Source organism: Phragmites australis, chromosome 2 (assembly GCF_958298935.1).
Source record: "Phragmites australis chromosome 2, lpPhrAust1.1, whole genome shotgun sequence".
In the NCBI taxonomy this organism is placed as follows: Eukaryota; Viridiplantae; Streptophyta; class Magnoliopsida; order Poales; family Poaceae; genus Phragmites; species Phragmites australis.
Genome location: NC_084922.1, coordinates 39706634 through 39837434, shown reverse-complemented (window position 1 = coordinate 39837434; position 130801 = coordinate 39706634). Strand labels below are relative to the sequence as shown.

The 130801-nt window shown below is 41.9% G+C and overlaps 11 protein-coding genes and 1 pseudogene across 17 annotated transcripts in view; 9 read left to right on the top strand and 3 right to left on the bottom strand.

Moving 5' to 3' along the window:
* Positions 1-39652: 39652 nt before the first annotated feature.
* On the bottom strand, positions 39653-45912 carry LOC133908809 (RHOMBOID-like protein 12, mitochondrial). The gene is made up of 8 exons (XM_062350975.1): positions 45364-45912; positions 45167-45281; positions 43720-43839; positions 42338-42448; positions 41982-42020; positions 41587-41691; positions 41459-41500; positions 39653-40179 (listed from the first exon to the last, which is right to left on the bottom strand). Exons 1-8 carry the CDS (start codon positions 45726-45728, stop codon positions 40090-40092), a joined length of 987 nt encoding a protein of 328 aa, XP_062206959.1. The 5' UTR covers positions 45729-45912; the 3' UTR covers positions 39653-40089.
* An 11836-nt stretch (positions 45913-57748) lies between these two features.
* LOC133908807 (uncharacterized) lies at positions 57749-60868 on the top strand (annotated as a pseudogene).
* Positions 60869-61486: 618 nt separating this feature from the next.
* On the top strand, positions 61487-62937 carry LOC133908805 (probable UDP-arabinopyranose mutase 1). Its single transcript, XM_062350973.1, has 3 exons — positions 61487-61856; positions 61952-62371; positions 62465-62937. Exons 1-3 carry the CDS (start codon positions 61554-61556, stop codon positions 62798-62800), a joined length of 1059 nt encoding a protein of 352 aa, XP_062206957.1. The 5' UTR covers positions 61487-61553; the 3' UTR covers positions 62801-62937.
* A 1470-nt stretch (positions 62938-64407) lies between these two features.
* On the top strand, positions 64408-66358 carry LOC133908806 (uncharacterized). The gene is made up of 2 exons (XM_062350974.1): positions 64408-65928; positions 66034-66358. The coding sequence occupies exon 1, from the start codon at positions 64703-64705 to the stop codon at positions 65042-65044; it is 342 nt and encodes a 113-aa protein (XP_062206958.1). The 5' UTR covers positions 64408-64702; the 3' UTR covers positions 65045-65928; positions 66034-66358.
* Positions 66359-68611: 2253 nt separating this feature from the next.
* LOC133908803 (mitochondrial import inner membrane translocase subunit TIM50-like) lies at positions 68612-79238 on the top strand. 2 transcript variants are annotated; one of them, XM_062350971.1, is made up of 10 exons: positions 68618-69112; positions 69273-69361; positions 69911-69947; positions 70768-70829; positions 70931-71044; positions 71304-71408; positions 71487-71585; positions 76643-76799; positions 76913-77015; positions 78903-79238. In XM_062350971.1, the coding sequence occupies exons 1-10, from the start codon at positions 68860-68862 to the stop codon at positions 78946-78948; spliced, it is 1065 nt and encodes a 354-aa protein (XP_062206955.1). In that variant the 5' UTR covers positions 68618-68859; the 3' UTR covers positions 78949-79238. The 2 variants fall into 2 exon arrangements, 1 of the variants encoding a protein (XP_062206955.1); XR_009908270.1 differs by lacking the exons at positions 76913-77015; positions 78903-79238 and adding an exon at positions 75687-75837 and having other exon boundaries at positions 68612-69112; positions 76643-76778.
* LOC133908804 (glutelin type-A 1-like) lies at positions 72622-74416 on the bottom strand. The gene is made up of 4 exons (XM_062350972.1): positions 74089-74416; positions 73730-74004; positions 73136-73615; positions 72622-73038 (listed from the first exon to the last, which is right to left on the bottom strand). The coding sequence occupies exons 1-4, from the start codon at positions 74414-74416 to the stop codon at positions 72622-72624; spliced, it is 1500 nt and encodes a 499-aa protein (XP_062206956.1).
* A 3202-nt stretch (positions 79239-82440) lies between the features above and the next one.
* LOC133908801 (uncharacterized) lies at positions 82441-85144 on the top strand. Of its 3 annotated transcripts, XR_009908269.1 has the most exons (5): positions 82443-82881; positions 82988-83037; positions 83386-83467; positions 84316-84431; positions 84923-85144. XR_009908269.1 is itself a non-coding variant. In XM_062350967.1 (4 exons), exons 1-4 carry the CDS (start codon positions 82452-82454, stop codon positions 84852-84854), a joined length of 585 nt encoding a protein of 194 aa, XP_062206951.1. In that variant the 5' UTR covers positions 82441-82451; the 3' UTR covers positions 84855-84954. The 3 variants fall into 3 exon arrangements, 2 of the variants coding, with proteins under 2 accessions (XP_062206951.1, XP_062206950.1); XM_062350967.1 differs by lacking the exon at positions 84316-84431 and having other exon boundaries at positions 82441-82881; positions 84832-84954; XM_062350966.1 differs by lacking the exon at positions 84316-84431 and having other exon boundaries at positions 82454-82881.
* Positions 85145-86555: 1411 nt separating this feature from the next.
* On the top strand, positions 86556-91660 carry LOC133908800 (triacylglycerol lipase SDP1-like). Its single transcript, XM_062350965.1, has 4 exons — positions 86556-87661; positions 88279-89142; positions 89498-89641; positions 89772-91660. The coding sequence occupies exons 1-4, from the start codon at positions 87110-87112 to the stop codon at positions 90942-90944; spliced, it is 2733 nt and encodes a 910-aa protein (XP_062206949.1). The 5' UTR covers positions 86556-87109; the 3' UTR covers positions 90945-91660.
* Positions 91661-91931: 271 nt separating this feature from the next.
* LOC133908802 (uncharacterized) lies at positions 91932-92817 on the top strand. The gene is made up of 2 exons (XM_062350970.1): positions 91932-92104; positions 92287-92817. Exon 2 carries the CDS (start codon positions 92316-92318, stop codon positions 92487-92489), a length of 174 nt encoding a protein of 57 aa, XP_062206954.1. The 5' UTR covers positions 91932-92104; positions 92287-92315; the 3' UTR covers positions 92490-92817.
* A 12724-nt stretch (positions 92818-105541) lies between these two features.
* Positions 105542-108179, top strand: LOC133910104 (protein NRT1/ PTR FAMILY 1.1-like). The gene is made up of 3 exons (XM_062352622.1): positions 105542-106114; positions 106228-106445; positions 106557-108179. Exons 1-3 carry the CDS (start codon positions 106036-106038, stop codon positions 108054-108056), a joined length of 1797 nt encoding a protein of 598 aa, XP_062208606.1. The 5' UTR covers positions 105542-106035; the 3' UTR covers positions 108057-108179.
* A 13955-nt stretch (positions 108180-122134) lies between these two features.
* On the top strand, positions 122135-124351 carry LOC133906858 (protein NRT1/ PTR FAMILY 1.2-like). The gene is made up of 4 exons (XM_062348845.1): positions 122135-122237; positions 122513-122730; positions 122832-123376; positions 123475-124351. The coding sequence occupies exons 1-4, from the start codon at positions 122150-122152 to the stop codon at positions 124349-124351; spliced, it is 1728 nt and encodes a 575-aa protein (XP_062204829.1). The 5' UTR covers positions 122135-122149.
* A 300-nt stretch (positions 124352-124651) lies between these two features.
* Positions 124652-130801, bottom strand: part of LOC133908798 (probable CoA ligase CCL8) — an 8076-nt gene continuing 1926 nt past the window's right edge. For 2 of the 4 annotated variants that reach the window (XM_062350962.1, XM_062350963.1), the window contains exons 3-17: positions 130269-130472; positions 129500-129701; positions 129233-129321; positions 128924-128992; positions 128415-128468; positions 128054-128161; positions 127846-127944; positions 126660-126752; positions 126511-126588; positions 126306-126407; positions 125913-126003; positions 125714-125787; positions 125277-125456; positions 124904-124957; positions 124652-124830 (exon numbers count right to left, since the gene is read on the bottom strand). In XM_062350962.1, coding sequence (XP_062206946.1) covers positions 124792-124830; positions 124904-124957; positions 125277-125456; positions 125714-125787; positions 125913-126003; positions 126306-126407; positions 126511-126588; positions 126660-126752; positions 127846-127944; positions 128054-128161; positions 128415-128468; positions 128924-128992; positions 129233-129321; positions 129500-129701; positions 130269-130472 — 1536 coding nt within the window. In that variant the 3' untranslated portion in view covers positions 124652-124791. Of the gene's footprint in view, positions 124831-124903; positions 124958-125273; positions 125457-125678; positions 125788-125912; positions 126004-126305; positions 126408-126510; positions 126589-126659; positions 126753-127845; positions 127945-128053; positions 128162-128414; positions 128469-128923; positions 128993-129232; positions 129322-129499; positions 129702-130268; positions 130473-130801 lie in introns of those variants that run through there. The other 2 variants (XR_009908268.1, XM_062350964.1) reach the window with 2 other exon arrangements.

The following is a 130801-nucleotide window of genomic DNA, read 5'->3' as shown; positions in this document are numbered from 1 at the left end:
CTATTTTTGCTAAAGAAGGTATCATCGAACTAAAACAGTATTCACAGACACTAATATGCACACACTTAGCCTCTGTTGGGAAGGTAGGTATTCCACATGAATTGTAGAAAGTTCACATAATTAAAAATAGCTCAGTTCCAACAAGATTTGAGATAATCTGGCACAACTGAGCCTGAATTAAGGGCATGTTTAGTTCACCATCAGCGCGCTCTCTGTCAAAATTGGTGTGCCCGGTTGCTAGGTTCGGCGCCCACGCTTGCCTCTAGCAAACACACCCGCATCAGTGTAATTTCGGACCCAAGTGCGGCCGATTCCACGACGCCCGAATCCTTCGCCAAAGAATTAGCACGCTGACAGATTGACGGGGCGCGCTGGGCTCAATCCAAACATCCCCTAAATTACATTCCAAAATTACCAGGACACTTAATTAATGTAAACTCTCAACACGCTCTCTCTTTCATAAGCATCATCCTGCGTCACCCCACCAGCTAGCAGCACTGACGCCGCCAAATAAAACAAGAGAACACGATATGATGGATTCATTTTCTGGCGCAGACCCACCAACTAATGCACAACTAGCTATAGCCACCCAGCAGCTATATATGATAGCCTAGCAAGACAGCATGCATTCATGCATGGCATGGCACTTTTGCAGATTGTACAATACCCCGACCTACACGAGATCTGGATGCAATTTAAGCCCTGCCCGTAAGGCTTAATCACTATTACTCCATCTAATCATAAATACATATCGTTTTAAATAAGATATGATCTCTAATGTATAATTTTAATCACTATTTTCTATTAGAATATATCTATAAAATATATTGAATTTGTGATATTATTGTAACATTTTTCAAGATAAATCTACACATATGATTTTAAGATTTTCAAATTAAATATTTTAAAAGCTATTGTTTGGCAAAGTTTTAAAAGTTTGATCAAATATTTTCCAAAACAAGAGGGACTACCTGAACATCGAATTCAAATCGTATCAGTACTGCACAGTTATTCCGTGCTCGATCGATCAGGTACTGTGTGCCATCCTGGCTGTTTGGACCAAAAGGAAAGAGAAAGCCTAACAAGAGTCACTATCTCTCCTGTTATATATGTGGCCTATCAATGGAGCTCTTTTCCCTGCAACTTTGCTAAAGCTGAACCTAAATCTCAAAGCGTTCTTTCTTCTCTGCACTGGCAATCTGCCAGATCAACCCATGCTTCTCATGCATGCATGCATGATTCACTACTGGACTAGTAGCTTATACCGGAAAAGATACTAGTGCTAGATGCTTACTAGAGATGGAGGAAAACATTTCCTGCAAAGAGAGCCTAAGAAACCTTCCAAACATTCCTCCTTGTCTACATGGCATGGACAAGACAGACAGGCACACATCTGCAAAGACAATGCATATATCCGGCCACATGAGAGAGAGAGGGAAGAGAGGGAGCGAGGGAGAGAGAGGTTGATGTGAGTAGTAAAAGACCAGCTCTGGGGCCGGTGGGGCACCGGGGCTGGGCTCTCGCGCCGGACTCTGGTGGTGAGGCAGCCCCTAAAGCGACCCAGCATAGACCTGTAGCTAGCTAGGGGTTGCATGCATGCAGATGATCGATCATATATAGCCGTCCATATCTCTTTTACCGTCACATGAATGGTCCCCTGAGAGATACTGTTGCATGCCCCCGATTAAGATATGCATATGCATCGTCATCATTCGAGTCTCTTCTTTTTCGCTTAGTTAACTTGGAGTAGAGAGTAGGCAAGTAGCAACAAATTGTTATTATGGTATCTCCGATAATATAGTCAACAACTAGGTATAAAAATTGTACATGCCATCTATATATAGTAGAATAGATAACTCCTCTCAATAGATTAATTAGCTATAGAACTTCTCTACATTTAATATGAGTTCACATGTAATAACGGGTTAGTTTCTATGCGTCTTGCAGCGTGTTATTAGACTACCTACTAATTAGCAACTGTCGTTTCTCTCTTTTTCTTCATTCTTCGTATAGACAAAAATCTGACATGAATGTCTTTGTAGCCAGCCGATATGTATTATAGGAGATACTCTTAGGCTTTGACTAGCCGTTGCCCGTGTTGCAAAAAGTGGTGCCTACTGCTAAGTGCATGAGTTCGATCAACAGAGTGTAGTCGTTGCTCGATAATTGCATTTGCATGCTACTCCTAGTCCTAGATAGTTATGGAGTAGCAGCTAGGTAGAGTAGTGGTTAGGTTTGGTTGTTCATGTTGGCACAAATGGTGAACAGTGTGGTGTTTGGCCGTGTCTTTGTGCGCCTGTAGGTACTTGACAAGGGAGCAATGCAAGTTGGCCGTCACAAGCTTTCTTTCACGCCTGCTGGATTTCTTTTGAGTAGGGATCATGTAGGGAAGTGGCCTACTACAGATGCATTCATGCATATATTGCTATCTAGGTTATTGTTGTAGCAAATATATTCTTTTTAGTATGTATGTGATTTTGATGATTAATATAATATAGTCAATGTGACTAATATGTTTGTTAAGTATATACTTTAGAATGTATTATGAATGCAATACATAAAGAAGTCACCAAAGTGGTACAAATATTTGATTGAATTGGACAAGTTCCGGGAAAATTGTACACGCTGGATATTCTGATGATGAGACATTTATAAAGACCGAAGCATTTTCTTAAGTAGTTTTGTACACGTCTGCTCAGAAAGGATAACAAAGCGGATGGTCCGGTGCTAAAAAGAAGTGTACACCGGAGGCTTCGATAGAGCTTTTTCTAGAAGATTTTTAGTGGAGAGATTTGCACACACCGAATGGTTCGGTGATCAGAGGACTATACACACTGGACAAATGAACAGGGAGAAGTAGCTCGGTCGGCTCAAGTCTACGCGCCAGTTAGCCCGGTGATAGGGTTCAAATTAACTTTGGTATATCTGATGTTCACAATGAGTTTGAGTACAGTTCCAATGACTAATTTGTACTATTATACACGTCAGATGATCCGACGTTTGTACCGCTATTGACGTTGAAACATCTGGTGTTCACAGTCTTTTTAAGCCATTAGAGCAACGGCAAGTTTACGGGTTTGAGGCTGTAAATACCCTCCACTCAATCATTTGAGTGTGCTGGAGTCTAGGAAAGCTCATAGACACCAAAGTACTAAATGTGATCATCCAAAGCAAATTAGCACAAGATTAAAGGAGTGATTAATGCTATTAGACCTAGAGAAAGTTGTTGTTAAGTGTTGTTGCCTAGAGAGAAGATCAATGAGTAATCCTATATTGTACCAAGTGGTACACTGGCACCTTAGAGTCTCAGTGACTCGCAGGTACCGTGAGCCTTGGTGGCTGTGAGGAACGGTGACGTCCTAAGAGGAGGGTGGATTAGAACACTTAGAAACCTAAAACAAAATGGCTCCAAAAACTTCACAAGATAAATCTATATCAATTTCTATCTAAATGTGCTCTAGGTTTATCTAGAGTGTCTACTCTACCGCTCAAGAGAATTGCAACCTACTCTAGCAAGGTAAATTACAAGTATATAAATGCGGAAACGTAAATAAGCTAGAGAAACAAACTCAGCGCAAGGGATTTTTATCCCATGGTATAGATGGCATGAATACCACCTTGATCCATGTTGGAGCTCCACAAAGGATATACTCCCGGTCGCTAAGTCTCTTTCGGTCACAACTTTTGAGCTACCAAGTCACCAAGACAAGGTCTCAAGCATGATGAGCCACTAAGCCACCAAGAAAAGGTCTCACCACTAGCCTCTCTTCCAGTCACTTGCCGTTGTGATCACTTCAGAGCTTGAGCCACCAAGGCATGGGTCTTTGCGTCCTCATACACATGTATTGCCGCTGCTCCACACCACGTCGGAGGGTCAACAAGCTTGAACCACAAAGGCCCAAGATGCCGACGAGTCACCAAGACTCTAAGGTACCGACGTACCACTCGGTACAAACTAGGATCACTTCTTGATCCCTTCTTTAAGCTGCATCACCTAGCTATAACTCACTCTAGGCCTATAAGCACTAAACACTTTAATCTTACGCTTAATTGTCTTGAATGATCACTTTAAGTATTTTGGTGGCTTGGATATTTTCTCAAGTGTATATGAGCTTCCTCTACTCTAGTAGCATGCCACATATCAAATTACTGAGTAGAGGGAAATTTATAGTCTCAAACTCACTAACTAGCTATTTTCTCAACGGCTCAGAAAAGCTGTTAACACCGGATGATCTGGTGAGAACAATAGTACTAACACCGGATCCTCTGGTGAGTACAAACTCATAAACTAGCCGTTGGACTTCCACTTAAAGCCTCTGTGAATACCGGACACTCTGGTGTGCCTTCAAATCCATCATCGGACCTTCCGATGAGTTATCTTGAGTCATCGCCTTTGCAGCCTCTTTTTGTAAAATACTTTAGTGCATTCATCCAGTGTTTATTCCATTCATACTGAACCATCCAGTGAGCTAAACCTTATCTTCTTTTCCCTAGAAATGCTCCAGTGCAACTATCTCTGTGATCATCGGACTATCCAATGAGTTGATCTTCATTCTTCAGCACTTGCATTCACCTCTGCAAGAAATACTCCGGTGTGCACAAACCAAGCATCGGACTTTTCGGTGGGTTGATCTTCAGTCTTCTGCACCTGCATTCTTCTCTGTAAGAAATGCCCTAGTGTTACCTTATGCAGATCACCAGACTATCTGGTGAGGTTCTCAGCTTTCTCCTCATTTGTAAGAAATACTCCGGTGAGTTCAACATACAGAGCACCGGACTATCCAGTGAGGCTATTAGCCTCTGTGCACAATACTCCGGTGAGTGCAAACTCCTCTGCATCGGACCTTCCAATGAGGTTAATTCTCCAAAGACTTCTTAAATTCAATCAAACTTTGTCCCGGCTGCGGTGACTTCTTCATGTATTGCATCCATGAGACCTACTAACATATATTCTTGATAAACATGTTAGTCTCAATGACTATGTTGTCATTAATCACCAAAATCACAACCATAGCCTAATAGGGCTATTTTCGCTACAGTGGCTCATGCTAACTTGGTGTGGAGCAACGGTGAAAGTGCATCTAGCCCCATATATGGGTTTTGGATAATTGATGACAAATGCTTAAGGGACTAATGAAGTTAAATGAGTTTATTAATAGGTATTAGTCCCATGAAGAATTTATATGATGCTAGGAATCCCCAAAAATGGAAAAGAGAAGCGGCATATGAATACACTATAGATTTAAATTTATTTTAGTTTTGAATTTGAGTTTAGAAATGCCATACTATCAAAAGGGATACATATAGATCTATTTAAAGATATCTCGATGCTCAAAGTACCATTTTAGAAAAAAAGAGAGAGATACAAAACACCCTATGAACACTGGGAAGTTCTTTGTTGCTCTGTATACCTAGAAATTCTGGGTGCAACTCAGAAGTTCTGAGTTGCCAGAACCTCTAGGTGAAGCTCTGAGCACTAGTGCTCAGTTTGGTGTTTTAAATTCAACCCAGAAGTTGTAGGTGCAACTCGGAAGTTCCGAGTTGCCGGAACCTCTAGGTGGAGCTCTGAGCAGGAGTGCTCGGTTTGGTGTTTTAAATTCAACCCGGAAGTTCTGGGTGTCGGAACCTCCGGATTGAGTCTGTGCAAGGGTGCTAGGTTAGGGCCTCTGAGTTTAACCCGAAAGTTCTAGATTGACCTGAAAGTTCCGGGTGCCGGAACCTTCGGATTGTTTCTGAGCAGGGGTCCTCGGTTGCTAAGTCTATAGCTAACTAGAAAGTTTCGGGTTAAGCCCGAAAGTTCCGGGTAAGTCCAGAAAGTACTGTAACGGCTAGTTTTTAGGGGTTGGGTAAAAATACCTCATCACCCCCATCTTTCATTTGCTGCTGAACTACCTTGAGACAAAACATTCAAAGCCCCTTTAGAAGCTCTCTCTACTCCTCTTGGCTTTAATTCTTGTAAGGATTTGAGAGTTGGGTTGAGATTTTGAGAAAGAGTGCTAGCGTCATTCCTATCTTTGAGAACTCAAGTTCATCGTCAAGCCGTTTGATATCGTGTTTGTCGCTCTTAGAGGTTCATCCTCCTAGAATCCTAGGCGTCGCCCAACGAGCACCCAAGCTTGTGGTGTGCCTCGGGACGTTTGTGAAGGTTCATCCTCCCCTCCGTAAGGGAAGATGACATTTGAGTAAGCCCAAGCTCGATCTAGGTGGTCGCTTGGTGAGGATTAAGGTTGAAAGAGACTTGGCTCTTTGGAGCTCCTCAATGGAGACGTAGGAACCTCAAGTGGAGGTGTCCAAACTTCGGAAAGTAATTTTTCGTCTCCTTGCTTACTTGAGTTCATATTTATTCTAGTTGACTTCTGGGTGATTTACCCGATCTACTTGATTGTGAGCTTGTGACTGCAGAAGAACTGTGGAAAAGTCTTTAGACATTATTTGGAGCCGATGGTAACCATTAGAATCAATTATACTTGCTTAGGGGTACTTTAATTTTGAATTCTTGTTCTGTACCTGATACTCCGGGTTGAGCTCGAAACTTAACCCAGAAGCTCCGGATTTTATTAATCTGCTGCGGAGTTTTATTTTGTAGGAACACATATTCACCGCCCTCTAGGTGACATCTTGACCTTTCAATTGGTATCAAAGCCTAATGTCCTAGAAGGCTTTATTTCTTGGAGAATTAGAAGATGTTGACATCTGGGGAGAAAAGTCCGAAAAGCCTAAAGAGTCCGAAGGATGAAACAACGAGCGACGACAAGAACAAGGGAGTTGATATATGTTTCAACTATGCTAAATTAAGTACATATCATTCTTATATTTTTGTGCCATCCAGGCGAGCTCCATATTTTGATGGCACACATTATGCGGCTTGGATGTACACAATGAAATTGCATCTAATATCTCTTCATATAAGTATTTGGAAGATTGTTTGCATATGTTTTATGTTGCCGGATGAAGACATGGAACTCACCTCCAAACAAGAGAAAAATCTCCACTGAAATGCTCAAGCCTCAAGCGTACTACTTGGTGCTTGGAGCCCCGAGGAGTTCAACAAGGTGGATGGGCTTGAAAAGGAAAAAAATGATATGGGACACACTTTAAGTCACATATGAAGGCACCACAAGTGTAAGAGAATCAAAGATAGAGTTGCTTGAAGGGAAATTGGGAAGATTCTTGATGGAAGATGATGAAACCCCTCAAGCAATATATGACCGCGTGATTGTGCTAGTAAACAAGATTAGAGGGCTTGGCAGTAAATAACTAGATGATCACAATGTGGTGAGAAGATTATTGAGAGCTTTTGCACTGAGGAATCCCACCTTGGTAACTCTCATCTACGAAAGAAGAGACTACAAGAGACTCACATCAAGTGATGTGATTGGTAGAATTCTTGCTCATGAGCTCATGAAGGAGGAAGCCAATAAAGTCAAGAACCTTGTCAGGCAAAGCTCGCCTCCAAAACGAAAGAGATTGCATTGAAGGCATGCAAGATCAAGCAAAGTGAAGAATCAAGCTCAAGTGAATAAGAGAGCTCCGATGATGAAGAAATTACCTTCTTTGTAAGGAAGTTCAAGAAATTAATGAAGAAATGTGGCTATAGAAAGTACAAGAAAGACAAGTCTAAAAGAATACCATCGAAGAGAGCTTGCTATGAATGTGGCAAGGTTGGTCACTCCATCTGAAAGTGCATCTAGGCCCCTAAGTGGGTTTTGGTGATAATGACAAAATAATTAAAGAACTAATGAATTTTATGAGTTATGGACAGGTATTAGTTTCATCAAGTGAAAAATGTGACGTGTTTTGAACCCCCCAAAAATGGATAAAGGAAAGCGGCTTGGCTCCTATGCTTTTTAAATTCTTTTATGCTTTATATTTGAGTTTAGGACGCCATACTATAAAGGGGGACATGAAATCTCTTGGTTGTACAGAGACAGTGCTCAAAAATCCAAACAAACCCATGAGAGTCTTAGAAAGTTAGCCCTAAAAACCTTTGTTTCAGAAAAATGCGGAATATCCACACTTGTGCGGAGGGTCCGCACTTTAGTGTGTTCACGGCTAACTGCGGAAGGTCTGCACTTTTCTGCGGAGGGTCCGCATAAGTGCAGAGGTTTCGGACTTGTGCGGAGGGTCCGCACTTTTCAGAGCATAATGACTAGTTTTTGAGTGTAGAGTATAAAAACCCCACACCCTTCAATGCAACAGCACCTGTGCCCTTTATTTTCGACCAGCTTTGAGACAAAAGGCTTCTAGCACATTAAAAGCTCATTTCCACTCCCCTTTTGTGATTCTTGTTAAGATCTTTGCTAGGGTTGAGTGAATTTAAGCAAGAGTGCTAGTGAAGTACAAAGCCACCTTTTGAGCACTCGTTTCTTCATCAAGCCGGTGATTTCAAGTTCTTTACTCTTGGTGGTTCGTTCACCTAGACGGCAAGGTGTTGCCCGTTGAGCTCCCAAGTTTGTGGTGAGCCTCGGGATGTTTGTATCACCCCGATAAGTTGAGTAAGAAACCCGAAGCTCGATCTTTGTGGTCGCTTTGGTGAGGATAGGGTTAGAAAAGACCCGACTCTTTGTGAGCTCCTCAACGGAGACGTTGGCACTTCTTTGTGGAGTGGCCGAACTCTGGTAAACAAATTTTTGTGTCAACTTTGTTCAATTTCTAGCATTTATTTATAATCTTTCGTTTGAATAGAATTCTAGGGTTTAAACCCGATCTATCTCGTTACAAAGTTTGAGCTGCAGGTATTTGGTCTTATAGGGTGTTATACATTTACTGATGCTTGGTAACCTATAAACTTGTCACTCATTATCTCAGATTTTGCTCCAGTTCAAACTTTCTCAAAAGTCCGGAGTATTCGCACTTTTCTTCAGAACCTCCGGACAAAAGTGCGGAAGGTCCGACCTTTTTTTAATTCGTTGTTTTAAGTTTGTAGAATTTTTAGATTTTGCCTATTCACCCCCCTTCTAGGCGACATTTCACCATCGACGAGTGTCCAACAAAAAGAATAACAAGAACAAGGAATAGAAGAAGAGAAAGCCTTACAAGAAGGACAAGTACAAGAGCCACAAGAATATCCATTTGTGTCAAGCTCACATCGGTGACGAGTGGGACTCCAACTTTGACTCCGACTCTAATGATGAAGGAGTCGCCACCATCATCATCCGCTCCTCTCCACTGACAAAGACACTATTTGGTGACACGAGCGATGATGACGACACTCCCATGTGTCTCATGGCAAAAGGGCGCAAGGTAAAATCACTACACAAGCTTGTAGATAGCGACAATGATAGTGATAGTGGTTGTGAATCATTGCTAAAAGGTCTAAGTAAAAATGCCATGTCTAGAATAAAAGAACTAATGGAAACAATAAAGAGTCAAGAGGAGATTCTTGATAAGCAAGATGACTTGCTCATCCTTGAAAAGGAGATAAACCTCGAATTCGAGAAGATTCTTGCTAAAGAGAAGGGGGAGGTTTAGGAGTTAACCAAGAAATTAAATTTGGCCAATGAATCTATTGCTAGTTTAGAGGGTATCAATATCACACTTTAAAAGAATTTTAATTGTTTGGATAAAACTCATAAAGCTCTTGAAGTGCAATTTGATGCCCTTAGGAATAGCACCTCTTCCTCTAATGATGCAACATTGCTCTCTAATATGTCCACTAGTCAAGGTTGTTCTCGTTGCTATAATATTGATATAAATGCTTATGCTACTAATGCTCAATCTTTATAAGCATTACAAAAGGAAAATAAGAGGTTAAATATCTTGGTCAAGTATAAGTGTATCAAGACATACACAAATCCAAGGATGTCCTATACAAGACAATGGAGGTCAAGTACAACAAGCAAAAAAGAGGGCTTGTGTTTGATATGCATGTGAGCAAGCCGAGTGAGCGTGTTATGCTAAATGGCAAGGAATGCCTAAAGTTTATCAAGAAAAATAGGAAACCACATGCGCACACAACACAAGTCAAGCAACCCAAAGGACATGCACCTCAAGCTACCTTTTATGCTTCTTATGTTTTAAAGATGAACCACCGTGGTAAAGTGGTTGCTCTATGTGTTGGTGCTCACACAAAGGATCACATTGTGAAAAGGAATATGTGGGTATCAAAAGTTCTTGTGACTAACGTGAGATGATGCAAACAAATTTAGGTATCTAAAACAAAAGCCTAATTTGTTTTGTAGGCATACTCTTTCATTGGATCAAGTTGAGTGCTTGATAGCAGATGCACCAATCATATGATTGGAGAAAAGAGCATGTTATTATCATTTGAAGAAAATGAAAGACCACATGAAAATATTATGTTTGGTGATGATGAGAAAGTAGAGGTAATTGGTCTAGGTAAAATTGCTATCTCAAATGACTATTTTATCTCTAATATTTTGTTAGTAAAATCTCTTAGTTACAATTTATTTTTCGTATCACAACTTTGTGATGGACTACAATTATCTTTTTACTAATAAGGGTGTGACCGTCTCTAAAATGAATGACTCATAAATAGCTTTCATCGGTTATTTGAAAGGCAAGTTTTATCTTGTTGATTTTTCAAAGGATGAAGTGAGGCCTAAGACTTGTTTGATTGCTAAGTCTAGCGTGGATTGACTATAGCACCACCGAATAGTCCATGTTGGTATGAGAAACTTTTCCAAACTTCTAAAGCGGAGCACATCCTTGAACTAACAAATGTTTATTTTAAGAAAGATAGAATTTGTAGTGCATGTCAAGCGGGAAAGCAGGTTGGAAATTCTCACCCCGCCAAGAATATGATGACGACCAGAAGGCTATTGAAACTTCTTCACATGGATCAATTTGGACCAATTGCCTACATAAGCATTGGTGATAACAAATATGAGTTAGTTATTGTTGATGATTTTTCTCGTTCACTTAGGTATTCTTTTTGCATGATAAAAGTGAAACATAAGCTATAGTCAAGAAATTTGTGAGAAGAGCTCAAAATGAGTTTGATATGAAGATCAAGAAAGTGAGAAGCAACAACAGAAGTGAATTTAAGAACACTCAAAATGAAGACTTTCTTGATGAGGAAGACATCAAGCATGAATTCTCGACACCCTACTCCCCTCAATAAAATGGAGTCATCGAGCGGAAGAATAGGACTCTCATAGAGTCGGCAAGGACCAAGCTAGCTGAGTGCAAGATTTTGGATCAATTTTGGACGGAGACTGTCAACACCGTGTGACATTCCATCAACCGGTTGCATCTCCACTTGATCTTGAAGAAGACCGCATACGAGCTACTCACCGGTAACAAACCCAATGTATCTTACTTTAAAGTTTTTGAAAATAAATTTTTTATACTAAATAAGAAGGCCAAAACATCTAAATTTGCATCTAAGTTTGATGAAGGTTTTATGCTTAGTTATAGATCAAGTGCCTACGCCTACCATATTTTCAACAAGATCACTGGTTGTGTTGAAATCACACGTGATGTAATATTTGATTAATCTAACGGCTCTCAAGTAGAGCAAGTTGATCTAAATGGTTTATGGATGAAGAAATTCTAAGCAAGACGATCAAGAAGATGGTAATTGATGAAATCAAACTTCAAGAATCCCAAGAGTTGTAAATGGCCGAAAGTAATCAAAATCAGTCCTCTTCATCAACTCAAGTGGAGCCACCTATATCATCTCAAGATCAAGGCCAAAGTCAAATTCAAGCTCATGGTGACTCCAACAAATTCCTTGATGATGATAATGAAGTGGAATATATTCAACCTCAATCCCAAGTGCCACATTCAAGACTTCATCAAAGCATCAAAGTAACCACTTGTTCAAGAAAATGCAAATTTTTATGAATATTACTCTTTTATTTCCTCTTTGGAACCTTTGAATGTTGGTGATGCACTTGGAGATCCGGATTGGGTAATATCCATGCAAGAAGAGCTTAATAACTCCAAGAGGAATGAAGTATAGTCCTTGGTGGAAAGATCCAATCAAAATGTGATTGGCACCAAATGAGTCTTCAGCAACAACCAAGATGAAAACGGGATCATGACAAGAGCACGATTGGTTGCTCAAGACCTCACACAAATAAAATGTTTGGATTTTGGTGATACTTATGCTCTCATAGCTAGGCTTGAGGCAATTTGCATATTACTTGCCTATGCTACTCACCATGATTTCAAGTTGTACCAAATGAACTTATGTTGATGGGTCACCAAGGGTTTTTCTCTCTGTACTAGCCCGCCCATCGAAGCACACTTCGCTAATGTCCTTGTCAATAAGTCTGTCAGATCTGAATACCTCTCTGTGTCATAGTTTCTGTAATCAAGGTATATGCAGTGTTTATTATGTGTGTAGATACAAACTAGCATCCAATGGTCTCAATAGTTGTATAGTATAAAAATAAGGATCTTTGATCCACATGGAGCGACCATGGCTTCTGTGACGTATTTCTCAACCTCTCCTGGAGACCAAGTGATTGTTGATACACATACGACCCGTGGGTCAAGGAATCCAATTCTCAGATTCTCTCTCCTGGCTTCTTGAATCATATGTCTACACATAAGAGTAATATAGATGAATGAGCGTCTCAATGTGTTAGGCGGTTCATTAAGCATAGACTACGATTAATAATACTTACAGTGTTCAACATCTCATTAGACCGACGTCCAGCACGTCATGACAGTAGAGGAGGAATAAATCTTTGAATGTCACGACGAAGGTTCCAGCTGGTTTTAGAAACTGTTGCCGCTGGTACTTTGCACTGAAACCATGAGGAGAAAGATGTTTCTCCTCATAGATTCTCTTCATGTATAGGTTGTGCAAAATCATACTTGTCCAGCCCAATTGCTCTAATGTTTTTTTGCTTAGTAACAATTGTCCTGCCATATAGGTGTTTGACATAGGTTCTTCTTCTACCTCCTTGCTCTTGTCCTACTGTTTGCTAGCTCTGTGCTTTCTAAGAGGTGCCATTTTGGCGGACTGCTAGCCAGATTTACTGGACAGTTGTTGTTGCTCATATGGTGCAGAAGAATATTTGACCTTTGGTGGAGTACAATGAAAAGTGAAGTCATTGCCGTCGCGTACTGGAGACAGAGGCTATAGAGGCGGTGGAGGGACAACCATTGTTATAAACTTCTTTAGCCACTGGATGAAGGAGTGGACGTCCTCCCCAAGTATCCAGACGTCGTCCTCTGGGGGAATAAAAAGTGGAAGAGATGTGAAATTCCTATATACCATGTCCACTGACACCCTAGTCTAACTAGGCTGTAGCAGGACTATGTGAATAATCTATTATCTGTCACATGGAAATGCTAAGCCCATGTCAACCTCAATGTATTATCATGGCTAACAGTGGTGGGCAGTACGAGCTTGCACTTGGTGGCTACCTCTATGTTATCCAGAGGGTATCTCTCACTAAGGACCTCTTTTGGAATATCATCCAAGGGACGGTCACCTTCAAATCCATTGACAGGGAAGTCGTGTTGATCGAGCATGTTATCTGGAGCGCTAAGCTGCGTAGATACGTAGCTACTCGAGTGCCGAGCCGATGGAGATTCAAGTGTCATGTCTACATCCTACTACCTGATAGCCCATACTCACTCATCAGCCCGTTGTTCCATCCTTTATGCAAGCATATCCATCTTTTTTTTCATCCTTCCTGAAGGTTCATCTAGCCCTAAGGGTGGTTATAGTAATTAATGACAATATCTATGGACTAACAATTGTGTTGAGAATTGTTAGTATGTTGTTCCATATGTGATGCATGGTAGATTGAGCATGGATTCATTGATGAATGCCATGAAGATCAAGAGAGCTGCATCGAGATTAATGAGCTCTAGGTGATGCTCATGTGATGAAGAAGAAGTAGAGTGGAAGAGATCTCGAAGGTTGAGTATGGTCTCAATAAGATTGATAATAAGTATAAAGACAAAGTTACTTGTGGAGATTAAGTAACTAAAGGTATGAGATTGTCAATTGTGTTTCATAGACTAACCCATGTGCTATGTGCTTGAGATTGAGTGGGGTTAGGTTCCATATGAAGATTGACTAAAGTCCGATGGGATTGCTCAAGACAAATGTATAACTAAAACTTGTTTTCTAGTTTTGCCAGTCTCAAGGAGTTTGGTGGGAGACCAGATTATAGCATCGATAGACGTACTATCAAGAGGGGCTACCGAAAGCATTGCTCGATTGTTGTGTTGAGTGCTCAAACTATATGCTTAGTGCGGGATGTGTTTACGTTGAGAGTTCGCTTTATTAGTTTGGGGTATCTGAAAGGTGTTTTAGATTTAACCATTTGTTGTTGTTGGACTTTGTGGTGTGTGGTATGCCATGTGTCATTTAGTTTAATCTCTGGTGATTAAACTCGTGGAAGTATCGGGTGTGTGTTTCCAAACGTTCCTAGAGTGCCTTTGTTGGCAAAAGTCTATGTGTACCAGAAGTGCCGATGTTAGGATCGGATGTTCCGATTGGGGTCGGACAGTCCGGTCTCTAAGAACTTGGTGTTCTCGAGTTGTGAGTGATAGGTACCGGAAGTTCCGGTGTGTTGATCGGATGTTCCGACATGAGTCAGACAATCCAGTTTGTTGAGAACTTGGTGTTCTCAGTTAGCTATGTGGGAGTTAATCCGAAATTTCGATGTGGCAATCAGAAGTTCCGATTGTGATCGGAATCTCCAGTCTTGTGCCGAGTTGGGGTTCTCGATTAGGAGTCTGTTTTTTAATCGGAAGTTCCAATGTTTGGATCGGAAGTTCCAATGTGTAGTTTTCGCCAGATCTAGGTTGGTCTGTGAAGTTCAAATCTGTTGTTTTGAACTGATCGAAAGTTCCGATGTAGAGATCGGAACATCCAATGTGTGGTAGAAAAGGCTATAACAGCTAGTTTTCGACCGTTGCAATTCTAGGGATCGGAAGTTCCAATCTGGGGATCAGAAGTTCTGATCAGTGCAGAATCTTTCCAACAGCCAGTTTTTTTTAGAGTGAGGTATAAGTACCCCTTGGCCTCCTTGTGTGGGGCTGACATTTTGGCTGGCTTTGTGCTACTTGTGAGAGATGTCAGAACTTTGTGTTCCACCTTTAAGTGCTCCTCTCCCCTCTCTATCAAGATTTTGTGATAATCAAGCCTTTGTGACTTAGTGTGGATAGAGTGAAGTGCATGAGGTGTGTGGAGCTTGGATTGCTCACACGTGTTGCATTAGTTATGTGTGTTTGAACACTTGGCGTTGATGAGTTTGGGTGTTTGTTACTCTTAGAGACCACCGTCTCCTAGACGTCTCGGTGGTGGATTATCGGCGATCTCCTCAAGTGAAGATTGTAAGGAGGTCTGGAAGTGGTAGCAGAACTCACCTTCTCCGTAGTGGAGGAAGAGTTGGTCATAGTGGAGATGATAAGTCAATGTGTGCAACCTTGTGAGAAAAAGGGTTGAAAAAGACACGACTCAAGTGTGGCCGAGCTTCCTCAACAGAGACGTAGGATATCGGTGGATATACGAACTTCAGTAACAAATCATTTGTCTCCATGTTTCCTTATTTTTATGCATCATATTTATATTCATGCTTGTATGCTTGTATCTACACACTTTGGGTTAATTTTGTGATATTCATTCTAGCTATTCTGAACATATCGGAATATCCGGTCACTAGGATCGGAACATTTGATTGGTTTTAGTCGGAATATCCGATTAATAGGATTGGAACTTCCGATTGGGGTTTCTTGTACACCGTGCTAGATTTGAATAATCTTCGTCACCTTAAGATCGTAACCTTCACACTTTGTTTAGAGTGATTATGTACTAGTTGAGCCTAGTATATTTAGATTTTTCACTTGTGAGAAATACATTAGTTTTATTTTCACTGTAAGTTTAGGCCAACTATAAAAAGGTGACGAACTTTTGCAAAAACGTCTATTCATCCCCTTTACGTGATATCATTGTCCTTTCAATTGGTATCAGAGCAAAATCTCTATTTTAAAGCTTTACCGCCGAGAGAGTAAAGATATCGACTAGTGGATTAGTGTACATAGAAACACTTCTATTTGATGGCTCAAATGATTTTGAGTGGAGTACTCGCATGTTTTTAATTTTTAGGACCTTGAGTCCTCAATTAGAGCGAGTTGTAGATGTGAGTATTTCTCCTCATAATAATAAATTCATATCATTTGACGAGGAAGAGAAATGCATACATCTCAATGCTCAAGCTATTAATTCTTTGAGCAAAGATGTATTTGACACGATCGTGCCACTTGAGGACACTCATCTCATTTGGACTACACTTAAGCAAAGATATGATAAGCCTAAATAGAATGAAGAGCTTTCTCTTCCGGAGATGTCAGTTGGAGAGAGCTTGAGTTCATCATCACACTGAAGAGCACCAAATAATTTAGTCATTTGTCCAAGAGGATGTCACTTTGTCATCCACCTCACCAATTGATAAATCCAAGCAAGGTAATGAAATGGTGAGTGTGATGAGTAAGTGTCCAATTCTCTCTTTGGACTTTAACAACACTTGCAATGAAATTTCTATATCTACTAGTGTTGTTAATCCTTGCATATCACCTAGTACAAAAATGCCAATTTATCACGATGATATGGTTAATTGTCCTTATTGTAATGCATCTATTTCTCTTAGTATTTGTGAGATAATACTTTGAAGGAAATATAAGCTTACTTGAGACAAAACTTAGGTGAAAAGGCCTCAAGAAAAATCAAGAAGAGAGATCCACCTAGGAGAAGATCAAGGACAAGTAATATGTGCTATATATGCCATCAATATTGATATTATAGCTTGTATTGTTCTAAACTTGAAAGTGAAGCATCCACTTCTTCAAGGTGCTCATCCACTCACACCAATACCCCTATGTGCCTAATGGCAAAAGGTAAAAAGAAATTGGTAAGTAGAGTTAATAATGTTATTGCTAGTTTTAATACTAGTGATAGTGATAAGCTTGAGTTTGATCTTTTGGACAAAAGGATATACCCAAAATGATCAAACTCATGAGCATAATAGAACGTCAAGAGGAAAACCTTGAAAGGCAAGAGGAAGTCTTTGTTGAGAAAATAGAAGAATTTAAGGCTTTAGATAAAAAGTATAAAAACTTAAAAGAATCCCATAGTCATTTGTCTAATATTTATGGGATCTTAAAGTTAAACATATTTATTTGATTGATAAATTAGATGTGATGCCTCTAGTAGATTTAGATATGACATATCCTAATTTCAATGCTTTATGTAAGGACAAATCCACTATTTCTTCTATTGATGATGCTTGTATTTCTAACTCTATCTCTCGTGTAGCATTTTTGGAAAAAGAAAATGTTGAGCTAAAGGCTCAACTTAAAAAGTTTACTAGCAAGTATGTGGAACTACAAGAAGATTATAATGATCTTTTGTGCACTCATGAAAATCTTATAGCTTCTCATACCGAGCTAGAAATAGCTCACGAGGTAATTCTCACAAAAGTAAAATCATATGAACATCATTTGAAAAATAAAACGTATTCATTGCATAATGTAGATTTAACATGTGCTAATCCTAGCAATTCATTTAATGCAAATTCTATATCCAATGATGGATTGCATATTATTCCTTATTGCTCTAACAAAATTATCTCCTTTTGTTCTATTTGTGAAACTAACCTTGTAGAGGAAATTAAGAAGCTTAAGGATCAAATCAATTTTGTGAAGAAATATTTGACTTGGTGCTTCAAAGGGAAGACTACTCTTGATGGGATGCTAGTTGACCAAAAGCATCCAGAGGATAAAAGTGGACTTAGATTCAATTCCAACAAGAAGAACAAGTCCAATAATATCAAGAAGAAGGGTCAAGGTCAAGAGAAGACCACCGCACTCATCATTTGCTTCAAGTTCAAGAAAGATGGTCATCATGTTCGGGATTACCCTTTGAAGAAGAAAAAGAGATCCTTAATGAAGGAACAACAAGATAAGAGGTCTATGAAGGAAGAAACTCCATCATCAAGAGGTTAAGAAAGTTCTCATCAAGATGAACAACATCAAAATAAGAGGCCCCAACCTATGTCAAGATCACATAAGAAATGGGGGCAAGCAAAATGTCATCAAGGTGAGAAGCCTCAGGTGAAGAGGCTTGGTGGCAAAATATGCTATGCATGCCGTAAGAAGGGGAATTTATCTTTATCATGTCCCCAATGTATCAATTATAAGCCTCAAATTGTCAATAATGATTATTTGCTTAGAAATGATAACATTGACAATGTATTTGCCAAATTAATTGGTACTCAATGTGGCGTGAAAAATAAAAAAGGTTATTTAGGTTACCAAGCCTATTGTGACTAATGTCTTAGGATCCAACAATGTTGGGTACTAAAAATCTCAAAATTGATCAATAGGTGAAATAGGGTGCATTGGAGACTTGACTAAATTATTTGAAGATCTATCCAATTATTTAATAAGAGCCAAGTTTTATGAAATTATGTTTATTATCAATCCAATGTCACTCTATGAAGTTAACTTTTTATCACAATGCCCTAAATTCATATTCTTCATCATTGTGTTAGATTCACTGCTCTACACAATTTCTGGAATTTTTCATATATCGGAATATCCGATCCTTGTGTCGGAACATCCGATTTGTTTTGGTATGTTGTAAAATCTGGGTTTTTACATATATCGGAACATCCGATCCTGAGATTGGAATGTCCAACTTGTTCGTTTGTTTTCTAAAAACCTGATAATTTTACACTAATCGGAGTATCCGATTGATACATCAGAACTTTCAGTGTATAAATTGGAACATCCAATGTATCCAGGAACATTGAAGGTTCCTAACTCTTTGCATGTGTAGGTTTTGTATCTATACTTGTTTTAGAATTTATGCTTATCCTAGCATGGGTAGACTTTATTGCAATCTTGTCATGCCTTTATTTCAAATCCTAGCATGTCTTGATTGTTTGCTAGTGTGCTATGAATTTGTTTCTAGCACACCTAGCTTTGCTTACCCACTAGTATGTGTAGGCCATATAACTAGTATGAGAATGAGAATGATGCATTGCACATTCATATGTTGATTGTGGTTTTAGAGACTCATTCGATTTTACTCATCTTTATTGAAATCAATTGAGCTCTTTGGAGAAATTAATGGATTATCATATTATGGAAAAGTACTATATTTGATGCATTTTACTTACTCATAAATTGTGAATACTTGAGAAATGCTACTTAGAATTGATATTATTACTTATCTAGCGTCTATATGGTATGACAAGCTCATTTAAGACTTAATGTCTCGAAATATCCATTAATTGATACATATTTGGTTTTAAATTGAAACTTAAGATTCTTATTACTTCTTTAGTGATCTATTTAATCTTAAGATCTTATTTGAATCACCTTCTCATTTGGATCAAATTAACTATGATTTTATGTGTTTACTTATGATAGTTGATTTTGTGAAGAATGCTTTTAAAGAATGGTGCTTAATTTCTAAACCTTCTTCACATGTTTCTTTAAAATAAAGTTGATATATGCCTTGTCGCAATTACCAACTTGTGATATCTCTATATAACATTATTTTCTTTCAATTGATAGTGATACAAGTGGTAATATTTGTTGATCAACTTCATTTCAATTTTTGCTTCTAGTGATTTCTTTCTTTGTGAAAGATTTCCTTTAACTCCTATATTAGGAAAATTGGTTTCTTCAAAAAACTTTCCTTTTAGAGTTTATGGAAGGTTGATATCTCAATGCTTGAATCATTATTGATATACTTGCTTTAGATATATTCTTGAGCAAGAATGTAATTTATTTCTTTATATGCTCAATCTATTCACTTAGTTTCTTTATTGAACTTTATGAGTGATCATTTGTTGATATTTATATTAGATGTAATTTGTACATCATTTTTTATATTTGACTTTAGATTAGTATTTTCATGTCTTATATGCTATTTTTATCCAAATTATATCTTTATCGGATTTGAAAGTGATGAGCATGCTTGTTTTTATTTAATTATTAATATCTATAGCATGTTTGTTTTTTTTTATCCAACATATAGAGTAAGCTTCTCTCAAAAGCTCTTAATGTCTAAAAGATGTATTGAGTTTTCATTTGACTTCAATTGATATATGCTTTCAATGTTTTAATCTATCAATTGGTACGAATTCCAATTAATATCAATTTCATATCAAATCAATATATATCGTTTATGGGAGAGTTTACCTTATATGTTGAGGTTTTTGCTAACCTTTTCAGACCCAATGAGTTTGAAGACTAAATTATACTTGACGAATTTTAGGTACAATGGAGATGTAGTAGATACTTGGATTAATCATAATGAAGATCCTTCCAAAAGAAAGATCATTTCAAATTGAATTCATGAATAAGGTCTTTATCTTTCAAATTGGTATTCATAATGAAGATACTCTTCTTTAACCTCAATTGGAATCAAAAGAAGGACCATATCAAAGTAAAGCCAAGCACGGATGACTAATGATCTGCTACATCAATCCAATGTCCTTCTTGGTAACTCCTTAATTCATGATTTCAATGCCATAAATTCAATCTTGTGTAGATTGTATCTTAGCATGAAAATAACTTGTGAAAATTTGTTTTCCTTGCAAGTGCATAAAACCTCCTTATTACAAATATGAATAATTTGAAGTAGCATATTTTTGTGGAAACTCTATAATCATGTTTATGATTCATCCAATCCCAAATATGCAAAAGAATTTATATCAAATACTTGAGTTTCTCCTATATTTAATATTGATAAAAAAATTATTTTTAGTCCGCTTTGAATGGCCTTATTGAACATGTAAACTTATGAGATGTTGACTTTTTGATAAACAAGAAATTTGTTATAATATCAACAATTTTGCTATATTCAATTTTGAGCCTAATCCATAGCACTTATGTTTTGGATATTAATTTCGGACTCATGCTTGACATGCCTTCAAATTTAATTTGTTTCGATTGGCATTTCTTTCAATTGGTATGCCTTAGATTTTCAATTGGTATCTTTTGTAGGTATCTAATTGGAATCCTTTGAAATTTTAATTGGTATCTCTTGCAATTTCATCTGATATCTTTTTAATTGATATCCTTTTAAAATCTCATTTGGTATATCTTTAAACCCCTTTGACTCCTTGTATGGCATGATCTTCTCACATGGTTCACAATTGGACAAGTGCATTTGGTTTTACTCAAATTATGAGGAATGCACATATCAGGGGGGAGCTCATATCATACATATCCATGCACTAACTTCCAATGGTTCCTTTTGTGGGATAGGCTAATGTGCTTTGAAAAAAAAATCTCATTTTAGCAAGTCCTCTATAGTTCTTGCCAATTTGACATCATTGGGGGATAATTCATTTTGATTATTCCATTTTGGTATTGATATCAATTTGAGGAGAATTTGGACTAAATGTTATATTTTGTAAGAGGACTTTGCTTATGGGGGGGAATTTGTAATAGATGTCAATTGGGGGTGTTTCAAAAGCAAAATCATACAAGTCATTTTTGGAAGTTGTTTTGCTTTGCATTGCATATTAATTTTGATATATACATTGTCATGCTTGCTTCATATGTATAAAGGAAACTCTACCTAAAATTTAAGATAGATAATATATGCAATGATATTTAAGATTCATTCACGCATGTATAGGTTGTGGGGGAGTTTACGATATACATATGTTTAATTTTACTAACATCAAAACCTTAGTGGCGTTTGATGCTAATAAAGCTATTTTTTGTAACCTCAAATATCTTTGTGATGTTTGATGTTTTCAAAACTTATTCTTAATATACATTTGAATTTTGAATTAGATGTTTTACTAAGAACTTAAATTTTTTAAATATAAACATATAGTGAGATTGTAATCAATTACCAAAATGAGGGAAATTGAAGGTTCATCTAGCCCTAAGTGTGATTTTGGTGATTAATGATAATACCTATGGACTAACAATTATGTTGAGAATTGTTAGTAGATTGTTCAATAGGTGATGCATGGTGGATTGAGCATGGATTCATTGATAAATGTCATGAAGAGATCAAGAGAGATGCATTGAGATCAATGAGCTCTAGGTGATGCTCATGTGATGAAGAAGTTAGAGTGGAAGAGACCTCGAAGGTTTAGTATGGTCTCAATAAGATTGACAATAAGTATGAAGGCAAAGTTACTTGTGAAGATTAAGTGACTAAAGGTATGAGATTGTCAATTGTGTTTTATGGACTAACTCATGTGCTATGTGCTTGAGAGTGAGTGGAGTTAGATTCCATATGAAGATTGACAATAAGAGTGAAGACAAAGTTACTTGTGAAGATCAAGTGGTTTAAGTTAGAAAGTTGTCAATTGAGTTTTATGAACTAACTCATGTGCTTTGTGCTTGAGAGTGAGTTGAGGTTATGTTCTATAAAAATGCATGAGTTGAACTGAGATACTCAATATGTCAAATTGAAGGAGCAAGCTCAAGACAAGTTTGGTGGGTTCATGCCTTGGTGGTGAACCAAATTGAAGATGACATAAAGAGTGAAGTCTCCTATGCTTCGTGCGTGAGAGGCCATCAAAAGAGCTCCAGCAAGCTTCCGAAAGATCAAGAGAAGATCGAGAAGGGAAGCGAGGATGAACATTATCATCAAGCTCAAGTGAAGAGTTGATGACAAACCTAGAAGAAAAATCGGGACTAGGATGATGTGTTCGTTAAGTTCGACAGGATTGCTAAGGCAAAGGTATAACTAAAATATGTTTTCTAATTTAACAGTCTCAAGGAGTTTGGTGGGAGACTGGATTATAGGATCGATAGCCGTATACGACCATATAATCTCCTTAAATGTGTCTAAGGAAATTGAGTAGCTTATTTTAATTTGAAAGTACGAGGATCTTAAAATTAATCTCTTAGAATTTTAGGAACTTTGCAACAATGATGTTGTAACTAATATAATTGCTGATAAATTTTCTTATCATCTCTAAATGAACATAGAGCATATTTAGATATGTAGAGTTTGTTTCGAGAGGTAGGTGGGATGAGATGATTCTATCCTATTTTTTTAGACGTTTAGTTGGAAAGCGAGGTAGAATAGGATGGCTACCATAGAAGAATATTTCTTTAAGTGTTGAATGAGCGGATCCTAAAAAATTTCTAGAACACAATCATCCCACTCAGGACGTTAGGATGACAGTGGACCTGAGATCCTAAAATAGGATCGCTCTATCTCTCCCACCAAATAAGTATATAGAATTATCACATATTTAAATACATAAATAAGATCATCTCATCCCACATTACTCTTTAACCAAACACAACTGTAAAAATTAATATAATTTTATGTTATAAAATTTTTAAAATCGATTAATTTTAAATATACTAATTTATCCTTCACTTATACCATCGCCGATCCCTACTAATGTAATGCACCCTCATGCAGCATCGCCGGATCATTCTTCATTTAACCCTGGACCCGTGCATGCAGGCACAGGGAGGCTTCAATGCCTCATGCATGCATTTCATCACTCGACACAGTCGCTATACTACACGCGTACCATATACGTGCAGTAGTACCTCGGCGGCTCGGCCACAAGTTGATTGCATGTACGTGCGTGCGTACGTACGTGTACGCACAGGCGTCAGCTGGTGCGCGCGCTGCGCATGTGGAGTAGCACTGTGCGCCGAAGACCGCGCAGGCCGGGCGAGCCCAACTGTTCAGTGCGCGCGGCAAGCCTGCCAGTCCCCGGCTCCCCGCTGCTGGCAGTTTTGTCACGTTCCGCGCCGCTCGCTGGAAGGCGAGCCGGCCGGGCCAGGACAGGCCACCATGCACGGTACTGTACTACGTACCAGCCTACCGCCCTTGGAACGATTGGGCCACCCTACCCTGGCATTTGATACTAGCAGACTCCGAGGGCTAGACGCCTAGGAGGCGTACGTACGGGCCGATGTGTCGCCCGAGGCACGGCCGGCACCGTACGCACGCGGGCTCGTCATTATTGAACTATGTAATAGACACATAACAGAGTAGAGTAGAGATTAGAGAATGAGAGGTGCGTATTCATTTCTTTGGTAGTTTGATGCGACTTCAGATCTGTTCGGAAGGTATCCTCCGAACGGACATTTCCTTAAAAGGACATGTGAAACTGTCAGTTGATCATTTTGCTTGTAACAGTCATCTTGTCAGATGATTGAGACGAGACAGCTCGTATGTAGACACATGGATCCATACATCTCGATTGGAGTGTCAGCAGGTAGCTGTGCTTTCAGCAAGAATTTCACCATCAGGAGCTCCAGAGAAGGGGGATTGCAAGAAAAGGGAGTTCTTTGAAGTTGCTGAATCATATGAGGACATACGAACGAAGCTGATGAACACATGTTGCTTACTCATGAAGCCAGCTGATCGGCATGCAAACGGGAAACCGTGGACCTGAGGATACAAGCCGGGGACGTACGAGGGCATATTTGGTAAAGCTTTTTTTAATCTAAATTTTTGTGATGAATGATTATTTGAATAAAGTGTTTTTTTATAAAAATTACATGAAAGCGAATCAGAAGAAACTGTTTTTTTTACTTTCAATATATAGTTTATTTTAAAAATTACTTCAACAAACTTATTCTATAAATTAAAAATTATAAACTGTCGTTTAATATAGCTCCTACTAATTTTATTTTAAAAATTACCTAAAAATGCTGCTAAACAGACTTTGAATCTAGCCTCTGGGCAGCGTGATTATAAACTGACGGAAACGCAGGCTGCCGGGAACCAGCATAGTTTTTCCTAACCTCTCGGGGCTTCTGGAACACAAGGTTAGAACTTAAAGCAGGGGAACTTAAATGAAAACAGTAGCTCGATTGTTCGATGGTACATGGCTGGCCAGACGAGGCATTTAGTGGTGCATCAGTCATCAAATTACAGTGCACCAACGGCCGTGCACCTCTGTGCAACGGTCCATAGCTCACGATTCGAAGTAGAGACAGAATGTGATGTACAGTAGAGAGTATAATGAAATTGTTGTTTGATCCATATTATGTCCAATATATACAGAATAGAGAGCCGTTTCTTAGGGAGACATCCCTCTCTAAAAGACGGGAATACAACTGCCAGAGACGGTTATGCACATTGATGAGATTAACCATAACACTCACTCTTAATCGATTCATCATCCGCATATTGATTAATGCAAAACTTCTTTAAAAATCGTATGAAAAAATATACTCCCTCCGATTGCAAATATATGTCATTTTAGACTTATGCACAAGGATTAAGAAAGTAGATCAAATGATCTTATTGCACTTTATTTATTCTGTATTGGAAAAGATAACTATTAATTTGTGAGAGTGGTAGCATTTATTAAACAAGGGCAAGATAGAAACAAAAGAGAAAAAGATGCATAGAAGTTCGAGAATGACTTATATTTAGATAATAGTTGAGGAGGCTAAAACGATCTATATTTGTAACCAGAGGGAGTAAGAAAAATATTAATAGTAATATGCCACTGAAAAACTCCTTAAAAATACAATGGAAAAAATATTAGAAGAAACTAGTATGACATATATGCTTGTATTGATATTATCTTATTAAAAATCTTATATGAAAAAACTAGAGAGTAAAACTTATAAAGGGAAAGATAGTGCAATATATATGATTTGATGATTATTAACGGGTTATATATCTTAGGAGTTTACTCCTCTGAATTTTGCAACTCTTGAAGTCGTCTTATACCAATTTTATGAGTAAAATAAATATATTAGCAAAGACTGTGAATAATTATGTAATATTATCACATGATATCATTTGTTAAATATTTATCTCCTCATTTTTCTGTAATTCATGAGGACAAAATAATTTTAGGCAATATGCTATGTAATTACACTTTATACAACATGTATGTATTTGAGCAATACATGCAACATTATCTTCATAGATAATAATAGATGATTCTGATGAACCAATATATCATAATTCTTATATGCGGTTAATCATTCTATGAAGCCATACAATTTTACATGATGTTTCAAATAATGTAATTATTTTAGAAGGATTAGTGGAAGTAGCAATGAGAGTCTGTTTTGATGATTTACATGAAAATTGTTGTTTTACACCATATAAGAATACAAAGTCTGTTTGTAATTTGGTGTTATGGGGATATGATAAATATCCAGTATCCGTATATACAACCATAATCATGTCTTGAGTTTTATGATAGAATAAATCAAGATTCTTTGTACATTGAAAATATCTGAGAATTTTATGATAGAATAAACCAAGATTTTTTGTACAACCATAATCAGCCCAATGATGTTTATTGGAGTTGCACTATATTTAGCTATCAAGTTATATGTAAATACAATATTAGGCATGTTACAGTTTGCAAGATAAATTAGCACTTAAAAAGCACTAAGATATATAACTTCGGGTCTTAATATCTCTTCTTCTTCATCTCGTGATTTGAATGAATCTTTATCTATTTCAAGGGATTTAATGACCATATGTATCTTAATGGATATAATATATCCATATTGAATTTATTCAATATTTTTGGATATATATAGACTAGAATATAAGTATTTCGAGGGGAATATGCTCAAGTTGTAGACCTAATCAAATTTGGTTTTGCCCAAATATTTTATCTCAAATTCTGTCTTAAGATGATTACAAGCTTCTTATGTATTTTTGAAGATATTGAGATTATCAAAATCCAGTTGGAGATTTCTTTATTAACACATATGAGCAATCATCATTATTTGAGTAACACTTCTATAAAAGAAACTCATTAAGTTAGTTTGTAACATATTTTATCCGACTTTACATAATACATATTGCGATTACTTTGGAATTCAAAATTTTAAGTCCTTCGGGGGCTTTTATATAAATTTCTGAACCAAGTGACCAGATTCTACCAAGAATATTAAATATCAAAACATTACTCTACACATAACTAGATGTTTTATTACACCAAAATCGATATCAGGTCTCTACGTAAACTCTTGTGCTACAAGCCTCACTTTGTATCTCACTACCTCATTATTTTCATTCCGATTGCGAATGAAAACTTATTTTTATCCCATTGGGAAGATATCTTAGGGGGTAGGTATTACTGATGTAAATACACCTTTTTTCTTAAAAGAGCATAATTCTGCCTCAATTGTCTCCTTCTGTTTGATCCAGTTCGAGCGCTTCAGGCACTTTGTCATGGTCTTAGTTCTGGATCTACCTCAAAGTTTTTGACTATTTTGAGGAGAAATAACCATCAACAATTTTAGTCTTTATATTACGTGATTCTCCTGAATCAATATAATCTATGGATATTTTATTTACCCCTTACAGCTCCTTGTGATTTCCCACAACAACAGAGTTAGGGTGTTCTAATGTCCCATTACCTAAAGTAGTGCGCACATTTATACTGGCTCTTGGATGTAGAGCATACATAGAGCCTTGGATATTGAGCATCCATAAGATGTCTATCAACTTCAGGTGGATCTACATTTACTATTTTGGAAATTAACTTTCTTTATTTCCGCATATGCTTTTAACAAGCATTATCTCTTGTGATCATACTTTAACCCCTCTTATTTTCATGTGGGGGATAAGTGGTTTAATTAGGTACATTTACTCCTTCTGGTGCATTAAGTGTGGGGATATAATTTAGTGACACATTTTTTGTCAGTAAATGCATCTGGCAGATTATTTGCAATGTGTTGCAAATATATGAATCTATGAACTTCTTGTTTAGATTCTTTACTATGTGGATCAATAGACCAAATGTCAATATCTAAGGACTTAATACATATGTTATTCCAATATATTTCCTGGCATTCTTGTGGTACTAGTGATCTCCCCCTAATACTTGGAAATTGTCCTTATTAGCGTACTAGGTGTGAATAAGTCCTCTATTAGAGGCTCAAGGTATTTATGATTGACGGAAAATATACCTCATATAGCTCCCAAATTTATCTGAGTGCAAATTGATGTACGCAGCGGTGGTGATATCGGTACGTATATAGTGTAATCATTTTTTCGCAAATAGAAAATACTTATTTGATTTTCACATACTAACAGCAACGGGGAAGCCGTATGATATGCAGTTTGTCATATTGGAATTAAATATGCAGCGTGTAAGACCTCATAACCTCTAACATGATGTTGGTAAATTGCAATCCAAGAGTAATGATCGTGAAATTAATTGTTAACTCTCTTTGATGAGAGATTTCAGTTGGACCATTTAGAGTGTGCACATAAGATATTGAGTGCTCCAAAGTAATGCATAAGACCATACAATGAATATTGAAGGCTCGCCAACTTAATTCAGCGGCATGTCCATTTCGATGGATTTTATCTGGTGTTCACGATAATTTGCTCATAATTTGATAATTTGAGCAATAAATTTGTAGATGCATCTATGAGCACCATAAAGTACATTAATTGTCAAGATTTTTGCTAAATAAGACCATATAATCTCCTTGAATGTGTCCAAGGAAATTGAGTGGCTTATTTTAATTTTAAAGTAAGAGGGCCTTAAAATTAATCTCTGGGAATTTTGGAAATTTTGCAACATTGATGTTGTGACTAATATAATTACTGATAAATTTTCTTATCATCTCTAAATTCTAATGACTAAGGCGATCATGCCAAGTCTTGAATTTATCAAGATTCTGAAAAATTATATTGAATGCAACATGTTGTACATGATTGATGTATGTATGATCATCCAGATGATAGTGAAGAAATTTTCTCAAGAATTTGCTTGTCATGTCTGTTGGATTTTGTGAGAAATAAATATTCATCACCGTTCTTAGTTCGGCATATGAAAACTATTTAGACTGATGTCTTCATAACTGAGTAAGGTATGAATTGAATCAGGATACAAGAGTGCATCCATGATCACTAAGTATGTACCCATATGGAGAATAATTGTGGTATAATCCAAATCCACAATTAATATATCGCACTTAGAGATGGTCATAGCATTTCCATATTTCAGAGTATGGAAATATATTTGCTCCAAGAAAATTGAATTAGTGATATAGCTTTCCACTAAATAAATTTTGTCTTCCATCTGATTGCTTTCTATAATATATATATATATATATATATATATATATATATATATATAGGCTTATGACATTTATGGGAATAATGAGATCTCTCAATATATCTTAGGAAGTAAATTCCACAAGCATGCTATATACACAAAGGATATCATCATCCTTCTGTCGGATCAAATCATTGTTCTCCATCAAAGGATGGTTTAAGAACAATCTGTTGGCAGAATGCCTTCATTGAAGTGAGCTCTAATCTTATCCCATTTAACTTGCTTGACTTCCCAATATATTTGAGATACAAATACACCAAAAATTATGGAATCTAGTATTTGTTTGTATGATGATTCTTACATTAACACTGTTGACAAACTTGAGAGCTATCTATATTATCATTTTTGCTGAAAAGATATTTGTATTGTGCAATTCCACTCTTTTTCTGTATGTTGGAAAACTTTCCCTTGAATTTCCTATTGTTCCGTCTATGGCTACAAAATTTGTATCCTAAGTGTTAGCATGTACTTCAGGAAGTGGCGTTGCACCTGTTGGGTGATTTTGATAACAATATTGCTATTGCAATATCTGAAACAATGGATGGAAAGTGTATAAAGTTTTGATAATCATCTGAAACTGTGTGATCATAGAATCTCAATGTAGAGCAGATTGTGTAAACTTTGAGAGTTGTAATCTACTATGGACTTAAAGTTCAGAAAACGAAAGTGAGACCACTCGCGTTGAGCTTTGAGTAGGATAACAAATTTTTATTGCTTGTAATGCTCCTTTAGGGAGGTCCAAAGAGTGAATGGATTCTTCTCCATTGAATACTCATATTTGAGATATGGATAGAGGTGGTGCCATAAAAATACAAAGTTGCATATTTGGAATGCTTGGAATAGGATTGGCATTATCTGGTGGTGAAGTTATGGTGGCAATATACATCCAGGATCAAATTGAGTTTGAGTCCATAGCCTATGTTAAGTAATTGTTGCCATCCAATGCAAGTTTTGAAGAATCCGTTAAGGAAATGTTAGCCATGTCCTGCATTAAATACAATGAATTTAATTAATTTACTATGAGAGTAAATTAAATATCATGTTGTAAAAAAATAAATGTCAATATGAGTATTGAATAATTATTGGTGTAGACCTTCATGGTAGGCGAAATATTCGCTACTAGTGTATTGGACTTCACTTCTAAGAAAGTAGGTGACATATAACCAAATGCATAGACTTTTTATATGTAAAATATTGGGAAACACATTGAAGGTAATCACCATAAGGTGTAGACCTCGCAACAGTAGGCGAGCAACTCGCTTCTATAACATGGCCGCCATCCAATTAAGGTGGATAACACTGTAGTCGCAGCTAATGTTATAGACTCTACTACCTTGTGTTATGCCAATATTTTATGAAAAGTTAATCACCGAAAAATTATGGTGCATAAATGTTGCATAAAAAACAAATTGCAGAAGAAATGGAAAATAATAATTGCAAGAAAGCAAAAGAAAAATGTATAGTAAACTGCAATTATATTGAAATATTGAATATTACTAAGGTATTACATAGTAATTGCAAAAAATACACATCACCATGCAATTCCCGATGACCCGAGGGTCCGGAATAAGGATGTCAATTTATCCCGTTTACCCACGGGTAAATACCCGAATATGGTAGGGTATGGGTAGCATTTGGTTCCCACATGTACGTTCAAAGAAAAAATACTACCCAACTAGTATGGGTATAGGTAAGGTGTACTCATACCCGTGAAACATGTATACCCACCCCACCCTGTTGCAATCACACAGGCCAGGTCCAGTCAGCCCCTCCCTTTCTATGCACCAAGCTAGGTTGGCCTAGGCCACCCTGTCCTCCTTTTCTTCCAATGCGTAGCCTCATCTTCAACCCCAAACCGCAATCCCTATCACGATTCCTCCCCACCTGGTCCTGCTCCTCTCTTTATTTCCAATAGATCAAGCTGAATCTGCACAAAATAATCCCCAGCTGAATCCCCCAAAAAATTCTATCTTTACTTGTCACAATCCCTTCAAAATCGCAACGGATATGAGCCCTATCGATCCCAGTGTGTTGCTGCCTATATAAAGGGTCGATTTTGATCTACAGAAGGGGCACCCAAATAGGAGGAGGTCGAAGCCCTACTATGCTCCGCTGACTCCCATCGATGCCCATGGAGGAGAAGAAGGGTCGGAGCCCTACTGCCCGGCTGCCCCTACGCGGATAGAAGCAAAAGGCCTAGACGAAGGATGGCCGCCCACCGCTGATGCCCTGATGATGGACATGTCCTCCTTTGCCGCGCCGAGGTGCTGCCACTGCTAGTAGTAGAAGGAGGCTCGGTGGAGCCCCTAGCTGCCCAGTGCTGCCACTGCCCATGGGTATACAAGCGGGCGACAGGTTTGGTGCATGTTGAAAATAAACATCATGTGATCACTTAGTCAACTACAATAGTTATATCTATTAGGAAGAAATGTCTTCCCAATAGACATGTTCTTTCATCATGTATAAATATGTAAACACCTCATGGATCAATACGAAAGTTAATTTCTATCTACTTTCTATTGTGTTCTACTTTCTCCTCGTAACACATTATCAGCATGCATGTTCTCCACTGAGCAATTGCAACATCCACGAGTAGCGGCATCCTTCTCTCACGGTGGCACATCCGGTGAAGCTTCTTCCATGAAGGAATCATCCTCTTCACCATCTTCATCACCGATAAGACTTCCACCACCAGCCCAACACAGAGAAGAAGCACGGAGGCCTTCAGCCTCGATCACCCAAAGGGCCACCCATTCGCCTACCGACGTCAACATGGACGCCACGACTTTCGCCATGGCCGCCATGGCCGAGGGCGTCTTCCACACCACAGCTTCGCCGTGCACGCCTTCGTGGATGTTGTTCTCCATGCATCGACCCTCAAGTGAACTGCACCTCCACGTTGATAGTAGCAGTGGACACGGCCACCCTCCGAGTGGCGATGCCCCCTTCCTTACCACAGTGACCATGGAGCATCACCGCTAGATCGTTCAGATCCGTGAAAGTCGTGGCTGCCCTGGCACAACCGATGACTCCTTCCAGCTCCTCAGCCGCTCGCATGGCATGAGCGGCGCCTCGCCATGGTCGTACCACCCACTCCTGGTATTCAACGTTGCCTTTGACGTTGGGGTCTATTCATGGGCCTCCTGCTCGATGACCGATGCACGCCATTTTCTACCAACCCAACGACGTCCCCGGTAGATGTCATCGGTCGAACCCTCCAGTTCGGCTCGCACCTTCCAGGTAGCCCATCGGGTGGCGACGCACGTTGGCACATGAGATGGCACGGACGGTCACACTTGTGGACTAGCCCTGTCCTCTTCGCTGGTGGCATTGGTGGTGCCAAACTCGGCATGCCCTCATCCATGGGGTTGTCCCATCGGCGCCGCACCCACCTTACCCGATATATGGGATGACAGCGCTAGCGACGCCTCCATCGATCTCCGCACCATGGGGCATCATCGGGCGGTGGCCCTCCATGGCTGCACCAGATCGACGGTCGGTGGCATGCCCTAAAGAGTCAATTGGCACCGTGCTCTGGCGGCGACAAAGCCCGCAGGGGCGTCCAAATGAGGCGCGGTTCGGCTTGCCCAAGCCGGACCCAGCCCAGCGGCAACCGGCCAAAGCTGGCGATAGGTGGTGACTAGGCTGGTGGCACCACAACAGAGAAAGGGCAGAGTGGGGTGTTAACCCTAACTACCCCTCCCCCACACCTTTTATTTGGCCTGGCCTCCATTTTCCTTGCCCGGCCAAATGGGCCCAAAGGCCAAATGGGCCTCAGCCTAGGTTGCCTCGGCCCATTTGGCCGGCTTAATCAGGCAAATGGCTATTTTACAAAAAAGACCTCATATTTCTGTAAAATTGTGTCATAAAATACATTGTGCATTGTATTTTTACATTAAAACCCTCTGGTTTTAAATGTATTACACTGTATTATATTTACATCAAGTAAATATGCATTCCAGACCCTATTTTCTAGAATATTGTGAAATGTTCAATGTGTTTGCTTCATGCAATCCCTACAACATACAATTAAGTTTATAATTTTGCAATTAAGATTTATTTTCTTGCCATATTATATATTAATTCACCTTAATTAAGCCTAAAGTGCTTTTATGTCCAAAGGTGCTTAATTCAAGCAGAATTAAAATGCAAAATTAAGTGACTACCTCAACTAATATTGGTATAACACAAGGTCGTGGATGTTATGAAATCTACTGCAATATTTACAAATTATGCTCATAACAGCGATTTACTCGCGCCACTACTATGCGGTCTACACCATTCTTGGTGACTATCATCAAAGTGTTAAACCATTACTATGCGGTCTACACTATTTTTGGTGACTACCGTTAAAGGATTAAATCACTATATTTAAGGTCTACACCAATTTGGTGATTACCTTCTATGTGATTACCTCCATTTAATATTTGTGAAACACAAGGTAATGGAATAATGGCAACTACTGCATATTTACAGATTATCTACCATTACTGTGAGGCCTACATTATGTCATCTTGACTTAATGATTATCTTCAACGTGTTCTTCGAAATATTCTACTTAGCATAGCACAAGGTAATAGGAACATAGGCATCTATTGATAAATGTCAGATTATGCCTCCTACTACTTTGAGATCTACACTATTTCTAATGATTATCTTTAATGTGTTAGCTATAAAATTTGAGGTCTACACTATGTAATTCAAGTCTCAACTTGACTTTACAAATTTTGCATTATTATTACAATATTATCATGACAATTTTTAATTTTTTTTTCTATAGTAAATTAATCAAATCTATGGTCAAATTCATGTATGATACAATGGCTGGCAAAGAGTTTGATTAACTCTCACTTGACGATCACAAAGATCCAATATGGGTAATGGACGTCAAGGTCAGTCTTGTGTCCCACTGAATTTTAGCGGCTCTACCAACCTCCCCAAGAGGGAGATCCACCGCTACCAGATCATGTTAAATATGATCTATTAGACTTTGTGCCTAGCTCTCAAAACCATATATGAACAGCAGTAGGCAGTCATTCTGCCCGATGCAAATCATTGACACATCTCTAACTACAAGACTTTAAGTCCGTCAGAAATCACAATCATGATGTTCATAAAATCTGTTCAGAATTGCGTTTTATGAAAAAGAACCTATAGATACGGAAAATTTAGATAAAACTTTATCTACTATGTTTTCCGCTAATAGGATATTATAGCAATAATACCTTGCAAAAGAATGTCATGTTTATTCTGACTTAATCTATGTATTACTTCAGATCAAAAAGCATGATGAACTCCTTCTAAGTAATCATCATTAGCGCTCAATAGACATTGCTGCTTTACCTGACATACATCATAATGTCCAGAATAACAATAAGTTTGATGGCTCCATTTAAACGTCATCCAAAGAACTTCAATGGTAAACACAAACACAACAAAAAGCAGAAACCACGTGCACCGGATCAAGGTCAATGCATTTCCAAACTTGACAAATCTAAAATTTGTCGCAACTGTAGATGCTACAAGCATTCAAATAAGAAATGTTGCACCCCCAAGATATTTAGTTGATCTGTATTTAAAATCTGTGCGGACGTAACTGACCTGCTCAAGGACAAAAATTTGAAGCATAGTTCAATCTTCAAATTGACTCCACCAAGGAGGCTAGTTGTTCACAACAAGTTCTACACGAACCAAGTAACAACCAGACTCTTCTGCAACCAGAAGATCCCATGAACATGAAAAATATGTTTATCAAATTTTCTTTGCACAACATGTTTGGAGATCTTGACTAGTCTCCCAATTCCATAGATAACATGTTATCTGCGTCCTATTAGGTGTTGTAATACAATATTGTATTAGCACTATGATACTACAATAAAGTATGTATGTATTCTATATATCCGATAAAAAAATTTATATCAAATTCTTCAATTCTATATATAGATTTTTACGGAAGTCAATCCGATAGAAGAGGAAATGTGCCTTGTGGACAGTTGTACCACAAACTCTATACTTAGGGACACAAAATATTTCCAAACTCTTACAAAGAGACAAGAAAATATTATTACAATCATTGGACATGATGCAATAATTTTTGGCTCATGTCGTGCCACAATTATTCTCCTTATGGGTATTCAAGTAATAATCGATGATGCTCTATAGTATCCCGATTCAATCCGTATCTTACTAAGTTATAGAAATATCTGTCAGAATAGTTTCCATATTGAAACCCATGATGACAATAAAGAGGAATTTCTCCTCTTAATCAAAGGATATGGTAAGCTTTACTATATACCATCTGAATTGTACTATACATACATCAAATATCGTACCACATATTGCGTATAAAATACTTTTTCTATCTTGATCACATTAAGACTTGGCATGATTGTCTTGGTCACTCTATCTTAGAGATGATGAGAAAATTATTAATAATTCTATTGTCACAATATTTCCAAAATCTTCAGATTTGTGTGTACCGCATGTGTCACATAGAATTTAATTTTAAGGCTCTCTTACCTTAAAATTCATAATGCGCTATCCAATTTCTTGAACACATTCAAGAACATACATGTGACTCTATTCAGTAATTTTATGGACCATCTAGGTACTCTACGATGCTACTTGATGCATCTACAAAGCAATCCCGAATGTGTCCCTTATACATAAAGTACTATACTTATGCCGAACTCATTGCTCAGATATTCAAAATTAGAGCAAATTATCCTGGACACAGGATCAAATCCATTCACATGGATAATAACGTTTCTTAATGTACATTCAATTATTGTTTGGTTTTGGGTACTATTGCATTAGTACCTTATGTACACATTCATAACGGTCTAGCTGAATTTCTCATCAAAAGAGTCAATTAATTTGCCTGACCGGCCATAGAATTACAATTTACCAACATCTTATTGGTAACATGCGGTTTTACATACTATATTATTAAACCAAATTCATTCAACTGCAATCATACGCCTCCCTCCGTTGTAGTTAATACGTGAAAATTTGGCATCAGCCAAGTATTTCCCATCTGCAAATCAGTTAAGTTATGTATGTACCGATATCACCACCGTACAGCATACATCAAAGGGCATTGGAGATCCATATGAGGTATAATTATCCATCAATTATATAATACCTCGAGTCCCTCGCATGGGACACATTCATTGCCTGTATGGTCATAACATTTTGAGGACAATTTCCGATATTAGGGGAAGATTAATACCACAAAGAATGCCAGGAATCGAGAACATCATATACGTTCACATTCAGTCCTCATATCCACGTATCTGATATTTGAATCCTTATTCAAAATATATTGTATTTGCAACATATTGCAAATAACCTGCCAAGATGTATTTACTGACAACAAATATGTCATCAAATCCTATATTCCTACTAGGAATGTGCCAGAAAGAAAGAGTGGAGGTACTAAACAAAACTACTCAACTCCCAAATCGAAATAAGAGGGGGAGAAGTACGGTCACAAAGGATAAAACTTCTTGCCAGCTACCGTGGAAACAGAGAATCTCTCCCCCAAGATAGTAAATGCAAATCAACATCAAGTTGATAGACACCTTATGGATATTCACTGTCCAAATGCCCCCAGCACAAATGTGTACATAAATTCAGACGTTGGGTCATGAGAACATCCTAACTCCATTTGTTTTTGAAATATATAGAGTTAAATGGGATAATATTTTCATAAACTATATTGATTCTATAGAATCAATTGATACCAAAGACTACAAATTATCGACATAAATTTCTTCTCAAAACGACCGTACACCTTCAATTGAATTCTGACCAGAAGTCCTAGGCAGAGTGCTTCAGAACTCAAATTGGCCAAACCAAGGGTGGTAATTAATGATAATTGTTTACGCTCAACAACACAATTATGGATTATCATTCCATAAGGTGTTGAAGTAGCGAAGCTTATAGCACAAGGATTCACGCAGAAACCCCGCATCAATTAAGATGCTACATACCCCATGGTATGTGTGAAAAGTATATTTTCATATTCAATATCATTGGCAGATCAAACGAATTGGGTAGATTTGAAGATATAAGTCATTAATGGACTTCATATTCTAAATCTAAATGCAAATCGCAATATATATTATGTATAGCTTAAAGTCATTCCATGACTTTAGCCAGTTAAGTTGATTGTCGTACAGCTGACTAAATGAGTTCATTCCACGGAAGGGTTACTCCAACCACAACGATTGCATATGTGTGTTCATAATAAAATCCCAACTGGATTTTGTATCATCTCCAAATCACACACGACAAAGTATGTAATCATCTTATGATGGAATTTGAGATGAATAATTTGGTTAAAACCAAATTTCTCTAAAGTCTACAACTTGAGCATATTCCTTTAGGAATTTTTATCTATCAGTCCATCAATATCCAAATTATATTGAAAAATCATATCCATCAAAACACTTATGGTCATTCAATCCCTAAGTATGAATAAAGATTAGTTCATACATTGGGTTTACGATGAAAAGATATTGAAACTACAGTTCTATATCTTAGAGCTATCAAAGCGCTCATGTATCTTGCAAATCGGAATAGACCTGATATTCCATTTGTAGATAACTTGCTAGCTTAAATAGCGTAGCTCTAACAACACCATTAGGCGAGAGTCAAAGAAGGTATCCACATATATCTTTATGGTACCAAAGATCTAGATTTTTCTATCAAAAAAATCAATATATGATCATAGTGGAATATCTAAATTCTGGCTATATAATTTATCCACATAACACCATATCACAGACTGATTTCATGGTGGTATAGTCATCTTATAGGAGTTATAAAAACAGATTCCAGTGACTACTTTTATCTATCATTCTGAAACATCACATACATGTATATAGCTTCGAGAATGATCAACCACATACAACAGTCATGTGGTATTGGTTCCATTGAATCACCAACAATTATCTATGAAGATAATTCTGCATGAATTGCTCAAACGCAAACATGTTATATAAAGCAATATAACCAAATATATTGCTCCTAAATTATTCTATCCTCATAATGGGGAAATAGAAATCTTGCAACCTAAATCATGTGATAACCTCACTGATTTATTTACTAAGTTCTTGCCAATTTCCACATTCCAAAAATGTATTCACAAAATTGGTATACAATGACTACGAGATTTGCAAGGCTTAGGAGGAGTTGATCCCTGATTAATAACATATTCATATTATATTACACTCGTTTCCTTTATGAGTTTTTCCTATATAGTTTCTTATATAAGATTTTAAATGAGCCAATATCTACACAAGATCATATGTCAGATCTCTTTTTTTTCTTTCGGGGTTTTTAAAGGAGGTATCAAAGACATATCTATTGTTATCTAAACTCGCTTATGAGTTTTTATTTTTAGAGGTTTTCTCATATGAGTTTACAAAGAGACAATAATCAATATATGCTCTACTCTCTTTCTCCTTACTCTCTTTCTCCTTATTTTCTCACTGGGTTTAAAAAGAGTTTTAATAGCATATTACTATTATTCCTTCTATTTTTCCAAGAGGTTTTTACGGGGGTTTTAACATGATCCATATATCATGATTATTGTTCTCTAAGCTCACCAAAATAAGTTTTTCCTATTTAGGTTTCTCATATGAGCTTACAATAAGGCAATAATCAATATGTATCATATCATTTTCTCCTTACAATTTTCTATTGAGATTTAAGGAGTTTTAATGACATATCAACATATTGTTTTCTCCTCGTATTTTCTCACAGAGTTTTAGAGTTTTTAACAAGAAGTTTACATTACAGATGATTGGTCAAGGGGGAGTGTTGAAAATAAAGATCATGTGATCAATTAGTCAACTATAATAGTTGTGTCTATTGGGAAGAGATGTCTTCCCAATAAACATTTTCTTTCATCATGTCTTTTCATCGTATATAAATATATAAACACCTCAAAAATCATTTCTATCTACTCTCTAATATATTCTACTTTCTACTCGTAACAGTATCGACCCTTCGCCCACGCAATACCCGATTGACATTACTAGTCCAGAATACATATTTACATGAGGTAACTAAAATATAGTGTAATACATTAAAAACCTGAGGATTCAAATGTAGAAGTACAAGGCACACTATATTTAGTGACATAATTTGCATATATGAGGACTAAAACATAAAAGTAGAGGTTTTTTTTATTTTTATTGAATTTTGGCGCACAAATTTGTGAACACCAGAGGATCTTTTACAAGATTGTACGTCTAATCGGACTATCAGCCCATTGGGCTCATTTTGGCCTAGCCCACCAGGTGGCTATACAAACGGGGTGGATGCCGGCGTTTAGGATTAACCCAGGTGGTTAACCCTAATCCTAACCGCCCCCGCACCATTCCAGTGGCGGCGCCCTAGTGGCTGTCGACAGCTGGCCACCACCCGCCGGTGGATTGGACTTCGCCGCCAACCGCCGGGTTGGTCGTCGCCTCCTACTGGGAAGGCCCAGGCCCGGGATCCGGCGCCGCATGCTCCCAGCAGCAGGAAACACCATTAAACAAAGATAGTAACATTTTGCGACATCGATAGGATCGATCACTCAACGGGCATTCTTCAGTATCAGTATGCTCAGTGATGCTTTGGCAAAATATGTATGATATGCACCAGCAGCAGGAAACACCATTAAACAAAGATAGTAACATTTTGAGACATCGATAGGATCGATCACTCAACGGGCATTCTTCAGTATCAGTATGCACTTTGAATCGTTCCCTCGTCACTCCCCTGCCATACAGCTTTCCCCTACTTTCTAGTTTGTAGTCCTGTCATAATCTCCAGTACTCAAATGTCACCTGCCAACTGAGATTAGGTTCTTCTTTGTTCAAGGATGGTCTTCGCCCAAATAAACTTCAAAATTTCATCCAAAGTTGATGATACCCGCCATGCAATTATCTAGGGCAGTAAGTAGCACGATCTAGGAGTCATCCCTCAATCCTCAGTACTTCACATAACAACAAATGCAAATTTCAACCAATAAGGTGGGCGCAGATGGTTGGCTTTGCACTTTTGGTCCATATATAAAGCTGAAAGATCACATCCAGCCTTTCCTAACTCGAGCCCACACAAGAGCAGCAACTAGGGCACCCCCTAAATGAGCAGAACCTGATACATGACCCTGCCCCTAAAAAGGAAAATGAATCAGTTAGCCCCACTTCAGAACAGAAAAGGGTGACAAAGAATTCATGGAAGTTAGATCATCAGGTATAGTATAGTATGGCCCAAGTTAATTTGAAGAAATAGAGATTTACAGATAATGTAAGCTTTCACTTTATGGATAATTAATGTATCAGACAGACATAAATTGATTGCATAGCAGATCGTGGTAGTAACAATTGAAGTATGAAGTGTAAAAGGTGTAGAGATGCATTCCAAAATATGTATCATATAAAGAGAAAAGGTGTAGAGATGCATTTCGAAAGGTGCAGATGTAGACCAAACAGGAAACACTACAGCCAGCCTGATGAATATTGTCTTGTTTCTAATATATCAGATTGATTTAAGACCTGATGTTGTATGGTGAAGAAACCACAAAGACCATCAGCTCACAAACATTCCCTGCCCCCACCAACATTCCATGACTGATATCGTATGGTCAACATAGAACTAACTGTAACAGATTTCGCCTCCCACGTCCACACCCCTGTGGGATTCCCATGGTGATAGGAAAATGCTGCAAGTAGTTTTTTATAGAAAGTAAAAACGTGACTTCACTAGTCTACAAGTATTAGGTATACATTTCTTTTTAGCAAAACATAGCTTCAAGCCTTCGAGTTTAATGTGTATACACAAGTATTAATCCAAACATATAAAAGAATTCGTATTTCTACAGAAAAAACTGTATAATATAATAAATATTTAATCTTTAGTGGGATACCACAGGCCCCACCCCGATGGGGATTAACCAACCGCAGGCCTCTGCCCTTGCGAGGTAAATTGCCACTCCTGACCTTGTCAAAACTCTTGAGCGATGTACAAGTAACAGAGTGGCACCAGAAACATTCACATACTATATTAACAAAAGTAATAAAAATGTTACATTTGTCAAAACTCATGAGCACTGAACACAGGCAACAGAATGGCACCAAAACATTCACTTACTATACAAGAAAATATACAACAAGAACAACAAAGCCTTTTAGTCCCAAGCAATTTGCGGTAGGCTAGAGATGAAACCCAACAAGAGCTACCGACAAAGAGGGAAAAAATATATAAAAGTATAAAAAAGCATTAATTAGCAATAATAGTAAGGAAGATCGATCCTGATCAAAATAAAATAGTAAGAGATATCGAAAGCCTAGGTCATGGTTCGGGCACATGGATTGCTAATTTTCACATGCTTCTATACAAGGAATATACAAGAAAAGCAAATAAAAGGTTGTATTTAGAGCCATAATACGTACCTTCTTGACCCTTAACAAATCAGCACCAATCAAAGCAGCCCCCTGGAATGAGAACAAACAAAGAAATTTTGCTCTGAGCAACTAAATGCATAAAGGAATTTTTTGAAGAAAAATGAAAAGCTTCTCACCATAAATGCAGCTGGAATAGGAATGAGGAAGTAAAGATAGACTAGTCTCTTTGGATACAGAAAAATCTCAAGAAGGATAGTTGCATTAACTGCAGCACTTGCACCCTGGGTGACATGAATAGAGGGAGTCATGTTTAGGATGAAGTTGCATGCAATACCATCAATACTGCTCATACAGTAGTGAAACATTAGATTGGATCAAATTTACCATCTTATCTTACATTGGCCTATCTACTTCTTCCTAGGTACAGGATGAATAAAATAGTAGGTATATTGGGCAGAATTTGTTGCCTTTGGAAAATTTGACTACCCATGCAAACGTATAAGATAATGTAGCTTGCTTTCGAGTATGAACATGAATTAAGACTACATTGTTGGAACAAGAAACCACATACAAGTCCAGGAGCTCTTGAAGTATCCCATCCTACGTAACCCTGCAAGAGAACCATCACAAATATCAGAAGGTATTAACAAAGCTAAGCCAACAATGAAATTCATATGTGACTTTTACAGATCTTAGAAGAGGGTCAAATCCAAGAAGTTGGTTACTTTTGCAGTTTCAAGTAGCTAGCAAGGAACTGACAAGTTTCTGGCCTTTTCAAAGGTAAGTATCAGAATGAATAGGTTGAGAACCTGAACTAATCATTTCATAGGATTTTAATTCAGCATTGGCTGTACTTGGATAACCTCACCAGGATTTGGAATCCTGTTCCTTGATGTATAGATTCAAAACGCTATGCAGTTCCATTACCTGTTTCCGGGGAGCTAGAAAAGCCTTCTCTAGCAAAAAGAATGCCGATCCAGTGAGTGCTCCTGCTACGTACAACTTCAGCAGAAAAGCAGGACCAAATGTGCTAGCAATCTGATGCACAAAGAAAAACAAAAGAAAAAAACAATTTAACATTTGCAGTAAAAGGTAACAGATCGTTAATACAAAAAACAGGGTAAGAGACGAACAATTCCATATTACTGGACGAAAACTAAAGAATACTAGCCCACAGCACACTACAGACCACATCCAATTCTAAAAGGGGATCCTTAATATGTTATATTAGTTTGTACGGCACACCCTATCAGATATAGATGTCCAGAAGATGTAAGACATAATTCCCATGACAAATATTGCAGAAATTCTTAATACAAGTGCGCCACTTCACAGGATCTGCAGCCAGCATCTGCAGAGGTTCCTGCATTGAGTCCTAACTGACACACATAACCCTGGATTGGGTGGCTTGTACAAATATGCCCTTCAGATACTGAAACTAAGTTGTTTCGCATAACCAGGTGATACATTTGGTGAAAGATTCTAAATTCAAACCAGTCATACAGTAATTTAGATTGATGAGCCACTAGACAGTAGCTTGGCTGCAAGTATCTTCACCCCTCATAAGACAAGCACCACACTATCCTAATTTTAAGTCATGGAAGGTTAGTCCTGGCGGAATAAATGACCCAGCTGAAGTTGGCAAAGGCTAGCTAGCTGGGGTATCCTTGAAGGCAGCACACTTTTAAAGGCCAAGTTACACGCTTTGGTTTAAGAAATTTGATTCTTGATTTGCTGGAGAAAAGAGAGGGAAAGAAGAAAACATGGCAGATGTAATTCAACACTGCCAAATGTAATGCTATTATGTAATTTCATACTACCATGCGCATCCATCATTTCTTTTGGAAATATGTGGCTGGTACTGTTTACTTACTTAAAACTAAGATAATATAACACAAAGGATATGTTGTGAGTCAAATGTTCATTTAAGAATATATTGTTGCGATTTGTCCACAATTATGTTCTAATAAATATTATCAAGCATTGTTATAGTCTGACTGATAACAGTGAGGCTAATTTCAAATGTTTGGAAAGTACATTCTGCATTGCACTCATGGCTGAAGCTATTACATCAAAGGGTGCTGCACTCAAGTAAAGCTAAGATTAAAGAATTTCAAATTATCACTTCCTCTACTTACATTTTTCTTTCTTGGGTTTAAGAACACCCGACATAGCACATACAAAACCAAAGGTTACGCATACCATTTGCACATTGATTTCTCATTTGTTGCATACTCTTTGCACATTTGGACCCTGCAGACGAATTATATATTTCTACAAGTAACACAAAGGAAGGGTATGTAACTTACACTCATCCCAAAGAAGTAGAGGCCAATCATATTGGTGAAAAGGTGATCAAGCTCTGCATGGCTGAAAGCACTCGTGAGCAAAGTGTGCAACCTTCCACTCTTGAAATTATCCAACGAAATCTGCTCATTGCAACAACAAGTAAGTTATATGAGTTCACCAACCGCTTTTATAATCGGGTTAATTAGATCCATGCCATTACAACTTTTACGATTTTGAACCGGTGCCATTACAATTTGTCTCCGGTTTGAAATATGCCATTTTTTTTTGTACACCTCCGAGGAATTTGGACCCAATTTCAGGCTCTGATATTTGCGCATGGACTATAATGCCCCCACCCTGGCAGGCTTCAACGCCTCCCATTCCCCAAATCCTTCTTCTCCTCCATGACCTCCGGCGAGATATCCACTCCTCTCCATGGCTGGTTGCTGGTGAGCACCTCCACTTGCACCGCCAACCAACGTCAGCAACTCAAAATCGCTAACCTCCGGCTCCCTCGCCCTCTCGCTCTCTCTCTCTCTCCGTCGCCGACCTAACAAGAGGATTGGCATCCCCATCCGCCATGGACGTCACTGCCCTCGAGGCTACTTACAACGTCGTCGAATTGCTCGACCTCCAGGGAGCCAAGTGCCTGTTGTTGGATTTCGAGCGCCGCTTCCACGACAACCTCGAGGCGCGACAACCCCCAAGACATGTCCACTTCACCGACTCCGAGATCACGCTTCACGCCGAGGCCGATCGCCTCCACCTTTGCCAGCGCTCTCAAGCTCTTACCCGAACTCGTCCCCATCGGCCTTGCATCCTCCCTCTCCTCCCTCGTCACCCACGACAACATTGATCTCACCGCCGCCTCCCTCCTCGCCAACCCCTCTGACCTTGCAGGGGTCCAGGCTTTCACCGTTCTAGAGAACCTGCACGACTTCCGACCCCACCTCGCTAACACCACCACCACCACCACCACAAAGTTCTTGCAGCATCGGATCCAGGGCAGATCAAGGCCGGCAAGCTCCTCCAGACCGCCTGGTCGAGCTGGGGCCGGCGGGATTGGGGTTCTTGTGCTTCCGGTCATGTTTGGGGCCGGCGTGGGGCGAGGGAAGGAAGGGATGCTGAGCTTTGGGTGCAGTAATGGCAGCGGCGGTAGAGGCTTCATCGGAGGTGGGAGGTATGGCGACGGGAAGTAGGGCCCACATCAACGTGTTCTTGTTCGGTTCCGTGAAAGGAGGATAGCCAGCCAAGGTGCATTTTGGTCCATACGGAAATACGACATGAAAAAAGTGGGTCCAAAGGTGTTCCAGGCGTACATAATGGCATGGTTCCAATTCCAGGAAAATTATAATGGCACTAGCCCGATTTCGACATTTTGTACTGGCATTTTTCAAAACTGGCAAATTTGTAATGGCATGAAACTAATTAACGATATAAGGATAAGTCCCTTGAGAGATCACTTACCATGAAATGTCTCCTCATGAACCCTGGATCAGCCACGCGCCAGAGCATGAAGACGGCCACATTCGCGCCGATGAGCATCCACACCACCCCGTCCGCAGAATCCATCCAGTGCGCCCTTCCGCGGAAAACCAGAACCCAAAATCACGAAATGACCAAAACTTTCCCTTAAGTCAAATCGCGCTAACCTTAAACCTCACCAGGGCGCACCGCGGAGGAAGGTGGACGCGGAGAAGGACCACCCCGACCCCGAGGCCCTCCGCCGCTGCAGCGAGAAGAACGCGAGCGATCCGGCACCGCGTGCAGCGGCCAGCCACCGGGCCGCGGCGGTCCGCGCGGCCGCCGTGACGGCCGCGGCGCTCCCCGGGAGGAGAGAGGCGGCGGCGGTGCCGGACGGGCGCCACGGGAGGTGGGACGACGGAGAGGGGGGCACGGCCGCGGGCGGAGAAGGGGAGGGGGAGTGGAGGAGGCGGTGGTGGTGGTGAGGTTGGGGTCTGGGTTTTGGGGCAGCGCGGAGGGCGTGCTGAGCGAGGAGGGACTGGAACTGCAGCAGCTTCCTCCGCATGGCGAATCCGCCTGGCTAGCTCGTAAGGCTCTGTTCGGCTGCTCCCGCCGCCGTCTCCTCCGACTCCGGCGGTGGCCGCCCGGTGGAAGTTGGATAGGTTCGGTTTCAACTTCCAACTCGAAAGTCGGAAATGGGGGTTTGGATCGGGAGACCGCCGGATTCCGCGTGCCGCCGAGGTTTCACTTACCGATTGACAGTCGATTACCGAGCTCGTGTGGTTATAAAAAATTCATGATTATTATGACAACAGTTTAAAATTTAATTAAAATTCGGATAAAACTTATTTGCTAAAATTTAAATAAAAATTGTAAAAAAAAATCACCAATAATTTTGTGGAGCGGTTTGAACGCGTTATCAATAACTTTGTAGAAAAATCATAAAAACAAAAAAAAATCACCAATAAATTAGGGAAAAAATAGTAACAAATGTGGTATGAGATTTGCTATATTTTATAACATCAGAAAAAAAATTAGCATGACATTTGCTATATTTTGGAAGTTTCCACAGCAATAAGGGTCTGTTCGGTTGCCCGAATATCCTCAGTCTGGCTCGTACGAGTCATGCAGGCTGGGTTGATGCAGGAGGCTCTGTTTGGTTGGTTGCATGTGCTGAGTCTGGCTGAGAAAATATTGTGTTTGGTTGCCCGTATGAGTATACGTTGCATTACAAAGAAACTCACTTTTTTACCAAATAAACTAGGGTTAAAAATATTTTTATAAATTAGTACATCACAGGATAAGAATATTAGTGAATTTTTTATAATTTTTGAAGAATTTTAATTAAATATTGACTTAGATTTTTTGGATCAAATTAATTAAAATGGGTTGCTAGTGAGCTCTAGTTTACTCACGAAAATGTTTAGATTTTTTGGATCAAATTAATTAAAATGAGTTGCTAGTTCGTTGCCGTTGATAAGTGGGCCCAGCGCACGAGCGACTGCATCCATCGGACCTGTATCTGAGCTACGGTCGACTCCCGCATCTCCGCTCATGCAGCATCGGCGCATATCCTTGCACGAGCGGATGCAAACGGAGCGGCTGCTGTCACGCACATCACGGCAACCAAATGCAACGCTCACGGAGCGTGTACGCACGTCTGCATGCAGGCACGAGCGGATACAGCGATCCAAACACGCCCTAAATAGATACTAATAGCAGTACGAGTACTGAGTACGAACGTATAATTGTTTCATCGAATATATACGTACATTACATATGTAGCGCCTCAAATTAATAAATATATGTCGAATAGTCCGTACTAAAGCTAAAAACGCAATCACATGGCATCCATCAATACTTACCAAAGTGATGGTCGATGATAAAATGTAGTTTGCATAGTATCCATACCACGTGCAACCTACGAGATGTAAAAAAAGTAGTATAATACTATGGTATGGAAATAAAGTAGTTGCAAAAGGTAAATTTTCATCACCTTTAGAACCACCAGCTTGGGAGGCGATTAAATTCGGCTATATTGTACTCCTCGGTGGACATAAGCATTATCCGTCGTGTAAATAGCAACTTTGTCTTAAACTCTGCTCAAGTTTACCCCGTCCATGCAAAAGTGGTTGACAATTGTCCTTGCAATATGGCATAAAACTCAGGATCTTGACACTTATAGACACACTGAATAGAAGGCTCTGACTGAGCATCAGGGACAGGATAGTGGTATGGATACGATCTAGAACTACTTTTTATGCCATAGTTGCTGGAATAGCTCCCACTATCTTGTGGTCCATCGTGGCCACCCTGTATAATATACCTTTGTGAGGATAGGGCACTGTGGTCCTGTTCCTGATCCTTTGTGAGGATGGGGCATTATGGTCCTGGTCCTGACTCTCACCAGTGAATTGCACGGGAGGAACAACAGAGGATGGGCATGGAGGAACATCGCCATCCTGACCATCATCGTCACCGCTATCTGTCTTTGAGCTGTTGTCATTCGAATCTTGGTAAGTTGAGCTCTTTGGGTCACTATCCGTGCTCTCATCGTTTTGCATTTGTCTTTTGTCCTTACCCTTAATCTTCTTCCTCTTCTTTGTATGTTCTATTTGTTTCTTCCTCTTTCCCGTGTTTGTCACCTACCACTGTAGCAGCCCACTGCTGTAAGTATTGCAGGTTCGCTGTGTCTGTCACCAGGTGAGTTGGCAGTGGTATGTCACTATTTGTGTCCTCCTCATCAAGCTCAGGGGTTGCATTTGATCTGCTGGTCTCCATCCTGTCCCGGAACGGATTGTTCTCATTCAATGTGAGCTCCATAAGCCACTGAAATGGATCATCATCAACAGTCGACCTAATGTCTGCATCTAAATTATTTTGTATTCTCTTATGGAGCTTCTTGTAGCTTAAGCGGCTACGAACTTTGGTGTGGATAAATGCAAATATACTCCAATTCCTCTCACACTCACTAGATGAAGCGCACTGAGACACTAGGCGCCTAGCAAGCAATGTTAGTGTAGGTGTAGATGAACCAAACATAGACAACCATTGCGCTGCAAGTAGGTAAATGATATGAGGCTTGGAAAAGTAGATAAAATGATGCAACGGTTAGATATGTCGAGGTTTTTGTACCAGGTTGAGTTCTGCCATCACAAGCCATCCGTGAAGCGAGTGGACCTGCGAACGACAAAGACTTTGTCTGATATGTTTCAACATCAATAAGTGCTTCCGCAGCAGTACTAACATTCGTCATCCTCTCGAATGTCACCCGGAGATCTTCGAACAAGTTTGGACATGTGCCATACACGTAGTGCGTGCGAGGGTTCAAGGCGGCCGCTGCAAGTTGATGATCGAAGCATTAGTACCATAAGCATTAGAAACATAAGCATTAGTACAAAAAGACAGCAAGTGGTAGGAGTGTATCGCTAGTATTCATGTAGGTCCCATTCGCTAGATCATGCATTCTGCGATCGATAATTGCTATGTACTTTTCAAAAGAATCCCTATTATTGCGATACAACGAATCGTACTCCTGCTTCACAACAGTGTATCTCAGGAGCACCTCACTCAATGTTGGCACCTTGTCTTGATCAGCAAATCAAAGGAATGCATACAATGGTTGAACGGAATCGATAGCCATTTTAAAATTGTCCCACCATGTTAAGCTGGATAGGCAACTATGTACATATCTTCCAATATCAGAACTAATGTAGCGAGACTGCTGGAGCTCACGATGCCATCCATTGCATGAACTTATCTTTTCGGCGTAGAAAGCTATCAAGAAATAGATAGTTTGTGCCAAATCTTGTGGCATTCCACCTCACCAACTCTCTACCAATCGCGGCCTTCATCAATTCATGTAGTTTTGAATGATTGTACAGCCATCGCGATATGAACCTTGCACTTTGAATGACCATGTCATGTTCTCTAAAATCACTAACTGATTTCAACATTAAATTTATCGTATGAGCCACATAAGGCTGCCACGAGATAGCAGGATATTCCCTTCTAAGAACCTGACATGCCTTCTTATAGTTAGACCCATTATCAGTCACGATCTGCACAATATTTTGTGACCCCAAATCATTAACCACTACTCTTATCTCCTGCATAAAAGAATGAACCAAACAAATATGCAACAATTGAAATACTATATTATCAACTTAGCAAAATAATATACCTTGTTAAAATACTTTGCATCTTGACTGTAGCGAGTCGTATCTACGGACTTGTGAAAAAATATAAGACCATTGCAATATAAGAGGAAATTAATAATACTCATGTGCGTCGGTCTAGTCCACGAATCATACATTATGGTCACACCATACTCTGCCCATTCTAGCTTCCACTTGTTAAATATTTTCTTCAATGCACTTTCGTTCTCGTCCAGATACTTAACATCTATATCCCGGCTAGTTGGAGATGGTACACCCTCGCCTGTTACGGAACAAATGGTCATAAGTCAAAAAGAAAAAAGTATGACAACAATAAATTCATTACAAATTTAATCATTGACCCCATTTATGTGTTTCTTTTACTACAGCAACAAAGAATGTATCGTCCGCCCTTCTACCAGGAATGTCTGAAGTGTGGAAAATTTTGGACCATGCCAAACCAATAGTTTCCTTCACTTGCTTTCCCTTCGCACTGCATGACCCGATGTCAATTCTCGGCTGCATAGGTGCTTTTGCTAAAGCAACATTGTAATCTCTGACACTTGGTGATCGCTCCCTTATTGAAAATGCTCTCCTTAGCATCCTCTTTAACATAGTGCCTCCTCTGTCACTACCACTACCACCTCTATGCTCGTAGGACTCACCTGCCCTCCTCCTGAACTCTTTCTCGTCCCTCGACTGAGCCATAACACGCTGCACATGTTCCTCTTCCATGTCCTCATTGCGCTTGTCAAATCTACCTGAACTCTTGCTGACTCTTGCCTCTGAACCCTCTCCATAGTCTTTCCCTTCCTCTTATCTCTTGCCCTATCCAGCTCACATCTGAAATAATCATGCATATCTAGAGGCACCCTATCACAATATATAGCATTCGATTTGTGCCCTGCCAAATGTTCTTTCAACCTTGTGGCACCACCGCCTTTCTTTTCCTTATTGCAGTAATTGCACTTAAACCCTGGGGCGAAATTGTCCCCGTGCTGCCACACAACATCTCTATCCGCCATCGATTAGTTTGTTGGAAGAAGAAAACTCAATGGTTAACCTACTAATAATTATCTCCATGCATATTAAATTGAACGAATATTATCAATATTTGCACGTAAAATCGCTAGTAAATGGTCGATTAACTTGAACGAATATTAACAACATTTGCCTTTATAAGGTAACCGACGCAATAGGGTTGATAGCCGAGCGAATCAACCACTACATCTTCCTAATCGACTACACAATGAATTGCCGCCCTACTAACACCAATTACCGACCATATTACACGAAAAAGCGCTACTAAAAGGTCAATAACCGAGCGCATCAGGCACTGCATCATTAGAATCGACCGCACAAATACCTACCACCCACATCACCACGGTTAACAATCGAATAACACGAGAAATCGCAGAGAATGGAGCGGTTATCGAGCAGCCTTAGTCAGTAATCGGTCTGCGTCAGGGAGTCTGCACAGCTCGTCGAAGTCGGTCGGTAACCGCTGCGATGCGGTCGGTTATTGAGCCCAGGTGCTCGATAATCACGGCTTCGTCGTCGGATTCACGCTGGAGAGCAACGGATTTGGTCGGGCGGGTGACGAAGCTTCTGTTTCGGCTGTGGAGAGGAGCATGGGGAATTTTTGCTGTGCACAGCGATGGCCACAACACCAGGAACCTTATCCCTTCCATGTGGGTCGAAACGGGCCATGGTTACTGTGCATTCGACCCGTTTCAGCCTTTAGTGCACCTCAGCCCATTTAACTGAGTACCTCACTTTGATCGCCTATTTGGTGCTGCAAACGAGATTTTTTTTTTGAAAATTCTTTGCATAGATACTCTTAGAATTGCCTCTAGTTTTTTATGGTTTTTTTGAGTTTTTTCAAAATCGATTTGAATTTTTTGAATTAAAATTCGGTTACCGGTCTCATTACAAAACTGAGCCGGACCGAGAGTGCCGATTACCGCGCATTCCGAGCAGTAACCGATGCATTTTCAAACCCTGGTGCCGACATGTGAGTTGCCGTGGAATTTTTTTTATATATTGTTTTCAATATTTTAAGATTATACGACCGTTCAAAAATTAATAAGATTTATCCTACCGTCGTCCATTCAATAGTCGAGATTTTGTAGGCCCTAGCTCCCAGTTAATTTAATAACCGAAGAGAGAAAGCTCTCGTCAGTTTAGCGGTGACATATTTGTATCATCCACCTATCGGATGACATATTCGATTTAATTTAATTAAAAATATATGTATAATTAGTTTTTATAATATAGATTTTATATTTGATAAATTGAAAAATATTGCATATTCATTCGGCAAAGAATGGTAGCTGTGCATACAGTTATTCAAATGGTTCATTCTATCCTTAATTTTAGTTGGATGCCATTTTATCGATATTTCTTTATTTAGTTGGTGTAAAAGTGTGTGGAATTTTTTTATGAAGTGATTTTGTGAGAATACAAAATCTAATTTGTCGAATAATAGTAGTTATGAAGCATAAAAATCATATAACTCGACACGGAATTTACATACGCTAATAAACATTACATGAGGTATGGGGTTTTTCGTCGTTGTGCGAATGAACCCTAACCATAAAGACATAACAACAAAAGTTGACATGTACGGTACTGTCGGTGTATTGAGTAAAGGGGTACCCCGGCTAACAGACCCCACGAAAGGTGTAGATAACTAGGGGAACATGCCTCCTAAAAATTTGATCAGTCGCACAACCAGGGTAGGGTTACCGCGACCAGTGCAAGACCTCCAACGACCAATCTCACTACGCCTTCACATAAACCCGCGACCAATCCCACTGGTCGTGGGAACGGATTAGACGCAACCCATCCGAAGCGCCTTTATTGGCACCCGCTCGAACGCTTCTCTTGACCAGGCACCGGCACCGGCACCGGCGGATAAAGTCGTGGACGGTGCAGGGGGGCATGGTCCCATCCTGTAGCATTAAATACTATGGAGTAAGACTTTACGTGCCAACGCAGCGCCGCACGACAGAAGGGACGTTGTCAACCACCCGACAGAGCAAGTGGACGGGGGCGGCACAGAGAGGCAAGTGAACGGGGACGGAGCAGAGAGGCAAGTGGACGGGGACAGCGCAGAGAGGCAAGCGAACGAGGACAGTGCAGAATGGCATCGTTCTGTCCCATCGCATTAAATGCGGTGAGGTAGGGCTCTGCAGGCTAAGCACGACGGCACACGGCAGCACGACATAGAATGCCGTCAGAGCAAGTTGGCATGCCTGGTCCTTTGTAATGATGATTTGAGTTAGATATTAGAATGAGTAGAAGCCATCTATGTAGGGCCCACATATAAATTCTACCCCTCCCTACTATGTAAAGGGATAAGGATCCCGTTTGTAAGGTGAGAGAAATCAATTCTGGCGAACTGCTAGAACACCGTCTGTAACCAAGTAAGATCTACAATAACACAAGCACATGACGTAGGCTTGTTATCCTCCGAAAGACCCGAACATGTATAATTCCTGGTGTTCCCGAATCCACCATCTACACACAGACACACCCAGTCCTTGAAACACCATTCACGCACCCAATGTCCATCATACCCCGGAATCACTATCAGGAATTTACCCTCGACATTTGGCACGCGAGGTAGGGGCGTGTTTTCATCGTTTTAGCAAGTTTGAAAAAACTTGATCAGGCTACCGCTGAGTCCCGTTCCGAGGACCCTGGCCATCGCAACGTATTCGTCATGAGGTACCATCTAGACGAACCAGGTGTACTCTAGGCATGGGACACAGAGCCATAATCAGGAAGCTCCTAGACCCAACGCGAGGTCTGCATGACGGCCCATTCCATAGGGGGCGCTGGAGGGCCCCACGCCTCAAACATCGACGATGAACCCCTGGCTTTTGGCTCAGAGGGAAACCAGCCTGGCACTGGACAGGCAAGTGCTTCAAGACAGCCCCAGCATTCCCAACACCGTCCCGAGGAGCCCCTGCACAGGGCATTTTCTACGGTGGCATCTTCACCTAGGCCATTACGCCGCCCCAACACTGGGGGCTCCCCACCTCGCAACCTATCGCCGCTCCACGCTCAGCGTCTCTACTACGAGACCATGACTCCAGCATAGAACCTATAGACCCTACGGGTTCTCCTCAGCCACCCGCCGGTGCCTGTACCGGAGGGCTCACTGGTGGCACCATGGCTACGTGATCTCACCCTCCTGGTCGAGACCGCCTGACGCTAGACCACGTCGGCATGCACCGCACCTGTCGCGAGGTCCGGTGAGGGTCGCGATCGCCATGGGTCATAGCCGGGCCCGCGATAGAATAGGTCACATGCTCCCCCAACCACGGGGAGTACCCATGGGCCACCACCAAGTCGGGGTGGCTAACCCTCTGACCTACACAACTCCTTACGCCAACATGACCTTCGTGGCACCATAGCTAGGTGGCCACTAGAGAGGAGGAGAACATGGTCCGACGGGTGCTAAAAAAGGCCAAACAACACTACCGTACGGCTTCCCCCTACAGGGAGGCATCGGACGGTTCCACCCTGTCGCCAGGACCCAGCGACCGTCGTCTCTCCCCCAGGACACGCGTCGCCGCCCAGCAACGAGTGGCGTCCCGTTATGGGACAGGGTGTAATGCCTTGTCCGCCAGGATACAGGAGGTGCGCTGATCAGACAAATTCCGGTCGGTCCTAGCCAAAAAGTATGATGGCTCGACCAACTCGGAAGAGTTCCTACAGATCTACACCACTATGGTGCAGGCTACCGGAGGACACAACAAGGTTATGGCCAACTACTTCCCTACTGCCTTGACTAGTTCTGCCCGGTCTTGGTTGATGAGACGTTGTCAGCCACCCGACAGGGCAAGTGGACGGGGGCGGCGCAGAGAGACAAGTGGACAGGGACGGCGCAGAGAGGCAAGTGGACGGGGACAACGCGGAGAGGCAAGCGGACAGGGACAGTGTAGAAGGGCATCATTCGTCTTGTCGCATTAAATGCAGTGAGGTAGGGCTATACGGGCTAAGCACAACGGCGCACAGCAGCACGACATACAATGCCGTCAGAGCAAGCTAGCATGCCTAATCCTCCATAATGATAATTTGAGTTAGATATTAGAATAAGCAGGAGCCATCTATGTAGGGCCCACATATAAGTTCTCCCCATCCCTACTATATAAAGGGATGAGGACCATATTTGTAAGGTAGAGAGAAATTAATTCTGGCAAACTACTAGAACACCGTCTGTAACCAAGTGAGATCTACGATAACACAAACATAGGACGTAGGGTTGTTATCCTCCGGGAGACCCAAACCTGTATAACCCCTAGTGTCCCCGAATCCACCATCTACACATAGACACACCCAGTCCCTGAAACACCGTTCACGCACCCACTGTCCATCATACCCCGGAATCACCGTCAGGAATTTACCCTCAACAGGTACACATAAAGACTAATCTAATAGCGTGTCGCTACTAAACCTAACATTCCTTAGAGAATAAAAATAGACCAAGGTACAATAGATGCTCTCTATTGTGTGCACCTAGGATATTTGCATTTGAGATAACTAAAGAAGGAGTGGTCTATCCATGATTGATGATGAGGTTATTTATGGTGGTTAGGGGATGGTGCATGGATTGAGTGCATGGGCATGACTAGGGCTGGAGCATGGTATTCCCTGTGAAAGCTGAAAAAGTTATGGCATTAATGCTTGACACAGATTCCCTGTGAAAATTATTACTTGGTGTGGCCATTTCATTATGCAAAAGTTTTGCAAGGAGTTATTGTTGCCTCTATATGAAAGACATGAAATCCTATAAAAACATTAGGCTTAGAAAAAATGTATTGATAAAATGATAAATCGTGGCCAACAATGCAGAAACACATTAAAAATTACAAATACCGAACACAGCTATTACGCATAAATTATCATATAGTTCTTACATCATAAACATAAGTAATACCAACTAATACAACTTAGTTCTCACATCACGAACATTAAATTGTAACTTTTCGACTTGTGTGCCGTATGACAGTGTTACTATGTTATGCAATCGTACTCGAATGAATTATCACCGGCCTTTATTGTACATACATTTTTGCCCTACATATTCCTATCTCCCTTCGATGATCTGGCTTCATCAGCTACGTGACGAAGGGTATATACGACACGTCTAGTCTTACATATTTATATATGTCTACTTTCTATGTATTATATGTTCAGACGTTATTACTTGTAATGTCATTATTGTAATTCTTAATCTCATATGACATCACGCTACTTGAAGTCAGCTCTTGCTACCATCTTTTCAGGGAGATACGACCCCTCGTTGTCAGTATTTTAGATTAACGTAACCTCTCGATGCCACCTTTTCATAGCAATGTGACCGCACGCTGCTGACTACTCAAAATCTAGTGACCGCTCGCTACAAGAATGCATCCAATGTATGCACTATATTCAAATTACATACCTACACGTAGTCCATACACCATCGGTCCCTAGTTATAAAATACGAGACCAAGGCAACGAGAAGGTCATGACATTGCAGTTTTACGAAAAAACACTAGCATCTGATACTTAATATCACACTATGACTACCTCATCAAGTAGACTTTTCTTATGGATATCTAAATTCTCAGTGATAGCCATATAGACTATGAAGGAGACCCAAACAAAAGGTGACGATGTGTTCAATGAGGAGAACCTGAACAAAGTGTTGTCGAAATAACAGACCATGACCCGTTGTCCCTGTTTCACCACGGAGCAAACACGCTCATGGAATGAGCTCCCCTCCGTGTCAACCTACAGAAACATAAGTCTGTGATACAAGATATACATGTGAGTCATATTGATAGGCACCGACCTAGTCAATGGTAGCGGGCACACTTGGAACTTTTCAAACTGTCGCATCATGTGGTGAATACTCCTCAACGTATATGTAGAAGATGAGGGCACGATTCATGATCCAGTACTCCCGGTCACGTATGCAGAGCAAAAAGTCCAAGCGGATTAGTCGAAGTACCTCGACCTTCCTGTATGGTCACCAATGCACACAGTCCATCGTCAGCTTATTAAATTGGCAAACAAAGTTCGGGTACATATGGTGTGTCTACACACTGGACCAGCTCGACTGTGCAACCAAACTAAGTTAGAGAATAAAATGAAGTAATCAATATAAACATACACAAATAGCATAGCACTTACCCTACATCTGCACCACAAGGACCCTATGGTCGGGCCATCGACGTCGTCCGTAGCATACTGGTACGCGCTAAGGTCGACAAAGGGTCTACCGATAGCGATGCGCTCGTACGACCACATCTGAAGTAGCAGAGGACACACGACGAGGATCTTGTTGTCGTCGGTCTTCGCGCACCCGTCGCACAAGCCACGATACATCATAGCCAGCCTAGCTATACTATGGAACCTCCGTTGGGTCGGTGTCCGCAACCACATATCCAACATACCTGACAACCATCGATAAAAATTATAACATTATTGTGACAGAACAGAAAGAATCATGTTAAACTACATCTATAATACAAAATTTATTACAAGCGTAGCACAACATGTAATTTATACTGTAACAACATATTCCCGGTTCGCTACATCAAATACATCTAAATTCTACATCTATCATATCAATTATGACTATACTATATCTAAATTCTATATCTAATACATAACATATGTCTAAATACTACATCTAATTGCTAAAATATACGTGTAAACATGATGAAATTGCCAAAATATATCTAACTCTAATTCTAAAACTAGATCTACATTTTAACCTACGTTTAGTGACTATCCTAGCAGGTTTGTAAAACAAAACCTAGATCTAACATCCAATCTATATCAAAATCTAGCACTAGTTACTATCCTATCGGGTTTATTAAAAAAATAGAAAAAATTACCTCTTTTTTTCAACAGAGCTTTGCCGCACAAATCTCTCTCCCCTCCCCTCCCTCTCATCTCCTCTTCTCTTCGCTGAATGGAAATGGAATGAGATGCTGACGTCATCAGGGTCGATCACGTCGACCTAAATACTCAAAAGATCTCGTCTGTTGAACGGACGAAACCTTTTGGGTGGGCTCGCGTGGTGTCACAGACATGAAGGTCTCACCCGTTCAACAGGCGAGATATTTCTTTCTCCGGTTATTAAATTTGTTGGCAGCCAGGGCCCACAAAGTACTAGCAAAACCTTTTTCTTTTCCGTTGAATGGGTGATAGTAGGATAGACTTATTATTTTTTGAAAGATATGTAATCTTGAAATATTTGAATATATGTGTGTCTATATATATTGCAGGACTGAGCTACACTGAGGCCCGAGCAAACTCGCCAACCACGGCCACGATTTCAGGGCTCGTCTGGATGCAATAGGGAGCCCCTTGCGGACTTCGGCCCGTTGCAGTAGAATATTTTTTTTCCCTGAATCGGACGGGTAAGATGGAACCACGTCGTGCAGACGCCGAAGCAAGGTTTACGCGGCGTGACTCCGTGAGAAGAGAAACCTCCGGCTGTGCGAAGCGGAGGAGGGAGAGATCATAGTTCATCGGAGATGTCGAAGCGGCAGGGACCCCCGAAGCACCAGAACCGCTACGCGTGGAAGCCGAACCTCGGCCAGAAGATCAACGAGACCATAAGAGCATCTCCAACCAAGCCCTCTTCTCACCCCATATCCTACATTTGAGGAAAAAACGATGAAAATTGATCTCCAACCGACCCCCTATCCGACCCCCTTTATTTGAGGACTCCTCAAATCTCCTCCCTCATCCCCTACATTTAGGGGCTCCCCATCCAACCCCTCATTTGGGAGAGAGGGGAGAGAGAGAGGAAGAGAGGGGAGAGAGAGGAGAGAGAGTTACCGGATATTAATAAAATAGAGATGATTCGAATATAGGGGGTCAAATATGAGGGATCGGTTGGAACACGTTGAGAAATAGGGGATGAAATCTGGATGAGGAGCCCCTAAATAAGAGGGATAGGGGGTCAAATATGAGGGCTTGGTTGGAAATGCTCTAAGCCCGTCGCCTCCCCTCGCCCTCCCCCTACCCCTACCCCTACCCCGTGCTTCTCGATCGCCGAAATCTAACCATTGGAAACCCTCGCCGCCGCAGGAGCCCGGGGGCAGGTTCCGGCCTCTTTCGGAGATCACCGGCGTGTGCCAGCGCTGCCGGGACCAGATCGACTGGAAGCGCAGGTTGGGAGTTGTCATCCCTCATCGGTTATCTTGACTCGTAATTAGAGTGGTTTCGACTGTTCTGTTGCTCCTGGGTCCGATCCGTTCGTCTCCTTTTGCAAGTACAAGCCCATTGTTGAGCCCGCAAAGTGGTATCTCTCTTCCCCTCTTCGTGCTTTCCGCATGTACGGAACAGCTAGAAGATTATACTGATGTTATTTTGGTTTGGCGATGGGCAGCCAGAAGTGCGGGAAGCGAGCCGTACGACAGGCGTACCACAACGTCTGCAGAGGTGAATTTCGGCTGCTCAATTGATCATGCCTCTGGTTCTGGTAGTGATGTGTTGTGTTGTTACTGATTTGGTTGCCTCTGCTTGATGTAGGTTGCTCCAAGGACCTCGGTGTATGTGCCAAGTGCTGCACTCATGTTAACGGGCTTGTGGGAAGGTGATCCCTGCTGTTTATTTCTGTTGTAAACTTGTAGTTGTATTGGCATATCTACATAATGTCAGTTATTTGAACAATTTGGTATTTTACTGTAGGGATGCTAATGAAGAGGAGAGTGAGCGCAGGGCACTAGAGGAGGTTTGATTGTGTTATATTTGAAAGAGGTTTGCTATGAACCTAGAGGAGTATTTCTTTTGTGCTGATGACTGAATTGTTTTTCAGGCTATCAAAGGTGCTAGGGAGGGGGAAAGACGCACCCTTCTTCGCATTGTGAGTAATTACTGTTCACCTCTTCGCACTGGATAAAATTTTATTATGGTGCACTTGCCTCTGCTATTTATGCTCTCCTTGATGCTAAATCTGAATTGACATATGACTAGGAAACCCATTAGCATGAAAACTGAAATTTCTTTTCATCACCGAGGTTGACCAATTGTTTGACAAATTCTGGATAGCCTGTGTGGCTTTGCTTTCAATTGACTAAATTGTTCCTAGTCTAGTACGACGTTTCAATTGAATAGAGATAGGTACATTCTATCCTTCTTTTTTGTGGATACATGATTCTTTGGTTCCATTATGTAGCATGAGACTTCAGGACGAATTGTGCGATTTTACACGTGATTGGACTACACTGTCGACTCCTAACTATTTGAGTGTTTAAATACCTTTTGGGTTTCTCGAAATCTAGATAATAGAAGTTGAGTTGTACTCATATTCCAGATGGGAACTGTTATCACATGCTTATTGATCCAGAATTCCATATTAAAGAACTGGTTGAAACTTGAAACACTCATGTCTCTTTTTTGTATCGAAAGCGATTTGACTGGTAATTGTCTGTTGGAAGATAGTCCAGGAGGCAGGAGCTTTTCTGCAATGAACAAACAAAACTTAGGCATGTCAATCACCAATGAACACTACGATGTTAATATTATAATAGTCTGATTTGCACGACTCTTCTGGCATTTACCTTTTGTGTTAAGTCAACATAAGTAATCATCTTGATTCTATTCTACCGCTCCAAAGCTACCCGCTCTGAACTTGGGGCGCGTCTTGTCAAGGTCCCTTTCGATTACCTTGAGATACAATAGAAGACCAAGGCAGCAATTTTATAATCGATCCATGCTAGGAGCATTCCGTTATGTAATATTCCTTCACTGGTTGCATTACGAGATAGTAAATTCTATTTATTTAAATTACATTAAAAAGTAGTTGAAATGTCTTAATAAAGCGGTGCTCTGTGTCTTGAAATAAATAGGAATAAGTTTCCTGTTTTGCTATATAGAATGCTAGTATCGGTGAAAATCCCATATTCATGGGTTTTGTTCAAAAAAATTCCCTATTCGTGGGATATGGTATTTTGTTATGAGACATCTATGCTTAAGCAAGCTGGGTTCAAATGCAAAACATTGATGATTTCGACTTGGAAGTTGTTGAGATGGAAGTGGAATATGATTCCAAATTATTGTGGTACCTTACTGGAACGAAAACCCCAGTTCAATGTTCTAATGTTGACATTTCAGTAACCAAAGTGAACCTTCAGACCTTTTTTACTCTCTTTTTTCACCACTGGTAATCTATGTGATTATTTGCGCAAAAACTCTTCACTAGAAATACATAAATAATTGATACGATTAACATTTCCTGGCAGATGAACAAAGGCAAGGGTGGGGAGAGTGGACCGTCGGTCCCAAAGATTGCCGACAGAAGTTGAGAAGGTGACATCTTCCCTGCTGCATCACTTGATGAGTACGTGGAACAAGCTAGAGAACAAGATGATTCTGATGAAGAGGCGGGAGATTTTGTAGAAGATTAAGTTCCGAATGCTTTATATGTATTTTTCTTACAGTAATGGGATGGTGTGATTGCGGGCAATTTCAGACGCTGCAGAAATATTATGGCTAGTTCTATTAGATGTGATATTCATTTGATGGTGGTAGGATTGTTCTGCTCTTATAGCTGTGTTTCTCTAAAGCTTCGAATTGGAAGCTGTTAGGTCGTTGTTTTGCTGTTCTACCTTGTTGATTGTTTTTTACTACTTATTCATGTATATCAGTTGTATTCAATTATGGCACAACAAAAGTTAATTAAAACAGTCGCCAGATAAGCCTACATCACGATTCAGAATTCACAAATGGTGAAATCACTAAACCAGTGTGGCATTCAACGTTCTCTTGAGGTCCTCCGTTATGGATCGCATTGAAAGTGGACCGCATTGAAAGTTACGAGAGTAATGGCTGACCAGTACTACGTACGCAACGTACAAATTTACCGTCTTGCAAAGAAAAACGAATGCATGCTAGATTTGTCCATTGAGTCCCGATCCAACGGCCGTTCGCCGGCAGCTGACTGCAGCAAAGCCAGCCGTTCCTTTCCCCGGCTAGCACTCAACCACCGGGCTCCCGATCCGTCATTCGCGCGCGCCACTCCGCGGCCCTGGTCGATTCAGGGCGACCCTCCCGCGGCCGGCTGACGCGTGGAGCCCCCGGGCCACCAAGGCCACGCGGCGTTATATATGGGCGTCCTCCTCCTCCCCCATTCTCACCGTCCACCTCCCTCCTGAACCGCGCCTCCTCTGCTCCGCTCGCGTCTCGGATCGAGATTCCCCAGCTGCCGGTCCGCGATGGCGCCGCCGCTCAAGGACGAGCTGGACATCGTGATCCCGACGATTCGCAACCTGGACTTTCTGGAGATGTGGCGGCCCTTCTTCCAGCCGTACCACCTGATCATCGTGCAGGACGGGGACCCAAGCAAGACGATCAAGGTGCCCGAGGGGTTCGACTACGAGCTCTACAACCGCAACGACATCAACAAGATCCTTGGGCCCAAGGCGTCCTGCATCTCCTTCAAGGACTCCGCCTGCCGCTGCTTCGGCTACATGGTCTCCAAGAAGAAATACATCTACACCATCGATGACGACTGCTTCGTGAGTGTTTGCTGCTCCTTCTTGCACTCGGTACGTTTCTTTCTCGCCCGTACTAGCTAGTGATGCGAGTGCCGCTGCGATGAATGCACATGCAGGTGGCCAAGGACCCTACGGGGAAGGACATCGACGCGCTGGCGCAGCACATCAAGAACCTGCTCTGCCCGTCCACGCCGCTCTTCTTCAACACCCTGTACGACCCCTTCGCAGAGGGCGCCGACTTCGTGCGCGGCTACCCCTTCAGCCTCCGGGAGGGCGTGCCGACCGCCGTGTCGCACGGCCTGTGGCTCAACATTCCCGACTACGACGCCCCCACGCAGCTGGTCAAGCCCCGGGAGAGGAACGAAAGGTACGTCAACGCCGTGATGACCATCCCCAAGGGCACCCTCTTCCCCATGTGCGGCATGAACCTCGCCTTCGACCGCGACCTCATCGGCCCGGCCATGTACTTCGGCCTCATGGGCGACGGCCAGCCCATCGGACGTTACGACGACATGTGGGCCGGCTGGTGTGTCAAGGTAACAATCAAACACCACTTTCGCGTCGATCCGGTGCACAATTCGCAACGCAACCTTTGATCGATTGCGCCGCTGCGTGTCCACATTGTGCAGGTGATCTGCGACCACCTGGGGCTGGGCGTGAAGACCGGGCTACCCTACATCTGGCACAGCAAGGCCAGCAACCCGTTCGTGAACCTCAAGAAGGAATACAAGGGCATCTTCTGGCAGGAGGACATCATTCCCTTCTTCCAGGCCGTGACGCTGTCCAAGGACTGCGACACCGTGCAGAAGTGCTACGTCGCGCTCTCGCAGCAGGTCAAGGAGAAGCTCGGCAAGGTCGACCCCTACTTCACCAAGCTCGCCGACGCCATGGTAACCTGGGTCGAGGCCTGGGACATGCTCAACTCCGGGGAGGCCGCCGCCAACGGCAAGCCCAAGGGGAAGTAGATCAGCCGCCGGTGAAGGGGAAAGCGATCGGCGCCGTGTGCTGCGCGCTGCACCTTTCCGCTTGTAGGTTCTGTGCATCAGGTTCAAGCTGTTGTGCTTCTTCCACATGGAGTGAGTACACTCCGTAAACATTACTTAGTTCATGGTCCTTTTTTTTTCTTTATTTGTTTTGTCAAGTCGAGGTTGTTTCCTCGAAATTCGCCGTTCATTCGTGGGACTATGCATGTGAACTTTCGTGTATTGTTTACAATGTAATGTGAGAATAATTAAATAAATATTGGAAAGACGCTTCTGTAGGTCTATGTATGTTATGTGGTGTATATTTTTTCCTTTATTTTTTTGGCAAATTCATTTGTATATTTATTCATTTGCAAGGTTGAAAATTGCAAAATACCTCCTAGGAGCAAGGTTGTCAGATCCACGTACAGATCCTAGAATCTTACGATCATATGATACTAGAAGTCAAAACTGATCTAACCATATGTCTTAAATTTATAGTATCATGATCTTATATGTGAATTCTATATGATCTCACACAATCGCTAAGATCCTATATTATATCTTGATCCTACAATTCTAGATGAAAGTTCTATAGGATCCTACAAAATCATTGAGATCTATGCATAATTAATCTTTATTACTTTAATCTAACATATTTTATTAGTTTGTATCTTCAGAATCTATGTTTAACGATATTTCATATTTGTTAAATATATTTTAAATATAAAAATAAATTAAACTTCAAAATAGATCCGATCATGCTCGATAAAAAACATCTTACTTAGATCCTGATCCTAAAAACCTTGTCTAGAAGCAACTTTAAGTTTTGTATTTCCCACTGTATCTCATTTGTTTAGCAAATTTCCTATGCGTGAGGCCGTTGCCTTGCTCACGTGCCAGGCACTCGCTGGCAGCGGTTTCTCCCGTGGCCTCTGCTTGTAGCCCCATCGCACCAAACGAACCCGGAGCCCCGGACAGTCCCAAAATACCCTCTTCCACAGTTCCACTTTCTGTAAACAAAAATCAGTTTCCAAAATTGAAATCCAGTACTACAAGAGCAACTAGTGAGTTCTAATATACGAACTAGCGTACCTCAGTTTACGAAGCAACAGACTAAACCATCTTTTAGTTCTTTCACTATGTAACTTAAGTAAATCTCTATCTTGCAGCTGCCACAAACAAAACTTTATAGTTATTTTGCTGGTGAGATGTTCAAGTGACTAACCCGCTATTGATGGTTCTGAAAGAAAAAAACTAAGAGAAAGTGCAAAGGAAAAGGAAGTGACACCGAGCTAGCTATCTTGTCTGTAGTTCACAACCACACATAAGCTTGGAAAGCATAGTCAATCGAAGAAAAAGTCTGAAAAGAATTTGAGATATATAGTATATCTTATATAACAGAACTAGTTGTTGTTTATGATCTTTCTTTCACTTATTATATATCTAAATGTTTATTTAAATATTTGGAATATAAATTATATGTCGAGTTATGGTATAACTGCATGAACTTCCGAGGCATAAACGATAGATGTCTTGTTCCGCATATAACCCACAATTTTGCCTCCACCAAAAATGAGCACAGGGGTATTTCGGTAAACTCCAAAAAGAACGGACAGGCCCTCCGTCCACAGTCCGCACCGCCCCTGGCGCTGCAAGAAAAAACATCGCCAAAAGAGCACACAACCTTGGCTGGAGGCGGCGGCAGGGCGAATCTCCGCAGTCTGAGTCTGAGATAACCCCACGCTTCCCACCAGCCCATTCCTTTCCCCACACCCCGTCCTCCTCCGCTTCCCCCGACGCCAAGAGCCAAACCTCCAGCTAGCAAGCTCGCTCGCTCCAGAAGCTTCCCCTTCCCCCTGCCCCTAGATCTCCCATTCCCTCCAGGCCGCCGCCGATCCGGCGATGGCGACGAAGGCGAAGCTCGGGGAGCTAATGTGGGAGCACCGGTTGCAGGCGGCGGCCGCGGTGGCGTTCGTTGCCGCGGCCGCCGTCTCGATCTCCGCCATCGGGCCCAGGCTCGGCGCCGTGGTCTCCTTCTTCTGGCCGCTGCTCGTCTCCACGGGCTTCTTCCTCGTGGCCGTCGCCGTGCTGCTCCGGATCTCGCCGCCGCCCGCGGGTGCCGACGAGTCCGGCAAGGAGCTCATCGACTTCGTCGCCGGGTGCCGCCCGGAGCACTTCGTCCCGGAGTCGGCCGCGGCCGGGGCCGCGCCCGCCGTGGAGGCGCCGCCGGAGCCGGAGATCTAGCGGCCGGCCGGAGGAGGAGCCGAGGAAGAGGTGTGGCACGGTATCGTCGCCTTGGGGTGACTCGAAGGTGGCGGTGGGGGTAACCTGTATGGGCCCACCTAGAAGTGGCGGGCGCACGGCCCCGGCCGGCTCCCGTACGGCGCGGCCGCGGCTCGGTAGCGTAGGATTTCTCCATGTCTCCCTCCCTAGTCCGGCTCTGGTCCGGTGTACAATACCGTGGAATTCAATAATAAACCATCGCATAAAATAAAACCGTCCTCGCCGAGGCGATCTGCGTGTGCCTTCCCTTTCGTGTTTCGCCGTCCAGTTTCTACTTTTCTAGTCGAGGCTTTAGCTCAGCATCATCGCTGATGCCAGGGAAAGCGAAAGGTGAACGAGACCTTAGCTTTCGGTCATCTGCTTTAGAGTCTCTTCTCACAAAATTCCGTATCCCCATCTAGCTTTCCAAGGTCTCGCGTTCCTCAAAATCATTCATAGATCTTTATATTTTTATCGGAAATCATTCATAGATCTTTATTGTTTTTTGATCGGAAATCATTCATAGATCTCATTTCAAAGCCTGATAGGTTGCTCGTTGCTGGATCCTTTCGGCGTCAGAGCGAATCTGGGACCGTCCAATTTTTCCGCTCGTGCTCTCCTAAAATTTTTCCTTCTATAACACTATTAAATTATTCTTTAACATTATTACGATATCTTTTATTTTTTATATCCTTAACAAGTATTTTAATTCCTATTTTCTATTACTCCTATTTTTTAATGACCTACCGTTATTCTCTTTAAACAGTGATACGAAGATGCCGACTCTGCTGGGATGCTCTAAGGGATGACGGCCGCCAAGTCGTAGAAGAATGAGTAGATGACCGACGCTTCCCGTCGCTGTCCTCGTAAGGCCCCACCAGTCATATTGAATTCGGGTCTGTTCAGGAAGGAGCTAGGCTGGGTAGTCACTGTCGCCATACTAAATTTTGATCTGCTTCGAGCTTTTGAAGGAACGGCGCTATCAGGCTATGGTCAGTTGGTCACCCTGCAGTAGTCAATGCATACCTGCGAGGTAAAGTGAAATCGTGGGGGTCCGTGTGCTCGGATGCCACATGGAACGTTGAAAAATGAAAATGATCAAGGATTAACGTCCATTGTTCTGCACGGATGACAAATGCTAGCTTTGTCTCTCTTGAAAAAAAAATCATGTTGAACTAGAACTGAGCATTGGTTTTGATGGTTAGGATAGGTGACTGTATCCTTGCCTGTCAGCTATCATACTTCTAGTTTGCTTTTTTATATGTCTGGTTAAGATGAAATTTTTAGTGGTAGGTGATGTATCAATCGATAACAAAGTGTTTATAACGATTTCGTCAATTTTCAAACTCTATATCTCTATATAAAGAACTTATAAATGCCAGTAGTTCTATTGGTATTTAAAAAAAATCCATATTGAACTATATAACTAGTCTACTACTTTTTAAAATGGTCTGTCGCCCTAACCCACGCTTGTGAATGGGCCCGCATGCTGCAAGTTTGCAAATCACTTAAAAGAGTTAGAGGGTGTTTTCGCACAAATAGATGTCAATATATTTGGCTAAATGACTTTGGAAAGTGTCAAAATTGATGTTAAGTTCCATTAAAGGTAAATATTGGTTGTGCAGCTTTCCATTTTCCTGAATTTCGGGGCGATATTTGTTTATGACACAACTCTTTGTGCTAAGGTAGCGTCGGGCTCGGGGTACGATAACCAGTTAGCTAACCCTGTTCAACTAGATTAGCTTAATTTATAAATTTGTTTTGACAATTAATTAATTAGCCCAATTAGTCATTACATCACATGATGTATAGAATCATTAATTATTACTACGTTTTTATATAACATGACACACCGTGTGGAGATGAAATTAAAATTAAACCTATTAACCCACCGGTGTTGACGGGTTAAACTTAAAAGAACTGCAAGATACTACACATGTTAAGAGACGACCCTACGATCATGTTGTGCATGCTAGTAGTGTTTTTAAGGATTGTTATGTAGATTAGTGTTGGTGCAAGAATGCACAGTCTGAAATTCTGAATGTTCTCCGGTCGAAGAGGAGAGACACGATCATGTCACTTCACGGCGTGCGTTAGCATGGGGAAAGGGGAATTCTGCTATTAGGTTCGGAAGGAGATGTCACTCCTTCACTGGTGCACATATATTTAATTTTACTAATTTATTTCTCTCATATAATATTATGCATATGTTGATTTCCTTATATATCTCTTTTTTTTACTACTTTTATAATTTTAAACTTAAATAAACAGTCATAATAAGCTCTACATGTAAAGAAAAAAGTTTTACTTGCATCTCCCCCTCCCTCGATCTCCAGACTTCCAGTTCGTCCCACGCCTCGGCGTCAGGGTTCAAAAATTAATCGGTAACCGACCAAAATGCGCGATAGGCATCTCGGTCCGGCTCGGTTTCAAAAACCGAATGGTAACCAAATTTGAATTCAAAAATTCAAAAAATCAAAAAAATCAAAAAAAATTGTAAAAAAACTAGACACAATTCTAAGACCTTATGTGAATTTTTTTAAAAAAATAATGTTATTTGCATCATATTCTATAGGGAGAAAGTTTGAAAAAATGAAAAAGTTGAAGCGTGTGGCTCAGTTATTAACTCATGTTAAAAAAAGCTTAATATGCAAACACATTTTTTTATGTAGAATGTATCTTAAGAGGATCTTTAAAATTGATTTCACTTTATTTAGAGTTTTATTAATTTCTCTATGATTTTTACAAAGTTCACAAGCATAAAGTGAATATGTTAAGAAACAACACTGTAATTAACTTTTTCATGTCTAATATTATTTTTTCTACGTAAATCATAGTATAAATAAACTAATAAAAGTGGTTTCACTAATTTTTGAGGTGTGATAGGTCCATTATGAATTAATCTAGTCGCAACACATTTACACAATCCTGCATGTTACAATAACTAATTCATGAGTTCATGTATTTTTAAAGGACATAGGATTATGTAAGAAGACTAACAAAATTAGTTTCATTATTTTTGGATTAGCAAAGAGTAAACTATGCATTTAACTTGGTTTAACAAATACATTTTTTCACAGAAAATTTTGAACTTTTTTATGAGTATAAATACTTTTATCATGTAGATCATGTTACAAGGAAACTAACAAAATGTATTTCACTTGATTTGAAGCTTAGATGAATTAGTTATTGATTTTATAAGATTTAGATAATTTTTAGATTTTTGGTTGAACTTTACTGAAAATCGAGAAAACTATCGAGAAAACTGAATGGTTACCGATAAAATCGAGCGGTTACCAAATATGCTGAAAATTCGAGAAAACCGCTCGATAAATCAAGAAAATCACCCGGTAACCGGTCCAATTCGACCGGTTACCGAGAGGTCAATTTCACGAATTTTGCCTCAAATTTTAAAGTTTATCAAACAAATTTTATCCAAATTTTATTTAAATTTCAAGTGATTATAATTATTATTATGAATTTTCGGTAATCATTGGAGCTCGGTAACCATTGGACTGTCGGTAATGTGAGCCATGCTCGGCGTCTGGCTAATGGCCACTTGGGACAAAACGCATCCTCCAAGCATATGCCAGCCCGTCTGACGAGTGGGGCCACTCGGAGCTCCTCCCTCTCCTTCTACCTCGTTCGCCATCGCCCGTCCGGCTATCCGCCTCACGCCCTGACCTCGGCATTCTCGGGGCCCTCGGCCGCCTCCTTAAACCCTCCGCGCGAACCGAACCAAACCAAAACCCAAGCCACGCCGCCCCGCATCCCCCACCTCTCTCACGAGCCCAACAATGTCCCGCGTCGCGAGCTCGCGCCTCCTCCCCAGGATCTCCGCACTCTCCTTCTCCACCGCCTCCCCGGCAGCATCCGCCTCCTCCTCCTCCTCCGCGGCGGCCGGGGCTGCCGCCTCCGATGCCTCGTCCGCTGCCGGCGACCCCGCCGCCACGCCGCCTCCGGCGGCCCGCAAGCCGTGGGGAGCGCTTAAGTTCGCCGTCGTCGCCGCTGTGTCCGCCGCGCTCGGCGTCACCGGCTACGCCAGCTACGGTGCGGATCCCGATCCCTTCCCCGCTCGGGGTCTGGTGGTTCCGCTACTTAGCGTGGCGGTTTTCGCTCCCTGTTTTAGATTCAATGCGGCCTCGATTTCGGTTTAGTGTCCCGTGTGTGATTCGTTTTCTCGTTTTTTTTTTGTTTGTGCTCTGTGTAGCTTATTCTCTGGATGAAGTGGATGAGAAGACGCGGGAGTTCCGGAAGAACTCCAAGCGTCCAATCCCCGAGGACGCGTCCGGCTTTGAGGTAGTGCGGTAACTTGTCATGTTTGGGTGCCTGTTGTCAACTTGATGTTTGGTTAGTTGTGTAAAGTCATGAGTAGCAGTGGTTATGAAATCAATTAGAGGGGTAAGAAATGTAACCTTGGGGATCTTATTAGTGGTGTAAAAAACTTTTCCCAGATCATGGTACTATGGTGAAACTCATGGCTATTTGGCGGCTGAATTTTGCGTTAGTCTTCTGCTAGGAATTTGCATCTGCTGAAATTACATATGGGGCAGTTTGGTTTTAGTGCATTTCCTGCTTTACTGCTTCAGGGGGGAATTCTTTGATATATAGGAAGAGATTTCAGCCGCCACTTCCCCATTTACTGTTCCATTCCATCAAAACGAACGTTGTACATGACTGCCTCATGAGGATTTGCATATATGATAGAATGCCACATGATGTTATACGGTAGGCTTGAAATCCGGGAATATAAGACAAAACAACTTGAATTCAGAACCAAGTAACCAACAGTGTTCTCCACTGTATCTCAACCATATCTAATAAAGTAATTGTTTTCCCTGTCTGCAGAAGTTTCAGGCTATGGCTTATTCAGCAGCTATGAAAGGTAGTAACTGCAACACACTCTTTCTTAATCTTTCTCATAGCCACCTCTGGACTATGGGAGTTGTCATATGCCATGCAAACCTTGTGTCCATCCACCTAATGAGCAATTCACCATTCTATTATTGTTGCTTTGTGCATAAACTTTGGAGCCTTGGGGCATCCTTGGGCAATTTCTGTACACATCACAGTGAATAACTAAGTCTCTTTGTTCTAGAAAATATAATTCCGTATGCCGTAACATAATGGTAGTCAGTAAGAAGTAGCTTAATGCATGCATGCTGCAATCGTTAAATTTCCAATCTCTATGCAATAAGTTCCAAATATGGTACCAGAGTTTACATTTGGGAGCACCACTCTACGCCCAAGTGTAAAGTACCTAGGTAACAGTAACACCCATCTTTTTGTAGCAGAAGCTTGCATCACTCTTTGTGATTGACTAGAGCAACTTTGGTAATTGAGGCAACATAATCATTAGACTGTATCAAATTATATGCGTTACATTATCACAGCCAATTGCTAAGAAGAGTACGTGTCATGGCACAAAAAAGCATTAGTGAAAAGTTAAGTCGTACTGACTCTCAATTAATGAATGATTATGACTGTATCCGCATATTCTAGATAGCTCTATACAAACGCATGTCACAGGGAAGGAACATGGTTATGAGCTTACTGATTAATCTGAGCACCATAGATACTGAGGTTTTTCAGTTAACGTCTGCATCCACTATATTGTTGTGAACTACCTCCTTAGATTACATGTTGGATGCCTTGCTTCCTTTTTCCTGCCTTCTGAGTACTCAGTATTGTATGTGTTTCTGTAGTTCCTGTTGCCGCTATTGAAGTATACTTGGATGTCAGGAGCCAAATTGAAGATCAAATTCGGGTCAGTAATAAATGGAAAAACTTTTTTTCCTTTGTGGTCCATGTTGGATATTGTGAAGAAATGCCCAGAGTCATGCTAATACATATACATATTTACTATAGGGCTTTAGTGAACCAATGTCAGACAAACTTCTTCCAGAACTAGCTCCTCAAGAACAGCATCTCTTCACCCTAGTTCTGGATCTGAACGAGACTCTCATATACTCAGATTGGAAGGTGAGCTTTTGTGTTTCACACATAGTTTTTCGATCTTGTTGCCATGGACCTCATGTATACCAAAATATGAGCCAAAATCTAATGTACTACAAACGTGTAGGCTAGGTTTATACAAGGGCTATATTTCTTTTATTAACACACGGTCAATTCTTTCTTTTTGGTTTTCTACCATGTTCATCTTATATGTTCACTCACTCCTTTGAGAGGCTGGGTGACTGCTTGATCAAGAATGCCTAACTAATGTTCAATATGCGTATAGCGTGAGAGAGGATGGAGGACTTTCAAGAGGCCAGGTGTGGACGCCTTTTTGGAACATCTTGGGAAGTTCTATGAAATTGTTGTGTATTCTGATCAGCTTAATATGGTAAGTTTATCAGAATTTTCAACTGTTTGCTTGTATTTGCAAGCATCTAACCTGGATGAAACTTTGTTACATGTGTAGTATGTCGATCCTGTTGTTGATAGGCTGGATCCAAAGGGTATTGTTCGGCACAAGCTATCAAGAGTTGCAACTAAATATGAAAATGGAAAGCATTATCGGGTATGGGAAATCTTACCTGCTATTCTGGTAGTAAAGCACATTGCCTGAATATCCATCCTTTTGCCTGAATATATTATATACTGGTTGGAACAGTTTTGTGATGTATTGATCTTTTAAATACCTGTCAGATAAGTCCCATATTATCTGTATATGCTTTTCTGGAATACTCTTGCTAATAATTTACAGCATGATTGGCTAGCGTTGGCATGTCATGGATTGAAATATTGTAGATGTTCCTTGAAATAACCAGTCAAGGATGTACTAAGTGAAAGTGATGTTATGATAAAATTGTTTCTGTCCATGTATTGAGAGGAACTGAGGCTAGCTCAGTCGGTGGGAGGGGTACACCCCCACCATCCAGGTCGAGTCCTCTACAACTTGAATTTGGGTGCCTAATTCTTCATGCAATGCCACCTAGTTCCTCCTTGGTGGATCGAGTTTTTTTTGTCATGTATTAAGTATTTAACGGAGGCTATATGTGAGTTGCCTAGTGTTTTTGTTGCTTTCATTTTGCATTATGCACACCAATCTTGTGTACTTTGCATTCCAGGCTTTCACAACGAAGTCACAGTTTTTGCCCTATCTCTGAAATTCTATTTCATCATAGCCTGATTCCGTTCTTTTAATGCATTTATATGTTCAGTTAACATAGTCGAGTTTTTCAAAGAGTGAAATGTTCCTTTCTCATTTACATCTTGCTCAGGGCGCCTTTGTCTTAATTGCATGAATGTTCCACTTTTGAGTTGGCGTGACTAGAATTTCCAGTTCTACAGTTTCATGTGCACAATTTTGGTAATTATGATTGGGCATCTAAATTGCCCTTTCTCAAACCAGTATAATTTGCATGGATAACACCAACAAAACAATTGCTTAATTTGAAATATCATTACACTAGAAGGAAAGACAAATATAAGGGATAACACTAGACTTTATTATCAGTATTGGAAAGGTTGAGCGATACATAGATGCAAAGCAACTGTCTTACAGTGTTTTGCTTGTTTATTCTTTAGCTGCATACCATTCTAGCAATTCAAGCCTAGGAGGATGCAGCCACACCAGCTACATCTTGGTAACTCCTATAGGTGTGGCTTGGAGTGAATGCACCAAACTCATTTCCTCTGTTATGCTTGAGTCTCCTAGCCTCTTCTCTTGAGACGCGGTATGCACTTGCTATAACATCATTTGGGAGGGCGCGGAAGATGGAACTCTTTCCTGCAATGTGGCTCACCATGGAGTTAGGGTTGGTCTTAAATGCAATATATGCACATCCCTCTCTCTGTGCCTTCTTCAGTACTACATAGTGTTGTGGTATAATTAGCAACTGTCCACGGCGAAGCTCTCCGTTGAAAACAGTTTTCCCCCTGTTGTTTACAACTTGGACCCGGGCACGACCTTGAGTAATGTACACCACACTGTGAGCATTGATGTTCCAGAATGGTGAAAGAAGAGCACCCTACCATAGAATTTTTTTGGGAAATAACACATCGTTAGCAATTAGAATAATATGTGTGCTATCTTTTCACCAAGAAAAATATGTTGTGTGTATTTACCTGGTATAGATTTACTTTTACAGCACTCATCTGGACAATATTTAGAATTGGGAACTTCTGGCTGTTAAGATGTGTAATCCTTCCTGCTCTCGGGTTGTATGTATCAGCACGGTTAGGGTTATCAATGTTCTGCCTTACCCTCATGGCACAGAAATTCTCATCCAAACCGTTAGAACGGCCAGCCCCATATTGCTGTTGTTGATATGGTCTTGGCTGGTAATACTCTCCCTGTTGTACCTGTTGTTGCTGCTGCTCCTGCAATGATGCATATGGTTGGAGTAACGCAAGGCCACGCTCGGCGTGAACTATTTCGCCTCTTGGGTCATTTTGACACTGGAGTTGCCTTGCCACCCCCGTGCTTATACCAAGAGCCTCGCTAAGCAGTTCGACGCTGAAGCCACTGAAGATGTTCTGAGAGCGCTGCTCAACCTCAGGCCTGTATGTTTGCTGGCTTCTCTTGTTGCCAGCTAACAAGAAATCCTGGGAATTGATTAAGAATGATCAATATGCTAGCAGATTGTGATCCAAGAAAGTACAAAAAATATGATCAAAATACTATCTAATATTGACTTTGGATAGGTTATGCTTAGTTACCCTCTGTCTTGGGTCAAGTTGGTTTGCACCATTGTTTATATCAGAGACATATATGGCCACAAATGGTACTTCACCATCATTGTAGCACCAATGAGCTACACCAGCAGGCAATGCGATGATATCTCCTTGTCTGAAACGATGGATCTTTTGGTGCTCATCTCTGAATTTATGGCTTTGGCTTTGACCCTCGAAAACTTGGGCCTGTCCAGATTGTTGGAACTGTTGTTGGTAGGTCTCGGGGCATCCTGGGAAAATCGGCCCTGTTATACCTCTCCCTGCAAGTATGGTACATCCATGTCAATCACAAGCAATATAGGCGGGGTTGATTGATCGCTACTTAATTAAATCAGTGCACAAACCTTGGATGATATACACTAGAGTTGGTGTGTTGGTGTAATGAGGTTGTAGAAGGCCTTTAGGTTCCACAACTCGACGGATGACTGATACACCAGTACATTGAAACATCGCATTAGAGACATCATAGTACTCAGTTGTACCAGCTTGGGACCTTACACTTCGAAGCGGCTCGAGTGCTTGCAATCTATCGAATCTGCACTCTCTTGGACTTCCACGACGAGGAGTCTGCCATTGACGGGTACTTTGGCTGAATAGCTGGGCTATAGAGCCATGACACAATAGGAACAAGCAAACAGTGAAGAAAACTACAGAACGATTGATGGTAGCCATGTTTTTGTGGGACTAATGAATCCCGATGCTTTTATGAGAAACAACGACACACCACTAGGCTTTTTATAGTGTAATAAAATTGTCATCTAAGGGTTAAGATAGAGTCTGTTGATGTCCTTACATGAAGTGACTCATGATATATCAACTGTGGTACACGGAAGGTGAATGGATAATAATGGACATACAAGAATGCTTGAGTGAGACAACATTTCATTCGCTTTCTTTTTTGGGAATGTGGCATAGATCTTGTAAAGATGAAGTTTGTTAATGTCCTTCCATGAAGTGATTCATGCATTGGAATTGTGGCATACGAATGTTGGATGGATGATAATGGACATACAAATATACATGTGTGACAAATGTCATTTTGCTCTTTTTTTTTGCTGTAAAGATATAGTTTGTTAATGTCCTTGCTTGAAGTGACTCATGACATTGGAAGCGTGGTGCACAAAAGGTAGATGGATAATAATGGAGATACAAATATACATGCGTGACAAAACATTGTATTTGCTCTCTTTTTGCTGTAAAGGTGTAGTTTGTTAATGTCCTTACATGAAGTGACTCATGATATTGGAAGTGTCATATACGAATGGTGGTTGGATTATAATGGACATACAAATATACATGCATAGCAAAAAGTAGTATTTACTCTCCTTTTTGCTGTAGTTATAGTTTGCTAATGTCCTTGCATAAAGTGACTCATGATATCGGAAGTGTCATATTCAGTAGATGTGGATGGCTAATAACGTGAAAAAAACATACGTGAGTAACACGACATTACTTGCTCTCTTTTTTTGCAAAACATTACTTGCACTGGAAACATTGTACACACGGTATATACGTTTCACTTTTCCGCTATGGTAACCTGGTTTGTTATTTTTTTCTACATGGTTGATGGTGATCATGACTTACATCATGCATTTCTTTTTGAGCAAGTACTTTAACGATGGAGCTTTTCGGGTGGTACGTGCTGCATAGAGTATATGGACCACAGCAGGTGGTTACAAATGATCCATAGGTTGGTAGAGACATGCTAATTTGCATGAGTAAACTTTTAAGGCTAATCAAGAACACACATTTGCTCATCAATTCTTGTTTTCTTTTCTTGGTAGTACCATGATCATTACAGATTATTCAAGAGGTTGGAGCATCTTGTTTCATGACTCATATTTTCTTGTGCCACCCAATACAACAAAGTTTTGTCTTTTGTATTTTTTTGGTGTTTTGTTTTGGTTAACTACAATGATGATCAACTTATCATTTTGAACAGAAGCCAAGAAATAACATCAAGAATAAAATCATCATCTCAAGCTCCTTCAGGCAAACAGTTTTACATGACCTATATCGTTGTCATTTATTCATGTAAAATTGTTATCTTTTGAGCTTCGTGTGGCAGCAGTTGGCCAACTACTTTATGTGAGGTAGTGACTGTAAGCTGGTAGTATCACTTGCTAGTTTTTTACCGCCGCTGCGTTGCTTTTGATCCATGGTAGTTTCCTTCCTTCTAATTTCATTCTGTTTCGCCTGTCGTTTTGGGCTCAATACAGTCTCCATTCTCTAATACTTGTTTGGCATTTCCTTTAATTATATTAGGAGAAGTGAACAATTTAATGATATTAAAGTACTTTTAATGGGGAAAAATCTACCAGTATAATTCCCATATGACAGATTAAAATACTTTGATGTGAATTTGTGCCCAAGATCTTAAATGTTGACTGCATTCATTTTATGAGATCAAATAAAGAGAACAGAGGGAGTAGTAACAATGTAAAAAATAGAATCTTCCTATATATAAAATTACTGCATGGCCTATGATGCTTTCAAACCGTTGAAAATTGAATGTTTGCCATATGTAATATTCTCCTCAGCTAAAGATGAGTTGACTGTTCTCAGTCAGTTATTTAACCATTTCCATCTATGGTGATATGACCTATTTGAGTGTTTGCAACTTATTTTTCAAGTATGGTGCTTAAGTTGATGTAAGTATCCAAATGCTCAAAGGAAATGTGCGTTTATTAGTTGCTTGCTGAATGGTTTCCTGACCCCCCAATGAGTGCTCTTATTAGTGATCAATACTTGTTTGAAGTCTGAAGTGAAATGTGGTAAATCAGTAAATGTTTCTCTAACAAACCGGTCTTTATTGTAAGTTCTTGGTAAAATTATAAGAGGCACTTTGTGTTCTTTCGATTTTTACAAGTGACTGACCCTTTATGACGTCATTATTAGGATTTGTCAAAGCTAAACAGAAATCCTGCTCAAGTTCTTTATATCAGTGGGCATGCTCTTGAGTCATGCCTGCAGCCTGAGAACTGTGTCCCAATCAAACCTTGGAAGCTTGAAAATGATGACACTCAACTGCTCGATCTTATTCCATTTCTCGAATGTAAGTCCTGTAATCATTTTCTCCCTTTTTATCCTGTGAGGCTAGGCTTTTGTTTTTCTAGTCTGCTAACTATTTCTGTTTTTGGAATTCTTATAAACCTATAAATGTTGTAGATGTTGCTATGGCAAGACCTTCTGATATCAGGGCTGTTCTTGCATCCTATCAAGGTCGTGACATCGCTTCCGAGTTTATTGAGCGCTCTAAGGAACACCAGAGGTAAACAGATATTTGCTTATCAATTATGTACCCTTCTGGTTGTAGGTAATTGATATTCCTAATATTTGGTGCACCCAATCTGTACAACTTTATGAAAGTAACAATTGCTGTCATGGGTTGTGACCACAACTATGGTCACACTTCATGAGAACATTTTGATTCATGTTTAATCTGGGCAATTGGCATGCCTTGGCCCTTGGGTTGTTGAGTCTAAGCTGCGAGAAATATAGTATTGATCATCACTCTAAACTGGACAGGGGAATCAGCTTGCATAACGGCACTGATGTTTGAGTGGAATAGTGGGTCCCTCTGTCTTACAAGACAATAATTGATTACATCAGGCAAAATGCACGGATGATCTTGCTCCATGGTTATCACCTCTTTTTTTTTTGTCTCCCATTGTTTTACTATAACAAAAATCTTGCTCCATGGTTATCACCTCTTTTTTTTTTGTCTCCCATTGTTTTACTATAACAAAAAAGTTTCAGGGTTTCCTAGTTCATATTGCTAAGATTTAATTGGGTCCAAGCAATGTCTATAAAATCTAATAGGAAAATAAATTTATCTCGATGGGCAGTTTGCTACAGTAGGGATACGCGGTTGTAACTTTGTGTGTTCTTCCTTGTCGGCATCCCCAAATAATTGTTCAGATCTTGGATTGGTCTCTTATAGTTGGGCCAAATGGTTTGCCCATCCCCAAATAGTTGGATTTGTTTTGCACGTGCCAATGCCATTTCCCAAGTTACCAAATTACCCCTCTTAAAAAATAGTTAGTGGAAAAGATGAGGTAATCTCAGTCTTTAGCTTTTACTTTTGTGCAAGCTTTTCTTAGGAGAGTGTGGAATCACCTCATCCAGTTATTTGAGTGTCTTGATTATGCTATTCAGCAACCTGCTTGCTGCTGCATGGGACAAGCTCCTTTAAACTGCTCTTGATCAAGCCAATTTCATAAGCTCAGGCCTTTGGTGAAACCCCAGTTTCTAGTTCCTGCTTCGTGTTCCTGGAGTTTGTTCTAGCTTAGGGGTTAGGAACATTTTGCTTTTGCTGTTTGTGCTTTGCTGCAGCCTGAAATCGTTATGGGGATATTTTGGTAATTCCAGTATGATTTTGCAGTATAGCTTCAAAAGGATTGTTTTGAGTAGTGCCCATATATGAAAAGTAGCAATAGAAGTGCTTTTATAAAGTTACCCAATACCAAACAATGCCCTTTCTTCAATTTATACATGTTAATCGACTAATCATTCTGGTTTTTGTTTGAGGGATACCGTTATTACTTCTGTCTCCTTGTAGTTATACTTCAGTCTTCTTGTACCGTTATTACTTTATTTTTTACTATTACTAGTGTCTTTATTATCATTATTATTATTTTCTCATCATCTTTTTAGTTGGATCTTGTGGGTTTCATTTCCAGCCTATCCTAACTTGCTTGGGATAAATGTTTTTTTTTGTTGTTGTTGTTGTCGTCGTCGTCACTAAACTTGACGGGGACTATCTCTTGTAGATTTTCTTATTTGTGATTTTTATCTTTGTACAAATGTATAGAGAATTGCAACTCTGGGTTGGTGCCCATTGCTGCTTAGTTTCTTTTTACCTAATTTGATTGCTGTGGGAGCAAGTTAGCTTCTTTTACCTTTGTGAGTTGTGTAATGTTTTTTTTAAGCTACTTCCACTTTGTTGTACATCTATATGCTTCCTTAATAATTGCAACATGTCAGAGATATGATGGGCAAATAGCTCATACCGTGAACCTGGAAGTTGGTGGTATACCAGTAATGCTGTAATTTACCAAAATTCTCAATATTGCTTATTCATATGAGAGTCCAAGTGTCAGTTACTTGATTTAATGCTTGTAACAAGCTTTTATGGGCCACCAAAATCATTTTGCAGGCGCATGCAAGAACAAAAGCAACCAGGACGCTTATGGCGGCGATGATGACTAAAATCTGCTGGAAGCAAAACAGATCAATCTACACACCTCTAGACACATCAAACATTTGGCGCTTCACTCCGACCGAAGTGAACATAACCAATGACCAAGGCTTGTAATTGTGTCAATTTTTGGAGAGATGACCTACCTTTGGTAGTTATTAAATGTTTCCATTTTACTAGGTGTCTTACAGTGACATCTAACATATATATTTTTTTCAGAATTATTTAATCAAGTATGAGATGCCACCTTGGCCAACATTGTGAAAGTAATTTTTTTGGTCAGATTTACTTACATTTTTTGTTTCTGTAAAAATAATATGGTTTGACTGAACAAATTCTTGTGTTTTAGAGGAAATTGCGTGCTAAAGCTAGCCAACTGGCTGGCTCAAGGCCAGTTACTGTAGGTAGGGACGGCCCGAAGATAGGTGGCCTAGGTCGGCACAGCACGTCTCGCCAGGCTATGCCTAGGTCGAGGCCGCGGCATAGCTGTGATGTGTCGGCACGGGCATGGTATGACCGGCTCAGGCATGCTACGATCGGCTTGACAAGGCGAGACACGGTGAGGCATGTTTTGGAGTCGTTGACGTGTGGCGCTAGCCTGATTGGGCATGATCGGCTGGTCGGCTTGACAAGGCGAGACACGGCGAGGCATGTTTGGGAGTCGTTGGCGTGCGGTGCTAGTCTGATTGGGCATGATCGACCTGTCGGATATGTGAGTAAACAGGTTAAATGGGTTGTGTTCGGACGGTTGAACCCATCAACTCGAATTTTTCAAAAAAAATTAGTCGTTTTGTGACCATTTAGGCTTCATTTTTTTTTTTTGCAAAATCCACTATTTTTACATATAAATAGAGCATCATCTGGTCTTTCCATTCGACATCAGCAACAAAATTTGATCTCTTGTTTTCTCTTCTCATTCTTTTTTCAAAGTTTTAGAGAATTTACGGTAATTGAGAAAAATTAGTTTGAATTGTTGCAAAAAATCGGAGAAATTTCAACACCATTATCCTACTGTTTTGAAGAAATCTTAGTGATCTTTTGCATCGATGTTCTTTCTTGTTTCTTCCATTCTTTGTTTTATTATTTGATTATTTCTCTTTTCTAATTTTAAATATTTGAATTTTTTTATCATTCAATATTGATCATGGACACCAGTGATCATGATGATATGTCAAACAATCATGATTTTTTTTCTTAAAGGACTTTCAGGGGACTACAACCCCTTTGATAGTAGTATTGCAGGTGAAGAAGGACCTAACGGTGAACTTACAACTGTTTCACATGCAGTAGGATCTCTATTGTCAAACTCTACAAGTGCACACAAGTCAACAAGCACCGGCTCCAAAAGATCAAGAGCCACTATTTCTGAAGTTTGGCAAAACTATGAAATAATCTACAGAGAGGAAGCCGAGTAAGTGTCAGGTATGCTAGGTATTATATTTGAAATATGAATTATCTGTAAAGTCCTCAATAGAAATGAAACACTTGAAGAGGTACACCGCAACTTACAAGCGAAAGAGTGGAGCGGCCATAAACCAACTATTAGCATAAGATTTATTAACGGTTTTCGTATCTGCAGTTTTTTAGGCTGCCTTCAATTTTACTAGAAAGATATTAAAGAGAGAAGAACAGGTCTCACAAATGAGATGGTGAAAATACTCACTATAGTAAAAGACTGGGAACAAGCTAAAGCATGAATACAACACACTGCAGAGAAACATAGCTTGAAGCTTTATTCAAAAATTTGTATCTAGATGTTGGTAAGAACGTATAATTTCTAATTTTTTAGTTTAGTTATACTCTTTTTTCTTTGCTAGAAAGATTTTTAATGAGACAATATATGAATAAAGCTTTTTTAAATGCATTATGTGTTCATATTATTTCTAATTTTTATTTTATTTTTTGTGACTTTTCGTAATTTGTTTGAAAGCGACCTATCACCCACCCACTTGGCCTATAAATAGCCACCACCAACACCATTCACAAAACCACTCATAGGCTCACGACATCTAATTTTTTATCTTTCTATTTCTCTTTTACTACTTGCTACTTTGCTAGCCACTTCAACAAATCAAATTCATATATCTATTCATGGCTTAAGACGTCAAGAAGTTGTTTGAATGGTCATTAATATGGCAACATTTTAAAAAGATCTATAGAGAAATATACAGAGAATATGTAAAATTTGCTAAGTATAATATATGTAATAATATATTATGTGTAAGATTTACAAATGTAATAAGCCACTTGAGGAAGCATATTACATGTTGCAGGATTTTTTTTTGAAGTTTCTAATTAAACCATGTAATTTTTGGAACATAGGTTATACTCTTTTTTCTTCTAGTAAAAATATTTTTAATGAGATAACCAATCAATAAAACTTTTTTAATCTATTTTCTATTTTTTGAATTTTTTAACTATTCTTTTTGAAATTTTCTATTTTCGGATTTTACGCCTCTAGCACACGGACTGGTATAACATAATCCGTCAACTTAACGGGCCTGACAAGCCTGTGCCTAGCCAGGCTATACCCATTTGGACATATCCCTGCGTGTATTCTAAGCTTGCACTTTTCTTTTACCGGTTTTGATGGTTGTTGCAGTCTTGTGAATGTAACGGCTGAACTGCAGTAGTAATATAAATTGTTGGTGGATGAGTTATAAAAACTCGATCAACCTAGTGTTACTATGTGTAGATGAGCTGAGCCTGTTTTGGTGGGTAATAACTGTATTTTTTCTGAACCTTATTACTTTTTTTGCAAAAAATCTGGACCTTATTACATGGTAGTGTGGGTAAGATCTAGAGGGTTTACTTGTTATTATCAGTTCTGAAGATGATTCTATATCAGGGCATTTCTTGGTCCTAACTTCTCATAGTTGGCAGGCTGAAGCTGCGTTCTACAGCATTATAGTTTGCCATGCAAGATTTTAACTTGCTGCTCCTCGACACGGTGGCTATTACTCTCTAGATTCAGCTGCTAAGGACATTTATGTTCACAAACTTACTAAATGCAAGCAGTGCTGTTGGGTGGAGGGAGCAGAGCCATAGTGGTTCCTTAGGCTCCCTCACAAGCCGGCGATCTGGGTTGATCCCAGCGTTGGCAGTAGGAGGCCCCTTTACAGCCTCCTATTCTGAAAAAAAAAAGAAAAAAAAAGAAGCAGTGCTGTTGGGATGTCAGGCATGAATGATCATGCACCAAAACAATTGCAACAGCAAATAAAACTACAAGTGTTCTAGGTACTGTGTTACGAAATGTGATCAAAGAGCAACCGCCCATGCGGTTGTAGTTGTAAGCGGGTGTCCGTAGTTTCCACAGAGAGGCACCCCTACCCTCTGTATGTATATGCGACAAGATCAAATGAATGAGACTACCGTTTTCACTCTCGTTTTCGAGTTCATTGTTTCACTGGGTTCCAACACTCTGGAAGCCAGCAGCCTTATCCTAAAGCCTGCTGATGCGAGCCCAGACTCACACAGCGGAACGGGTGCGTGGGCGTTCATCCGGAAATGGTAGCAAGTTCCTCGGTATTTATCGTGGATGCGCGGGCTTCGCGTGGCAGAGCCTGGGTCCCTCGCACGGCCGGTTTGCTTTCCACCGCAAGAATAGCGTACCAGTGGGACGTTGGCGCGACCCTCTGTCTCGCACAAGTGGTCGCTAGTGTACCGAAGCATAGCGCTCGGGGCCGGGCCTGCGGCACGGCAGCAGCAAGGCTTATGGCGATGCAGGCGGGCGCTCACCCGGCGTGCCTGGCGGGCGCCGGGCGCAGCGGCCTCTTCTCGCGCGGCAGCGTCGGCAGGACGACCCCTCCTGGCCGAGGCGGTGCCACCAGTGTTCGCGCCGTTGACGGAGCTTCCGCTGCGGCCGCTGTCGCCGCGGCTGCCGATGCCCCGCTCCCGCCCGCGCAGGTCACCTGGCAGATTGTCGTCGGTGCCGTAGGTCGGTCCATATATATGTTGTTTCTCTCGAGTGAGGTAAATATTGGTAGTTCTTCTATTTCATGAGTTCGATATGTAACACCGGCTCTTGGTTCTTCTTTGTGCAGCTGGAGTGACGCCTTTCGTCGTCGCAGGGGTCGAGTTCGGCAAAAGAATCGTAAGAAAATTTAATTTTCCTTGACTTAGTGGAGTTAAAGTTATTATAATTTACGGACCAGTATGGAGCTCGGTGACGATACTTCTGGATGGAGCCGAGCTGACGTGATTCGAGCTTCCGTCCCGTACCTTTAAATCTCCAACGAAGATCGTGCCACGCAAAAAAAGTTATTATAATTTACTGGTACTTAGGTTCGTTTTTGGTCTAAAATTTTAGTTGTACTTGGCACTGTGTATCGATTTTCTTGAACGGCTTCACTCACGAATTTCCGTCGGTCGGTCGCCGCTTATTCATGGATCATTTTCACTATTCTTTTATCTGATGATTGTTTCTTTCCTGGTTATGCAGATCGCGCAAAAGAAATGTGAAGTCTGTGGAGGCTCTGGCCTTGTAGCGAAGAACGATTATTACGTCCGATGCCAAGGGTGTGGTAAGTAGTACTATGCTTCAGCTTCACATTAGCTTTTTTTCAAATAAAGGAAAACAATATCCCGGTCTTCTGTGAGCTTCTGACCATGAATCATTGTTACATAGTTCAGCTCTTAGACTTCAACATCATATATCATGATGGTAGAAAAACTTAAACCAATAAAAACCATCATAGTTTAGATAGTGAGACTTTATTAAAGATAAATTCTATTGTTAAATCACCATCTATTGTAAGTGAAAATTTGCATCACCGTCGTTTCGAGAGTACGATATGCAGTCTGCATCAAATCTATGTCTTCCTCACATCTTTACAGTTGCGCTCAGAATAGAGATAGTGTGTACCTCTGCATAGTACCTGCATATAAGTTTTGAAAGATGATTTATCAAAAATCATATTATTTATACTAAACCATAAAGCCTAGCATAGAGCTACTGCTCCTAACAACATATGTTCCTTAGTCTTTTCACATGACCCAACAAGCCAATTTCCAAATATGTGAGAGGTATTAGTTGGTGAGTTAATATTAAAAGCAGTTTGAACCGATCTCTAAAAAAAGGAAAATTCTACTATTTACCACTGAATAAGTTGTCTGTTCTACGATATGCCATCAGTGTGTTAGTGACATATAGATCTAGGTTTCACATGTCATTCTCACAATGGATAGCATATCGTAGAATAGGCACTTATTCAGTGGCAAATCATAGATTGTCCCCTAAAAAACTTAGCATAGTGACAATCAAAAAACAAATATTGGATAGTCTCATTGTTACTAAAAAATAATACTTTTTACTACCATTCTAATTTCATCTAGCTAAGTTGTCCTTAGTTAAAATTACTTTCTTTTGTAGGTGCCACATGAATATCTTAATTTTTAAGGAGAACTTCACTTTCTATAGAACAATATTCCTCTCTATATTCCAATTGTTGCTTAGAGCTCGATGAACCGAAAATTGGACATTCTAATGTAAGTTTCATCTAAACCCATCATTACGATCATTAAGTTGCACATGAACAATACGGGTTACAAACTGATACCAAAGTGACATCTTATTTCCAATCAGTGCTGTGCGGAAAGAAATGTTTAGAGGAATTCTATCAAATACCGTTGCTACGGATGCATGTTTTCCTATGAACAATATTATATAGAGAAGGATACATATCTTTTAAGATGAAGTTATCCAGTCACTTATATTCTTAAAATCTAATTTGGTATCCATAGTTAAGATAGAACGTCCTCATACATAGAACTTGATCTAAGATAGAACGTCCCCAAACATAAAACTTGGTCCTTAACTTCTGTAAGACTCGGCTAGAACTGTGAGTCCCCTGACTTCTTGTCCACCTAAGCTATGGTTTCACATTAGCTTTGCAGGAGCACATTCAATAGATAGACCTTAGCACTTTGGAGCGCGGAAGGGAAATGTGACAGCGTATGTTGCCCTGCTTCTTTTGTAGGTGGTTTTCTTCCATGGCAGTCTTGGAGAAGATTTTTCACAGGCTAAAAGTGGTATCTAGCACCATACACTGTAAGTGAAGATGGACGAGGATGGAGAAAAACCTGTAAGATGTGAAATGATCAGCATTATGTACGAGTGCCCGTTTCACTCAACCAAAACTTAATGTATACCGTAGAGTTGCTCGTGCATATTGCCATATTGTCGATTTACAGATAGCCAATTGGTGTACTTGAGATATCTTGCTCGTTGCAGATATGCTCATTTTTGCGTTAACCTAACTTAATAGCCATCCTGTAATAATCTACAATGTAAAGAAATAGTTTTCCGATAATTCTACGTGAAACTAATAATATAAGACTAACACTTACTATAACTTTACAGTATCAGATAGGGGTGGATCTTAGAGAGGGATAAGGCGTAGGGGATTGAGATCCTCTCACGTTGGTGGATTTTTAACATTAAGGGGCAGTTGGGCAGTTTTGAGCCGTCTGATCGCAAACGGATAGATGAGATCTGGTGCTACAGTATTTTGATGAACAATAGAATCACTACAGTATTTTGATAAACAATTAAAATTCAGCACTGTGCGACGTCACATAACTGTAACGCCTCTCACATTTTAATGTGCGTCTCTGACGTTCCTCCACCAATGTCAGAGGATCCGGTTCCGGCGCAGGGACCAAGCCTCTGTTGGCTGGAAGTACATGGGAACCCCAAGCGCACCCCCCTCCTCCCCCAATTTTGTGCCACGGTGAGGCCTACTCCAATAGCAGCACCATCCACATCCACATCACTGTTTCCGGGCACTGTAGCGAGAATTTACCGCTCACCTGGCTCCAACGGAGACGGCAACTGGCCCTACAGTGTTGCTACGAGCGGCATTTTAGAGCTAACCAACGGCAAATTTGCCTAACGACAAATTTGCCGATCCTGTGGTTCCAGCACGGGAACCAAGCCCCCTGTTAGCTGGAAGTACATGGGAACCCCAAGCGCACCCTCCTCCTCCCCCAATTTTGTGCCACGGTGATGACCTGCTCGTGCTGAAGTACGTGGAGGAAGATGATGTAGTCCTTGGACTCTGGGCCAACTCAGTGCAAAGCTAACCAACCCACTACCTATGGTGACACGGCTTGACATCTAACATTGAAATATTCTGCTATTTGCTTTACTAACCAGCCCAGTCCCACTATCATTCTCTTATGGGTCCGCCCTTTGTACCGGAGACAAAATCATAGAGCAGACTGATGGTTAACATTTAATGTACTCCTGTTCGGTCTGCATATTTATACGGTACAATACTTGAGTACTAGTAATATTTAGTAGAATCGTATCAATCACATTCATTAGATAGATCAATACTTCATCTACTCCTATCTAATAAGAACAAGAACATCCAACTCCATAAAAGAATATTTAACTTTTGTGCCTTGTTCATACGCGGACCAGACAATGAAGCGAAAACGGAGGTATATCACCAGATTTGGATCAGATCACAAAATGACACATAGCATCGTTTTGTGTAGCTCACCTCCCCAAAAGTCAACTCTTCCTTGCCACCGCCCCGGGTACATACACCCTTTCTCGGTTTGTCCACATCCAGATCGGCGCTCGTCACGCGGCCGTTTTCCCCATCCCTCCCCGTATCCTTGCACCTCCCCAACGGCGAGGGGGCAGGCAATTAGGCAAACCGCCCACGACGGCCGGCCTCGGCTCCGCGGATAACGTAATAACGCGGATCGAAGCAGCGCGCGGCACGGCGGCCCATCCGACCTCAAAGTTGTGGCAGCTTTTGCCTTGTAAGTCTGGAATTGGCAGTTCGGCGGCGGGGCGCGCAGACACCCGCGAGCTGTTGTTGGTTACGTCGGGCAACCTCCCCCTTATCGCCTCGCCCGTTTTCCTGACTCGGACGCCGGCCTTCCCCGTTGTCCCGACGCGTGATGCGGCCACGACTCGTCGTCCTCTTGTGATCCCCCCATCCCGCTGCCTCCTCCCTCCCCCCCCCCCCCCCCGGTCACCTCCTCCGACTTGCCAGACTCCAACACGCCATGCGCCCATGCCCACGGGTGTAGATAGCTGTAGCCAACCGACACACGCCTCCTCCGCCCCCTCAGACCTCTGCTCTGCTCGGACCGATCCAGGGCTCGCGGCCGCCGTGAGCGGGTGACCCTTTACGTGCCGTGCCAGTATGGATGCCATCGCCAGCGAGGCTCCGGTGGGTGTGTTCGCCATCGGCCCGTCCACGGCGCTGGGCCGCGCCGTCGCGCTGCGCGTGCTGCTTTGCGGCTCCGCGGCGCGCCTGCGGCACCGCCTCGCGGCGGCGCTGCGCTCCGCGCTTCCGCTTGTGGCGGCCTGGCTGCAACCGCGGGACAACACGCGCGGGATCCTGCTCGCTGTCTGCGCCGTCGCGCTCCTGCTGCGGGGACGCCGCGGCAGGGCGGGGCTGCGGGCGCGGGTGCAGTCCGCCTACCGCCGCAAGTTCTGGCGGAACATGATGCGCGCCGCGCTCACCTACGAGGAGTGGGCGCACGCAGCGCGGATGCTAGAACGCGAGGCCACGCCGCGCCGCGCCACCGACGCCGACCTCTACGACGAGGAGCTCGTCCGCAACAAGCTCCGCGAGCTCAGGCACCGGCGCCAGGAGGGATCGCTCAGGGACATCGTCTTCTGCATGCGCGCCGACCTGCTCAGGAACCTCGGCAACATGTGCAACCCCGAGCTGCACAAGGGGAGGCTGCAGGTACGTGGTGCACTGCCATCACATGGATCAAATTAAAATTTGGACGCCATCCGATGATTGCTCTGAAACCGTATGGTTTAGCTTATCGAAGTTTTATCAGTTTATCTGAATTAATCAGAGACCAAATTTGAAGTTAGGACTTAGGAGGAAGACACGCATCATTTTAGCTATTTTTGTGTAGTTTTGCATATTGGACTCTGGTCGTTTTGCCATATCAGCGCAGACTTGTGGCTCTAATTTTGGGACGGACAAGGACAATTGCCAATTGTACATATCGGCACTAGACTAGTCTGATTCTGCACCTAATTATGCTAACGGGCATAGTTCATTGGTCAATATGGAATAGGATGAAAAGTTGAACAAGTAACACTGATCTATCCTGTTCCTTTTGGGTTACAAAAAGCAATCAGATATGACAAAATTAAGGTCTGCAACTGATTCATCATAACCATTAAATTATAAAAATATTGCATCTTTTGCACACGTTTTGGTTACTAAGGTGTGTTTTTGACTTGTTCCTTTGTTTCAACAAGTGTTCAGCTGTTGGAACTTCGATCACAGTTGTAGCACAATGTTGGTCATTAATGTATCTTCAATTGTAATTTCTTGCTGGTCAGGTGCCTAGACTCATAAAGGAGTACATTGAGGAGGTATCTACTCAACTGAAAATGGTGTGTGATTCTGATTCAGATGAGTTGCCTCTCGAAGAGAAACTTGCATTTATGCATGAGACAAGACATGCCTTTGGTAGAACTGCCTTGCTGCTAAGCGGAGGTGCTTCACTTGGATCGTTTCATGTGGGTGTTGTGAAAACCTTTGTAGAACATAAACTTCTACCTAGGATAATTTCAGGATCAAGTGTTGGCTCAATAATGTGTTCTATAGTGGCAACGAGGTCATGGCCTGAGCTTGAGAGTTTTTTTGAGGAGTGGCATTCCTTGAAATTCTTTGACCAGATGGGTGGGATCTTTCCTGTGGTTAAAAGAATTTTGACACATGGAGCTGTTCATGACATTAGGCACTTGCAGGTGCTTTTGAGAAATCTTACCAGCAATTTGACATTTCAAGAAGCCTATGACATGACTGGCCGGATTCTTGTTGTCACTGTGTGTTCTCCAAGGAAGCATGAGCCGCCTCGATGCCTGAACTATTTGACATCACCTCATGTCCTTATCTGGAGTGCAGTAACTGCTTCCTGTGCTTTTCCTGGACTTTTTGAGGCTCAAGAATTGATGGCAAAAGATAGATTCGGTGAAACCATCCCTTTCCATGCTCCATTCTTGTTGGGCATGGAGGAACGTACTGGTGCCACAACCCGGCGCTGGAGAGATGGGAGCTTAGAAAGTGATCTGCCCATGAAGCAGTTGAAGGAACTATTCAATGTGAATCATTTCATAGTAAGCCAAGCCAATCCTCACATAGCTCCATTCTTGAGACTAAAGGAAATCGTCAGGGCTTATGGAGGCAGCTTTGCTGCCAAGGTGTGTCATACACTTTCTCCGTGCTGCACTCTTTTTGTTGATTATTGACTTATTCTCCCATGCAATCCAGAGCTATTTTTTAGTATTAGACATGCTATCAGTTTCATGGAGAACATAAAGATGCTACTTTTTCCTTTGGTTGCTGTATGTTATGCGTTGCAATATTTCAGGAATTGTTGTCTGTTAATGGCTCAGTAGCATAGCATACCACTAGACTCAGCAAGGTGTTTCTAGAATGTTTATGCTACAAATATCGGATGAAGTTTCTGGCTGGATAGTTCATTTTACCGAAGTATAATATTGCGGACGTGTGATGCTGTACTAATATGGTTGTTTATTACTTCTTTTGATGTAGCTTGCTGAACTTGCTGAGATGGAAGTTAAACATAGGTGCAATCAAGTTCTGGAACTTGGATTTCCGCTAGGAGGATTAGCTAAATTGTTTGCTCAAGATTGGGAAGGTGATGTCACAGTTGTTATGCCAGCTACTCTTGCACAGGTCTTCAATGTTTCCTATTCCCTTCTCTCATTTCGTGCGAATTCTTTTTTTAACATCATTTCGTGCAAATGCCAATTCTTGGCACATTAACTAGAAAACTTACACCTGATTTCTTTTTCTCTGTCATCAGTATTCCAAGATGATACAGAACCCATCTTATGCTGAGCTTCAGAAGGCTGCAAATCAAGGCAGGCGATGCACTTGGGAAAAGCTATCGGCCATCAGGGCAAACTGTGCTACTGAGCTTGCATTGGATGAATGTGTTGCCCTCCTGAACCACTTGCGCAGGCTAAAGAGGACTGCGGAAAGAGCATCTGCCTCACAAGGATATGGTCCTACAATCAGGCTCTGCCCATCTAGGAGGATTCCGTCCTGGAATCTCATAGCAAGAGAAAATTCAACTGGTTCTCTTGATGAAGAGATTCTTGCATCTCCTACTCATACAAATCATCAAGGACATGGAGGAATTGCTGGACCATCTAACAGAAACCATTTTCTCCAGCGAAGTGCACATGACAGTAGTGACAGTGAATCTGAGAGTATAGATTTGAACTCATGGACGAGAAGTGGTGGCCCTCTTATGAGGACAGCGTCAGCAAACAAATTCATCAGCTTTGTTCAGAATCTTGAGATCGACACGGAATTCAGAACAATTCCATCAAAGGAACACGAAACTGACCTTTTGACACCACATGCTAGTGCCTTGTCTGCTCAGGCAATTAGTAGAGAAGTAGCTGATAGTAGCTTGGACAATTCAGGTTGTAATACTCATGATACAACTGCCACTAGATCCACATTTGGTCCTTCAACAAGTATCGTGGTTTCTGAAGGTGACTTATTGCAGCCTGAAAAGATTGAGAACGGTATTTTATTTAATGTTGTAAGGAGGAATACTCTTGTAGCATCTAGTAGTGGATTTGAGTCTCAAGGATCTTCTCGGGAAGCAGACGTTGAAACAGTACAGACGGAGTGCCTTTATGGTGTGTCAGCTTCTGATGATGATGATGTGGAATTGAATGTTGTTGATGATGAAGCACATGATTCAATGATCAGAGAAAATATACAATGTCAGGGGTCCTCACTGGCAGAAAATATATGTCAGTCCTCTTCCTCAGATTGTGAAGACAAGACAAACACCAACAAACCAGAAGCTGCATCTATTTTTGATATATGTGTTGAGATCCATCCGACAATTGTTAGCACAGAAAATAGCCTGCCTGAAGAGCCTTCTGCAAAGACGGAATGTCCTGCTGGCAATTCAGCTGCTAGGAAGGATGAAGTTGGCTCTGGTGCTGCTAATTAAGAGACTTCCTCTTGTTCTAAGACAGCAGGTGCTATTTTTGTATTCTGACAACTGTAAAACTAGGCAGCAGCATGAAGTGGATGCAGAAGTTGTAAACTGTTAAAGTTTCAGAAGAAGGTAGACCGGCTTCAGCTCGAGCAAGCAACCGGTTACTACTTTCAATCATAGAAACGTGAGGAGCATAAAGCATCTCTACTGGAAAAATGCATAGAAACTGTACGATCTGGGCATTGTATTTCAACTCGGCGACAGATAACTCGGATGGCAGCAGTTGCTAGCTCAATTGGTATTTGGCACTGCAGATGATCAGATGTTCCCTCAGAACCAACTAGCAGTCGAGACAAGAAAGGTGCCAGGACCTTCAATGAACATGGATGCTGACATAAAAAGTTTAAGCATCGACTCCATGTCTTGTTGGAAGTTTTGTTTCACGACCAAACTGAATTATGCAGATAACTAGCCAAGTAGGCGTGGTCCTAGGTCAATCAAGTGGGGCCAAAGGAACTTAGATTAACAGCCTCCAATGCCTCTGGTATATTGAAAGAAAGAGTTGGTTTGTCATCCTAAAGTTAGTAAAAGCAATGCTGATGAGGTCGAGGATGAGTCCAAGCAATTCCTCTGTTGTGAGCCTTCGAATCCAAGCAATTCAGTGTAAGGCGATGATAGTCGTAAATCTAAGAGCACCACAATCCATTTAGTATGGTTTTCTTGAGACATTCTCGTTTTTGTGCGATATATGCATTCTTCTGACTGTGATGTGGAGACCGGGATGCAAGTTTCTCTCTCTCTCAAATAAAAAGGATATCACCCCTTGGACGGTGGAATATTAAACACGAATTTCCAAGCTGCCATTTGAATTGTAAATCGAGTTTCAGCCGAAATTTACCGAGATCTCGGTGACAGTATGTATGGTAAGGACCAAAACCCAGAAGAATATGTGCTGAGCCAGCAGCGGAGCACCGTCACACCGCAAATCTGGCTCCTCACTACTGGGCCGGCCGTAGGTTAGATGTGGGCTTTCCTCGATCCATGCCAGGCACCTTTCCAGCGAACGGCACCTCCTCTCCCGTCTCCCGCGGGCGTCCTCGTCCCCGCTTGACGCCGCCGGCATAGAGTGGAGATCCATCCGTGCTTGCGTTGATTCCTTCTCTGTCGGCAAGGTAGCCCTATCGCAGAATTCTTTTCCTCTGTTGTGAGCCTTCAAATCCAAATCATTTCTTCCAGGACGGAGAGGAATACTCCGATCGATTCAGTTCGTTGCGGAGTTCTTTGCTGCGTTAAGTCTGCCCCTGATCACGCTGATCTCTGCGTATTGATCCGAGCACCTTCTCTATTATTTCAGCTTAACACCGGTGCTGGCGGGCGGGCGAGATGGGGAAGGTGAAGCGCGGATCCATCTTCATCAGGCTCGTGTCGGCGGCCGGGACGGGTTTCTTCTACGTGAAGCGCAAGAACCCGCGCCGGATCACAGAGAAGCTTGAGTTCAGGAAGTACGACCCCCGCGTCAACAAGCACGTCCTCTTCACCGAAGCCAAGATGAAGTGAGATGTGACCGGCGATACGATCGAGATCGTCGCAGACAAGTGTGATGGACAGTGCCATCTGGTTTCTGAACTACTAGGGTGCATACCATGCGTGGCTTGAATCCTTGATTGGATCTCTGCTCTGAAATAAAAAAAATCTTTCCTTTTCTTTGCCGGCGCTGCTGCTGAACTGAGAGGTTGAGCGTATCCAATGTATGCTCATGAAGCAAACACTGCCATGTTATGCAATAGCAATTTAAAAGATCAATAAATAATATGAGGACTGTGCTATTGTTATATCTCTGCATCATGCAACATGCCGGCAGATGACATTCTTTCCCTTTTTGAAATGGCAGATGGCATTCACTTGTGTTACATTTAGCTTCTGTCCCTTCGTCCAGAAGGGAGCTTGATCACTCGATCTGTTTTCCTAGTAAAGCTGTCCTTACCTCGTGGATCTCGATCAAGCGCTGCTCACCTAATTTCATCTTCGGATCTTCCCAATGACTCATACTTAGCATTGTGGCCCAACGAAGAAGTTTTTTAGGCGCATCGACGTAAGAAGAATGAAAACCAGAAACAGGAAACATGAAAGGTGTGACCGTGCGTGTGTGACACGCTGATATCCACCACCGTCTGACGAATCTTCCAAACCACAGCACAGAACCACAAAATTTGAAGTTCACGAACCACGCTGAGCACCGAGCAGTGACAAAGCCACGCTTCCGCATTCGGTCGCGCGTGCCATGGGTTCGGTGCAGTGCAACGGCTGCCCTGCATCCCACACACACGACCTGAGTACCTGACTGCTCTTGTGATTGAGCCAGGAGGTTGGGGCTCCTTGCCTCTGAGAATCTCGTCGCGCCGGCGCGGGCGACGCCCCCGGCAGTACTGGGCGGTTGCTCCAGACGCATCACCCTCCCTCGGCATGCGTGTTGAATCCGCCCGCTAGTACGCTCGGCTACGTACGTGGAGCCAAGGCGTCACCGGAAGGACTACGGCGTCACCGGAAGGAGCACGCGCCTGGTCACTGCTCACGCCTTTCGCGCGGGGGGAGCTAGGAATCTGCTGGCCTTTCCGTACGCAAGTGGATCGAGCAACTGCTTTCAGTTGTGAAGACGAATCCGGCCGGGTGCATCGATCGATCACGGGTTCAGCTGTGAAGACGAATCACGCACGCATCCGCGCGATACACGTGAGACGCTGCTGCCGCCGCGCGCGCACCAGCTTAGATTGGGGGCCGGGTCGGGATATGTCTCCTGACGCGATCGACTCCACGAGTCGTCGATCGTCACGCGGCGGGCTGCAGTGCAGCGGCTGTGCGGTTTTTCTCGTGCTGCAATCGTACGTGCGGCCGCTGATCCAGGCCTGGCCGGCCGTTGCGTGTGTGCTGCCCGACGACGGCGACGCGTTTGGACGGATGCGGCGGCCTCTCTCTCTCTCTCTCTCATCCGCGACGACGCGGTCGTGCCGTATCAGATGTTTCCCGTCACGACGCATTCGTTGAAAACATTCCGCGCGGCAACCGTGCGACCTGCCCGTTTCTGTCACCGCAACGTTTCGACTACTGAACCGCTACGTACGGCGGCCATAGGGCGCGTACGTACCTGCATCCGGGCCGAACTTCCGGTCGCAGCTGGTTAGACCTGTTTATGGACAACCCGATTCGTGCACTGCACAGTCGGGCTCAAGTTTCAAAATATAGACCCACAATTCTAGTCGAATTGATTTGGACTTTAAAACAGGTCCAAAATTCAAAAAACCCAAGAAACCTGACTTGATCTTAAAAAAACTGAAAAAATCCGAACCCGACAAAAATCCAATATCAGGTTGAGCTCAAGCTTAGCAACCAAGCCCAATATCAGCCTTGGGCCTACGGGTTTTTTGTTGGTTTTGATCTCGGCTCCACTCTCCCTAACGTCTCCTAACTAACAACCAAAACCCATGGAAGCCGTTTGCACCGTGATTGGGGGTGCAGTCAACGTTTTTGGTTGTGGTCCCACCTCGTGCAGCACTATATAACAGACGTGAGGGGGTTCGGCTGGGACACGATCGAATTCACAAAGTCAGCCGCCTCTCAACCCTAATCCAATTCATAAGAGTGATGTCAATGAAGTGAAGACCGCCGCCTCTTCATCCACTACGTGCTGGTGATCAACTACATCGGCCGAAGCCTCTTCCTCACTCCGGCGACCACTTCACCCTCATCTGATGGCGTCACCGAACTCAGGTAAATACCTCACGCTTCCGCACTTAGGGTGTTTGATCTTAGGGCTAGCAATTATGTTGATTAAGTGAAGCTTTAAGGTCTCACATTTGGCATCAGAGCCATCCTAGTCCCTAATCAAACCCAATTAGTCTTAATCATGTTGAATTACGATCGGTTGACACCAATTAGCGGTCAATTGGTTCCATTTTTGATCGGTTTAAGTACATTGATGATAAATTATGCGATTTAAGTTCAATTTTAGGCTCGGATCAATGTACAAGTTCATGTTTATGTCTCGGATTAATGAAATTAGGATGAATTCTTGTATACACTTTCATAAATTAATCAATTCGGCTCGGTTATGATGTTTTGAGCCTTAATTGGGCATTAGTTAGCGCTGTTAGTATGAGATTAAGGTCAATTAGTTTAGGTTTAACGTGTTTTAGCTCTAATCGACCTCGGGTCAATTCAATCAGGCGGCTCTTATGCTTATCTATTCATGTACTAAGCTTCTATATTGTGTTTATGTCTTCATGGGGCTCGGGTTCGGTCAATTAGGCTCGGATTAAGTGGGATTAAGCAATTAGAAGGAGGGGAATTGAGGAGATTAAGAAAAACCCTAAGAAATCCCCAATTCCCTCCCCCCCAAATCCGAACTCTAAACCCCAAATTTTCCCCACAATCCCGAACCCTAAGCCCATTTCTCAGAACTCAAAGCAATAGAAAGGGGGAAGGGGGGGGGAGGACTTACAGCTCCGGCGGTTTTCCGTCGCTTTTCATGCCCGTCGGAGTTCTCCTCCGGCCGGATCTTCCTCGTGTGCGCGCGGTTCATCCGGGCGTTCTCGCCTCCTCCGTGGGACGAGATCTCCTCTCGCCGCGCGCTCATCTCCCTCTCCTCCCGGGCTCCACCGCAAACCAACCGACGGAGGCGCGCGCGATCTCTGTCGCACGCGCGCTCCGGCGGTTTGGCTAACAGAGGTGCCCTTTTCCCTCTTCTCTCTCGTGCGTCCGGCGGCCGTAGTTGGCGCAATCTCTCTCTCTCTCTCTTGGCCGGGCCGGCGTTTTCCGTCGTCGGCAATCTCTCGGATCGGGCGGATTTTTCGGGGAGGAGAATGCTTTTTAGGGTTAGGGTTTCCGCCGACAGCTTTTTATTCCAGGCGATTTCGTCGGCCTGCCGTCGATTGCGATGAACGGCTGAAAAGCTCCGGGCTGATGCGCGCGAAGGCAGACCGGGCCGTGCCCTCGGTCGGGCCGGGCGCGGTGGCTGGGCCGTGCGCGCGTGCTGATGGGCCAAGCCAGGCCGAAAGGCCTTTTTGGGCTGCATTCAATAGAGCTTCGGGCTTTTCCATTTATTTGGAATTTTCAGTGATTTCTAACGTTTTTTCCATTTATGCACTGGAATATCTAATGCAAATAGCCCAAAGATAATGATGATTAATGCATAAAATATCATTAATTCTCTGGTTGAATTGGATCCAACGGGAAGATTTTTTCGGAGAATTTTACGATCAATTCATATAGGTTCATAATTACTTTCTGACCAAAGTTGACTGTAATTATGTGCTATTTTTCCTGTATTTATTTAAATTCTTTTCCGTTTTCTGCCCAACGGTGATGCGGATTGAAGTTTTATTTTTTGCATGATTTTAATCAGACCAACATAGGGTTATTTTCGTGCAAATTATTTTCTTATGATAAATTCACTAATCTGGTCCAATTCTTCTCTCTAGCTCTTAACGCTTCCTCTATTGCCGCCATTATTGACGGCATAGAGCAACTCACGGGCAATAATTTTCCTGCTTGGAAAGCTAAGGTGACTGTTGTCCTTGGTGTTTTAGACCTGGACTATGCACTCAGGGTTGACGCTCCCACAGCTCCCGCCATTGGCGTGGAAAATTATGATGAATTAAAGAAAACTTATGATGCACTTTCTGAGAAGTGGGAGCGGTCCAACCGCATGTCTCTTATGATAATGAGGAACTCAATATCAGATGCTATAAGGGAAGCAATCCCAAACTCAGAAAAAGCTAAGACGTACTTGGCATCTGTGGAGGAGCAATTTAAAGGCACCTCCAAGGTTTATGCCAGTACACTGATTCAGAAGCTCCTCAACACTAAGTATAATTATGGGTCCGATGGCATAAGAGAACACATCATGATGATGGCAGATATGGCTGCCAAACTCAAGGGCATGGATATGGAAATCTCTGAGGGTTTCCTTGTCCACTTCATTATGACCTCTCTCCCTCCTGAGTTTACTCCTTTTAAGATAAATTACAACACTCAGAAAGAGAAGTGGAGCATGAGCGACTTGATCGCAATGTGCGTCCAAGAGGAAGAGAGGGTGAGAGCTGAAAATAAAGATTTTGTGAATCAAGTAAGCAGCCCCAAGAATAAAAGAAAATTCCAAGGGGATTTCAAGTCTAAGAAGAAGTTGCATTTCGTCGCTAAACACGACAAGGAAGCACAGAGGGCGCCCAAGACATTTAATCCTTCTGCTCCTGCCTCTCAAGAATCTAAAGATGACGGATGCCACTTCTGCCACAAGAAGGACCACTACCAAAAGGACTGTGTTGGTTTCCTGAAGTGGCTTGCAAAGAAGGGTAATGATTTCATAACATTCATTGATGAATCACTTTATATTGATTTTTCCCTTAATTCATGGTGGATTGACTCAGGTGTCACTGTGCACGTTACCAACTCCTTACAGGGATTCCTTACCGCGAAAACATTAAGAAAGGGGGAGCGAAGTCTTAGAGTGGTAAATGGGAAGGAAGCTCAAGTAGAAGCTATCGGATCCCTTCCATTAGTTCTTAATAGTGGTTTCACTCTTAGATTAAATAATGTAGTTTATATCCCTTCTATGAGGAGGAATCTTATTTCAGTTTCGATGTTAGATGATGATGATTTTCATTGTAATTTTGGAGACAATAAATGCATTCTTAAATTTAATTCAGATGTTATTGGTCTTGCCATCCGACGAGACAAACTTTATATGCTTCCTCTTAATGAATCATCTGTGATGATGAATGTCTATGATGTAAGTCATAAGAGAAAGAGAAGTACAATTAATGAGACTTCTTCAAAACTGTGGCATTGTCGTTTGGGCCACATTTCGAGGGGAGAATGGAGCGTCTCATTAAGGAAGAGATTCTCCAACCCTTAGACTTCTCCGACTCTGACCACTGCATAGATTGCATTAAAGGAAAATACGTTAAGCAAATAAAGAAAGGGGCCACTCGGAGCACAGGATTATTAGAATTAATTCACACGGACATATGTGGTCCTTTTCCTGTGACATCAGTTGACGGTTTGATTCTTTCATTACCTTCACTGATGATTTCTCCCGTTACGGCTATATCTACCCCATTAAAGATCGATCTGATTCTCTCGATAAATTTAAGATATTTAAGGCTGAAGTAGAAAATCAGCACAACCTGAAGATTAAAGTAGTGAGATCGGATCGCGGGGGAGAATATTATGGGAGGCATGCCACATATGGGCAAATCCCTGGTCCTTTTGCCAGATTCCTTCAGGAAAATGGCATAGTAGCCCAATATTCTACACCTGGTGAACCTCAGCAAAACGGGGTAGCTGAGCGACGCAACCGCACGCTTATGGACATGGTGCGAAGTATGCTCAACTATTCTAGTTTACCAGTTGGACTGTGGATGGAGGCACTTAAGACAGCCACACACATTCTTAATCGGGTTCCCAATAAATCAGTTCCAAAAACACCATATGAATTATGGACTGGAGGAAAACCCTCTTTAAAGTATTTACGCGTGTGGGGCTGTGCAGCTGAAGCTAAAGTCTTTAATCCACATATTGGGAAATTAGATCCTAAGACAGTTAGTTGTCATTTTATCGGGTATCCAGAAAGATCAAAGGGATATCGCTTTTACTGTCCAGATAGGATCACTAAGTTTGTAGAAACAAGACACGCTGTGTTTCTTGAAAACGGGGATATGGAGCCAAGGAAAGTTGATCTTGAAGAAAAACGGGTTGATGTTCCTACTCCACTGATACAAGAGTCACACATCTCTGTGCCTCAGGTGGTTGCACCTTCAGTAGAAACTAACGTCAGTACACCCCCTGTTGAGGTCTCTGAAATTCCTAATGATATACCTAACGATGAGCCTCAGCAGTCCCCTGCAGTACCCAGTCCTTGTCCTGCAGTGCATAATGAACCGATCAGGAGATCACAGCGTGACAGGAGACCTGCCATCTCAAACGATTATGTCGTTTATATGAATGAGGATGTTAATGACATAGGGAAGACAGAAGATCCCAACTCATATAAAGAAGCCATGATGAGTAAGCATTCGTCTGAGTGGCTTAATGCCATGAATGATGAATTAAAATCTATGAGCGATAATGATGTGTGGGACCTAGTAGAAATTCCTGACGGAGCCAAAACAGTAGGCTGTAAATGGGTCTACAAAACAAAACATGACTCTAATGGGAACATCGAAAGGTTCAAAGCAAGGCTCGTAGCTAAAGGCTTCTCGCAAAGAGAAGGAATCGATTATAATGAAACTTTCTCTCCTATATCAAGTAAAGATTCTTTCAGAATAATTATGGCGCTCACAGCGCATTATGATTTAGAGCTGCATAAGATGGATGTAAAAACGGCATTCCTTAATGGTGACTTGGAAGAAAATGTTTACATGGCTCAGCCAGAAGGTTTTGTCATGAAAGACAACGAACATTTAGGATGTCGTCTTAAGAAATCAATTTATGGTCTAAAACAAGCATCTAGACAGTGGTATCTCAAGTTTGACAAAGTCATCAGAAATTTTGGCTTTAAAGAAAATGAAGTTGATAACTGCATTTATATAAAGTTTAAAGGGGGAAAATTCACCATCTTAGTTCTTTATGTGGATGACATCTTATTGGCCAGCAGTGATAAGGATATGCTGTTTGAGTCCAAGAGATTTCTTTCATCTAATTTCGATATGAAGGATCTCGGTGAAGCCTCTTATGTTCTTGGCATTGAAATTCATCGAGATCGGTCCAAAGGAGCATTAGGTTTGTCTCAAAAGGCATACATTGACAGAGTACTAAAGAAATACAATATGCATAAGTGCTCTGCCATGCCTGCTCTAAAGAAATACAATATGCATAAGTGCTCTGCCATGCCTGCTCCTATTGTTAAGGGCGATAAGTTTGGGACATATCAGTGTCCAAGGAACCAATATGAGATTGATCAAATGAAGACGGTTCCTGATGCTTCAGCTGTCGGAAGCATCATGTACGCTCAAGTATGTACACACCCTGACTTAGCTTTCGTGACCGGGATGCTTGACAGATATCAATCAAATCCAGGACCGGACCACTGGAAAGCTGTTAAGAAAGTCCTTCGCTATTTGCAAGGCACTAAGAACTACATGCTCATATTTAGAGAATCTGATAACCTTGAAGTCATTGGTTATTCGGATGCAGACTTTGCGGGGTGCGTAGACACTAAGAAATCCACGTCAGGTTATATTTTCACCCTCGCTGGAGGAGCTATCTCGTGGAAAAGCTCCAAGCAGACACTTACAGCATCTTCAACGATGCAAGCTGAGTTTGTGGCATGTTATGAGGCTACCGGGCAGGCTGTATGGCTAAAGAACTTTATCCCGGGACTAAGAGTGGTCGACAGCATTGCAAAACCACTTACATTATACTGCGATAATCAACCCGCAGTTTTCTATACGAGTAACAACAAGTTGAGTGGTGCTGCCAAACACATCGACATTAAGTATCACGTTGTGAAAGATAGAATCCAGGATCAAACAATAAGTGTCAAGCATATAAGCACTAAGTCGATGCTTGCGGATCCGCTCACTAAAGGCTTATCACCTCATATTTTTCGTGATCATGTTGCCGGCATGGGGATATTGGAAAGTCTATGATTCTGGATTAAGAGGACCATTAAACAAACCAACTCCCATTAAGTATAACGAATTTTCATTTCAAGATGGAATGGTACACTATAGGTATTTGGGTTTCAGTGGTATTTTATTGACCGCTGTAATACTTTGCCTTGGTATGCTGTTTCATTGAGAGTGGGCTTATGATGTTAGCCTTACGATCAAGGGGGAGAATGTTGGTTTTGATCTCGGCTCCACTCTCCCTAACGTTTCCTAACTAACAACCGAAACCTATGGGAGCCGTTTGCATCGTGATTAGGGGTGCAGCCAACGTTTTTGGTTGTGGGTCCCACCTCGTGTAGCACTATATAACAGACGTGAGGGGGTTCGGCTGGGACACGATCGAATTCACAAAGTCAGCCGCCTCTCAACCCTAATCCAATTCATAAGAGTGCTGTCAACGAAGTGAAGACCGCCGCCTCTTCATCCACTACGTGCTGGTGATCAACTACATCGGTCGAAGCCTCTTCCTCACTCCGGCGACCACTTCACCCTCATCTGATGGCGTCACCGAACTCAGGTAAACACCTCACGCTTCCGCACTTAGGGTGTTTGATCTTAGGGCTAGCAATTATGTTGATTAAGTGAAGCTTTAAGGTCTCACAGTTTTCTGTTGGGTTTTTCAAAACTCAACCCAAAACTTGACCCGATCCGATGTTTGAACAGGCCTACTGCTGGTCTATAGAGAGGATCTTTCGTTCATAGCTATGATCCATCCATCCGCTTTCGTATAACTCACGGCCATTTAGTAACGAATTTAGAACAGAAAATTAGAAGACTCAATTCTTCTTTCTTCTTATCTTTTTCTTTTTTTCTCTTTTTTTTTTCTACTTTAGTCTAAAAATTGTAAGAGGAATTGAGAGACTCTCAAATGTTCCCGTGCAGTGCAGGGGGCTCAAGCCCAGTGGATCCACCCATGCCGCCATTTTACCTTTGTGTGCCAATCGTAACCAAACGGCTCAATCGACGTGGTTCAGCTGCGGACGAACCATCCTTTCGATCGTACGTGTCTCTTGGCTTTTGGTTGCACCTCGGTGGAATCCACGGCAGGGCGCCAAAGCGAGATGCTTTCCAGGAAGTGTGTGCCTCTCGATCGTACCTTTCGTGTGCAGCAACGTCCGGCGAAAAAGAAATGGACGGAAGGGGCTCGGAATGTAAGCCTCTTGACGTTCTTTCGGTGAGGGACAAGACAGCACCAGAGGCGATGCGTCCTATGTTTTTCATGTGCAGAGGGGCCTCCCGACTGGTCTCGGCGCGACCAGACGTACAATGATACGATAAAAGTGAAATGAGTCGTGTAAAAATGTCAAGTACGTCCGTTGAGCACCTGAGCGCTAATGCCCAGCTTTTTTTCGAGAACACGTAAAAGATCTGCGCGCCTTTCACTAAGTGAAGTGCGCGAAGCTCAGTGGCACCAAATGTTTGTCGGTGTGTCCCCTACTCCTAGATACTCCTACTTCCTAGTTCCTCCTACCACAGTCCACAGCTATTCTAATGCGTGGGGAATATATCAGAAAACAGCAAAATGAGATAGGTTGGTATGTATCAATCAGCTGGAGCATCACCCATATATATTTGTGGTGCCTTTAGCAATTTATTTGGTGAATGTCCAATCTTTGCTAAAGTAAATGAAATAGTATCAATTGTACACCCATAGTTGCTAAGCTTTAGCTTACACCACTCCACGTCCTCCATCTTCGCGCCTCAGCCCGGGCTAGCATTGCGTCTCCGAGGCTACGATCAGCTTAAATGACAAATGCTTCAGCAACGTTTTATATCCATGACGAATGCTCAAAATCACACCTATTTGTACCATGCTTTCTAAGTTTGAGGTACCTCAAATTTAGGAGGGGTAATCACGCGACGACAGCCGCGCGTGTACACTATGGTCGGTGAGGTTTAGGTTCAAAGAGGAGATTTTCAGGGTTGCCGGCGTGCTTCCTAAGCTTAGAGGGATGCCTTTGGAAGCAGGCCAGCCTGACATAAGAAATAGATGAGGCGGCAGTGGCACCTCTAGCCACGGACGGCGGAGGATGGCCGGTGGGCTAGTGTCGGGGTGGAGGAGACAAGACTAGAGACGGATGCAGGTAAGCGGTGTAGGAGAGCTGAACGCCGAAGACGGAGGTTGAAGAAGATCCATCTTTAGATTCGAATCTGACGATCTAGGGGTGTCGATTGAATGTTTTTTTTTCAAAAACAGGCACCTGATCATTAGCATCCGCCTTTTAGTACGTGTCCTTGCCGTATGACCCATCCGCTCACAGTTGATGCTTTTGATGCATTAGTGACAACACACTAGGTCCGAAACTTGCTTAAATTAAGGCTTATCTACACAAAATAGCCAATGGGTTAAAAAGAAATGGTGATTCTATTCTTCAAACAAGGCGACAACTGTGAGCTATTGGATGGGCATCCAATGACTCACAGTCGTCTTTAATCTCACACCTCACGTTCGCGCCTATCCTGCCCCACCTCGTCTCGCGTCGTGCCCCGCCTCCTGCCCGCCCGTAGCCGTCTTCGGTAGCGTTCTCACTGCTGGATTTGTGCTCGCCATCCCCGCCACGCTAACTACTCTATTTTCGCGCTCCCTGCCGCCAACCCCACCCACCGCTTGCCTACCGCCCGTAGCACCGGCGTCGACTCATCGCACCGCCGCCACAGCATTTGTCACGTCCTAATTTCTTAATCATGTCATTAAGCATAAACATATCATTAAGCATCATAATCATCTTGTTTATTGTTAAGCATTTTGGATTGCTTGCTATCTCAATTAGTGTTTTGATTTTTGTTAGGCGGTTTGAAAATAACCAACATTAGACTTTTCGTTAGTTTAAGTCTCGCTTATAAGTTAATCGCTGCACAAGTTGTTATAAAGGTTTAGTAGTAGTTATTATCTTCTCTCTCATGCGAGTGAGATCCACCTTTGGCTGGCCCCACCCCTCCTCTCTTTTCCCCATGGGCACCCACCCCTCTCCACCTCAGCTCATTCCCTCTCTCCCACCTCACTCACTCACTCTCTTACTATCTCTCTCTCAGCTGGACAGAGGAAAGGCAACAGCCTCTCTCTTCTCCCTCAAGCACTATCTCCATTCTTTCCTCAAAATCCCACCCAATGAGCAAGAAACAAGGTTTGCATGTCATACTATGATATTCCCTACTTCTCTAGCTCTGCATCTATCTAATTCTTACTCACATGCATGAAGGTTTGGAGAATTGCAATCAAATTCGTCACCCTTATTGTTCTGCAACTTTCAACAAATCTGCTCTCCCTTCTCCAAGTGTTTTCCTTTGGTTCTTCCCCAAATCGACGTCCTCGAGCCTTGGCAAAGGACCTTGGGTAAGTACCATAGGGTTTTCATGATAGCATTGCAAGTTTTAGCTTGATTTTGGTTGAATTTGTGGACAACAATGAAAGATTAGCAGAGCAATGTCATGTTCTTGAGACATTAGAGATGGAAAGAAGGTTTGGATGAGATAGCTAGTAAATCGAGGGTGTAGAGTGAGTGTATTAGGTTTAGAACCAATGTATTAGTGTAATCGTATGTTTATGTAGTTTAGATTTTAGTATGAAAGTCGATTCAATCGACGAATAATTGCGAACAATTGTTCTGTAGAAATCCGGAGAGTCCGAATAAAAATCCAGAGAGTTCAGATATCCTAGAGAAAATCCAGAAACCCGGAGAGTCCGGAGAATTATATGGAGACTCCAAAAAAATCCGGAGAGTTTGGAGATTTGTTCGGAGACTTCGGACTCATGTTACATTCTGACGATGTTTAGATCGCAAACTTCGTTATTTCTTTGTATGTTTTGTACTTTTAGCTTGATGTTAAGATGCATCCACTACTGATATGCATCATGCAGTATATTTTATTGTATCTCTTTCTTGCTCATTATTGCACGTGTTCTTCTTTAGTGAACGAAGAATCTGCGCGCGACGCGAGCGCGGTAGAAGACAACGCCAATCTCCCCGAATTCCGTGAGTGTTGTGCGGGTAGCATTAGACGATCACTTGAGCAGTAAGACAAGTATCTAAACATACTTCTCTCATTCATTTGGATCATATATGTCTAATGTGATAAATATGCTTTACATATGTTATGCATGCGTTCAAGTCGATGACGGGTTTATGATGGGTAGAACCTATGTTGATGTACTAATTCTCCTGTCATGAATAATTGTTGATCCGTATCTTTATAGCCTGGGTTTAATATGATGTTTTCTAACTTAAAATGTTATTCGTGATGTTTAGCAAGTGCTTAGTTTCTCATAGAAGTCGAGTGGTGAAATATTTTATCGTTCGCGAGCATAGGCTTTAATTACTTGCACAATGATAGGTTGGACCATCCAGTGAGTACAATTGTACAAATCCCATTTTGCAACCTCTCTGGAACAATTGCTTCAATGAACTCTCCGACGAGCACATCTTCAGCCGTTGGACCATTTGGCGTGTACATCTTTACCAGACAAGCTTTGCAGCCTCTCTGGAAAAATTAGTTTGGCGTGCACTGTTGACCATCGTCGGGCAATCCGGTGTTGCAATTGATTTTCTCTTATGAGTCAAAACCTTCCGACGTGCAATCTTACTGAGTGCCAGACTATCCGACATGTTCATTTCATCGGACGTCGAATAATCCGGTCAGGTAAATTTTTTTGGACTCAAAGATAAAAATGATAACTTCATTTTCTCTGCAACTTTAGTTAGTTATGATCATAATTGCAATACATAGACATAATCATATAATTTCAAAAATTATCAAACCAAATCAACAAACTTATCAATCACTCATCACGTACAAATCAATACATAATGTAATTTGGTTTGTCAATAATGTACAAATCAATACATAATGTAATTTGGTTTGTCAATAATGTAAGACTATATATAAAGTGTCGTGGTGTTCGGGGACATAATAAATGGATATCGATCCGACTGTACGCCGAGCGACCTGCAAGCACGGACAAAAACCGCCACCAAAGGCACTCATCCATTGCTGCACGTACCATGTGTAAAGCTCTTTGTATCTACACCTCCCAACTCGTTCTACTACCTCCAAAAGCTCCGTCAGATTGTCCGAGGTGCCTAAAGCCACACCTGGCCGTGTCCCAAACTAAGCCGGAAGCTGGGCAAGCAACAGCTAGTCCACACACCAACTACTGCAAACCTGAGTTCAGTTACTGGCGCCAGCCGTGCCTTGACGGCAGTGTTTGTCCATGTCGATCGATCCCTAATCCAAGTCATGCTGTTTATCTCGCTCGTCGCAAACACCCTGTCAGAAACAATTAGGAGCTAGCTTGTCATGCACTGAGCTGAACGGTTTCTTTTTGGGAGTAAGCACCGAGACTGAGATCACCAGCGACCACTGCCGTGCATACGGTTTGCATATAAATATTCGATCGCCCTTCTTGTAGCTTGTGTAGCCTTGCCCTCTCCGTCTTGAGCATGGAAGTCTCAACCATGGAGGAAGCCCTCCCGAAGGCGAAGAGGAAGGGAGGCCTCAGGACCATACCGTTCATCATTTGTAAGCAAATCAAGCAACCATGCTGCAAATTAATTTCCTTTCTTAGCTTGTTAATCCAGTGAAGCTTATCACTGTACATGGTTGTTAATCCAGTGAAGTTTTGTTTGTGGCAGCGAACGAGATCTTCGAGAAGGTGGCGACGTTCGGGCTGAGCTCGAACATGATCCTGTACCTCACCGAGCGGTACTGCATGTCGAGCGCTTTCGCCACCATCGTGCTCTACTTCTGGAACGCCCTTTCCAACTTCCTGCCCATCTTCGGCGCCGTGCTCGCCGACGCCTGCCTCGGCCGGTTCCGGGTCATCGCCCTCGGCTCCTTCGTCAGCCTCTTTGTAAGCGCTTCTTGGTTTCGTGCGCTACTCGGTAATCCAGTCGATCGCAAATGAGGACGATCGGTGTGCTAATTGTTAGTCTTGGTGTGGTGTCTTCTACGTACGCATCAGGGGATGTGCCTGCTGTGCCTGACGGCGATCCTGCCGGTGTTCAAGAAGACCCCGGAGTGCGCGGCTCGGCCGGAGTGCGCGGCGCCGCCGGAGTGCGCGCTGGTGCCGTGGCAGCTGCCGCTGCTGTTCACGTCGTTCGTGGTCATGTCCTTGGGTTCAGGCGGCATCCGGCCGTGCGCGCTAGCGTTCGGGGCGGACCAGCTGGACAAGCGGGACAACAGCGCCAAGAGCGTGAGGACGCTGCAGACCTTTTTCAACTGGTACTACACCGTGCTGGGCCTCTCCATCGTGTTCGCGGCCACTGTCATCGTGTACATCCAGCAGGCCAAGGGCTGGGTCGTCGGCTTCGCCGTTCCCGTCGTGTTCATGGTCACCGCGCTCACGCTCCTCCTCGTCGGCTCGCCCTTCTACATCAAGGCGGCGGCCGACAGGAGCGTGCTCGTGCGGCTCGTGCAGGTGCTCGTCTCCAGCTACAAGAACTGCCACGAGCCCTTGCCGCCGGAGACGGCCGACTCCTCGAGCTTCTATAACAAAGCCGACTCGAAGCCCAGGACTCCCACGAACAAGCTGAGGTACTTAAACCGGGCATGCGTGCTTAGGAACCCGGGCAAGGAGCTCAGCCCCGACGGGGCGGCGTGCGACCCGTGGAGGCTGTGCACGGTGCAGCAGGTGGAGGACACGAAGGCCACCATTCGCGTGCTACCGATATGGTCGACAGGGATCATGCCCGGCGTGATCATCGGGCAGCAAATGTTCCCGGTGCTGCAGGCGAAGACGATGGAGCGACAGATGGGCAAGCTGGAGATCCCCGCGGCCTCCTTCGGCGTCGTCAGCATCCTGACGCTCACCGTCTGGGTGGCCGTGTACGACTGCGCGCTGGTGCGGCCCCTGTCGCGGCTCACGGGCCACTCGCGCGGGCTCAGCCTGCGGCAGCGCATGGGCGCCGGCCTGGCGCTCTTCGCCGTGGCCATGGCCGTGGCCGCGCACACCGAGAGCGTCCGCCGCGCCGCCGCGATTGCCGAGGGGCTCCGCGACTTCGGCCCGCACTCGGGGCGCACGGTGCACATGTCGGCCATGCGGCTCTTGCCGCAGCACTGCCTGATGGGGCTCGCCGAGGGGCTGAACCTCATCGGGCAGATCGAGTTCTACTACTCCGAGTTCCCCAAGACCATGTCCAGCGTCGGGGTGTCTCTGATGGCGCTCGGCCTCGGGTTCGGCGGCGTGCTGGGCAGCGCCATCGTCGGGATCATCAGCGCGGCGACCGGGATGAACGGGCGCGACGGCTGGCTGGTGAGCAACCTGAACCACGGGCACTACGACTACTACTACCTGGTCCTGGCGGCACTGTGCGTGGCCAACTTGGTGTACTTCATCGTGTGCGGCTGGGCCTATGGCGAGGAGGGGCAGAACCGGGTGGTGGCCGCCGAAGCCGTGGAGGACACCAAGGAAGACCAGCACAAACCGGTGATTATTTTAGGCAAAGCCTTTGGCGGGCTGTGAGCACTGGGCAGCAGAGTATTGTGTTGGTCTGAGGTTGCACTTCCCTTTTTTTCCCTTTTCAAACTAAAATGAGTTTGTAGTTTTGTACTTCTCTGATCTCTCTCTAGTGTGAATGGTGGTATATATGCGAGTTTAAGAGGTTGTTTGGTAAAGTTCTAATTCTGTGGTGAGAGTGATTCTATGGTAAAAGTAGGGTAGAAGTGATTCTATGGTGGAAGTGATTCTATTTGTAAAATCGTTTGGGATGCTAGTGGTGGAAGTGATTTCTGAGAGAATATTGTGTTGAAATCAAAAAGAATCAGTCAGGAATCAGGTGGAAACTAGTTTTTTCAACTCCCATCTCACTATACAAAACGGGAAATAATTTCCACGCAGAATTACTCCCCAACCAGCCCATTTGGTAGCGCTGGGAACGATTCTAACGTGAAATCAGCTCCTAGAGCTCTACCAAACGAGATCTAAATCATTAATATTCTCTAACTCCAAAAGGATTGCTGCCGATTGCGACTCTCCAACTTTACATGTATTTTTGCGTACGGCTTTTCCATTGATTTCAAGGGTTTAGGTTGTATGATTTCGGGCATTTAATTCAAATCCAAGTTTAGAATTTGTGCGAATGTTTCTTCAACAACTAAATTGTGTTTGGTGGATTTGAATTCAAACTGTTGAATAAAGGCGCCACAGTACCTACAGATTAGCACACAGCATGGGCAGCCGGATGGGGGGGGGGGGGGTGCTTTGGACCCTGATAAGCCACTGAACAAATTCAGTGTCTAAAACTGCATTTGCAGATATCACGAACCGAATTGCACATCAAGACAAGCATAAGGGCCGCCGATATATTTTATTCTAAAACTAAAAATATGAACTCTAGGTATCTGCATCTCAAGCCCTTTGACTTGCGTCTTTAAATAGAAATAAGATAAATATTTTCCTACTTAATATGCTCATACAATATGTACTCTATCTAGTAACAATGTCGATTTTTGGATTTTGAAACAGTCCTTAAACATGATAAAATTAAAGAACAAGATAATATTTTGTATACATGCATCATTTTGATATGGTTCCTCTTTACGTCATAAAGATAATTATAGGTAAAATAGTTTGACTGTACAACTAAGTCACACATATTTACACACATGAGTGCGCTCAGTGTCTTAAGTACGTGCCCGTGGTAGTATACGAGTCTCTCTATGGCACGTGTGTGTTCGGACGTGTGCTACAAGAGGCACACGCGCGTGCAGCATGCGTGTGTAGTATTCTTTGTAATCGAAGAAAAAGGGTGCACATGCAATTCAAACTATACTCAGGGTATCCATTGTGTGGAAACTTGAAGTCTATCTCTTCCGATTAATGCTGTATCCTCCCGCGCAAAAAAAAAAAAAAAAAATAATAATAATCCTGCACAGCATGATCCATCACCACGTTTGCACACATGACCTCACAGTGCAAATGGCTCCTAATGACGGCTAAACTAGCAGACAAATTAGATCGCGCTACTGCAGTGCAATAATGGAGCTCCTTGGGGGTAAAGGTGCAGTACTGCCACTACTGCTGAGTACTGACTGAGGAAGGTACACAAGGGTCAACGAGCCTTCTGCTTCGTCGTGGTCTTCTCGCCGTTCCCAGTCCAACTGCCGGTCACTATAAGCATTGAAGTCTAGAGCTCCTACTGCATTGTGCTTGTCCTCATTTCTGAAGATTTTCCAAATTGCAGCAAAACTATTTTGAGCGAATGATTAATATGGAATAAATCTTTGGCCCAAATATTTATAGCCAGTGGAACAGCACAGAGTACATATGCATCCACCTGTAGCTGCAAGTCCTCACTCCTCACATATGACAAATTGAGCTTTTCTCTGCCACGGAAAACTTGCAAGAAACGTAGGAGTATCTGACAATTGGATCAAAGAAGGTATGTGCTATGTTTCCTTCTAGTTATGTCCTGCTCCTCTCAGTGCTCCCTTGTGTGACGCCACCTGCATTTGCTCACCATTTCCCTGTGAAACCGCAAGGGATTTCGTAGCTTCTACTCCTAAGAACTGAAGAACATGCACGTCCCCCTGATTTGTGCCTGCTCCACGACCCTTTGTGCGACTTCCTGGCGAAAAACGTCCCAGGAAAAGGATGTCCTTTTCTGTGCTGATCTCAGAAGCCACATTTTCCCTGCATGCATACGACCTAACCTAACTTGAACTCAGCCATTACTTGGTTCTGATCTCAGTAACAGAAGAGGGCATAAAAGTCGGGTGCAATACACCGAGAGACGCATCACTGATTCACCATGCTTGCATATATATGTGGCTGTGCGATGTTAACCCCAGGCACCTGCTACTGAACTTTTGATTTGCAGGCAGGGGATGGTACTGGGAGCCCAAGATGGTGATGTTCATGCGTCTGAAGATGGAATCAAAGTGAAAGAGAAAGTGGATTCAGAGCCTTGCCGTCCATAATAGGTATGCAGTAGGTTGGTTTAGGTGTAAGGTATGTAAGTACTGTTTTGGGTTAATCTCTTCTAGATCGTCTCAAATTGCAGTGTTAAAGTTGTTTGAGTTAGTACTCTGATTACCTTCGGTAAGTAGAGGCTGTTTTTTCCCCTTTGTGCTAGGAAGCAGTTAACCCATTTCGTTGCTCTTTAGAAGTAGAAATTGTGAATTATGGAATTCGAAATTTAGCACAAATAACAATTGTTTAAATGTTCAAGTTGCTGCATTAATTATCAAGAACTCTTGTTTTGTTACTTCCATTCTTTGAAAACGTTAATAAAGCCCAGTTTGGATGGGCCGGGATCAGACGGTATCCCGGCCGATTTCCTCGACGCATGAAACCGCATAGCATGTCAATCATGGCTTCCACAAAGTAGGCAAATTGAGCAGACTTTCGTCCATAGATTGTCCAAATGGTAATGCAGTTATATCGACAACTTATTCATATCGCTCTGCTTCAGTTATCCAGTGAAGGGATGGATGCATCATGCATGTACCAAGGCCTCATCCAGCTAACACCGTCTTGCACACAGCTACTGTTATGGGCGTTATTGTAGCACGCGTTACCGTAGCACTGTATCTACTTTATCTTTTAGTTAGTTATTTAGAAATATCAGATAACATTTAGAGATAATATTATATTAGATTTAGTAGAGGGTCATTTAAAAGGTAATATTAGATTTGTTATCGATTAAAGATAGAATCAGCTAAGAGATAGAGTTGGATTTGATTTAAAAATAGAGTCAGCTAGTAGATAAAGTTAGATTCGATCAGGGACTTTTCATCGTGAGTCCTATTTATAGAAGTCATATAATCAGATCAATTAAGCAGAGAATTGTCAATCTACTTCTATATCTCTCGGCTCTCTCCTCTCTCTCGGTTCTCTCTTCTCCCTCACGTTAGCCTTTTCCTCAGCCAACGCTGTCCGGCTATCCTCTCGACGGTGTTTATTCTAACAGCTACACTTTTAAAGGAGTATTAAGTTGCACATCTTCCCTACATGTGTGGTAGCCGGCAGGATACCAAACTGAGGATAGCCATGCCATTAGCATGGGCGGAGCTACAGAGTAGTCCGGGTAGGCCCAGACTACCCTGTGGTACTAGTAACCAGCCCAGCCCACGACCATCCAAGAAAACTAGAAAGGGCCCACATCTACTTGCACAATCTGGTGCTTCAATGTGACTTGCTGTCCTTGATCTTGATGGGGCTGTCCACAGCGAGGTCACACCGCATCTCCTTGCACAGCCTAGAGCTTCAAGGTGGGCTACTGGGCTTCAAGTCACTCACATCTCCTGATTCCCGGCATGGACGCCTGATCGCAGTTGCATGACTCGCACCTTGAATGCCACCGACCCACGCTCGCCACTCAGTGTGCTTGTGGCTGTTGCCGACGAGTTCTTGAATCCTCTCTCCTCCGTTGTTGAACCTCCGCATCAACCCGGTGAGTGCGAAGATGCCTTTGTATTTTGTTTAATTTGTTCCTGTCAGATCTCAAGTATTTAGAGTTTTGTGGTGTTTTTGAAAACAGTTGAAATTCAGTTTCGTCAGGCAAAGAAATAACTCGGCAGCAGTTGCACCGGTTCACCGATTTCAATCAAGCATGGTCCAAGACAACATGGCACGTTGATAACTCATCCGACGACTCCTGTTGTAATTTACTTACCGTGTTCTGTAATGCAAGTTAACTCAGTTAATTTACTTTACGTTGATAACTCATCAGGACAGGTTCTCTGTCATGGGAGTGCATGAGGCTATAGCCAATTTTCAGCACCTCAAACAAGATGGAACAGTCACACAATATGTGGATAGATTTGAAGAATGTTTGGCATGCATCAAAAGAGAGCATCCTTATCTCCAAGAAACCTTCTTCTTAAACTATTTTATTGGAGGGCTTAAGAATCATATCCAACACCAGGTCACCTGTCATCAACTAGGCAATCTGCTGGAGGCCTTTTGGTATGCAAAACATTTGGAATGAGCTGAGACCTACAAAAAACCTATGTCTTTTGTCAAACCTCATGTGAGTACTAGCTGGCAAAACAAACCCAATCTAGTGAGTCCCATTCTCAGTGAGGAGCCAAATGTTGTTGAGGAGTTGGATCAGCTGATGGCAATATCAGCACATGTTATTTATGGAACCACTAGCCCAAGTACTTTTTCTGTAATTGCCTTTGCAAATGGAAGGCCTACTGTTGCATTAGTAGATAGTGGTAGCACTCATCCATTCTTGAATGAAGAATTTGCTATACAAATGAATTGTCCATTTAAGTCTGTACCTACCAAGAGCATCACAATAGCTGGTGGGGTTGAGCTACAAACCAGCTCACAAGTAGAACAATTATCCTTCTTGATTCAGGGTATTCATTTCAAGAATACTTTTAGACTTTTGAAATTGGGATGTTATGATATGATCCTTGAGGTAGATTGGATGATTATATCAGTGTAGCTATTGATTTATAGCAAAGGTACATCACTATCACCAAAGAGGGTGCATTAGTTAGGTTTAAGGACCATACCGAACCTGGGAAGAACTTTCTGATTCAAGCTGATAAACTGGAAAGTATGGTCAGTAAAGGAGCTATAGGGTGTGTATTACATATACAACCTTGTCAGCATGAATCAATTCCCAAAGAATCTTTTGCCTCAGCTAAGTTTGAGGATGTTTTGTTGGAGTTCAGTGAGGTGTTCAAAGAACCTGAGACCCTTCCACCTATTAAGGATTGTGATAATAGAATATTATTGAAGGAAGGAGATGAACCTCCAAACATAAGACCCTACAGGATTCCCCATTATAAAAGAGAGGCTATGGAAGGTTTGGTCAGACAGCTATTGGATAATAAAGAAATAAGGCCAAGCATTAGCCCCTTCTCTTCACCAGCAGTGCTTGTTAGAAAAAAAGATAGTTCATGAAGATTATGTGTGGATTATAGAAAGCTCAACTCTATTACAGTTAAAAACAAGTTTCCTATGCTTGTTATTGAAGATTTTCTAGATTTTTTACATGGTGCTAGATTTTTTAGCAAAATTGACATAAGATCTATATATCACCAAATCAGAATGCAAGAGTAGCACATTATTAAAACAACATTTGGTACTCATCTTGGTCACTATGAATATATTGTTATGAATTTTAGATTGACCAATGCCCTTGCCACTTTCTAGTCTTTGATGAACAAAATTTTTGCCCCATATATTGGAAAGTTCATAGTAGTCTTTTTTATGACATATTGGTTTATAGCAAGAGTGAGCAGAAAAATATTGAGCATTTGAGGGTGACACTGAGAACCTTGCAGGAAAATCATTTATTTGTTAAGAGGAACAAATGTGTATTTGGTATACACCAAGTTGAGTACCTTGGGTATGTCATTACTAAAGAAGGAGTATCCACTGACCCCAAGAAAATCTTAGATATACTTCTGTGGTCAAGACCAAAAGACATAACTAAATAAGAGGCTTCTTGGGGCTAACTGGATACTACATGAGGTTTGTAAAAGGGTATAGTATCCCATGTCGACCTTTGTTTGATCTTTTGAAGAAAGATTCATTTATATGGGAGGATAAGCATACCAAGGTTTTTGAGCAACTCAAGACAATCATGACCAGCTGTCCTGTATTGGCTCTTCCAAAATTTTCAAAACCTTTCATATTGGAAACTGATGCCAGCAACATTGGATTGGGAGTTGTCCTCACGCAAGAGGGTAAACCAATTGCTTTCTTCAGCAAAACACTAGGGCCAAGATCAAGAACACAATCTACTTACGACAAAGAAGCTATGACAATATCAGAGGCTTTAAAAAATGGAGACATTATTTGCTTAGTAGCAAGGTGATAATCAAGACTCACCAACACAGCTTAAAATACATTCAGAAGTTAATGGATGGAATTCAACATAAACTTCTACTCAAATTATTGGAGTTTGACTTTGTGGTGGAATATAAGAAGGGCAAGGAAAATGTGGTATCAGATGCTCTATCTAGGAGGGTTGAGACAGCAGAAGTCATTGACTAGCAATGTGTTTCCATTTGTGTGGTGGAACCTAAATGGATTGAAGATGTAAAACAATCTTATCACGGAGATACCAAGTGTCAAGAACTGCTACAGGTAACCCAAGATCAACCTGATCAACATATACATTATGTGTCTGAATATGGAATTCTATACTATAAGGGAAGAGTATATGTGGGCAGTGAGGGCAATCTAAGGAACTAGCTGATCACTAACTTCCATGCATCTGCATTTGGAGGTCACTCAGGTATGAGAGCTACATACCACAAAATCAAGAAATTATTTTATTAGCCTAGGCTGAAAAAAGAAGTAGAAACTTTTATCTCTAAATGTCTAGTTTGTCAAGTAACAAAAGCTGAAAATATAGCTAATCCAGGGCTATTAGACCCCATATCAGTTCCAGACATGGCATGGACACATATCACCATGGATTTTATTGAAGGATTACCAAAATCAAAAGGGAAAGACACCATTTTAGTAGTTGTAGACAGATTTACTAAATATGCTCATTTCATTGCACTGTCACACCCATATACAGTACAATAAATAGTTCAGCTATTCATGAACCATATATATAAGCCGGATGTCATGCCAACTTCAATTATCAGTGATAGGGATAGAGTATTTACAAGCAAACTCTTCACTGAAATCTTCAAGATTCTTAAGGTCTATATGAATTTTAGTACTGCCTACCACCCTCAGATAGATGGGCAGACTGAGAGGGTAAATCAGTGTGTAAAATCTTATTTGAGGAGCATGGTAGTACACATAGTTGCCAACTGCTGAATGGTGGTACAATACTATCTACCATGTTTCTCTCAAAATGACACCCCTTTTAAGTTCTCTATAGATATCCACCTACACAAATTGGGGAGTTGTCCTTGCCATGCAATATATCTGAGGAGGCCAAGGTGACCATCACTGTAATAGCCCAAATTTTTAAAACCAAGAAAATTAAAAACTTTTTCAAAGAAAATAAAAGAGTCTTGCAAAAACTAAATTAAATTCCTAAGTATGTATGTGTGTCTTTATGCATATACACATATGTGAGTATGTGTGCTATATGTATAAATACATAAATACATTGAGGGCTATTTTCTTATAAGGGAATGTGTGTGTGTGTGTGTGTGATTGCTTGATTGAGTTTGTGAGCTAATATATAAGTATATATGCTATATGTATATACATGTGTATATACATGAGATAAAATATAATAGAAATAGAAAAGCCTTTGAGTTATTAGCCCGAAGGCCATCCTTTTTTCCTCTTTTCTCTCTATTTCGGCAAGCCCAACTCTCCCCTGTTCCTTCTCTTTCCACGGGCTGCCTTATCCCCTTTCTTTATTAGTTTCCTAGCCTGCCCTTTTTCCTTTCTCCTTTATCGTCCCTCTCTTCCCCCCTCCTTTCCATCTGGGCCACAAGATAGCCTGAGTCGTGAGCCTGCTCTCTGGGCTGTGAACACGCGTCACCCACCCTCTCTCAGTCGCTGATAGCTGAGGCCCTTAGGTCATCCCCAACCTCCCACCGTTCCCCATCAGCCCGAGCAAGAACCGGCTGTGAAGCCAAGCCAAATCCGGAGGGATTACACAAGGGAGGATCATCTAGAAGGCCGCAATCGAGTTCGAGACCAACCCCTCTATGAATTCTAGCCTTATCTCCAAGGGATTCACGTTTGAATGAGGAAACTGCATCGGACATGAGCACTCATTGCCATAGATTCAAACCAAGCTCAGAATCTATCTCTAGCCCTCCCCGCCTATAAATAGCCGCCTCTTGATCCTTCTCACCTCATCCCAAGCCTATTGCCCATCAAGCCAAGGCAAATCCATCGCTAGTTGGCCCATGCGCCGAAGCTCCGAAGTCGTGGCCGCCCTTAGCTACCACTGGCCCTCCACAGCCATTATCGACGATGACGTGCCCCACAGCCGAGTTTACGGTGATCCCCTGGTGCTATTCCGCCACTCGCCGTAGACCATAGTGCACTAGAACACCTGTTCCGTCGAGTCCCAAGAGTCGTCACCGCCTTCTCTCACCGATGGCTCATCTCGCCGCCTCTCCGACCCTCCTATTGCTCCATGTGAGATGCTTATCTACTCCTGATGCTATGTTGTCACTCTTCGTCACTCCTCGTGCACCGCAACCGAGATTCGTCGATCTCCGGCGAGCCTCCACCACATCCTATGTAGTCCGCCACTGTTGGTCCACGAGCTCTCCCATGGACTGAGTCCACAACCCCGGCCGACAACCACACATATCTGATTTACCGAGCCCAGCTATCACATTCAAGATCAATGGCCCAGATATGGGCCTTTGTCCACGTCAACCTACCACATCACTGTCCACGTCAGTAACTTTGCTAACATGTCTATCAAGTCAACAAGCCACATTAGCCAAACAGCCTAGTCAATATTTATTTTCTTTTATTTGTTTTAATCATTGTGATGATGTCATAATACTTAAATATTACGTAATAAATAGATCTCCAGTGTAAAAATAATTCTAAATAATAATAATAATAATAATTAGTTAATTAATTTCTAATAATATTTAATAATGTTTTATAGGTTTATTTAATTCTAGTTAATGTTTTTCTATGGTTTAAATAATGTTTTATAGAATAAAAATAATTCCATAAATAGGATAAAATCTGAAATAGTTCTAGTAGTGTTTAATAATGTTTTTGGTTATGTTTTGTGGTTTTTATAACTTAATAATTAAAGTAAACGCTAATAAATTCCCAAAAATCCTAGAAAATCCCAAAAAATCATAGGTGACTTTGGGAAAATACTAGAAAATTCCTAGTAACATAATTTAATATGTAGTTAATCTTTTTAGTCCTACTTTGATCTTTAGAAAATCATAACTTGATAACCGTAGCTCCGTTTTGACCTGTTCTTTCACCGGATTGTCCGAAAAGCGTGATCTTGTGAGTGATGATGTTTGTTATGTGATATTTGGTTCTTTTTGGATTTCGGTGTTCATGTGTTTCATTTTTTTCTTATTGTTCACGAGTAGACGCCAATGTTGTGCAGGAGCTGGAAGGACTTCAAGATCAAGATTTCACTGAAGACTCAACTGAAAAGAGTGAAGGCAAGTTGTATTCTTGATCATATTTGTTCCAGTTTTTAAAATATTTTGTTTTAAAAATATGCATGCTAATAATTTTGTTGGGAAACTCAAGAGTTAGGATTTACCTTAGTTTTCTCTTATCATCCTTGTCGCCATAGCATGGTTTTGGTTTATAGGAGGGTAGATGATGCTTAGCCTTGCTTTGGGATGGTAATCATGATAATTGCTCCACAAAATTGATAATGGTCTTATGTAACAATAATAAAATATAATTGAATAATTTTATAGCAACATGGCATAGGAATTTGAGCAAGTGGTATGATAAGGTTGGTATGTGATGTACGGTTGGGAAAGTGGTAGTTTTGCTCAAATCTAATGACTGGTTCGTGGGATGATCTTTCTGTGTTTACAGTACAACAACAAGCCTGGTACGGGACGGACCTAGCCAAGTAATATGTTTTACTCTCAGCATAGTGTAGATCATTTAGTGGTACGAAGAATGGAAGGGATGGACTTCCTTAGATCCGTAAGGTGCAAGATGGGGCTTCCATTGTTGAGGTGGAATCATACGGCAGTGAAATCTTAGCGGGTAAACATGTGCTGAGAGGGGCATTGTAAAAACTTTGTAGTGATCTCCTGGCTACACACCTTAGATAGTGTGCAGTATGGCTAATCAGCACGGGCAAAACAGAGACTTAATCACCTGCTTGCGGGTGATGAGATCACGACTTGTGGGTAAAGTACAACATCTGCAGAGTTAAAACTGAATATTCAGTCGTACTCAAGGTCACAAGCGATGTTGAAAACCTACTATGATTATAATTTGATATTTTGGTTAGTTGGTCAATTGTGATGGAGGGAATCATAGTTGAGGGTGATCAATCATAGTGGAGGGAACTGTGATTGAGGGGTTTAACCTTAGTGGATGGAACTTTAGTTGAGATGTTGTGATGTCGGTTAAGTCAAGATGGACGAAATCTTGAGGGGGTTTGTCATTCACTTAATTATTATCATTTTTCCAATATTTTTACTTAAATATTGTTTTATGCAAAAGAGCTATTTAGGCATGTTCTTGTTAAAAGCCTTCATATGCATATTATTCCTTCACAACTTGCTGAGTACGAGATGTGCTTACACTTTCTATAACCAAACGCTCATTTGAGGAAGAATTCGAAGACTTCGTGGAGGATGTTTTCTAGGGAGGTGTTTTCCATCGAATTTTTCCCGTAGGGTTATCGGTGAAGATGAAGTCTGCACCTAGGATCCGCTATAGTTGTTGGTTCTTTGACCTTTGAAGGTCTTGTGTAAGATGATTTATTGATTAAGGTATGGATATTGTAATGATTATCATCAATAAAGTCACTATGTGTTTGGATTGATTCCTAGGCTCAGCATATAGGTGAGTTTGGTTTGTTTCTTAGACCGATCTCAACAATCACTCAGAAGAAAATTATGTTGAGACAACTAAAACATAACCTCTTGCAAGTTCAGGAGAGAATGAAGTTCTATGCTAACAAAAAAAAGAACAGAAAGGGAGTTTGAAGAGGGGGATAATGTTTATCTCAAACTGCAGCCTTACAGGCAAAAAAATTTTGAATTGAGAGGAACACTAAAACTCAGGTCTAAATACTATGGGTCATTTAGAGTGTTGAAAAGAGTTAGAAGAATGGCTTATAGATTGTTATTACCTGAGGACTCTGGGATTCATCCAGTATTTCATGTCAGTCAACTAAAGCATCATTGTGGGAAACATGCTATACCCCTGCCTAGTTTACCCTTAGTGACTCAAGATGGTAAGATCAAGATTGAACCCGAGACCATTCTGGATAGAAGGATCATACCTCGCAAGGGTAAACCGGTGACGCAATGATTGGTAAAATAGCTCAATTTGCCAGTGGAAGATGCTACTTGGGAAGACATCACGTTCATCCAAAAGACCATCAAAGATTTCCATCCTAGAGGACAAGGATTGTCTTCAGAGGGAGGCACTATCAGACCTCAAGTATTCAGAGTTCTGTGGTTTTTCTAAAAACACCTGAAGTTCAGTTTTGTCAAGCAAAGAAGTAACTCGGCAGTGGTTGTACTGGTTAACCGATTTCAGTCAAGCGCGGTACAAGACAATGTGGCGCGTTGATCACCCATCTGACAACTCCCACTGTAATTTACTTTACTGCGTTCTGTAATGCAAGTTAACTCAGTTTACCACATGATTAGTTGTTTAAACCTTGTGTTAGCTTAATCATGCTTATGCACTAATGTTATCTGAACTTGGCAGTTTATAAGCTAGTATTCGTAATGGAAACGAATCAAGAATGTTCCAAAACATATTCTTACGTATTCGTAGTTTAGGTTTAGCTATCTGAAATTTTCCCAAATATGTTCGCTTTTTTGGTGTGTGAATTTGGGTGAAATTATCCTGAATTCCTCGTTGTGTGGATCTGAATACTTGTAATCTTACAGTTCCGTTCCCTAGTTTGATCCGACACAGTGCACTAGTGATTGGGACTGTTTGGACAGAAAACAAGTAAACAACCCATCTGTTCTAATTGAAGTACTACAACGTTTTGGTGATTTTTGGAGTAGGGAGTCCATTTAATGTCTAGCATTTTTCTTGTTGTGATTGTGAACTGACCCACAAGTTGACTAAACTCTGTGATTGCCATAGCTTTACACTGAATTAGAGCTGACCCACAAGTTGTCTAAACTAGTTATTCAATGGGCATCTTCATAATCTAGCTAGAAATTTTTAGCTTGTGTGCTTAAAGTAGCCAATGGTAATGAGTCAGGATCTCTAATCTTTCCTGTTTAAGGTCAGTGGACAACATTTTTTTTTCTGGTTCCTCCTCAATGAGTAGTGGAAGATGATCGCGCCTCTTAAATTGGTATTGGTCTTACTGGTGGCGACGGCGGTAAGTGTTGAAAGAATATTTTTAGTATTGAGTCTAGTGAAGAATAAGTTGAGAAACAGTATAGATGATAAGTTATTCAACAATTGTTTAGTTATATTTATTGAGCGCGATATTTTCTATAAGGCAAGTGAGGATGGCATAATCAAGACTTTCATAGCTATGATACATCGTAAAGTAGAATTCTAGAGTAAGAATTATAATCTTTTATCTATGCAAGATTTTATTTCATATTTAGACTATTTATATTGTACTTTTCATAAATTTCAAACTTATTTATTAAATTTATGATGTTGAGAACTTTAAATATATTTATATTGTACTTTTAACAAAATTTATATTTGTATATTGGATTCAAAAATTTCCAACGAACCCACCTAGCCACCTAGCGATCAAATCCTAGCTCTACCACTGACCATTAGTGATGAGCACATGGCATATGGGGTGCAGCCTGAGATATCCAAATGGGCCACTCGGACTGGCCCGGCACGGGCCCAGCTCAGCACAGCCTGACTACTGTAATGGGTCGTGTCGTGCCAGCCCGCGTGCCTCCTCCTCGGCCTATGGCACGGTCCGTTGGTCACCATGTCGTGTTGGGACGGTCCAGGCACAATTGCGGTCCGGCGGCACGGCGAGCCCAGCGGGCACAACAGACACGACGAGCACGGCGCCACAGGTGATCCAACGACATACGAGTGGCTCGTCGGCACAGCCAGCTCGATGAAATAAAAATAACTACAAAATTAAAATATATATATAGAAAATAGATAAAAATGAGATAAAATATAAAAATAGCTACAAAATTAAATATATATATATATATAAAAATAATAGAAAATATCCGGATCCATACGTACCGGACCGGATCGTGCTTGGCCATATCGTGCCCATGCCGGTCTGGGCTGGGCCATGCCCGTATCGGCCCGACTCAGTCGGGCCATGCTGGCACGCCGTGCCACATGCTCGGCTCAGGTACGACCCGTGGTTTCATGCTATACTGGCCCAGCCCATCTTGGCTCGGGCCATACTGCGCCTAGATTGTACCTACAGTATTGTATCTCGGACCGGTCCTGTAGACTGGATTCATTTGGGCATCTTTAGGTGCAGCTAGAGATGAATGACTGAAGTAGAAGTAGACATCCTCAAAGCCCATCCAGTACTAGTGAAATGCACGAGGAGACGCTCCTAAGGGGAGAGAGGCTTTCCAGCTCTCCTTCATTGTGCACTAGCCAAATATTGCAAAAGTTCATAGTTGAGCTCACCATTATTCACAAATAGCTGCCTCATTTGTTATTTTCAGAAAAACTTCTCCATCTTTATTTATTTATTTATTTCAAAAAAGAAGAACAACTGCTCCATCTTAGTCAGGCATGTAAATATAAAGGCATGTAAATATAAACGATAGCGATGCCTGCACATGCTGCATTCCACAAGAAAAGAAAAACTTGCACACGAGGATTCCTATTTGCAGCTAGCTGCTTACCTATACGGGAGCTACTAGCTGTCGTCCTTGTGACCTACCTACCGTCTACCGATGAATCTAGTGCCATGGTATATACAAGATGCAGTGGCACCCCAGCCAATCCTTTAGCATTATTTGCCATTCATTTCGACTGCGCGCATCATGGAGCACTCCCTTGTTGCTGAGCATGGAGCAGATGAGGAGTGCTTCAAGGGCAAGGGCGGTTTCAAAGCCCTCCCTTTCATCTTCTGTGAGTTCTTCTTCTGAAACTGATCGTCCTGCTTAAGTGAATTTCAGAAAACTGACGATGAGAGTGCTAGTGATGTTCCTTCAGTTTCTTCTTCTGTTCCTTTTTTTCCTATGGATTTCTTTCTTATCATCTGCTTGCAATCTTCAACTTGAAGTCTACCTTGCTAATTTTCGTACTTTGGCTGGTATTCATGTGTCTGGGTTATGATCGTCATGTATAACTGTGTCTTTCCCTTACATTTTGATGGAAAATCTCGTTCCTTTTTGGATGCCTAGCAAATGAGATGCTGGAGAAGGTTGCAGGATTCGGGCTCAACACAAACATGATCACGTACCTGACCAAGCAGTACCACCTGAGCAACGTCACCTCCCAAACGATGCTCTTCGTGTGGGGTGCACTATCAAATTTCGCGCCCATTTCCGGTGCCCTGGTAGCCGATATGTACCTGGGCCGGTTCATGGCCGTCGCGTTAGGCTCCGTCGCGTGCCTAATTGTAAGTGTTCACAGATCAGAGATTCATTGGCTTTTTTCTCTCAGCAGAAGAGAACGTGATGAGTGATCGATGCTTGCTTGCTTCCGTTTGTGTACTCAAAGGGCATCGTCTTCCTATGGCTGAGCGCCACGATACCTGGAGCGCGGCCGCCTCCGTGCAACGGCGAGCAATGTGCGCCGCCGGGGGCGAGGCACCTTGCGTGGCTGCTCGCCGGCTTCGCGTTCCTGTCCATCGGCGCCGGCGGCGTCCGGCCGTGCTCGATGGCGTTCGGGGCGGACCAGTTCTCCAGGCACCCCAAGGAGAGGCGGGCCAGGATCCTGCAGGCCTACTTCAACGCCTACTACGCGTCGATCGGCGTGGCCTTCGCGGTCGCCGTCACGGTCATCGTGTACGTGCAGGACAACGTCGGGTGGAGCGTCGGGTTTGCCGTCCCGATGGGCCTCATGCTGCTCTCCACGGTGAGCTTCCTCCTCGGCTCGGGGCTTTACATCAAGGAGAAGGGCGACAAGCAGATGTTGTCCGGGATAGGCGACGCCGTCGTGGCGGCGATCAAGAACTACGGGGCGAGGTTGCCGGCGAAGACCGACGACGGCGTGTACCATCACCTCAAGGACTGCAAACTCACTGTCCCCACAGACCATCTGAGGTACGTCATGTGAGAGTTAGCATGCCGCCGCAGCAGCAGCATTGCGCGTTCTAGGATGCGTGGTCTGACGTACTCGACGACGTTTGAATCCCGTTCAGGTTCTTGAACAAGGCGTGCATGATCCGCGGCACCAAGGAGGAGGACGCGCCCGGCAACGGCGCGGACGCGTCGGCCTCGGAGCGGCACGGGAACAAGGGGAAGAGGCTGTGCACGGTGGACCAGGTGGAGCAGCTGAAGTCGGCGATCCGCGTCCTGCCGATCTGGTCGTCCACCATTTTCCTCGCCCTAGCAATGAACCAGAGCTTCGCCGTGAAGCAGGCCGACAATATGGACCGGCGCGTCGGCGCGGGCAGGTTCAACGTTCCCAGCGGCTCCCTCTCCCTGTTCAACATGGTCACCATGTCGCTGTGGTCGGCCAGCTACGACAAGTGGATCGCGCCGGCGCTGCGGCGGTACACGGGCAACCCGCGCGGGCTCACCATGAAGCAGCGCATCGGCGGGGGCCTCCTCCTCGCCACCGCGGCGACGGCGGTGTCCGCCATGGTGGAGGGAGCGCGGCGGCGGCTGGCGCTGCGCGGGGTCACCATGTCGGCGCTCTGGCTCGTGCCGCAGTTTGCGCTCGTGGGGCTCGCCGAGGCATTCGGCGTAATCGGGGAGATCGAGTTCTTCTACACCGAGCTGCCCAAGAGCATGGCCAGCTTCAGCATGTCGCTGCTCAACATGGCCCTGGGCATGGGCAACCTGGCCGGCGCCCTCATTGTGAAGATGGTCCAGGTGGCGAGCAGACGCGGAGGAAAGACGAGCTGGCTAGTGGACGACTTGAACGCCGGGCACTACGACTACTATTACTGGCTGCTCACGGGCTATGGCGCGGTGAACTTCGTGTACTTCGCTTGGTGCGGCTGGGTGTACGGCGAGGAGGGGAAGAACGTCGAGTGGGAAAAGGAGGGTGACAGAGAGCAGCCTATGGTGTAGTGACTACCTTTACTGAAACCTGAGCTTGGACGGCTGTGTAAGAAACTTGTAAGGTTGAACATTGAACTCCTGGGACTCGTGGCTGCGATGTATGGTACAAGTCATCAGTTAGCTTCACTAACTTAGATTTTGATTCCCCGAAACATCACGGTTTGTAGAAACGATCCTATAACTATGTTTAGATTTGTAAGGGTGATCAGCAGTCTTTACTCTTAAGTCTTACCAAGTCAGTGCACACTTAACAGTGACTAAAGTTTTTCTGATGTGCGCGCAGTGCAGCTCCGTTAGGCCGTTACGAAATTTCTATGGCTAGTGCTTTTTTCGATATATTATTTTTGGCTATGTCCTGAAGCAAAAATACAATAACACTTATTTGCTAATCATTAGGATAAGCCTGCCTTCCTAGAATTCTAGGGAGAAAATCAAGATAAGAGTCACGGCTAAGCTCCTAATAATTTCTTCAGCTCCTTCTTGTTCACCTGAAATAAGCAACAGTTAAGTCAATAGCGAGCCCAGTACAAGAGTGCTGTTCAAAGGAGATCATTTCCACACCTTTCCCATGGCATTCCGAGGAAGAGAAGCCCACAAGTACAATCTTGTTGGAATCTGTCATCCATAGAAAAATAAATAAACTACGATGTGAAATAATACCCTAAAGTATTCAAACTCAGGACTGATTGGAAGGCACTAGCTATGTAAATGTTGGTATAACAAAATCATAAATGCCGTAAATGGCTCATCAACACTTTTTTGTTAACATAACAGATATTTCTGATACTTTCTATCAAACCAATTTAAAATTTTATAATGTCAGGCAACAGAGCACTTAGCAAAAAGCTAACAGTGCAAAGGAAAACTTATATGAAAATAAAAACTGTAAAAAAAAAAGCAGCTAGAAAAACGGGAAATAATGTAAATGGCAAACCTTGTATGGAGCAAGCTTATCTTTCGACCAACTAGTCAATGCTTCCAAGGTTAGTGCTGGCTTCAAGTCCTGCTCCGCCCTTTTCTCTGAGTCCTCCTTAGGCACAATTATTGCACATATAACCTCCCCATAAGCTTCATCAGGCAAGCCAAGGACAGCACATTCCAGTACAGCATCATGCTGAAGATGAAAGCAGACTAGTTTAAGCAAGATGAGTAAGAAAGGAATTTATTTGACTGTTGCGTGAAGCCTTCCTCAAAGCTTTCGACCTAATATAATCTACCTGTTGGTCTCAATTCGAGGAAAGTAGTTTACGGTCTGAAGAGATAGAATGAAAGTGCTGTTCAAACGTCAGCATATTCTTTCGGTGCATTAACTTTGTTAATATCATCTAGCACCTACCCTTCAGAAGTAGTTTCGAGCGTATACGAGTTTACCTCTAACAGTACCGCCTCAATTTCTAAGGCTGACAGCTTATAACCACCAACTTTCATAATGTCAGCATTTGTGCCTGCATAAGGTAATACAAATGATGACAGCAATCCCAAAATATTTACCCCAGGTACTAACACAATGAGACGATGAAAACAGCAAGCAGAAGGACATAATGGTGCATGTGCGTATAGTGGTACTTACGCCCTAAAATTATGAAGTATCCATCCTCATCTATAGTTACAGTATCACCTGTCTTGAAGAATCCACCATCAATGAAGGATTCTGCTGTAACCTGCAAACAGAAATTCACCATTTTCAATGGTGAAACAATGTAAATTAACTTCTCAGGGTGCGTCCTTCAGTGGTTCCCTTATGGTTAACATACTCTAGTAAATTTGTGTAATACGGCTTAGAAGCAATTCCAATGCCAGCAATCATAAAAGTAACAGAACATTACATTTAAATAACAAGCCATATAATCTATAACTGTAGTTTGTACAAGCCAGAACTTTCGCGGTGATAGGGAATCGTATCCCCTCCAAAACTGTACACAGTGACAATCAATTATGCACAAAAGAAACAGCATAATCATACCTCTGGTCTTTTCCAGTATTCCTTGAAAAGGGATGGACTTCTAATACAGAGCTCGCCAACTCCAGTTGTAGTTTGAGTCCCATCCTCCATAATGATCTTGGCCTGAGTCCAAAAGATGCCTTAAATGCTATGAGGCAATACAGAATACACAGAATATATATCATTGTAATGATATTCCTAACTCCCATGAAATTGTTCGTCGTACCTCAACACGTGGAAGAGGTTTACCAACTGTACCTTCTTTCCGCATGCCATGCAATGGATTAGACAGTGCCATGACAAACTGTAACCAATAAGTCTGTCAGGAACCATGTAGTGTAATTACTAGATGACGAAGAGTTAAATGTTTGTAACCTCAGTCATGCCATAACGTTCCAGAAGACGGTGACCTGTCACTTCCTCCCACCGCTTCATAAGTGGGGAAGGAAGAGCTGATGATCCACACATCTACAGAGATTTAATGAATGTTGATAACAAAACATTTATAATTCATTGCACCAATCCAAATTATGATAGAAATGAACAAAGTTTACAGGAAAACCCTATAATCATCTATTACCCACAGCTGTAGGAGTCAAATACAAACCAGGCAATAATTTAGGTTCAATGCACTGCTAGATAAAATAAAGAACATAAAACCAAAACACAAGCATAGCTGGGCTTTCAACAGAATGCACGCAAGAAACTTCATCTTGTGTTTAGGTTCTTGCAGTGTTAGAAGCCTCGAGACAGAGAGATGATTAGCCCACGTTTTGAAGGCCTCTTGGTCATTGCATGTATAAAGTGTAACATACTCCCTCCATTTCAAAATATAGGACATGGTTTGACCCGGCATGGTCTTTAAAACCAAACTTTGACCATTAGTTTCTCTCAATTAATATTATTTGTGGCAACAAAATTATAATCATGCAAAGTACTTTCAAATACGAATCTAGTGGTACCATTTTTGTAACACAAAACCTACATATTGCTAGAGTACTTGTTAGACAAAGATTGAAAAGTTTGAATCTTGAAATGTGCGCACGCCTTATAAAAAGAAATGGAGGGAGTATATCTCTAGGTCTTTACTAAGGTATTTCAGCAGTTGATTGAGCAAGTATAGCCATTGAGCGTCTGATCCAGTGGACCTTGCACATTTAATGGCAGGATCAAAGGGCCCATGCCTAAGGGTGCTACTTGTATAGTGTATACCTCTGTATAGGAACTGAGCCTAGCTCAGTTGGTTGAAGGTTTGGACGTACTCCTAGGTTCGGACGTACTCCTAGACTAGCCAAGTTTGAATCCTCTTTGACTCGAATTTAGATGCCTATTTCTTCTTATTTACAATGCCACATAGTTCCTCCTAGGTTGGTCAAGTTTTGTATACCTATGTATATCTTCAAGCGGTTTGGTACATGGGTGGCTAGTGGTGAGGCTTTCATGAAGGAACTTAGGGAGATAGAACAAGACTTATGACACAATTTGCGTTGTACATGGCAGACGCATTTAACAATGTTCAAACCAAGGTGCTAATTATTAGATATATATATGTAGAACTTACCATTAGCCTCAGCTGCCTTGCAGCGTAAGAAGAGGCGGATTGCTGATCAGGATCCATACTATCATACCCTTGCAGTAAACGTGTGTACATTGTTGGAACCTGCCATATGGAAGTATCAAATTACCGTAACATATCAAACAATATGAAGACAGATCATAATGTGGCATAATCTAAAGATAGCCTGTTGTTGTATGATTGAGATTCATACTCCAGTAAATACTGTAATGGCCTCATCACTTTTACTGGCATCATTTGGATATGATTCCCGCCATCTCTGCCATATCCCCCTTACACTAAATTTAGGCATGAACTCAACCTGCAATCAAAGAGAAAATATATTACTATGAAAGAATCTTTGAAGATCTGCTGCTAGACTGCCAAATCAAGCTTCCTTGCATACAGCTCCTAAATCAAATGTAAATGGATCTATTATATGAGCAGAAAAGAAACCCAATAGCTACAGAAGACCAGTTCACCAAAACTAAACCACAATATCTTTTGATCAAATGAAGCACTATCTCCTAGATGAATTATTTTAGAGAAAAATATAAGTAAGGGAGGGCAGTTACCACTGATCCTGAATAGAGGGGTGCAAATAGAGCATTGAAAAGACCATGCACATGTAAACTTGAAGTTAAGGACTTCAACAAGAATGACAAAAAAAACCTTGCCAAAAAAAAAAAACAAAAAACAAGAATGACAAAAAACATGAATCCTCCCAAACATAATAATAAGTTGTAAAGAAGGGACACTATCATTGACTCACTGTTTGAATTAAGCATTGCAAACTAGACCTAGTTCTATCATCCTGGTATGTGTATTTGTTGACTAGTACATGTCTTGGTACTTCAAATCCTAAGGAGCATGACAAGTTCCCACCACACTACACCTAGGACATATGGGCAACTACTAATGGGACGGGGTATTACATATCATCCATATTTGTATCCATGATTCCATCTTGCTGAATACTTCAATTAAAATAAAGGGGTTGGTTTGAACAAAAATGTAATTTGAAATACTAATACACAATACTGTGCTAAATAGTTAAATAGCAATAGCATTCATTGTGGATATGGTGCAGCGGGAGGCAATGCAGAAATTGATCTTTACTTTGATATCCCCATGCTTCGGCCAGAATTTGGACCTGCCAAACCAGTTACGAATAAATGTTATATATATCTTGCCAGCAAAAATGATCATTTAGCAACTGAAAACAAGTCACAATAACCATTCAAACTCCTAGATCAAACAACGATAGATAACAGAATCATGGAAAGGTGGTAAAAATACAGAAATAGCAACAGCAAAGTAAGCAAAAATATTAGCTTCTATTGGACAGTTTCTAGAACCATGTATAGATTTATTTAACGATGAAGAAATGCACCTGAGAAAGTATGCCCTTGTGGGTGTGGACTACTCCTTTTGGTTTACCAGTTGTACCACTTGTGTAAAGGATGAGAGCAGGATCATCTCCTGTATAGCCAAACTCCAGAATAATTAGGTTGATCGGAGCTAGCTGCAAAATATACTATTGAAGAAATACTCATGGTTGGACAGAACCAGTAGTGGAAACACAAAAGGAGAGTATAGAAATAGCAAAAGAAATTCCATCCGTTAAGCTAAATTTTAGTACAAAATAACAGCAATTCACCTTTGATTTTCTTTGAACCATTAATCTCAGCTATTAAGTTAGAGACTGATGAAGTCACTTCATTGCTTGAAGGTTCTTGGGAATTTATCTCTGGAGGTACACTTGAGATAGATGGAAGAAGAGAACAATGAGCGGAACACTTGGTAGAGATGCTCTCCATAATGTCATGATGCTCCTTAGTGCTTAAAATCATTGAAATGTCCTGTAAGCCACATCAATTAGAAACCAAAAAGGCAAATTGGTTTTGCTGGTTTTGTACAGTTGTGCATTTAAAAAAATTCATAGATGTAGTACGCGTTAACATGTGCACTTAAAAAAAGTAAAAAAGTTGCAATCATATATCTACTGCAAAAAAAAGAACAAAATTTTGTTTTTTCCCCGGTACAGTGCCAAATGATCATTTTTTTTACAATTTTCTGGGAATGCGCATGTTCGGAATCTTTGAGAATTTTTTTTTCAAGTGCACAAGTGTACTTGAAAAAAAAAATAGGTGTACAAAATCCACTTCTGCCATAAAAGTATGGATTTGTACACAAAGTTTCTGCATATATATACACTAGAAGATGTCAAAATTGACCCATATGACCAACTTAACAGATAACAAAAACTGCTATCAGCATCAACTTGGCGCTTTGTAGAATTTATTTATAAATTCCACTTGCAACACAAAGATGAGAAGAAAAGTATAGCAAGGCAGCAGAAAATAGAGATCTTTCATTTCATGTTGATATGTTGCAAAATGAAATAGTGGAATAAGCTTGAAACAAACCGAGTCATTCATGACATGCAGAAGTTCAGCTTCTGGATAGCTAAGTGCAAGGGGTACTGCAACTCCACCAGAAAGCCAGGTTCCAAATATCCCAGCAACAAATTCAGGAGAGGGCTTAGCCACAATACCAATACGAGCTCCACGAAGGAATCCTGTTCCATTTGTTCCTTCGAAAGAAGAATCTTTAGTTCCGTTGCGTGTCATCTAAAAAGAACAGAAGAAGTGAGGTTTGCTTGTGTATGATCAACAGGTATTGAATAAATTAACAGAACATGTTTAACAACTCTGTATGATTAACTTTTGCATTAAACTACTTGGCCGTAACAAAATTGACTGCAGAAGCAAACTACCACATATATGTTTTTAAAAACTCTTTACTTTTAACTTATGCATTGAACTACTTGGGCATAACAAAATGAACAGGGAAAGCAAACTACAAAGTAAGGTGGAGGGCCCAGTGCGTCAGCATATTCTCAGAAGTTAAACGGGAAGCATGAAAAACAGCAGAACTGCATATGTACTTCATTAATGTA

Excerpts from the sequence above, each read along its gene's own strand:
- LOC133908809 (XM_062350975.1), bottom strand. The coding sequence starts at position 45,728 with ATGCGGAGGAAGCTGCTGCAGTTCCAGTCCCTCCTCGCTCAGCACGCC. Across the intron at positions 45,282-45,363 it reads TTCCTCCGCGGTGCGCCCTG|GGCGCACTGGATGGATTCTG; the intron begins GTGAGGTTTAAG and ends TTTCCGCGGAAG. Across the intron at positions 40,180-41,458 it reads ATTTGTTAAGGGTCAAGAAG|GGGCAGGGTCATGTATCAGG; the intron begins GTACGTATTATG and ends TTTCCTTTTTAG.
- LOC133908805 (XM_062350973.1), top strand. The coding sequence starts at position 61,554 with ATGGCGCCGCCGCTCAAGGACGAGCTGGACATCGTGATCCCGACGATT. Across the intron at positions 61,857-61,951 it reads CCATCGATGACGACTGCTTC|GTGGCCAAGGACCCTACGGG; the intron begins GTGAGTGTTTGC and ends ATGCACATGCAG. Across the intron at positions 62,372-62,464 it reads GGGCCGGCTGGTGTGTCAAG|GTGATCTGCGACCACCTGGG; the intron begins GTAACAATCAAA and ends CACATTGTGCAG.
- LOC133908806 (XM_062350974.1), top strand. The coding sequence starts at position 64,703 with ATGGCGACGAAGGCGAAGCTCGGGGAGCTAATGTGGGAGCACCGGTTG.
- LOC133908803 (XM_062350971.1), top strand. The coding sequence starts at position 68,860 with ATGTCCCGCGTCGCGAGCTCGCGCCTCCTCCCCAGGATCTCCGCACTC. Across the intron at positions 69,362-69,910 it reads AGGACGCGTCCGGCTTTGAG|AAGTTTCAGGCTATGGCTTA; the intron begins GTAGTGCGGTAA and ends CCCTGTCTGCAG. Across the intron at positions 69,948-70,767 it reads TTATTCAGCAGCTATGAAAG|TTCCTGTTGCCGCTATTGAA; the intron begins GTAGTAACTGCA and ends GTGTTTCTGTAG.
- LOC133908804 (XM_062350972.1), bottom strand. The coding sequence starts at position 74,416 with ATGGCTACCATCAATCGTTCTGTAGTTTTCTTCACTGTTTGCTTGTTC. Across the intron at positions 74,005-74,088 it reads TCTAGTGTATATCATCCAAG|GGAGAGGTATAACAGGGCCG; the intron begins GTTTGTGCACTG and ends CCATACTTGCAG. Across the intron at positions 73,039-73,135 it reads TAAAAGTAAATCTATACCAG|GGTGCTCTTCTTTCACCATT; the intron begins GTAAATACACAC and ends ATTCTATGGTAG.
- LOC133908801 (XM_062350967.1), top strand. The coding sequence starts at position 82,452 with ATGGTAGCAAGTTCCTCGGTATTTATCGTGGATGCGCGGGCTTCGCGT. Across the intron at positions 83,038-83,385 it reads TCGAGTTCGGCAAAAGAATC|ATCGCGCAAAAGAAATGTGA; the intron begins GTAAGAAAATTT and ends CTGGTTATGCAG. Across the intron at positions 83,468-84,831 it reads CGTCCGATGCCAAGGGTGTG|CTTTGCAGGAGCACATTCAA; the intron begins GTAAGTAGTACT and ends GTTTCACATTAG.
- LOC133908800 (XM_062350965.1), top strand. The coding sequence starts at position 87,110 with ATGGATGCCATCGCCAGCGAGGCTCCGGTGGGTGTGTTCGCCATCGGC. Across the intron at positions 87,662-88,278 it reads TGCACAAGGGGAGGCTGCAG|GTGCCTAGACTCATAAAGGA; the intron begins GTACGTGGTGCA and ends CTTGCTGGTCAG. Across the intron at positions 89,143-89,497 it reads GAGGCAGCTTTGCTGCCAAG|CTTGCTGAACTTGCTGAGAT; the intron begins GTGTGTCATACA and ends CTTTTGATGTAG.
- LOC133908802 (XM_062350970.1), top strand. The coding sequence starts at position 92,316 with ATGGGGAAGGTGAAGCGCGGATCCATCTTCATCAGGCTCGTGTCGGCG.
- LOC133910104 (XM_062352622.1), top strand. The coding sequence starts at position 106,036 with ATGGAAGTCTCAACCATGGAGGAAGCCCTCCCGAAGGCGAAGAGGAAG. Across the intron at positions 106,115-106,227 it reads GACCATACCGTTCATCATTT|CGAACGAGATCTTCGAGAAG; the intron begins GTAAGCAAATCA and ends TGTTTGTGGCAG. Across the intron at positions 106,446-106,556 it reads GCTCCTTCGTCAGCCTCTTT|GGGATGTGCCTGCTGTGCCT; the intron begins GTAAGCGCTTCT and ends CGTACGCATCAG.
- LOC133906858 (XM_062348845.1), top strand. The coding sequence starts at position 122,150 with ATGGAGCACTCCCTTGTTGCTGAGCATGGAGCAGATGAGGAGTGCTTC. Across the intron at positions 122,238-122,512 it reads AGCCCTCCCTTTCATCTTCT|CAAATGAGATGCTGGAGAAG; the intron begins GTGAGTTCTTCT and ends TTGGATGCCTAG. Across the intron at positions 123,377-123,474 it reads GTCCCCACAGACCATCTGAG|GTTCTTGAACAAGGCGTGCA; the intron begins GTACGTCATGTG and ends AATCCCGTTCAG.